Source organism: Xyrauchen texanus, chromosome 29 (genome assembly GCF_025860055.1).
Source record: "Xyrauchen texanus isolate HMW12.3.18 chromosome 29, RBS_HiC_50CHRs, whole genome shotgun sequence".
In the NCBI taxonomy this organism is placed as follows: Eukaryota; Metazoa; Chordata; class Actinopteri; order Cypriniformes; family Catostomidae; genus Xyrauchen; species Xyrauchen texanus.
In genome coordinates, this window is record NC_068304.1 from 18,324,075 (window position 1) to 18,462,866 (window position 138,792).

General features: G+C 38.7%; 5 protein-coding genes across 5 annotated transcripts in view; 1 reads left to right on the top strand and 4 right to left on the bottom strand.

Annotated features, from left to right (window-relative positions):
* has3 (hyaluronan synthase 3) overlaps window positions 1-1,316 on the bottom strand; it is a 9,265-nt gene extending 7,949 nt beyond the window's left edge. The window contains exon 1 of the mRNA XM_052097691.1: window positions 1,280-1,316. Within this exon, the coding sequence (XP_051953651.1) occupies window positions 1,280-1,288 (9 nt within the window). The 5' untranslated portion in view covers window positions 1,289-1,316. The remainder of the gene's footprint in view (window positions 1-1,279) is intronic.
* A 4,261-nt stretch (window positions 1,317-5,577) lies between these two features.
* Window positions 5,578-36,710, bottom strand: tango6 (transport and golgi organization 6 homolog (Drosophila)). The gene is made up of 18 exons (XM_052097376.1): window positions 36,632-36,710; window positions 35,822-36,468; window positions 34,673-34,789; window positions 32,196-32,352; window positions 24,750-24,859; window positions 23,976-24,138; window positions 23,660-23,727; window positions 23,458-23,570; window positions 23,169-23,345; window positions 22,942-23,068; window positions 22,145-22,342; window positions 21,603-21,737; window positions 20,276-20,923; window positions 18,335-18,392; window positions 16,963-17,121; window positions 14,997-15,148; window positions 9,968-10,081; window positions 5,578-6,426 (listed from the first exon to the last, which is right to left on the bottom strand). The coding sequence occupies exons 1-18, from the start codon at window positions 36,681-36,683 to the stop codon at window positions 6,250-6,252; spliced, it is 3,372 nt and encodes a 1,123-aa protein (XP_051953336.1). The 5' UTR covers window positions 36,684-36,710; the 3' UTR covers window positions 5,578-6,249.
* Window positions 36,711-38,074: 1,364 nt separating this feature from the next.
* On the bottom strand, window positions 38,075-39,288 carry il17c (interleukin 17c). The gene is made up of 3 exons (XM_052096647.1): window positions 39,160-39,288; window positions 38,763-39,031; window positions 38,075-38,306 (listed from the first exon to the last, which is right to left on the bottom strand). The coding sequence occupies exons 1-3, from the start codon at window positions 39,187-39,189 to the stop codon at window positions 38,075-38,077; spliced, it is 531 nt and encodes a 176-aa protein (XP_051952607.1). The 5' UTR covers window positions 39,190-39,288.
* A 2,021-nt stretch (window positions 39,289-41,309) lies between these two features.
* On the bottom strand, window positions 41,310-101,443 carry zc3h18 (zinc finger CCCH-type containing 18). The gene is given in 21 exon segments (XM_052097559.1): window positions 41,310-42,088; window positions 42,386-42,482; window positions 42,727-42,826; window positions 42,918-43,108; window positions 44,349-44,545; window positions 50,298-50,414; window positions 56,847-56,963; window positions 56,965-57,025; window positions 57,028-57,083; window positions 57,353-57,448; window positions 65,361-65,492; window positions 65,658-65,843; window positions 89,480-89,766; window positions 93,527-93,638; window positions 93,892-93,921; window positions 94,395-94,552; window positions 94,887-94,982; window positions 95,097-95,251; window positions 95,810-95,894; window positions 97,983-98,914; window positions 101,269-101,443. Coding segments are annotated over 20 exon segments (3,420 nt in total). The 5' UTR covers window positions 98,904-98,914; window positions 101,269-101,443; the 3' UTR covers window positions 41,310-41,862.
* A 3,667-nt stretch (window positions 101,444-105,110) lies between these two features.
* Window positions 105,111-121,107, top strand: LOC127623257 (thyrotropin-releasing hormone receptor-like). The gene is made up of 4 exons (XM_052097626.1): window positions 105,111-105,166; window positions 105,456-105,851; window positions 107,148-107,565; window positions 120,424-121,107. The coding sequence occupies exons 2-4, from the start codon at window positions 105,466-105,468 to the stop codon at window positions 121,105-121,107; spliced, it is 1,488 nt and encodes a 495-aa protein (XP_051953586.1). The 5' UTR covers window positions 105,111-105,166; window positions 105,456-105,465.
* Window positions 121,108-138,792: the final 17,685 nt, after the last annotated feature.

The following is a 138,792-nucleotide window of genomic DNA, read 5'->3' on the forward strand; positions in this document are numbered from 1 at the left end:
GGATCTCAATTTCATCGAACGTGTCTGGGACCTGTTGTATCCAGCAAGCGGCAGTTCTGTGAGCAAACACAGGTTGTTAATGACAGAGCTCAGAGGAGAATGGCCGGACTGGTCCAAGCTGACAGCAAGGTGACAGTAACCCAAATAACCACAAGTTACAACAGTGCAATGCAGAAAAGTATTTCTGAACACATAACATGTTAAACATTGAGGCGGATGCGCTACAGCAGCAGAAGACCCCTCCGAGTACCACTACTGTCAGCTTAGAATAGGAAATTGAGGCTGAAGCGGGCACAGGCTCACCAAAATTGGATGGTAGACGATTTGAAAAACATCGCCTGGTCTGTTGAATTTTGATTTCTGCTGCAAAATGCAGACGGTAGACCCACTGCAGCCTCAGCTTTCTGTTCTTGGCAGACAGAAGTGGAATCCTAAGTGTTCTTCTGCTGTTGTAGCCCATACGCCTCAAGGTTCGACATGTTGCACTCTGAGATGTTATTCTGCTCACTACAAATGTAAAGAGAGGTTATCTGAGTTACGGTAGCCTATCTGTCAGCTCGAACCAGTCTGGCCATTCTCCGTTGACCTCTCTCATCTACAAGCCATTTTTGGCCACAGAACTGCCTCTCGCTTAATTTTTTTCTCTCGCATCATTCTCTTTACACTCTAGAGACTGTTGTGCATGAAAATCCCAGGAGATCATACGCCAGATCCATATCTGCAAGATTTTATGCATTGCAATGCGGACACACGATTGACTGATTAGATAAAATCGCATGAATAAATAGGTATACAGGTGTACCTATTAAAGTGGTCGGTGAGTGGACATTGTATATATTTATTATGTTTCCATGACTTTCCAAAAGAGAACAAAACAGAGAGCAGCGAATTACGGCAGTCAGAAGCAAAAAAGTTTTTGCACCCATTGCAGCAGTGTTGAATTATTTTTATTTTATATTAATGCCAGGGTAAAACAACACACAGAATAATGTGATAAATGTAAATTAAATAATAACAAATTCTAATATAAAAAGTTTGCTAGATTTACATTGGTAATTTAAGGCAGAGATTCGTCATCAAACTGTAAAAAGGGTCCCATGACAGTTTGTTTCCCAAATTCAACAGGCAACTTTGTTTGTTTGAAATGCTGCCATTTGTTGGGTCAGTGTAAACCAGGCTCATAACTTATTATACACCAGTATATACCTTAATGACAGAAAAAGCATCAACATTTCATCTTTCCAGGCATTACAGAGGTCAAAGATCAACATTTACTTACTGTTGTCATGATGTCCACGGGTTGACTGGAGATCAGCCCATATATATTCTCTCTCAGATATTTGACAGCCCTTAAATAATTCAGTTAAGAATGATCATTCTATTTCATCTGCTGTATGAAATTTCTGTAGTCTGTTTTACTGGCTCAATTCAATAATCCAGCTCCCCAGTGATTGACAGAGTAGATTCAGGAAGATGTTCTAAAGTATGATTCTCTTGTGAATGATGGAAGGGATGATCACACAGGTGGTAGCAGATGAAAATGAAGCAGAAAGGATCCAGATCTATAAGTCACAGCTGTTGTGCATGTTGGTAGGGGAGTGATCACCAACTGGCCGAAGCCTCTCGCCCTTAGTCTATAGTTTCAGGTCTGGAGCAGATAGACAGGACTCTTTGACAAATGCAGGAGATGGGAGAGGAATGAAGGAGGGCTGGGAATCACCAGGACCAAAGAGAGAGGGAGCCAGGTGACAGAGGGTATGATGAATGGCTGAAAAGCAGAACATGGTGTGCATGGGTAAAATGGGAATGTGCCAATATGTTTCTCTGTACTAATATGCATTATTCAAAATTATATATTGATATGGGCCAAGATATAAACCACTTACTTAACATTTACAGTATCTACATAATCATGAAACTATTGGTCTAATTACACAGTTTGCAGCTATATCTAAGACTCTAAATAAAGACTTTTGCCATGGAAAAAAGTAGCAAAGTTCAAAAAGAAATTTGTTTATGGTGCTAATGGCACCTCTCACTTCAGTGTTATAAAGAGAAAGCAGCTTATTAGCCATCACCACTAGGGAGCATTTACAGAGGCTTGTGGTGTCCAGCAATCCCACAACAAACCCCCATAAATGTTGTATATATATTTTTTAATACTGATATTTTAATTAATTTCTAATTATATAGCATTTAACAATAACAATAATATTTAACAAGATTGAAGTGATGATCTTATCTTGAATAAAAATGAGACCAGAAGGGGGTGCTCACCCTGCAGTCTGTGTAGGTCATAATGCTCTAGTATAGTGACAGAGACACTGTACTGGAAAAAGGCACAGGTTTTTTGGATGAGATGTTAAACCAAGGTCCTGACTCTCTGTGGACATTACAAATCCCCTCTCCTCTCCACCAGTTGGTATGTGGTGAGCATTCTGGCACACCATGGCTGCCGTCGCATCATCCAGGTGGATGCTGCACACTGTTGGTGGTTGAGGAGAACCCCTTTTTCACTATGTAAAGCGCTTGATGCAATGTCAGAACATTGCTATATAAGTGTAACATTCATTCATAACCCTGACATTGTAGTGCAAATTCAAAATAATTTAAGGAATATTCTGACCTCAATTCAAGTTACGCTCAATCAACAGCATGTGTAGCATAATGTTGATTACCACTAAAAAGCAACATTTGCATTACAACGAGGCACTTACAATGGAAGTGAATGGGGCTAATACGTAAATGTTAAAATACTCTTTCAAAAGTAAAGCCACTTGATGTAAACAATATATGCGAGCTAGCATGATTTTAGTGTAATAAAATTATTTACAAAACTTTGTGTAAAATTCTAGCTACTGTCATTTTTTACTTCGCTGCCATGACGATGTAACACCATAAACCCTAAAACAAACATAAAAACGACAATTTGAACAACTTTACAGCTCAAATAATACACAAGTTTTAACAAAATAATTCATGTAACTGCTATTATAAGCTTCACATTTCTACATTTGGCTCAAAATTCTGTCAATTGAGCTTAACTTGTAATAAACCCAAAATATTCCTTTAATAAAATATGCAAATCATGTGATAATGGATCCACAAATTAGCGATCTTTCCAAATCCTCCCAGCAGGCTTCAGTCCAGAACTGGGGTGAATCCTGAACACTTGGTCATTATATTGGTCTCTGGCAATTTGTAAAACTCAGCAGAGCCTTTTGAAATTCTCACCAGACCCATGTTGTGTAGTCTATACATGATGACATGGAAATCTAAACATTAATTTTCCTCGGCCGGGCAACATGCCTTTAAACCAGATTCTGAAGCTTTCCTGTCTCACTCTGATTTGCCTGTTGTTAGTAACTCAGCCTTAGGGCACTAACAAGTGTGCCAGGAAAAAGAGGGCCCTATACCACTAGGACTAAAATTATAATTACTAAAAACAGACAGCACAATTTCAAATATTCACAGATTCTCTCACAATTCAAATTGCAGTGCTACTCAGCATTTTTTCTTAATTTACAGCAGTAGTGACCTTTTTTGACTGCCTTGTACAAACACAAGCTTACAGAAGGTTGTTTGTTAGAAAACACCCACCCAGCCTAAAACTCCATGCACTGACTCTATCAATTTTGTGTGCATTACACACACACACACACACACACACACACACACTCACACCACTTGAGTTGCAAACTCCATATTTCATCCAATTACCACTCCCCCGATACACACAGACACAATTTGAAAGTCTAGTTAAAATAAATGTCCCTTACCTTTCCAGCCCCGGAGCTGAGACAGTGGGCTCTCTCTCCTCTGGTGGAGTCAGTCTTGCCGAGCCGGTGTGTGTGTGTGTGTATGTGCGTATCGGCTCCCCGCTCCTCTCCACTACAGTGGAGCACAGCACCGTCCTTGTTCAGCCTTCTGCCCACACTACATCTTTATTCCAGCCAGACTTAATTCAGGAGATCCAAAAATACAGCACCATCAGCCCCCTCCGCTTGACTGTTTCCTCCTCCCTTCCCTCTATTTGTCTCCCCCCCTTTCCTTCCTGACAGTCCCAGGGTATGAAGGTCTCAAATCAGCTCTGAATTAAGTTCTCACCTGAGGTGGCGTCCATACTCACTGCAGGCACTGAAGGTTGTGGGTCTGCTGGTAGACCTCATCTCTTTTAGTGCTGTACTGCAGTGGCAACTGCTCTCCTCTCTACATCTTTCTGCAGTGCAGCCTAAATCTCAGCACCCCACCTGCACTGTTGCCTTTCCTTCAAGGTCCCCTCTATGCCTTTTCCCTGCTCTGCAGTGCAGCCGGTCCCCTACAAAACTCAAGACAGTTTGAGCAGGCACCCTCGTCCCTTGGCTACACACACACCCTCTCAATGCATCCATTATTGGGTTATTTATTTATCTATCACCCCTCCTTGCACCCCTCCTGCTGGTAGCCTGCAGGTCCGGCAAATGAAAGAACAGAAGGAAAGATAGACTGCAGCATGCTCTGGAATAATCAATATGTCTACGCCACCAAAGCACTCCATTTCTTAACATTCCTTTCTCAGTTGTCTTCATCCTGCACCCAATGAAATCTTGTTCTGTTTTCAAACTGGTCTTTGAAAAATTAAACACACTTGTATAGGAAATACAAACAGGTGAAAAAAAAACACTCATGCCCTCTCTGCGTGGCAGGAAGAGTAATTAGAGTAATGCCTATTTCATGGCTGAGTAGCAGTAGTAAGGTTATTATTATGAGGTTGATGGGAAGGCGAAAGTGTGACTCTCCAGATAGCTCCATCTGCCTGACCTCAGTGACTCAGTGACCCGTTACTGTGGGAAGTTACTTGACTACTAACCAGAGGAGCAATTAGCAGAGACACCTCAACTCATCTGAGAGATTTCCTTAGAGAAATACTGAGACAAAGTTTATGATTCCCAACTGGGTAGATACAGGTGCAATGAACCATACAAAAGTTACATTGTCAAAACATTAAAATTGCCATCCAAAATTGACTCCTGAAAGGGCCATTTTGTTTTAAAGTAATTTTATTTAGATTCATAGGATTTTTGTGTCAGAAATATAGTTTAGTTTCTCAACCTCTCTCTGGCCTCTGTTGTGCCCTTAAAGGGATAGTTCCCCCAAAATTGAAAATTCTCTCATCATTTACTCACACTCATGCCATCCCATTTGGGTGAACTAAATCTTTTAAAATTCTACGTAAACAAGTGGAGTCCAATATAGTATGTGCTACGTAACCCTTCAGTAACAGCCTCTTTGCAAGCCTGCATTCCATTGTGCCTGGATCACAAAACAATGTGTGCTGAAATGTGTCACACAAACTTAAGATTGGACTGAAGTTTTGTGTTTTAAAAGATTCAGTATATTTCCATCGTACATTAAAAGTGCTATGTTGTAGTGCTGTGCAGAAGTCTAAGGCACAAAAAGATTTGTCTAATAATATGGTTATTTTATTTTATTTCTTCTGCTTTAATGTCAATAGGAAAATGATACGATATATATATATATATAAACTGTATATTATCGGACAATGTAAAATTAAACATGGATTGAACAATGCCCTCTGATTCAAATGCTTTGTGCATTTTACAACATAAACTATTTTTAGCAGGTTAACAGTTAGTTAACCTCCATTATATTACAGCATAGAGCAGACAGGAAGTTGAGGCCATGCAACCTTCCCCAGATGTTCAGGCATGTGCTCACATTTCCAGTGTCTTTAAACCAATCATAGCTAAATGAAAATAAAACTGGAGATGACAAATAAGCAATGAACACACAATGTTATCACAACATGCTTTGAAAAAAATCTACACTCTTTATTTCATTTCAGAGGTATCAAGACCAAACTAAAATTGTATAAGCTAGCAGAAATGCTAACATTAAATATCTGCATGATATTTTATCAGCTCTGCTCTGGGGTAGACCACACAGGTTAGAAAGCCATAGAGACGGTTAAGGAGGGGGGCTTATGGATGGAAAGTTTCAGTATTGTGCAGGGAAAAGAATTTAAGTAGAATGACTAATATCTTACATCTTTCAGGTGACCTGTAACCTACCTGATAACAAAAGGCGGAATGCTAGTTTATCAATGCCAAAGACAGGTTTTTCAGTCTGAGATGTATATGGGCATAAACCTTCAGGTATAACTACAGGGTTAAATAATGAAATGGAGGATAGAAATCTAAAAGGTAAACATCTGTCTGTTCGAGAGCTTATGTTACTCCTGGAGCGCTTTCAAGGAAGAACCACAATCTTTTTCTCAAGTTTCTGTTGAGGGAAGATGAACCTCCTCATGACAACATCAAGCTCTTCCAGAGCGAGTTGAGCCTGGAGTACGGCCACATCATCCGGGTCTGACCGCACCACCCACTTCAAATCCCGATACAACTCTAATAAAACATCCCCAAGAACCTGAAAAAGAAGCAAAAGGGGAGTGAGCGAGAAAGCACTTAGTAAGCAGGAGTAACGTTTTACTGTACAACAGAATACAAAAAAAAAAAAGAGCAAACTAGCAAAGTAAAATAATGAATGTATATCTCCTGAGTCAGATGGTCTCTTGACCTTCTCCCTCCCAGCAGTGGGCATGATGAGGCTTTGTGAGCTGTCAGCTGTTTTTGGCCACTTAGCTTCATACTAAGAGGACACTAGTGCCTGTGACTTATGGTTTACCTAGACAAGCCATCTCATTATACACTGCAACAGCTGTACCAAGTAACTACCTTTCCTCCTTCCAGAAGGACCTCTGTCAGCCTGCATCCTGGGAAACCCAACAGACAGCAATGACAGATGTGACTTTGCACCCAGCCAAATGCCAAGGTACACATAAGGGACAGTACCGAATTACCTTTTTTGGCAAAATGTAGCCTATAATAGTGAGGATGCAAACATTTCAAGGGTCAGAATCATAACTAGAGTGGACAATGGTGCTGTAAATCAAAGGGTCAAAAGTATAAAAGGTCACCTGCAGCAGCAATGGCCAGTTCTGTCTGCTTTGAGGTCATGGGATCAGTTCACATGCATTTACAATTAAGTTTAAGGTGTCAGTTTTATCAAAATTCTGCCATAAGCTTCAATAAAATCAGATGTTGATATAGGGGTATTTTATGTGTCAACATCTATACAAAATTAAATGTAATACTCTATACAATTTCTGTCTAGTGAGAAGCTTATAATCCATCCATCCTGTATATACAGTATATGTGTGTGTATATTTACATATTATACTGTGCAAAAGTCTGAGGCACATTAGATGTTTCACAAAAACATTGATCTTGAGATATGAGAGATATCTTATAAGATTATATTCTTATGTGTAATGATCACTGGTCTATTCTTAATTTGATCATTTATTATTATTATTATTATTATAAGTTTGAGATCTGCTGATACTACTTATGCACCAGTGGAGCTTTAGTCAGATGAATGACTGGATTGAATGGATTGGGCATGTTAGAACTGTAATTGTTGGAAGAGTGATCAGGTCGGTGGGAACCGGAGTGTCAGGAAATGATGATTAGACAGCATGTGTTATCTTACACAGAAGATGACCCCTAAATAAGAGAATAGAAAATTACAGATGCTCACAACAGCAGCAGCATTCCTCCAGATGCTAGAGGAATTCCTCCCACTGAACATGTGTTAGTCCGAAAACACCAAAGCGGATGACCTAACAACCAACCCTCATGAACTTGACACACTCAAACAATAGATGTATTTTCAACTTAAAAGAATAGTTTGCCTAAAAAAATTCAATTCTACCATTATTTGAAATTTAAAAAGTTGATTTCCTAAAAATACAGTGTGTTGAAAAAGTATTTGCCCCCATCCTGATTTCTTTGGTTATGGGTAAATCTTCATAAAACAAAGGCAATCTGAGTAAACACAAAATACAGTTTTTATTTTTTTTTACTTTTTCTCCCAATTTGGAATATCCAATTCCAATTTTTTTCTCTAAGTCCTAATTGTGGTGTAGTGACTAGCCTCAATCCGGGTGGTGGAGGAAGAATCTCAGCTGTCTCCACTTCTGAGACCGTCAACCAGCACATCTTATCACGTGGCTTGTTGAGCATGTTTTCCACGGAGACGTTGCGCGTGGGGAGGCCCACACTATCCACCACGGCATCTACACACAACTCACCATGCGCCCCACCGAGAACCACATTATAGAGATCACGACGAGGTTACCCCATGTGACTTTACCCATCCTAGCAACGGGGACAATTTGGTTGCTTAGAGACCTGGCTGGAGTCACTCAGCATGCCCTGGATTTGAACTCGTGAACTCCAGGGGTGGTAACTAGCGTCTATATCTCTGAGCTACTCAGGCCCCCACAAAATACAGTTTTTAACTGAAAATGTTAATTATTGAAGCAAAACAGTTATCCAATACAACTGGGCCTGTGTGAAAAAGTATTTGCCCTCTTAGTTACTAAATCCCCAAATCTAGACACAGCCAGGCCTGATTACTGCCAGCCCTGTTCAATCAAATCAACACCTAAATATAACTTTTTCAGCAGCATTAAGTTGGCTAAAAGTTTCACCCAGTAGCACACTACAGCAAGGTTGAAAGAAATTCCAGAAATTATAAGGAAAAAGGTAATTGAAATACATCAGTCTGGGAAGGGTTACAAAGCTACTTGAAAGGCTCTGGGACTCCAAAGAACCAGAGTGAGAGCCATTATTTCCAAATGGAGAACACCTGGCACAGTAGTCACCCTTCCCATAAGTGGCAGACCTTTCAAATTCCTCCATGACCACATTTACGACTCATTCAGGAAGTCACAAAAAATCCAAGGACAAGATCAATGGAACTGCAGGACTCTCTAGCATCAATAAAGGTCACTGTTCATGACTCCAATAGTGGCAGGGCTAAACACTACTGCTAACCCAGAACAACTTTAAGTCTCATCTGAATTTTGCCAAAACACATCTTGATCTCAAATTTTTGGGAGAATGTTCTGTGGACTGAGGAGTCGAAAGTGGAACTGTTTTGAAGGGGTCCCATTACATCTGGTGTAAATCAAACACAGAATTCCACAAAGAGAACATAATACCTACGGTCAAGCATGGTGGTGGTAGTGTGATGGTGTGAGGATGCTTTGCTGCTTCAGGGCCAGGATGACTTGTAATAATTGAGGGAAATATGAATTCTGGTTTCTACCAGAAAATCCTAAAGGAGAACATCCATTCACCTCTGAATGGCTCAAAAGAAGCAAAATTATGGTTTTGGAGAGGCCTAGACAAAGTCCTGACTTGAACCCGATTGAGATGCTGTGGCAGGACCTTAAATGGACAGTTCATTTTCAAACCCTCCAATGTGGCTGAACTAAAGCAGTTCTGCAAAGAAGAGTGGGCCAAAATCCCACCACAGTGTTGTGAAAGACTGATCTCCAGTTATCCTAAGCGTTTGGTTGCAGTTGTTGCTGCTAAAGGTGGCACAACCAGCTATTAAGTTTGAGGGGGCAGTTACTTTTTCACATGGGTGATATAGGTGTTGGATCATCTTTTTGCTTCAATAAAAAAACTATATATTTGAAAATTTTATTTTGTGGTTATTCGAGTTGCCTTTGTTTTATGTTATATCTCATTTGAAGATCTAAATCAATTGTATGAAAAATGCACAAAAATAGAAAAAAATCAGAAAGTGGACATATACTTTTTCACAACAATGTACCTTCCCCTCTGCTGCAGCCATCAAATCTCAATTTCCATTCAGCATATTCAAAGTGGTGTGTCCATGTTTGGTTATGACACACATGAGAACTGTTTTATATGAATGAGGTCATGAATTAAATTCCAGAGCTTTGGTGGTGGGTAAAATTATCCTCACACACGGCTATTCTTATGGACACATTTATGGTGATTTTATTGCATTTCCTTTTTAAAGCTTGACAGTATACTCTATAAACTGTTGTTATGTGTAAAAAAAAATAAAAAAATAATAAAACATCTACCTGAGTAGTTTTATCACTGAGGCCTCTGAGAACCAGAGCGATGGCGTGAACCGCAGCCCTCCGAACCTCTGCCTCTCTGTCTGTCTTTATCAGGGCGGTCAGACATGTGCTCAGCTGCAGGAACCAGCACACAAAGAGGTCAAAAACAGAGGACATGTTTCTGAAGGCATAGCGCACGCTGGAGATATCCGCAGTGCTGCACTAGTTGATCTTGATGTTAATGCATTGGATCAATTGATGCCTATACATATGCACACGGGTCTGCAGAAGGCTGATGAACTAGCTGAGAGTAGCCTGTTGCAGGCGTCTCTTTCATGAATAAGCAGCCCAGTTACTCACAGTGACAGGGATGCTTATTCATGAAGATCCATTGCACTGCTGCAGCTCAGCCTCTTACAGGAAATTCTCTCAAGCACCACACACTAACACATGAAAAACACACACTTTGCAACTATGCATGCATAAAGTGACAAATTTCACATATTGGCACAAAGATAAAAAAAAAAAAAATGCATTTCCTGAAGGAGTGCTTGCAAGGCATTAAGACAATATTGTTTTTTTGTGCAAGATTAAAGTTTAGGCTTTGGTTCAGTATAAATGAAATGCTGTATGAGAAAGGCTTTGCTGTTTTCATGACACTCGGCACATATCTAGTTTTCTGAGAATCAACAAATTGCGCAGATTTTGTAATGTTTTTGCATGAGAGAATAAAATGAAGAAAGAAAAAGAAAAAAGGCAAATTAAAATTGTAACACACACACACACACACACACACACACACACACACACACACACACACACACACACACACACACACACACACACACACACACACACACACACACACACACACACACACACACACACACACAGCAGTCAAGATAAAAACTAACAAGACAAATCAGTTAAATTTAAGCTATGGGTTTGGGATCATCCATATATGGCCCATTTGTTATCTCAGCAATGACTAGAGGACACGAGTGGCGAAAGATGTGCATGTGTACACAAGGGCTGAAATGATTGGTCGACGTTATCGACAACGTAGACAATAAAAAATTGTCAAAGTTTCATTAGCCTAGTTTCCATCCAACTTTTGCGCATTTTCCGCCTTCTGTCAGTTTCTATTCAAATGGCCTTTTATTGATAAAAATAGTTAATGGTGTGCTTGATGACGACATGCCTAAAAAAACACTTTGTCGCATACGTTTTGGTTTAGCGCAAAAGAAATCTGCCCTGAAGCCGTTTCCATTCAGAAATGTGTATTTATCGCTAAATCGCCTCCCAGATGTCACTTATTTTTTTCCTCCGAATTTGGTAAAATAGAGATTATTGAGACAATTCATTGAAATTAGCTAGTTTACTATCATTTTAATTTCACAAATAAATTTAATCAGAAGAAGAGGAATTGCAATCAAAAGGGAACAGTTGCCCTTCTGATAGGACTGTAATATTGGTCCTGATGTTGTACATACTGCAGGTTGGCAACGGTTACGACCTGAAAATGTATCGTCATGGCCCTGTTCAAGCTGGCAACCTGCACCAAGTAGCGGAGGAAACTTTCGATCTTAGTATAAAGACCATCCATCGATGTGTAAATGCGTTGTGCACAGCTATTAAACAAAAAAAAATTATGTGGTGCTATATCAGGGTTTACATACGATACATTCCTGATATTCAATATTTTGAACATTCATCTAATCTAAAGCATCGCCATCACAACTGCATTATGTAGCTTCAAAATGCAAATATATATTTTCTGAAGAAGCAGTAAATGCGATCAGAGTTAAAGAGGGTTAAATTTAAAGTATTTAAACGTTTTTAAAATGTTCAAAATCTTGTTTTCTGAAAGTGAACTCAGCATTGGACAAATAGTTCTGATAGTTTATAGTCTTGCAGAACATTCTGAGAACATCATTCAGCTGACTTTAATCATCTACAGAACAGGGTAAAGCTAATTTAAGTTTGAAAAAAGAAAAGGGATATATCGGTATATAATAATTAAAAAAAAGAAATTAATTTGGTAAATTATTTTTGAAATTGAATGCTTTTTTCGTTTGGTAATTAATTTAATAAAGGGGATTTTGCCTGATTTTAGACTAAACAATAATTTAATAGAATTGGGCTGTAAGAACGGAGCCCCGAAGTGACCTGTGCAAAAAAACAAAAAACTCGTTCATAATGATTTCACAGCATATTATTTTCATTATAGTTTTCCAGCATGATATTTTTGCTCACTGTAAAACAAATATTGCTTTCTAAATCAATTTTCCCACAGTTTAGCTAATGTTCATATTCTTTATTAACCGTTTTGGCCATTTTGGGTTTGGCCTATATGCGTTTCATACACGTCTAAGGTTTTTACTATGCATTGAAATACACATTGTGATGTTTTTATAAGCTATTGTATTGATTTGTTTTTATTTTACAAAGAGAATAATTTAATATAAATAATCAAATTTTATCTGCAATTACTACAATAGCAAGTTCTGTGGTTGTCGATGAACTAAAACATTTTCAGATTCATTAGAATTTAAATTTCATGTCCTGGTGTTTATTATTAATATAACAGATTAATTTATTCATGGATTTTGATTCTAGTGGTGACTGCATAGGATTGTTTCCGATTCGTGTTGTCCAAACATTTCCAATAACTCCAGAGCGTTGTAAAGGCCAAAAGTCAACATGTTTTGAAAAAGGATAGATGTAATAATTTCCAAAATTCACAAGTTTTTATCTAACGAAATATTCTGCCTTAATCTATGTTTGTTGGTATTTAGACTTTCAAAACCATTTTCACTGTGGCGAAAAAACTTGCTGGACACAAAGCGAGGCACGCACCTTCCGGGGCAGTCTAGCAGCTAAAATATATATATATATATATATATATATATATATATATATATATATATATATATATATATCACACACACACACACACACACACACACACACACACACACGTATAGTCTAGCACTACTATATATTACAAAAAAAGATTGTATTATGTAGGACTATCTGTGTTCGCTTGGCGCTCTATGCTCCATTTAATCCATATTATTCTATTTTATTCAAATTGAGGATTTTTACATTTTTTAGGGTGAAGACATAATAAAATATGACGACAGACATTAGAAGCTTCACTCTAAAACCTCAATAGAAGTTTCGAATGTAAATATAAACACCGGAAACTCGTGCGCACGTGAAAGTCTCTGTGATTTGTTTTTTTGCACAGGTCACTTCGGGGGCTCCATATGTAAGTGTTCCAAAACAAAAAGAAAAAAGAAAAGCACACTGATACTTTTCTCCTAGTATTGTGTATTTATTCTTAATTTAAAACATCTTTATGCACAATTATAAATGATACGTTTTATGATTTGTGGGCTAATTCCGTGACTGCCGTCTATTATTTTGAATGGTATGGAAAAGAAACTGGATACAGCGATTAAATTAATCCCAAACAGTGGCCATTAATTTGTTCAACGTGCACGAGATATTTGTGTCGCATTTGCAGATCGGCTCTATATGCCACAAAGATCAATCCATAATCATGTATAATAAATTGGCTTTCAATACTGTTGTCATGATTAACACAAGCTAACGATTGGGGGTAAACTCGGTCATGTGGCTCTACTTTATTTCATTAATGCCAATTTTATCGACCACATTTTCATGACATTTGATGTATTGACATAGTTTATGCCCTTGAGTTAAATGGAAAAATATTATTTACATTTGTGACATTTTAGCAATAATGTGCATTTCCATCAGCTTTATTTTGATGCGCTAAAATCTTTTTTGCAAAAAATCCTTGGATGGAAACGTAGTTACTGTCGAATAGTAATTTTATCTTATTTAACGTAACATGAGATGACATTAAACTCTAATGATGACTCGTTAGAGCAGCACTGCAGTTCGCACCTGACTGAGGAGAGGAATAATCACACAGCTCACAGTCCAGATGCACTCTAAACCTTCCAAACAGCTTCAGGTGATGTAGATCACAAAGTACAAGGGAATTATACAAAAATAACAAATCATTAAATACAGAAGCACTCTCGTTGTGGAATAAGCTCTTTAAAGGAAACACACAGGTGTTTCATCTTAAATGCAGTTATATTTAATGCGTTTTAGCTTTATTAATGTTCAAATAATACGGAAGCAGATCATGTAAATAACTGCAAACTCCGAAACTGGCATTTTTCTGTGCGGTCAGCGCCTCCTCTCTGAGTTGCGTGAATGTCCCGATCTAAGGGGGAGAGATTGAAAATGTACACAGCAGATGCGCACACTGTTACAGGAACGATCATACCTCAAGCGCGCACAATTAATGCAGCTAGATAAGAACATGATGGCTTGTGACTTATTGAATCATAATATATGTCACTGTGCATTTATATTTCGTCTTTACTGCACTCGCAGAAGTTTAACCAAGTAAAAAATACACTTATATACAAAATACACTCACTGTCTATTTAAGATACATTCTCTTTAAGCAAGTCTAACTTATATGTTGCTTCTCAAGTAAATGTATCTTGTTTTAAGGATTTTTAGACAATTTTAAATGGATAACAAGACAAAAACACTTAAACAATAGTTTTTTTTTTGCAGTGAATTTCTTTACTAAATTAAACTCCATAAAAAGTATTTTTCCCTTTACTTCAGTGAATGTCATTTAGAGATATTTTTAAAAGATGCTTTTGTCCACTTTATTGTTAGTAAGCACATTAAATACAACATTTTAAGTCGGGCACAAGCTGAATAATCGGTTAAGAGCTAATGATTAATTGTTGCAATAATCACTGAATAGTAGAATAATCTTTCTAATAATCGTTAGATTAATCGATTATCAAAATAATCGTTAGTTGCAGCCCAAGTGTACACACACACGGCTATGCAAAGGAAAGAGAACGATGACATCAGACTAGAGGTATCCGAGGGGGACTAAGGACTAATAAGAGAATCATTCAACTTTTTGTCAGCTTGACTGTTTGACTTGACTTGTGAGTTTTGATTACTATAGAGGCACTACCTCTTGCGCCAGCGGTCCAAGGGAAAAGTTGAGACGCTGACACAGTTCACCCAGGTTTGAGAGGCTGCTGGCACGAACACTACTCCTCTTGTCTCTAGTGCCACTTAGGAAAACACCGATCAGAGGGCGGCCGTAGTGTGGAGCCAGGTCACCTACAACAACAGAGGACAACATTAGAATGACTCTGTTATATACAACAGTTTGGTAAACAAATAGTTATTAAATAAATATTTTAGACAAAATAAGACCAGTTATTTTGTCTATTTTTGCTCCACTAATGAAACAGTTCCAAACGAAACCAAAACAGGAGCAACCATTGGATATCACAGAGCAATGCACAGATTGGCAGACTTGACCAAAGACAAGCGTGATACAATCTTTGAAGGATCCTGGTGTTTTTATAATCCGTTTAGAGGACTGGAACTAAATTCTTATTATGTATATAAAATAAAATGTACTTCTTACGAATAGCACATAGAGTGCTTGGCCATATACAGTATCCACCTACCCTGAACACACACACACACACACACACACACACACACACACACACACACACACACACACACACACACACACACACACACACACACACACACACACACACACACACACATGCCAACAGCTGAAGTCACCGCTTCTCTTTCAATCGCTCCATCTCAGTGTGAAAGTCTGACAAAGTCCAAAGCACATTCTTACAGCACGAGCAAAGCCCCTATACTGAGCATTTCTTGGCTCATGAGGAAAAGGGCTCTTGTAACGGGTATTAGTGTGAAAAGAAATTAGTATTCTTTGGGGGAAAACGGTGATTAAACCTAAAAAACGTTTTCCCCACTGATAACGTTTTAAGCAAGACCAGAGAAAGCTCTGTTTGAGTTGTAATTGAAACGGTTTAAAATCTTTTTACCTGTTCTATCCAGACATCAATTACCACTTGTTCAGAAGACCAGTCCCCCTAACCAGATCAGTAAGACTGGCTATTGTGAACTAGATCTTGGAGAAAAAAAAGTGTGTGTGTGTGTCTCAAGAGGCGGTGAAAGAAAGGGACAAAAAAAGTGTATCTTTGATCCTGTGCTTCTTGTTAACTGTGGCCATCTGTCCAGACCCCTTACAAAGCGACATGTTTAATTAGAAACCAGGGGCACGCTTCTGCAGAGTGAGTAATTCAATAATACTTACTGCTCTGGATGTGACCATTATGAAACAGCATGTTGTGGTTAGATATGTTATTACAAGCTTAAAGACACTTGTAAAGTCAAGGTCAGAAACCAGTGTCTCATTAGATAATACACATGGTCTCAAAATGTAAATAGAGCTCAAGTGTGCTGGTGAAGTGTGTGTGCTGGTGAAGTGTGTGTGCTGGTGGAGTGTGCGATGCCCCCTGCTGTGTGTGTGTGTGAAGATGCTATGAATGTGACAGCGAGCTGTGAGACTCATTGTGAGGTTGCAGCAGACTGTAGCAGCTCTTGGGCTTTTAGAGAGCTCAATCTGTTAGTTTAGAGCCAGGGCCAAGGCGACAAGCATCAGAGACAGACATAATGTTCTCAAGACACAATGAATAACCGCACACTTGTGCTTGGGGGCACGGCACTGCACAGATCTTACAAATAGGTCCTGAAAAGAAAGAAAGAAAAATAGTGAAAGTAAAAAGAAAAAGAATGAAAGAAAAAGACAAAGTAAAAATAAATAAAAAATAAAGGCAGGGAAGGAAGAAAGAAAGGAGAAAGAAACTGAAGGAAGGAAAAGGAGAGTAGGATAAAATAAAAGAAAGTTAGGAAGCAAAGAGAAAAAGAAAAAATAACAAAGGAGGGAAGGAAGGAAGAAATGAGAGAGAGAGAGAAGGAAGTAATTAAGGAAGGGAAAAGGAAATTAATGAAAAGGGAGGAAGGAAAGGAAAATTAGTGAAGTGAAGGATGGAAATGAGAAGGAGTGAAGGAAGGAAGCAAGGAAGGAAGGATGGGCTTACCCATTGCCCGGCTGGCTCTCATTAAAACCTCGCCCACTTTGAGGCACGTCTCCAGGGAGCGCTGCCTCTTGGGTAAACACACAGTCGCTCCAGTCTGATACTCTCCCAGCAATTTCTGCAGAATTTCCTCAGGGAAAGAGTCAGCCAACACTGCCAAACCTACATATAGGAGAGAGAAGAAAGAAACTGGTTAAATGAAAACTGGAAACCTGATAGAAGCTGAAGGAAAAAGACATAACAGGCTGTCTGAGCATTAAATGTTTCAACAGGGCTAAAAGAGTTCAGTCCAATCACCATTAAAGGACATGAAATTAGATCATATGAATGACCGACAGGAACTGTGGGAAAGCAGGTTTAGCTAATCGACCCAAAATAAAACACCCCAAATCTGCCAGTTGGCCCAGAAACGTCGTCCTTTAAATCTAACAACTATTCCTAAAATAACCTGAGATTGATTCGGTAATTTCTGCAGAAGACCTCTCTCTCTCTCTCACCCACACACACACGCACGCACGACGCACAAATCCTCTACAACTGCTAATCAATGTAGAATAAATCTATATCTAATGGAGGTTAGACCTTATACATGGAAATGAAAACAAATGTTATTATATTAATAAGGAAATTTATTTTTTATAATTACAAATTAAAGAATTAAATAACAATAGTAATTCAGTAACTCATATTCTAATCAGATTTTTTTTTAAAGTACACTGAAGACAGGGCAAAAGCCAAGGAAGCAGATGCTTTTGCAAGTCATTATGGGAAGGTAAAGGACTGGTTGGTTAACAAATGAAAGGTTTAACAAAACATCTGTATCCATTAAGCAGATGTAAAGAAAGGGTGGGAATGAGTGACGTGTCCATCACCAACATATGGGATGAACACAGACCTTATTCACAGTAGCGCCATCTTTAACTTTTAACCTGAATGAAAACAAGGCTGTGAGGGATAGAATTACCATCTCTTCAATGGCATATAAAGCTCCTAGATCCCATTTGATTTTTCACAAGTTATATTGTCTGGAGTTTGTTGTCTATTGAATGTAGTTGGAAATATATTTTTTCTATGTTTTATCCACAGAACAATCTAAAAACACTTTAAACTGCAATACAGCCCATTGAAGAGTCTATCCCTTTCAGCCTCGTTGCCATTCCAAGTCAGTGAATCAGGTTTTACTTATATGCCTCAAATTTAAAACAACAGTCATTTAACCAATAAAAAACAAGTTGTAAACAAATAGATGTAATTATTAATTTAAAAAACAAAATTAACGGTTTGCATTTCCAATTGTTTTAAACTGGTTTCTTGAACAAATTAAAGTATTTCTTAACATGAATGAATATAAGGCCACACTCCTCCCAAATCTTACCTTGAATGGCTGACAGATACACAAAGGAGTCTTCATGCTCCAAGTTCTCCAGAAAGAGCTGCAAGATATTAAAATAACTCACTGAAAGCTGAACAAACAATTAAGGCAGAGTTAATTAATTCCTTAGTCTAATTATCACTGACAGGTTTTGAGGGCCTATAAGGTGAGCTCTCAGCACATTTACTGCATAAATGTTTCTATAACCTGCAGTTTTAAAAGATTTAAATGAGTTCATGAGAGGTGAAATGGAGGAGTTAGAATAAGATGAAATTTAACAAAAAAAAAGAGACATTTATGGCTTACAATTCAGACAAAATTCAGAAATAGACACTGTTACAAATAACATCCAAATATACTGTATGTAATAATAATAATAATAATAAAAAATACTTCATTTACTTCCCTGAGATACACATACAGTGGGAAACAAAAAGTCCACTTGTGAAAATGCTTCCATTTTGCATTTTTTTGCGTTTAACTTTTTTTTATTTTTATGACAAAATATATTATCAGCAATAACAATGAGTGAAAACTTGAATTAAAAATTATTTTGTAAAAAAAACATGAATTTCAGAATTAATTAGTATTTGGTAAGTCCCCTTTTGCTTTAATGACAGCATGCACTCAAGCTGACATGGACTCTACAAGTTTGTGCAAAAATTGAATTTCCAGTTTAATTTGAAATGTTCCAACGCTCATCTTGTGTGCTTAAATGGAAGCAATGAAATCTAACCTTTTGTACAAATGAGTTAACATGACCGATGTAACAAACGTGCTAACAGTACATTTAATTAGTAATGATCTAGAAATAGTGCAAATGTTAAAATTTCCTTCTACGTTTTACGTCATAACATTTCAGTGTTCATTTTTAAAATTGACAAAATCCTAAAACCTTCTGTTTATTTCCAGCTTTAACTAAGATTTTATTTACCATATTTAACCCCACTGTGGGTTACTGGGTTGCTAAGGGTTATGTTACTGTTAGTGTGACACACTGTGTATATGTGAATTGGATTTGCTATGAAGTGTTGGGCACAAAGAAGGTTCTTATTACAGAGAATATTAGATGAGACACTGGAGAAAGTCCCCTTCATAACTAGATCCCAAGAGGGTCTTCAAGTGCCCTCAAGCAAGAAGTTTTACACACCAAACATCCCACCTCATTTATTAAACATGGTCTATTACCCTCACCCACCCTCAAAACAAGCTCAGAGGAGAGAGAGAAACAGTGGGAATCACTGAGCTACATAAACAGTGTCACCCAGGGCAGAAGAATGAACACAAACCCCAGGAGTGGTGTGTATGTGACACCTGGCTTTTAACATTAGAGAGAATAATGCATACTGAGAGTCAAGAATAAGTGTTTATCTTATACTATAATGATTGCCAGCATCAAAGGCAAACCTGTTACTCAACTGATTTTATAAGCTAAAACTAAAAATTCACTAGCCATTTTTAATAAACAGTTATTAAGTTTAATTGAAAAAGTTATAAATGAGTGTGCTAAATAATATGATAAATATTATTACAATATTATATTTAGAATATTATTTAAATAAAAAATGTATAATACAAATCCAATAATTTAACAATATAAATATATTATTTACATATAATAACACAATATTAATATATTTTATAAAATATGTATTGTTTAGTTATATTATTATCATCATAGTCAACAAAAAATAATAATAATAATATTGTAAAAAAATGTACATTTACTTAAAGTGCATTCAAGGTATTTATGTTCTGTAAAGGCTATAATATACAGTATATTTTATGTATTTGTATAATAAACTGCTATTTACTATATACTGTAACTTTCATATTAAAAGTAATGTATTTTTATTTACAATAAATCTTCACTAGACTGGTTTTATCTGATGCAACGGTTATCATTCACACACACACACACGCACGCACGCACGCACAACTCACAGTCAGTAGTTGGTCCTTGTTCTGCAGTGCCTCCTTGTCTCCATCTTTAACAGAGCGAGTCAGTGAACGCAGTGCTACAGCTTTAGAGGGAATATCTGAGTCACAGGCCTCTAGCAGGCACTCTGTAAAGGCTTTACTGGGTGGGCCCTCTGAAATCCCAGGATTTGCTATTCCTCCAGCTGACTGCCCAGATTTTGGTTCAGAACCATGGCATGAGTCTTTAACTTTAGGTGCTTCACTGGGATCTGTTGTGTGTTTGGGTCGTGACATTGATGATGTGGGAACTTGGCTAACCAAATTCCTAGGAGTGTCCTCAGAGCTATATGAATGAGTGGAGGGAGGTTGTCCTGGTGAGACATCACCTCTGCTACTTGCTGAGCTAGTGTGTGGTCTTGAGAGAAGTCTAGATGAGGGTATATTGGCTGGGAGGGTGTTTGAACTTTGGCCTGTTGGCTGAGAAGTACTGGGGCCTGGATTGTGCTGGCTAGCTGTTCTGGAGACAGGTTTAGTGTGGTATGCCCCATGTGTGGCGATGGTGGCCCTCAGATCACAAGCCAACTCCTGGATGACAGTCTCTGGGTGCTGCTGAGATATCTGCTCTAGAGGAGGTAGCAGTGCAGCCATTGACAAGTAATCATCTGCACTCAGCTGAAAAAATACAAGCACAGTTACAAATTGGTGGTTGACGCATAAGTGGCTGTTCAGACCTATAGTGTCATTGCACTAAAAACATCAGTGCATGAATGTAAAAGAATGCAGGTGTCACAAGACAAACATTTTAACTTGACATAACTTGACAGTGTCTAAAACATAAGGCACAATGGTCAAAGATGATCATCTAGCACAAGTTTACGTAGCAAAACAATATGCTTTCTGGTGTGAACGGCCCCCAACATGTCCATATATTTTAGGAACTGTAACTGGTCTTTTCTAGTAAGCTTTTTTGCAGTTCATTAAAAAGTCCTGAGGAGTTACAAACTCTCAATGAATATGAGGTCATAAAATGTCACAAGGACAAGGACACTTGAGAGAAGTTGAGAAAACCTTGTTCATGCAGCATAAATGAATGCGCTGCTTTCAAAATCCCACAGTTTAGGTCCTCTACAGATTCTATTCAAACAAACTCCACATATAATAATAATAATAATAATAATAATAATAATAATAATAAATGTACAAGTAATATTTTTTGGTTTGTTTACTTGAAAATTGTTTTATTAACTATAGCATGTCACACTATAGGTCACATGCAGAAATTAACTTCTAGCAAGAAGAATTCTAATAGAACCTTTAACAGACAGAAGTAGATTTTGTTGTAGTACACTACCTCAGCAGCTCCAGACAGGAGAGTGGCCACAAGCCCCATTCCCATACTGAGAGTTTGACTCTCCACTGGACTGTCAATGCCATGCTCCAGACCAACACAAGCCCTCTTCAGCATGGACACTATGAACCCAACCACCTGTGGGTAGAGAAAGAGAGAGAGAGAGAGAGAGAGAGAGAGAGAGAGAGAGAGAGAGAGGTTGTATTACTGGCATACAACTACTTTAGAGATTACACCTACTCAACATAAAGTAGCACAACTGCCTCCTGTGTGTGTAGTGAAATATCAGCCATGGGAGGCTCATATATGTGCCCTAAATAATGGTTAGACAGAAGATGCAATATGTTGCTGGAAAAATGGAACAGAACTGGCCAGGAGATATGCTCTATTTTTAGACAGTCCCCATTTCCCTTAAACATCCTCCCAACAGAATCAGAGCAACCAGACAAAAGTGATCATACTGTTAGTTTAAAGTAAAGGAACTAAACACCATATTAAATTGCAATAACATTGATTTCAAGTTATTTTATTCTTTTACATCACACCTGAGTGGGTTTGCGGAGCAGTGCTGTATGTGGCAGACCCTGACACATGATGGCCAGTGTCTGCAGTAGGGCCAGTCTCTGTCCGTGTCCAATCTCACGGCCCAGCAGGTGCTGCTCTAACTCCAGCAGAGTCATAGATGAAGTGTCAACCTCCTTCTCAACTCTGTCCTCTTTTTCAGCAGCCAGAGCTGTTAAATCCTGTAAAACAGAATGAAACAGACACATTAGATATAGAATAAAGCATGAGAACAATCACACTTCATTTGTGACATGCTAAAAAAAAATCTATGTGTCTCAGAATTGACTTGTTTGGAGATTTCTGAATGAAGATTAAACAGAAGAGATTTAAAAATTATATTTAGGGCAAACACAAAAAGTTTAATAGTAAAAAAACTTAAAGGTCATGTGTGTCTTTTATTCCATGTTAAACTTGATATAGAGTTATTATAAGTAAGCCATTCATAACTGGTTTGCAACAGAAAGTGCAAACACTTTTGCTTTGTGGTGCTATCAAAACATTACTCTGTCTGTTTGAGCACCCAACCAGCCGAACATGGCAAAATTAGCTCAACCAATGGTGTAAGTTTGTGATGGGATGGTTTGTTTCTCTGCTCAGTGGAAGACAGGGAACCTTTTTGCACTTCCGTTTTGTGACACTAGTAGTGCAGAAATTATAAACTTCTCTTTTAAAAAGTTTAAAATATATTTTAAATCCTGTCAACTCAATACTTGGTTTAGAGTATTAATACATCCTGTGGCATCGAAATGTTTAGCTACACTGCAGAAGAGGTCACTACCTGCAACAACAGCAGGAAAAACTCTCCAGGCATATCACTGTCCTTCATCTCTTCCAACAGCTGCACCAGACACTGAACTCTCCACTGATCACCTGAGACCTTCTCAAAGAGAGCATCATCTTCATCACTGCCAAAACACAGAGATAGAGGGAGATGTTACGATTGTTCATATGCTTTCCACAAAACATTGTATGATTGTGTGATCGTAGGTTTCTCAGTTAATTTACCTGATAGGCTCTCTAACTGTAAGTCTGGCTCCTCCATCACTGCCAGGTGAGAATAGAAAGTCATGGCTGACTCCGCTCACCTCTCCTTGGAGGCCACACAAGCGTTTCAGCAGGGAAAGAGCTACAGAGCGCTTTGAATGAGATAGATACCATATCAGGATCTCCTGACAAGGTATGCTGTGGAGAACAATCCCTATAAGTCTTCTCCAAACTTATAATAAAGACCAATAAAATGGATAAAATACCTGAACACTCCAAACAACAAGCCAAATTAAAAATGCACACTGACCGTAAGTGAGAGACGTTCTGTTTGGTGAAGCAAAAGAGACAGAAAAGGGCTGAGATTGCATCATCCAGAGCTTTAAGCAGCACTTCTGATGGACTGTTACCCACCACACAGATCTGATCAGAGTGAAATAGTATTATTATGTAAATGATGTTCATAGATGGGATGATGCAGAGTATGGCTTAAACAAGATGGCACAATTTACTTTGTATATATCCTCAATACAGCGAGTCAGCTCCCACTCCTGCACTGTATCCTGGGATAGGTCATTGCCTGCAATACAGTTAATCTCAAAACATAAAAATTGTGAAAGCATCCCACGGCTGGCTTATCAGTTAATTGTTAGTCCTCTAAAGATGACATGCCTTTATAATTAATTCAAGCACTATTCCTGTGCGTTACAAAAAAACTCATTAGTGTGCAACATGCAGTTGCAGTTCTTTCACTCAGAAAATTTTACAGCATAACAACCTCTATTAAATAAGCTGCTATAAAATTCTGTAAATAACACACACACTAACCGGTTCCCTCTGTACAACGATGAAGAGGGGAGAGAAGAGGTAAAAGTAGGAATCGCTGCGCAAACTCAGGTCGCTCTTGCACCATGGTGAGCGCCGCCCTGGTTGCAACTCTCTGGAACTGCTGTGCAGTCAGTTTGTCTTTGAAATGCAGAAGCTCCAGTATCTGACTCCAAAGATAATTATATGGTCTGGTTAGAGTCATTTTTAGACCTTTGTATAAAAGGCACATCTTGTGTACACAATGGTGTGACTTTTACGCTCCCTAGAAAACAAAATCACCCTCAAAAAAATCTGGAATCATATGACAGCTTTGTGTGTGGAACAAAATGATACAGCAAAATAAACTGAAAATCTTCCCCTACAATGTATATTTTCACAATATATACACAATAGATTACAAACCTAGTTGTCATGGCAACTGAATAAACAAAACCTCGCCAGGTCAATATTTACTCGTCATCAGAATAAGGTAAATGCCCTGGCTATTGTAATCTATTGTGCTGTAGGTGTTTTGGGTTTAGTCTTAAAACTGAATGATATCAACATTGAACATTGTTATATATTTGTTTTATTAATTAGAAGATGAATTCCATGTAGGGATACATGCAGTAGTCCCAACAAGCATTTTCTTTTTTTAAATGAAACTGTGTTTTTTTTTAGTTGGTAGATCTTATTGAGTTGGTCATTTAAAAGTAGATCATCACACAAAAAAGTGTGGGCACCCCTGCAATAGATGCTTTTCACTGTAAAAACAGAAACATGTGATATTTTTACCTGTGGACACACTTGACTGTAGTAGCTCTCAGCAGAGAGGGATTGCTGAGGACAGGAAGCGAGGATCTTGGCCACAGCATCACATTTCCTCCAGTCAGAATGTCCACCAGCTGGTCAGAGATGGAATATACAAGCAAACAAAGGCAAAAGTACAAGCAGAATTTCAAGAGCAGCAGTTATAAAAATGCAAATAGTATAACCTAACATTATAAACCCATTAGAAAAACAGTATGGGGCATTTTTCAAAGTGACGTACTGAATGAAAATACATATTTTTCTATCACAAATTAATAACAATGATTACATAATTCCTTACATTTATATAGTGCTTTCCTAGGCACTCAAAGTGCTTTACATAGTATAGGGGGAATCGCATCAACCACCACAAGTGTGCAGCATCCACCTGGATGATGCGACGACAGCCACAGTGCACCAGAAAGCCCAACACACACCAGCTATTGGTGGAGAGGAGAGAGTACAGTTACAGAGCCAATTAATCAATGGGGATAATTAGGAGGCCATGATTGAGAAGGGCCAATGGGGGGGAATTTGGCCAGTAATCCAGGATTACACCTGGGATTAGAAGTGTCCTGGGATTTTTAAATGACCACAGAGAGTCAGGACCTCAGTTTAATGTCTCATCCGAAAGACGTATAACATAACTGCAGAACCTTCTGACCATTCGCTGTTTATACAATATGCAAAACATATGTTCCCAATCACTGGCATATCTCCCCCACTCAATCCGATTTTTAGCTTGTTTAGCCACAACATCATGGGTTTCCTCTACACCTGTTTGGAGTTAATCAATGTACTTTTCCAGAAAACAGGTCACAGTTGCAACTCCAACAAGTGGTTCAACTATGCTTGTTTGTTTGTTTTTAACGCAATGCCAGCCTCTATGGCTATTTTCATGGTGAGAAAAGTTTAAGGAACTCTATATAAGGTTTTTCAAATCTATTTTTCCTCAAACCTCTAAAATTGCATTAGGTTTGACTTTGTTAAAAATTTCTTTCAGAGTATTTACTGAATAAAAAGGGTTTCTAATGGGGTTAAGACCAGTGCAATCGAATAAAATATGTTTTAAGGATAGTGGGTTCTGGAAATAGGTACATGTTGGTGAATCCTAATATTAAAAACTTGCGTGTCATCCTGGAGTGACCTATTCGACAGTGGGTATAGACGACCTGGTCCCAGCGATTTGAAAACAGAAAGAAGCTTATTTTTCCAACAATAGGGCTGATTTCATGGAGTTCATTCATGGTGCATTGATCCCACTCAGTTTGCCATTTGTTGTTAATAAAAAAATGAATTATGGGTTTTAGGTCAGTGGGAGGTATTGGACACTTTTTGAGATCGGCTGATAATGCCTCTTTTGCTGCAGAGTCTGCTTCCTCATTTCCTGGGATTCCACAGTGACCATGTACCCAGCAGAAGCAGATATTAAAAATGTGGGCATCCAGATCCATTTACATTTACATTTACATTTATGCATTTGGCAGACGCTTTTATCCAAAGCGACTTACAGTGCAATTATTACAGGGACAATCCCCCCAGAACAACCTGGAGTTAAGTGCCTTGCTCAAGGACACAATGGTGGTAGCCATGGGGTTAGAACCAGCAACCATCTGATTAACAGCCCTGTGCTTTAGCCACTACGCCACCACCACTCCAGCAATTTCCATAGAATCTCTGCAAGCATTGGGTGATAATTCTTTTGAGATGACATTGCTTGAAGAAATGATTTTGAGTCTGTAATTAGCAGAAGTTTCTTTGTTGCATTGTCTTTATGACGTCCAGTGCTAAGATGATAGCGTTTGCCTCTGCTGTAAAAATTGAGCTGTGATTGGGGATGGATATTCCTTTTTTTTTGGTGGTTGATCACAAATGCAGATGATACATGGTTCTCAGATCTGTATATATAGGGGTATATGATGGAAATATTTCTCTAATGTAGAGGAGTTGTTGTTGAAAGTCATTTGGGTGGGTTTTGGATTTTTTGTTTCTTGTTAGATTAAGATTATTTTTGTTTTTTAAAGTTCCAGGGGGGTTTTACAGAAGTGTATCTTTTCCAGTATGCTCAGATCTACTTTGAGATTTTGTAAATGTGGTTTGATCCGTAGTCCAAAAAGTTGGATATGTCTTGGTTTTTGTTCGTTTAATCTTGAAGAAGGGGTTGAGAAAACAGGGTGGTAAACTGGGTTTTCTTTGTTGGTCTTCAGCTTTGTTGTATATTGTAGGACTAGATTGAGGCATCTGTTCTCCAAAGAAAGTTAATTTTGTTCTACATACAAATTTGAGTTGGTGATGTTCTAAAGGCCCCTAATGCCAGACGTATGACTTGATGATGTACTGTGGCCAAGAGTCGGATATACGATTTCCTGGCTGATCCATACACTATAATTCCATAATCCAGGCATGTCCGAATTAGTATTATATAGAGATTTAGAGAACTGGACTTTCTGCACCCCATTTTGTTTTAGCTAAAACCTTTAAAATGTTCATGGCTTTAAGACATTTATCTTTTAAAATCTTTATGTGAGAGATAAAACTAGTTTAGTCAAGAGTTATTCCAAGGAGTTTTGTTTCCTTAACAAATCTGATGAGTTCACCATCCATGAATATCTCTGGGTCAAGATGTAGAGCGTAGCTGGCAAAAATGCATACAAACAGTTTTGGTCTTTGAAAACTTAAAACCATTTGATACTGACCAGGTCTGCATTCTGTTAATTGTCAGCTGGATTTTTTGTTCAATTTCAACTGCCTCTGAAGCAAATACCAATGTCATCCACATAAAGACTGCAATGTATATCCGACCCGATGGCTTTTTTGATGCCATTAATTTTGATACTAAAAAGGGTAACTAATAAAATACTCCGTTGTGGTACTCCTAGCTCTCGTTTATGTGGGTCAGATAGGGTATTACCTACTCTGATTTTAAAATGTCTGCTTGAAAATGGGTAAGTGTCCTCTAAAACCTAGTTGAAATAAATCCTTTAAAATGCCGAACTTCCAAGTGGTGTCATAAGCTTTCTCCAAGTCAAAAAAAGACAGCCACTGCATGTTCTTTTCTGATGAAAGCATCTTGTATGTAGCTTTCATGGCTGACAAGGTGATCTACTGTGCTTCTTCCTTTTCTGAAGCCACATTGAACTTTACTTATGAGATGTTGTGATTCCAGGATCCATACTATACGTTCGTTAACATTCTCTCCATGGTTTTGCATAAGCAACTTGTCAGGGCTATTGGGTGGTAGTTGTTTGGGTCATTATGACCTTTTTCTGCTTTTGGGATGGGAATGATTATCGCTTCTTTCCAAGAGAGTGAAATGATATACCCTGATTTCCAAATAGAGTTCAAAAGTTTTAGAGGCAGATTTTTTTTTAAACTGATAGTGAATATCATCTGGTCCCACTGCCGTATCATGTGCTCTGTTTATAGCTTGTGTCAATTCTTCCATTGTGAACAGTTGATTACACTCACCTAAAGGATTATTAGGAACACGTGTTCAATTTCTCATTAATGCAATTATCTAATCAACCAATCACATGGCAGTTGCTTCAATGCATTTAGGGGTGTGGTCCTGGGCAAGACAATCTCCTGAACTCCAAACTGAATGTCAGAATGGGAAAGAAAGGTGATTTAAGCAATTTTGAGCGTGGCATGGTTGTTGGTGCCAGACGGGCCGGTCTGAGTATTTCACAATCTGCTCAGTTGCTGGGATTTTCACGCACAACCATTTCTAGGGTTTACAAAGAATGGTGTGAAAAGGAAAAACATCCAGTATCGCGGCAGTCCTGTGGGCTGAAAATGCCTTGTTGATGCCAGAGGTCAGAGGAGAATGGGCCGACTGATTCAAGCTGATAGAAGAGCAACTTTGCCTGAAATAACCACTTGTTACAACCGAGGTATGCAGCAAAGCATTTGTGAAGCCACAACACGCACAACCTTGAGGCGGATGGGCTACAACAGCAGAAGACCCCACCGGGTACCACTCATCTCCACTACAAATAGGAAAAAGAGGCTACAATTTGCAAGAGCTCACCAAAATTGGACAGATGAAGACTGGAAAAATGTTGCCTGGTCTGATGAGTCTCGATTTCTGTTGAGACATTCAGATGGTAGAGTCAGAATTTGGCATAAACAGAATGAGAACATGGATCCATCATGCCTTGTTACCACTGTGCAGGCTGGTGGTGGTGGTGTAATGGTGTGGGGGATGTTTTCTTGGCACACTTTAGGCCCCTTAGTGCCAATTGGGCATCGTTTAAATGCCACGGCCTACCTGAGCATTGTTTCTGACCATGTCCATCCCTTTATGGCCACCATGTACCCATCCTCTGATGGCTACTTCCAGCAGGATAATGCACCATGTGTCACAAAGCTCGAATCATTTCAAATTGGTTTCTTGAACATGACAATGAGTTCACTGTACTAAAATGGCCCCCACAGTCACCAGATCTCAACCCAATAGAGCATCTTTGGGATGTGGTGGAACGGGAGCTTCGTGCCCTGGATGTGCACCCCACAAATCTCCATCAACTGCAAGATGCTATCCTGTCAATATGGGCCAACATTTCTAAAGAATGCTTTCAGCACCTTGTTGAATCAATGCCACGTAGAATTAAGGCAGTTCTGAAGGTGAAAGGGGGTCAAACACAGTATTAGAATGGTGTTCCTAACAATCCTTTAGGTGAGTGTATAGTATTCCTTATTATTAGATGAAAAATGTATACCTTTCATTTTGTCCTGTGCAAAAAGTTTTCAAAAGTTTCTGCTAAGGTATTTGCAATCTCTTGCTTTGAGGTTAGAATAGAATTTTGGTGTTTTATGTGCTGAATTTGAGCTCCATCATTCCTGCCATTCATCCTTTGAATCAAGTTCCAGATCTTTTTTGTTTAGGTGCTTGATGTCAGACCAGATACAAATGTCATCTTGGTGTTCTTAGCGCTTCTTCTCTTCCTTTTAGGGTTAATATTAATGGAAAGTGGTCACTACCAAATAGGTCATGCCATACTTTCCATGAAAGGTCTAAGAGTAACTCAGGTTCACAAATTGTTAATCTCATTGTTTCTGATTAAAATGGTTGTACCACCAAAGGTCTGTCTATTGGTAAGACAAAACGTATTTAAAATTGTGAACTTTTTAAAAGAGAAGGTAAAATCTGGTGGTAGTTTTGTCTCTTGGAGACAAAAACCAAGGCGGTTGAGAACTTTAAGCGTTGCAACTCTGCGAGATTTGCCCAGAGTCCAGGAAAGTTCCATTGGTTAAATATATTTTCCATTCTCACGTAGGAAAGATAGGTGAACCTCCACTGATTTTTCCTTTTGGGGATGAACTTCTACTCCGACTATCCCTTTCTTTCATTTCGGCATCTTCGATTTGTTTTTACTTTGCTATTTGGTCTTTTACTTGCGAACAACTCGATCTTCTTGTATTTGTGTTTGATTTTCTTTTGAGTTCTGACTAGACTGAGTTATGGTTGAGGAAAATTCACTTTGGATTCCTGTGTTCTTGGTCCTTGGGAGAGATGTATTACTGCTAACATTTTGGGGTTTATCTTTGTGCATCCAGGTGAGGTCTGTCTGGCATTCAGTGGTCTTCACAGATTGCATACGTTTTACTCTGTGTAAAAGGAGAGGCAGCATCTTTCATTTTCCTTGCCTTGTTCCTTCCTTGTAACTGATCTTCTTTTTGCATCTGATTCTCTGTATCTCCTTCTCCTTAATCCATGTAGGACATTCTTTTGATGCAGCCGAATTATCTCCAGTACAATTACAGCATTTGGGTGGTTTTTGGCAGCTCTCCATGTTGTGGTCTTCTTCACCATGCTTGCAACAGATGCTTTTGTTTTTACAACTGTTTGACCCATGTCCATATTTTTGACATTTCAAACATCGCACTGGGTTGGGCACAAATAAATCCACTGTGACACTCAGATATTCTATTTGAATTAAGTCTGCAGATAGAGCTTATTAAAAGTGAGGATGTATGTACCAGTTTTGATAACTCGATCGTCTATTTTGATTATTATCCTTATCACATTTATTATTCCTTGGGGTTTGAGATCATGGGTAATTTCATCTTTATCATCCAATTCTTTAGTGCGAATCACTCCTTTGCTATAGTATAATGTTGGATGAGGTGATGTCTTTATTTGAACTCCAGCGAGTAGTGTGGCTCGTAGTAAATTCTCTGCATTTGCTTTTACAGCATTCCACTAGTAATTGTCCCAATCGTAACTTTCACTTCTTTCACTGTTCCTGCTATTCCTGTGATACCCTTGTGTATAGCAAATGGAGAAAATTGAGTGATTGGCAAATCTGGTGATACTGCTTCGAGGATTATAAACCTTGTCCACACTTCGTTGTTTGGCATGAATACATTATTACTTTCTATTAGTTTCTAGAAACTGCTGTTTGGAGGTGTGTTTTGAAGCCATATTTTAGTTTTCTGTTTCATTTCCCTACGCATCTTGGAGCCCAAAAGACAGGGATGCACAGCGCCACGGAATTCTAGCAGATTATGCATCAGGGCTATAAGAATGATATTCTCGAGCAGGTAGAGCAGTTTGCAAACTGCTCTTTCTACTCGACTGACCCTTAGCCCATGCTTACTGGGTATTCTGGAAAGTTAGCAGTTGTTGAGATAACTCTCAGAGCATGTCTTGACAAGCCGATTGATTGGATTGAGCCATTCCAACCTCCCGTCTAGGTGAAGTATGAGCCAAAGTACAGTGTTGAAACAGTGGCAGACAGCAAACCATGTTTTTCAGGCTCCAGGATCTCTTCCTCCACCGACATGGGTCACAATTTACAGCAAACAAGTCGCCCCTTTTATCGCTCCGTGTGAACAGCATAGGGATAATGAGGATCCATTTTACCCTGGATCCTTACAGAGACATGAGGTATGGTATTAGCATATCTAGATGGATAAGACATATGCAGGAGGTTTAATCAAGTAAGTTGCAACTCTCGTAAGGGTTGCTCAAGGGTTGTTCTCTCTTTCTCAAGGAGAAAACCCTAGTGCTATGGAGGGAAGGAGCGTGCCACTGTTCCTTTTACAAGCTACCATCAAGTAGATGGTCTCGCGCCGTACACGGGGCTCAAGTATGTTGCATTTTATAAAGGTGCATATGTTACAACCACTGGATAGAAAACATAAAAACAAAACTGAGAAATACTCAGGTGAGAATCCAATGTGAGAATCCCCACTACATTCCTTTTAAACTTAATTCAACACAGTTATACCAACAGAAATCAAATTCAATAATCAAATGTCTATAGATGTTTATTTAAACTGTTCTGGGCTGCACTTCCCAAAAGCATTGCATGCTTAAGTTGATCATAGTGACATTGGCGCAAATGATTTCTATGATCTACTTAGCTTATAATGCTTTTGGGAAATGCAGCCCTGGACTCTTAATTCAGTCCCATTCCTGCTTACCTCCGGTCCCTTCTAGGATGGCCCTCACTACAGCTTGGACCCCATGAGGTTGCATTAACCTCTCAGACAGCAGCTGTCCACAGAGGCGCCTCAGCCAAGGGGGTGCTTGTATCAGAGCCTTACCTCCAGCACTTCCACCTCTGGAGCCTGAAGATGCCTATAGTACAGACAAAAATGTTGCTGATTAACAAGAAGATGCCTAAATGATAGGGATGCTCGATTATGGCAAAAATCATAATCACGATTATTTTGGTCAATATTGAGATCACGATTATTCAACACGACTACTTGTTGAATTTGGAAACATCATGCATTTATTGAACTTTTTCTTTTTTTTTGTATTGTCTTTTTAACAGTGGATTTCCTTGAAATTGAAATGCAAACTGCAATGTGTAGGAGGAGGCTATTTTCATATGATAATTATTTTATGTTTTGTATGGTAGTCAAATAAAGGAAATCCTCCTTCACCACTATTAACAGCATGGATGCTCATAGTTCTATGGAATGAGATATACTTTATCATGTTATTGCAGCAGGATCTACAATGTACAATAAAGTCTATACATTATCAAAATACCAAATTTCTCAATTCTCAATACCAGCTTCAAAACCTCAACAAATAATAACACTAACTAATATGTTAATTATGGAAGCATGCTTTCAAGTTTTTAAGTAATTATTCAAGACTAGTAAACAGTCAGTAATAAAATAATAATGAAAAAACAGCAATGACCAGAAATAGATTAAAAATAGAATAATTAATACAAATTAAGAAAATTCTGTGCTTTTTTTAACAGCTTTAAAGGTTTTTAATAGCAGTAGGCTATCAAGTAGTCAAGGAAACATTCATAATGAAAATGCTACATAAAACTACTACTGGTCTTAACTGTATGATTATAATACTTTAATAATATTTAAAGGTAATAAAGTTACTCAGTCAAGAGCAGTGAGTGTTTTCTCGTATTCTTGTTTTGATTGTTTGATTATTATAAATGACACAAAAGACAACAGCAGGACTATTAACATACATTTACACTTACAAGTCTGACATTTTAAGTCAAGTCAAGTCAATTTTATTTGTATAGCGCCTTTCACAACACACATCGTTTCAAAGCAGCTTTACAGAAGATCAGCATTAACAGACAATAAAACTGTAATGTCTATAAAGTCAATGTAATTTAGATAAAATACGATTTTTAATAGTGTTTAAAAATAATTAAATGATAATTGTATTAATAACCCCAGTGAGCAAGCTGTAGGCGACTGTGGCAAGGAACACAAAACTCCATAAGATGTTGATTAATGGAGAAAAATAACCTTGGGAGAAACCAGACTCACTGTGGGGGCCAGTTCCCCTCTGACTAACATTATGAATGTAATGTAAATATTAATTATGTATAGGTAAAATCATGGTTTAAAATTATTAAACTAAGTGTTAAGGGTCAGTGATTAAACATCGATTGTGTTTGAACTGTGAGATTAATGACCAAATCCTTTTTTCTCTGCTGTTTACGTTCACTTTAGACATCACTCTCTGTGCTTACATGAATACCTCACCAAGACCAATTTTGAAATGTATTTGACCTTTCAGGGCCGCATTAGCAAGAGCATTTTCAGAACACACACATATGCCGGCTGTTAATCAAACAGGGCGCAGCTGTTACTAGATCGCTTGCCAATTATAAAATGCCGTGCTCTTGATTACTTTCAACGGCAGAAAAAATTATGAACTTTCTAATAAGTGACACAGATCTAGGCTATCACAAATATAAATGGTTATTTTTTCGTTATTGACGTTTTAATCAGTCTGCTTGTCCGGTCTGGTAAGAAATGTTTTCTTTTACTTGCCCCTTCACAAATCCACCAGTCCCGGACCAGCGTTAATGTCTAGCCCTGATTAAATATTGCATTCAACATTCTACGACAACAATTTTAAAAGTAAATGTACGTTGTTTTAAAGGGGTTTTAGATATTATTTTTGGAAAACAAGCCAAAACAGACTAATAAAATGTGAAAAAGTGTATAATGGGTGAAGACTACTCTATCAATTTTGTTCACTTAGATCCATCTTTAACTCACAAAAAAAAAACGTTCTCTTCTTAACAGGGCTGCGTATCACCAATTTTCTTCATGATAAGATACACACAGTGAACGTAACACATATTTTATGATTCATTACATTATAATCTAGCTGCAGCAAACACATGCGAGTGACGAGCATACCCGTGCCCTCGCTTCCTTATAATTTGAACTTTAATAAAAGATGCTTTAAAGATATAACGCCAGGGTGTTTCATTGCGAAACGGAATGCAGCACAATAACAGATTTATCTTGATTATCTTCTTTTCATAATCGTTGGAAGCCAAAATCATAATTTAACATAAAATTTGACTAAACGCCCAGCCCTACTCAATGTATTAATATGCACGTTAAGACAAAAGCATGGACATATAATTCAGACAATTAGCAAACCACACCTGTTTAGGTCCCCCTTGGAGAACAAGCAGTTCCTTAATGACAATTGGCTGATACACTTTTCCTAAAAGACTGTGAAGTGCTTCTTTGCAGGATTTGCGTTCCTCTACTGTCAGCCCCTGTCAAAGAAAACAATGGACAAAATAGTTTAAATTATTCGCTTGGAAGAAAATTAGATCAATTCTGCTGTAAACATAAAAAAATTATCTGGACAGTTCCCAAATATTTTGACCGATGCATTTTCTCATCTTTTCCTGTAATTTTTGACTACAGAATAAGAGTTAAAAATTCACTTTAAACATTCACCCAAAATTAAAAATACTCTCATCATTTACACACCATACCAGATGTGTATGACTGTAATTCTTCTGCAGAACACAAAGATATTTAGAAGAATATTTCAGCTCTGTAGGTCCACACAATCCAAGTGAATTGTGACCAAAACTTTGAAGCTCCAAAAATCAGAAGTCAGCATAAAAGTAATCAACACAACACCAGTGGTTATATCAGTGACTTTCGAAGTAATATGATATAATGTACTCACCCTTATGTTGCTCCCAATTAGTTACTAGTCACTTACATTCGATCATATTTCCATACAATGACATTGAATGTGGAATAAGGCTTAATATCACTTTTTGAGTTCAATGTAAGAGAAAATCATAGAAGTTTGGAAAAACATGGAGGTGAGTAATTGATGATAACATTTTCAATTTTTAAGAGATGAGAATATATATACAGAAGCATAAAGATCCATAAAGAAATATATATATTCACTATAAAGCTGTCTACTAAAAGCAACAAACAACTTAAGGGCATAAGATGGTTTGCTGGTCTTATTTCTAGCCTTGACAAGCTGGTATTCAGCTGGTTTCTCAGCCTTACCAGCTGAAAAGAACCAAAAAAAAACCTCTAAAAAACAGCCAATAGACAAACCTGACCAGGCTGGGAGAACAGCTAAGACCAGCAAACCAGCCTAGGCTGGTTTAAGCTGTTTTTTTGTTGTTGTTTTTTTTTCAGCAGGGTTCCTCTTCCAAGTCCCAACTTGAAAAATGCCCAAATACTTCCAGGTTTTCCATGACTGTGGAAATCACAGAGTCTAGATCTATAATGAGGTCACTAGTATAATGTAGTCAAAAAAATTATTAAACCTTATTGCTCTTTGTGCTCTCTCCTTCGGGGCGATGGGGGCGATATGCCAATTGACACAGAGCTGCCAAGATGTCACCCAGGTGGCGTGTGAAAACAGGAGTTGCTAGGGACGACAGGGTAGACACATCCAGTAAAACATTTGTGGTGATAAGTAGACGACGATCCCCTACAGGGGCTACATCATGACGCACTGCCTCCTCCACTGCAGCCCCAAAGGCTGACCTCAGCCCCAGGGCCACCCCCACACCAGGGGCCAAATATGGGCAGAGACCCAGTGTGACAACAAACTGCAGCACAGTGCCAAGTGTCTTCTGCTGGGCCACACTGAGCACATCAGGAGGCAGGGGTGGGGCAGCTTCAGGGGTGCTAAGATTAGGTGCAGCAGGATTCTGGTGAAAGGCTTCCAGGAGGTGGGTGAAGTGACGTGCCAGACAGAACAGTAATAGAAGACATTCCTGGACAAAGCCCCAGGTTATGTCATCTGTATCACTGCACACCCATGTGATCTCTCTCCTGGTCTCCTCTAGCATTTGATGGGCTTCCTCCAGCTCTCCAACTGACATCCGCTCGCGAAGCTCCGACAGGTTCTTCTGGAGAGCTGACAGAAGTGTTGTTTGTGTGCTTAGACCATCGCTCAAGTGAGAGTCTAGAAAAGAGCGATGTCGACAACATTAGAAGTGCTGTTACGACAACAGACAGGCTGAATTTAACAAACAGGCAGTTAGAGAAAATTGTGCCTTAATATTATTTCCCCAAACATGTAATTAATAATATTTCTCGACCTCTGCGTGTAAAATATTTTATCTTACCTCGAATGGGTTTGGTTAATATGCTAAGAGACTTTAATAGTGCTGTGGTCATTTTAGAAGCAATGTGTTGTCTACACGAAGTTCGTCGCAAAGGTTAAACGTCATAGCCAAGGATGGACCGTATTTCAAAACAAAAGTCCTACAAATGAACTTCTCTAAAAAAAAAACCAAAAAAAAAAAAAAAACCCGTAATATTATCCTCCACAGACCAAGTAAAATGCCAGTTTTAAAAATGTACTTTGTGTGTTTGTAGCAAAACAAGCATATTTTAAAAATTGCATCACAGTAAAGGCTAAAGCTGATTTCTTTTATTTTGTATTATTATTTCTGAGAAATTGTTTTTAAACAACTACACATAACAGCACTCTGAAATGTATCACAACAGGCTCGTGGGGGGAAATGCATATTAAATGTCACAGCAAAATTCACACAAAATAAAAGTATTCTTAAAGGGTTAGTTCACCGAAAAATGAAATTCTCTCATAATTTACTCACCCTCATGCCATCTCAGATGTGTATGACTTGTGTATGTCTCTTCAGCAGAACACAAAGATTTTTAAGATAATATCTCAGAAAAAAAAAACTAAATCAAAAACATCTGAGATGGCATGAGGATGAGTAAATGGTGAAAAATTAAAATTTTGGGATGAACTATCCCTTTAAAAATCAAGATTTCCCCCATTGACTGCTTAAGTCACATAAATTCACCCTAAAACAAAACACGCTTCAAAACCCCTTTTTTATTTAATCACTTTTAAGGTGGAAAAAAATAAAATACAAATGAAATCATAAATGTAAAAGCTTCGATCTCTGAGGGTTAAATATAATAGACATAAATATTTGGCATGCGTACTCTAAAATCACTAAATTAATTCCTAGATTCCAGATGTTTAACACATAGAAATCTACAGATGTGAGTTAGTGAATGAATGAATGAATGGTCAGGTGATGTTCACCCTATTTTATTTTGTTCAACATTACATAAATATAATACCATCAGGACAAATTACAAGGTTTAGGAAAACAAAACATTAAAATACATTTTACTGTAATAACAATAAAACATCAACTTCATATCAATATTCCTGTCATTGACAGAGCTGAATTCCTCGCCTGATTCAAAATGGCAAGTAAGGCACAAGATTAATATTCGCAGACATACAAGTTTAATAAATAGTCAATAAATTATTATATAAATAAATTAAAAGCCAAGATAAAGTAGTGTTTTACAATAATACAAATATGCTTTCCATTCAAGAAAGACCATGTTGGTTTAAAGCTAAAAAAAAATCATGTGACACATGCAACCTTAAAAGCTCATTAATATAAGCATATTGTACAAAGTAAGTCACTTACAAAAATTGCATTTCAAAACATACACAACAGTACATGAGACAAGTCTCTACAGTTTCGTTTTTAGTCAATATTGTCCTCTTTAAGAGATCAATGCTTAGGGACCACACAGGTACAGGCCACAGTTACTTTCACATATTCATACTCTAATGAGTATTTGTTCTGGTCAAACGGACACTTGACCTTTTTCAGAAATAATCGATTTTCCATCACAGGCACAGAGTTGTAGGTCCTGTCTTCAGTGCCGTTAATGATGCATCCTTCACACAAACACTCTGCTTCTTCATATGTTGGGGGCAACATGTCTGGCTTATGCACAGTTCTGAAAAAACAATTTAAACAGACATTAGTCTTTTTGTTGGTCCCAAAACAGACTTACCATAGCCTATATTGGGTTCATTACATTATTTTTCTTTAGAGAATACGAAAATGCTTTTACAATTCTTAAGCCATAGGAACAAACAAACTGAACAGAAGACTTAATAGGCCCCTAATAGACCATATTCAGTGTTAAGCCGTCTTTAATTTTTGACGGGAATGAAAACGAGGCTCTTAGGGCTAGACTTAAAATCTGTATGTTTAAGTCCTAGATCAAATTGTCATCTCGTGTTTTCTGGAGATTTTGTTTTTACGTCTACTGACGTAATTTATTTGTTTGAAATATTGTATCAATGTTTCGTCAGCCGAACGATCAACACCGATTTAAACAACAGTGCAACAAATATGTTGCTACAGTTTTTACAGTTCTACAATTGAGCGTGTAGTGATCGACACCTACCTTATCCGCCAGGGGGCAAGTGAGCGCTTATTGTGCCCCAGTGAAGACGGCTCATGACGCGTCAGCTCGCTCAAGAAATCCGGACAGGTGTCTGCTGCATGATTAACAGGCGGCAGAGGCGCGTGTTTGTTGGTTGCACGCAAGGCGCGAAGCAACTTTTGATGGACTTTGTTGAACCCATGTTCACATTCATGGTAGCATCCCAAATGTTTCCCTTCGACGATGGTCTCCGACAAGAAATTGAAAATGATTCCAAACAACAGTGGAGACTGCAATAAATAAATAGCCTACATAAATACACTCAAAAACAAATCATCAATAGGCGCGAACAGGGTACTTGTAGAACTTTGGAATTATTTTCAAATATTGATCATTATAAAAACGTTTCACTACTTACCCACATGATTTGTTCAGGTTTTAGCAACATAATCGCAGGTAATGCTCTTATAAATCCTTATTGCAGCTTGTGCCAGGCCACAAGGCTTATCTTCACTGCTTGCCTGTATTTATACTTCCCTACAGTCTAGTAACGCCAGGGAAAATCCGAATCTACGAGGAAATAGTAATAAATATTTACTTCCGTGCTTGCTCTTTCATCTGAAGTACAATATTCAAGAGAGACATGTACTTTTTTCTTAATTACAATCAGTCAATAATAGGCTATTTCATATTTCTTCATTTATATGTCGGAATAGGAAAAGGTGAAAAGTAATTACATATCAGTAATATTTGTTTTTTTCAAATCCCTGTAACAGCAAGTATGGAGATAAAGTGCGGAAACCCCGTGGATGGTTTGGACATGAAAAAAGAGCTCTGAAGAACAGGTCATCCATTAACTAATAAGAGCTTTGATTGCAGTTTTGGCTGTATATGTGGTTGCCATCACCAGATTAACTTGGGACAAGATGGGGATCACAAGTCTGTATCACCATACAGACTTGTGATGTGACCTAATGTACCCAATGATGCATTTTGATATTTTAACTTACAAGCTGACTTAATTAAAAAAAAAAAAAAAAATTTGCTCAACAATATCTAGTGGCATTCAAGGCCCAATACACACTCAAATGTAATGCCACTGAAAGCCTAAAAAAAAAAAAAAAAAAATAGAAAGAGAGAAAAAAGGAATAAAATGTGAGGGCTAAAAATGTTTGTGATCTAACATTTAATATATTAAAAATGTTTTCTAATAATAGACAGATATAGTGACTGGCAGTTGTCAGATATCTGTTTTCAGTCTTGAGGAGAATGTGGAGTGTGAGCTTCCATTAAAACCAAAATAATTTTAGCCTATTTAGAACATTTTCTTCAGCTATTGGGCATATGCAGATATTGTTGACTTTTGTATGACAAATTGCTTCATGGTCCTCATTTCTAAGTCGCTTTAGATAAAAGCATCACATTTGTGTAATTCAAATTGTAATTTTAACAAAATTAAATTAAACCTTAAAATATTTTGGATTTTTTATTTTGTTAAATATTACTCAATTCAATTTGTGGAAATTTGTTATGAAATTGAAATTTGTAAATCTTAAAATTCTATATTATTTTAGTGAAATACCAAGTGGTTTTTATTCATTAGAAGAAAAAAAAAAAAAACATTTAGAAAATTCACTGAACAGAAAGCAAAAACAATTTAACAACTTGAAAAAGAAATCTAAATAAATCGCTCACAAAAATCTACCAAATCAGATGACAATGTGCAAATGAAAACATTGACAGGCCATTTATTTAATTTGTATTCTCTAGTGTTTACACTGATATCTTGTATATTATTTTAAACTACTTCTGTTTAATTTGACAGTTCTAATTTATTCAATATACAATTTAATTAGTTGAAGTAATTGAATTGACAATGGACGGCTGTCATAAAATGGGGAAAAACCCTTGAAAAAGCAGTACAGGTAACAAATATTTTCTCTAAATAATAAAATCTACTGACACGGCTGGACTGTATGCATTTTTTTTTCTTCACTATTTGGTAGTTATTGGTATTAGTGAAAACAAAGAGCACCTACAAGAGAAGTTCCTTCTCTGAATTTAACTTGAAAAGTCTAAAGTAACTGCTTTTCAGTAATTCAATTGCCCTGTAATTTCAACATTAATAGCCATTTATATTATATTCTGCTGCACTGACACCACATCAGAAGTGCACCACAATTAGTTGGCTTAATCACTTAAAATGGATCCTGTAAGAATGTAGGTCATGAGCTCATCTTATTGAATTGCTCTAGGTATCATCCTTACCTGCAGAGGCAGGAAAGTGGAACCATAAATAGGTTTACCTTCAAGAATCAAATGTAACCACAGAAACCAACGGTGTGCTAACTCTGCAGAAAGCACCGAGAACGTTTAGCATTAGATGTGATCATAACTTTCAAAGATTTATTCTCTTTATCAAAATAGTTTATTTAGAAGCTTTTTTTCTTTCACAAAAAGCAAGACAGCATTTTTTATTATCTGCAGGTGTCCACATTGCAGCCTCTCACACTCAAATAAAAACGAGGGACAAATAAAATGCAAGTTTTCATTTGAAAAGCTGGGGGCAGTGCAGTGCAGATTCTTATAAAAACAATACTTCACATCACTGTCATTGGTTCTCTAGAAGCAACAGCTGTTGTGTCATCTGGCTAACAATTTTTGTACACAGTGTGAAACAGTAGTCACGAAATGCTTAACATATACAGGCTGATAGACAAATTCATGGTTAAGGTGGAGTTTACTAAATATGAGGTTCCAAATAGAGAAAGCAAATAGAATATGAGAGAGAAGAGTGAAGGGTTTGGGGGAGGATGGGGAGCAAAAGTATGCATTGATATACACAGTTCTTTGAGACACTACAGTAAAGATTCCATCTTCCTGCAAAAACAAAGTGAAGATGAACACTTCTCAACTTTAACACATCAATATAAAATCTAGACAACCTCTCTCTGAGGGCAAAACGGGTAGAAATGTAACGGTGTTTCCTTTTTCCTCCTGGACATGCATGTGATGCCCTGTGAGTTAAAGAACAGTGACCAGTTTCCCATTTCTGGCAAATGCTGGGCATCAAGAAATAAGATGTCCCAGAAGCTGGCCGAAGCCAAGCTAACATGGTGGTTTATTTCCCAGGGATTTTGGCTCTTTTGCGGGCTATGGCATCCTCGACGGCCTTTAACTGTTTCAGCAGCTCCTCGCGGCGAGAAAGGGTGCTGCTCGGCTTGCCTGAACCGGAACTAGAGGAGGACCCAGGCCCAGATCCAGCCACAGGTGCAGGAGGTTTACCCGCAGGCACGACAGCAGGACTTTTCCCAGAGGACTTGGGTGGTGGAGATGAAGGACGTTTTCTGAAGTAAAAAAGAAGAAAAAATAATTGAGTTACACATTGGGCATCAAAGGTAATATTCGTAAACCTTTAGTCTTAGTCACAGAAAGATACACCTTTTGGATTTATAAAACACCTTGATTGTGCAAGGTTCACAGCACGTATAAAAAAAAGGGAGCTAAAAAATAAAAATAACATGGGGATTTCTTATATGTAGTTTAGTCATAAATTTGCATGATTTCTAGTTTGTATTACAGGGTAGCTTAATGGAATTTTTTACTTCCTATATTAAGGGACATAAGAAAGTGACAGTGGGTACCTTTCTCCTGGTGGTGGCATAGGCCGAGGACCCTGGCCTTTGGGCCGATCCATTCTAGGAGAGAGCGGGGGACGCCCAGGCATTCTCCTGTCACGCCCTATGAAGAGAGATAGGAGGAGACTTTTATTAAAACCTCAAAACAGATGCTTGAGGAACTGATAGAGCAGATCACTGTGTGGTGCACCACTAACTGGATTTTCGGACATCCTGTGAGGAGAGAGCTTAACCACAACTGTATGTATTGTTTTTTACTTTTTATATGAGGAACCATCTACTCAAACTCACATTTCCAGAGGGGGGTTTCCTAATGGACAGCCAATTTAATATGATATGTTGTTTACCTCTGTCAGGGGACAGTGCTATCCTCTTGTTGAGAGGAGAAGGGGGTCGCTCTTTATCAGCAGGAAAGTACCTCTTCCTATTGCCCCGGTCTGTTTGCTGCTGACCAAATGAAAATAAGGAAGTCATTCATCCATAATGCACTTCTTGCACAGCTGTATGACATAAAACATGTACCTTCTAGTTGATTTACCTTGTTAAGCAGGGTGAGTTTGATGTCCTTGTGAGACCCATATCCTCCTGGAGGACCCATGGGTGGCGGGTGCATAGGGTGTCCCCTGTTCCCGGATCTAGGCATGCCAGAGCTGGTTTTGGGTGGGAGACCTGAGGGGTCCACCCGCTTCCTCTCGTCTTTTAAAGGCTCATCCTTCTTTGGGGGTTTTCCTGTAAGGGACATCATACAAATAAATGATATAGAAATTTAAATGATGGCTAATGACCCATTACAGTAGAATAATGTTCAACAAATTCCACAAATATAAAACAACAAGGGTGGACTAGTGGCCTGGGGCCAGTGTAAAAGAGTTTTGGGCCTGTCACATTGTAATAGTCATGGAAGCATCAGTAAACACAGGTTGAAAATGATAAACAAATAATTAGAGTTTGCCATTATTTATCAGCAAAGGTGTATTTCCGCATTAAAGGATTAGTTCACCCAAAAATGAAAATTCTCTCATTGCAAGTGAATGGGTGCTAACATTTTGAAGCTCCAAAAATCACACAAGTCAGTATAAAAGTAATCAATAAGACTCCAGTGGTTAAATAAATATCTTGATAAGCGATATGACAGGTGTGGGAGAGAAACAGACCACTTTCACATTCTTCTTCTTGTGTTTTTGTTGATTCACATTCTTCGTGCATATCGCCACCTACTGGGCAGGGAGAACTCAAGCAAACTGACTTAAATATTGATCTGTTTCTCACCCACACCTATCATATCAATCCTGAATATATGGATTACTTTTATGCTGCATAGCACACAAGGGCGTGGCCGGGCCGTGATAATGCGCAGCTGGCGCTGAATCAGCTGTTCAGCAGGAGAGCAATATAAAATAAAGGGGAGCCAGAGGTGCCAGATTGAGAGAGAGAGAGAGACACACAGGGCTGTGACTCAGGTGGTAGAGTGTGTTCGATTCCTGGCCCACATTACTCCACATACCAAAGTGTCCTTGAGCAAGACACTGAACCCCAAGTTGCTCCCAATGGCAGGCTAGCACCTTGCATGGCAGCTCTGCTGTCATTGGTGTGTGAGTGTGTATGTAAATGGGTGAATGAGTCACAGTGTATAGCACTTTGAAAACTGCTAAGGTTAAAAAAGCACTATATAAGTGCAGACCATTTACGTGGCCGCGTTGTGTCAGTGTTCATGTTTGTTTTAAACTGAGTTTTACCATTAAATTTATGTTTACTGTTCAGCCGGTTCCCGCCTTCTTGACTGCCCTTTAACTGTTACAAAGGGCAAGTACAAATCTGAACTACAGCAGAATTTGTAAAAAATTTTTCAGCCCTTAATAGTAACTGCCTGACAGCTTAAGGACAAAGCAGTTATGCCACAATTTTCTTGGACAGGGGTAAAGAGCTTGACTGATGTATCAATGTCTGGGAGCATATATAGTCACAGTACCCCTGTCTTTGTTGGGGCCCCTGTCCCGCGGTGGGCCTCTGTCCTTGCGGGCGTGGCCTGGAGTGGGTGATCTTGAGCTGGCAGAGGACACAGGGCTGGCCAGGTCAGCGTACATGTCATCAGAGTCAGCACTCCGGACCGAGCTGCTACTGGAGGAGGCGGAGGAGACAGATGACACACTGCTGACCGACAGTGACCTGTGAAACACCATAGACAGTGATACCATCTTCTCTGTAAGATGCTTGTTGTATTTTGATACTCATTGAACAGTAATAGTCATTGCAAGGGAATGCCTCTGTGTCTGATGGATGCAGAGGGGGAGGATCTGCTTTTGTTGAGAAACCTTGGGATAAAAGAGTATAAAATACAAGTCAGCCCTCCCCTCTGGGTCAAACTCACGGCACAGATCAACTCCTGTGTAATGACCGGGTCCTTCTTGCAAGAATAAATAATTTTAAAAGACTGTTTGATTCAGAGTGTCTCTTACGCAGTGATAATGGTTGGTTGATAATTTTTTGCCACAACAATTTGGTGTCAGAATAGTGGGATTCCTTGGAAGTGCCTTCTGGACCTGAGTGCGGACGGTGTTTGGCCACCTGGACTGAGAAGTTCCAGCTCTACCTCGTAAGCTTAAGAGAGAGGGGCCGACCGCACCAGGGCCAGGAGAAACTCCACTGGAATCAAATGAAAACGAACCCGTGGCAACCCAAATATCTCTGGTAAGGGACGACTAAATTATTTTCTTTTGGTATAAAAGTGAGTGAACCATAGTGGCTGAGACTGTTTTTCTGTGGTGCAACTACAAGAGGTTCTCGAGCAGAAACTGAGACCTACGAACAGGTCAAGAGGTTTTCTAACAGAGACTGAGTTCTCACAAAAATTGTTTAATTAGGTTAGCTGAAATACTGAGCGCTGGAACGTACTCCAGAGAAAGATTTTGAGCAAACCGTAATTAGCAACCCTTAACTGATCTTGGATTAAGAAATCAGATCTGTTGGAGACGTCCGACAGATTATAAGACGTGCGTCGAACGATAAATCCACAGGGAAACAGAAACAACCAGTATGGGTAAATCTCAAAGCAAGCTTGCCAAATTTGATACACCGGTTTTCTGTCAAATGAGGGAAAAAACTATAGGAGAATCAGTGGAACAGGGCAGCGGGGCACAAAAAAAAGTTGTGCACATTCAACAGGTGTGAAATTTGATAATGTGAACAGACAGTGGGCTGTTGGCTTAAGGAAAGCAAATGCAGAAAGAATTAGCATGTAGGATTGAAAAGTGAAGTAAAAAAAAAAAAAACTACTAAAATAAAATGTGTGAAAGATCTGTTTGTGTGTCAGCACCACCAGAACATTTAAAAAAATATATATTATTATTTTTTTTAAAGTATGTTTGTGTTTTCCCACATGCAACGACGATTGTGCCGGCACCGCCAGATGTAAACAAACTGTTTGTTCAGATGGTTAATGAGAAAAATGGGTTTATGACTTCTGTTCTTTTGCAGACTCATGGAGACAGACTGCGACCTGTGGCATATTTTTCAACCAAACTTTATGCAGTAGCAGCAGGGCTACCACACTATTTGAGGTCTGTGGCAGCTGCTGAACTGGCAGTACTGGCATCCAGGGAATATGTGGGGTATTCTGATTTAACTTTGATGGTTCCACATGCAGTTTCCATGATTTTGCAAGAACAGAGAACGTCACATTTATCTACAGCCCGATGGCTGAGGTACCACACAATTTTATTGGGCATGCCAAACATAAATATTAAAAGATGCACAACTGTGAATCCCTGCCACACTTCTCCTGACAGAGGAGGATGGCGAGGGACCTCACTGTTGTCTGTCAGCGCTTCAACAGGTGTGCACTCCGCATCCAGATCTATTAGACATGCCATTAGACAATTGTGACAATATCCTCTTTGTGGATGGGTCGGCTTCCAAAGATCCACAAACAGGAAAGAATAAAGGTTGGTTACGCGATAACCACTGAATTTGAGGTCGTGACATCTGGCAAACTGCTATCAAATTATTCAGCTCAGGCAGCTGAACTGGTTGCTTTAACAGAAGCATGTAAACTTATGACAGACAAATGTGTGACAATTTACACAGATTCGCGTTATGCCTTTGGGGTAACACACGATTTTGGTGCTCCATGGAAGCACAGAAAATTTTGAAGTCAGATGGTCATCCAATATTAAATGCGTCTCTTGTGTCTGAGCTTTTGGAGGCCATTCTTTTACCAGACAAGGACGCGATTTGCAAGTGCGCAGCGCACACTAACGATAACAGTTCAGTCTCAACAGGAAACGCACGAGCAGACGCAGCAGCAAAGGCCGAGGCAGCGATGGAGACAAAAGAGACTACGTGTGCTTTGATATCTGACAATAACCTCAACATTTGTTCTTGTTTACAGAGCATGCAAACTTTTTCCACAGGCAAGGAGAAAACCCAATGGAAGGCAGCTGGCTGTAGCTCTAAGGAGAATGTGTGGATGAGCTGTGATGGCATGCTTTGTTTACCCAAACACTTCTTTCCTCATTATGGAAAGTTGATACATGGATTAGACCATGTATCAAAAGAGGGGATGGTTGCGCAAATGAAAGAATTGCTGAAAATTTTTGCAAAAGATGTGTCATTTGTAACACACATAACGTGGCAAGAGGGATAAAAACACTTATAGTATGTCAACCACCACCAGGGGGGTCTTTTGAGTATCTGATGATGGATTTCATCGAGTTAACCCCTTGTGGGAAACAGAAATACTGCCTGGTGATGGTTGACATGTGGTCCAAATGGGTTGAGGCCTTCCCAACCTCGAAACAAGACTCGGCAGCAGTAGCGAAGGCTCTTTTAACTGGGATTCCGAGATGGGGAATTCCAAGGAAAATCAGCTCGGACAATGGGACACACTTTGTCAATGAAGCAATAAAGCAGGTGGGTCAGTTTTTGGGAATTGACATGAGAACACACTGCAGTTATTGAGAGGGAGAATCAAACAATCAAGAAAAATTGGCTAGGTGCTGTGAGGAAACTGGGCTCACATGGGTTAAAGCACTCCCAATTGTGTTGATGTACACCAGAATGAGAAAAAGAGTCAAAACAAATTTAAGTCCATTTGAAATACTCTTTGGTAGACCACCATTCATGGGAATAGAAAGGGGTAGACAAGGGTTGCCATCAACAGATCTGTGTGAGAGAATGATCTCTGATGAATTATTGCAGAGAAATGTCTTCTCTGTTGTCCAATGTTTGTGTTCAGGTGAAAACCTTCCTGCATAAGATCAGGCCTGGCGATTTTGTTGTGATTCGTGACCTGAGGAGAAAGAGCTGGAAGACAAAAAGTTGGCTGGCACCATTCCAAGTGCTACTAACGACTCACACGCCAGTGAAGGTCGCAGAGAGCGCTACCTGGGTTCATGCCAACCATTGCAGGAAAGTTCCGCGCACATCACAGGAGAATCAGCAACAGGAAGAGATTGTTCCGAGTGAATGTCAATAAACGCAGAGATCAAGTTACACCAAGTTGAACACCAAGTACCACTATCAGTGAAAGAGTGGTGGTGGCGTAGTGGCTAAAGCACAGGGCTGTTAATCAGATGGTTGCTGGTTCTAACCCCACAGCCACCACCATTGTGTCCTTGAGCAAGGCACTTGACTTCAGGTTGTTCCGGGGGGATTGTCCCTGTAATAAGTGTACTGTAAGTCGCTTTGGATAAAAGCGTCTGCCAAATGCATAAATGTAAATGTAAATGTAAGAGCAAGGCCAACCACAGAGAATAACACTGCCTGTGTGCAGAGTGGACCCCACTGTGTGGTCACAAGCAGTAATCATCATGAAAAGGTATGAACTGAAAAGAATTCAAGAACAATGCGAGACGGTTTAAAGCAGGATGGTCTGACTGCAGGGTCAGAATCAACGTGAAGGACAGAACAGCGGACAACTGCACAGCCGTCATCAACGACAAAGAAGTCAACTTCACATGCCCATTCAGCAAGCCACATGAAACTTCACCTGCAGCAGTGTGGGTGTGTGGCAACAGGGCATTTCATCGGATGCCAAAGAAATAGTCAGGGTGTTATTATCCAGCTTTGATGAATGTGGGTACATCTGTGTATTTGCCAAACAGGGCACCTGGGGTGGGAAGGGAAAAAAGAAATGTTGAAATTTTGCCTGGGGTTTTTACCAAAGCACTATGCAGCAAATTTGGGGTCATTGTTCTTAGGGGTGGGTACAACGGTAACAATTAATAAGATAAATGGCTAGCATGGACAGTATTAGCAACAGCTAATAGCACAGAAAATGCTTTGACAATGATAAATGATTAAATGAAACAGTTAAGAGATTCAAAACAGGTTGGTTCTTGATATGTTAACTGCAGAGAAAGGGGGAGTTTGCAAAATGTTGGGAATGTCTTTTTGTTTCAATAGTCCAGATTACAGTGACAACAATCACAAATGTAATTGAACACATGAGAAAAGCCGTACAGGAGCCAGAACATATTGAAAGTACATGGGTTACTTGGTTTGTGAATCTCTGGGGAGGAATGTTAAATTGATGTGTTTTTCCTACTTAATCTGTACACTATTCCTAGTTTATACTGAGGTGACTGAGGGTCTGATTTTATGTCAGACGTGCAGTAACGGTGTTTACTCATTTAGCCCGGCTTCAGATTAAGTCTTTACTTGCTTGCTAATACTTAGTGGACTATGCCCACAAAAAAAACAGCCTAAGATTTTTATTTTTCCAAATGTTATTTCACAAATGTTTAAGAGAGTGATCATTCATGTGAACATCAGAGATGAAGAGTGTAAGTGTGATGATATGACTTAAAATTTGTCTTATTGTTTATTATTGTGATTGAGTAATCTGAATGATAAAAAGCGGGGAATTGTTGTAGAAATTTTGATACTCATTGATCAGTGATAGTCAATGCAAGGGAATGCCTCTGTGTCTGAGGGATGCAGAGGGGGAGGATCTGCTTTTGTTGAGAAACCTTGGGATAAAAGAGTATAAAATACAAGTCAGCCCTCCCCTCTGGGTCAAACTCACGGCACAGATCAACTCCTGTGTAATGACCAGGTCCTTCTTGCAAGAATAAATAATTTTAAAAGACTGTTTGATTCAGAGTGTCTCTTACGCAGTGATAATGGTTGGTTAATAATTTTTTGCCACAACATGCTCAAACACACACACCTACTTTTTATTTTCCCTACTAGGAGAAACTGAAGTACAATGCAAAACGAGAAAATAAATCTTCAAACTTAAGTGATGTTTATATAATTTTAAATTTTTTATAAAGTGTAAAAAATAAATAATAATAAAAACAAATACATTAATAATACACATGAAATAAAAAGATGAATAATACAATTTTTGTTTGCTTCTGGTCTTATTTCAAAACATACTTTGAGATCACCCAAATATAATAATTCTGTCATCATTTACTCACTCTCATGCCATCCCAGACATATTTTCTTCTGCTTCTGTGGAGTTTCTCATCCACAATCTAATTATATCACTTCTGAAGATATACATATAAACTCTGGAGTCTTATGGACTACTTTTTGCTGCCTTTATGTACTTTTTGAGCTTCAAAGTTCTGGCTATCATTCAATTGCATTGAATGGACCAGCTGAGCTGAAAAACTTCCTAAACATCTTAATTTGTGTTCAGCAGAAGAAAGTTATACGCATTTGAAATTGCATAAGTAAATGGTGAGAGAATTATTGTTTTTTGAGTGAACTATTAATTTGTTACATTATCTTTTACACACAACTACATTTGACAGTAGGTGTATCCTCAAACAACAATGGCAAATATCTGACAACGAAAAATCTATTGTTTTGTACCCAGAGCCTCCAAAAAACTTAAGCTAATTTTTGTTAAAACCTTTGAATGGATAGGCTGGTAAAAAATGTATTTGCAGGTTTGAGTATCACCTACCGAGACTTGTGGGATCTGGAGTGGGACAGAGAGTGCGAGGCAGAAGAGGAACGAGACCTTGAGCGCGAGCTGGAGCCAGAATAACTGCTGCCACTCCCACTTACACTCACTGTTTGCCTGCAGGAGAGCGAAGAAGAGAGAAAAAGTCAGAATCAACTGTTGGTCCTGTACTGGAGTTAAAATATGCTTTACTTGAAGATCAAGTTTGGATGTATAAAAGTGGCCAGGGTCTACAACATGGTTCTGGTTTCACTTCAGGCCCCAGGGTTTACATCCAGTGCTTTTCCCTCTTGCGTTTTTTTGTTCAGGGTTTGAGGGCGAGGATATTTTGCATGCCCTCTTTAGCTTGCTTGTAAAAGATGAATTTGAACCAAAATACTGCAGCATGTGACGCTAACAACAAGAGCTACAGGAAGCCTATTCTCCTTTTTATTTTGCAATCCTAACTATGCAAGATTAAATGGTAAGTTGCATTTTATCATGTGCATTTAACATTGTTTTTCTCACCTAGATTCAATAACCATGGAGCAACTTGCATGTAGATAAATGCTATTAAAAATTTAAAACACAAACAGTACATGCCTAATTACAGTGATGCTTGTGCAGGATCTTCCACCCTGACTTTGTCATGCGATCTAAACATACTCTCCGTTCAGAATGAATTAAACAGGACAGACCTGCCAATATAGAGTTTAACAATTTAGTGAATATCTCAAAATTGCTAAAGGCCATAAAAACAACCAAAAAAAAACAAAAAAACTGCAAATTAAAAAAGTACATGCTTAAAACTAAAAGGTAAGGAAGAACATGCAAAGCTGATGTTTCTTCTGCATCATGCCTCAGACTGTTCCTCTTTTTACAATAACAACATTATCTATGGATAGTACAACAAACTTTTATGGAAGTCAATTCTAGTCTAAGTTTATGTGCATCCAAGGACAGAATGACAAAAACGTTATCTACACACTACAGATTTCTACAAAGAAACAAGACACTAATTTTAGTACACCATTTTCATTGTGTAAATAATAAAACAATCTAGTTTCAATATACATGTGCTAACAATTAAAAGAAGTGTCTTATAAGTGCAATAAAGAGTAGTTAACAGCTGTGAGATGAGATATGTGAGATATACCTGCACAGCCAAAGACACATCCAAATCCCTGCCTGTGCAAACAAGTAGAGTTTTACCCTAAAGCAATTAGAAAAATGGAAACAGTTTATGACCGTACTGACACGGTCATAAACGGTTTCCATTTTTCTAATTGATTTAGGGTAAAACTCTACTTGTTTGCATCCACTGGCGGAAAGCGTGTTTCAATTAAATCTTTATGGGAGACGAGGGAAAGATTCACGTGATGGATTGATAGCGGAGCAAGCAGTAAAGCATAAAAAAAGTTGAGAAAATCTCAACTTTACACAAATGAGAGCCAAAAAATGCTGGGTGAGCTGAAGGTAAACGTCTTTATAACAAGCATTTCAATATCTGCCAATACAGCTGGAATTTTTATTGAAATTAGTGCTTTAATCACATTGTTACAAATAACCGTTTTAAATTCAGAGCATAAATGCCATTTGCACTGTTTTAATGTGGCTACATAGTGGCTGGGAAAACAACAGTGTTGTTACCTGTAATCACAAATATGACTTTATTGGTAGCGTATTTAAAGCATTATTTTTTTTAAAACAAACCCATTTGGCTAATGCTGTGTTCCATTTAAGTCAGATGTGGAACATTCCCACTTGATATCTCTGACCATAAAGACACTCAATTGTAATAAGGCTTGGAAGATCACGTTGTAGACGATTCAACAATAAGCGGGGTGGCAGTCCAGGTAAATCAAGCTTTAATGGTTTTTACCAGTCTAACAAACAGTCTTTGGCTTCTCAGCTTCACAGCAGGGCATTTACTCTTAAGCTTCACAACAAGGTATCTGCTTTAGCTTTAGTCATGAGACAACATAAACTCCTAAATATTTAAGTTCAGCAGCTTTGCAGCGTTTAGCTTCACTGAATGTCAGGTCTGTGGGACTGGGACTCTCTCTCCCTCACTGGCGTTCTCGGTGACCTTTTCAAGCCAATCTCCTGTAACAAGACATTTGTTACATATCATTATAAAAAGGTGATGGCCCTTACTGCTTCCTCTCTCCCCAGTGACAGACACATGACACGCCCGACTCAAAAAATCAGCCAAAACCATCTGCGGCCCCAGCCTGTGGACCACCTTGAATTTGAAGCCATGTACCAACGAGTATCCATGCGTTGGTATCCTTCATGCGGTGGAACCACTGTAGCGGGCCGTGATCCGAGTGGAGGATGAAGGCCCGCCCCAGCAGGGAATAGCTGAGGGTTAGGACCGCCCACTTGATGGCAAGACACTCTTTTTTTGATCGTGCTGTACTTGGTCTCTCTCAAAGAGAGCTTACAACTAATGTACAGCATGGGGTGTTCCACCCCCTCCACCTCCAGTGAGAGCACTGCCCCCAACCCCCCTCTGATGCATCTGTCTGTAAAATGAAGGGGAGAAAGAAGTTAGGAGCATGTAGGAGTGGCCCGCCACAGAGTGCACTGTCGTGAAAGCCTGTTGGGATGCCTCCATCCACTGGACTGGATCTGGCGCCTCCTTTTTAGTGAGATCAGTCAAGGGGCTGGTGACATCAGAAAAATTAGGAACAAACCTTCTGTAAAAGCCAGCCAACCCCCTAAAACCTTTTTGGACTTGGGACGTGAACACTCCGCTATCGCTGTGGTTATCTCAATTTGGGGTCGTACTTGCCCATGACCCAAGTGGAAGCCTAGATACCGTACTTCCACCCATCCAATTGCACACTTTTTCGTGTTCGCTGTGAGTCACGCCCACCTCAGCGACCTCAGCATGGCCCTTAGGTGCTGCATATGCCTCTGCCAATCATTATTGTATATGATAATGTCATGCAGGTAGGCAGCGGCATATGTGGAGTGTGGTTGGAGGATCTTATCCATTAGGCGCTGGAATGTGGTGGGAGCCACGAACAAACCGAATCCAAGTCATGGATTGACTTGGAACTTCCCCTCTGGCACGAGCTCTGCCCTCTCCTGAACTACCGTTGCCATGGACAAGGGGACTGCCACTATCCACAATTTAAGGAGGTTGAGGTGGTAAATTTGACGTGCTCCACCTCTATCCGTTCGTTTAACTTCATAATCGAGGTCCCCAACTCGCCATGTAACCTCAAAGGGTCCTTGTCACTTGAAGAGAAATTTCAAGCTCAATTTTTGCTCTATGAAGGTCCTTCCTGCTGTATAGGGTGCTCCTTATGACATCAAGCACCCTATACAGCAGCTCGAAGGGGTAAAACCCTGTGGAGGCTTGCGGGACCTCCCTGATTGCAAATAATAGGTGTTCCAGCCATTTGTCCAAATTTCTAGCGTCTAATTTCTTGCATAATCCACCAGGACTAATACAAACTGATATCCGTGTGCTGACCGTTCTAATGGGCCGGTGAGGTCCATACCAATTCTTTCGAAGGGGGCCTCAATTAACGATGATGGGCGCAATGGCGCTCTTATGGTGGCTGGTGGATTCACCTGTTGACATTCACGGCATGCCGCATATTATCTGCATACATCCCCATGAATGCCTAGCCAATAAAAGCGGGCCATTAAATAGTTGCCCTAAGTGACCAGTCACAGGATTGTGGTGAGCCACCTGGAAAAGTGTTTCCCAACGGCTCCTCGGGATTAACAACTGGATTGTATTTTTATGAGTTTGAGAGTCCTGCATCACTCGATACAACCGGTCCCTAATATAATAACATCTATAACTCTCACTTGGTCAAAGTAATGCCTAAGCTTTTTGTCATGCGACTGCTCTAGAGGGAAGTCCCCCTCCAGGAATTTCCTAAGAGCAGAAATGCCAGAGGATTCCCCTCCTGCAGCCGGCCCCAGCTCCGCCTCCCCAGCCATCGCATCACACATCACACACTGTGTTCTTGGTTTTCAGGACCCATCCACACACACAACACTTTTAATAATTGTTTAAACCCCGGCCAATTGGTTCCCAGAATCAGTGGATGCTTGAGGCAGGAATTAACCGCAGCCTCCACTCTATGCTTTACTCCCGAAATTCAATGACGGTAGTCACTACGGATATTTGTGAACATCCCGTTCACACACCTCACCATCACCTTGTGTTTTGTACCCAAATCCGTCATGGACCAAGCCATGGTGGATCGAGGTTTGATTACAGCCCGAATCCACCAGGGCTTGGTATGTACGGCCCTTATTTTTACCGGTATACTGTACAAATCCTTGCTCTGACCCGAATCCACGTCTTTTCCTTCATTACCGGTCGGCTGGTGTAGGATGCAACTTCGGCTTCCCGCCACTCCAACAGACTGGCCCAGGCTTCGGGCTGCACCCGTGGTGGAGGATACAACAACTTGGGAAGGATGGCCGGATTAGGGTAGGGGCTGGTGAATCGTGCAGCCCGAGAAGGCGGGGCTGGTTTGGGTGGCACCACTACCCATTTCCGGAGCAGGTATAGGGTGAGAGTGAGGGGCAAAAGGAGGGGGAGGAGAAGCAAGAGAGAGATATCTGGACTGCGGCTCGCCGGCTTCTGGGTAGGCCGTCATGTGGGCTTCGGCCAGCTGGACGGCATCATCCACCAAAGTGGGGTGATGGCATTGGACCCATTTTACTGTTCCTCAGGGCAGGTGAACGATTAGCTTCACTTCAATTAAGGTAACATGTTTCTAAATAACAGCATTTATCATGTTCAATTATACAAAGGTCAACCAGAGAAAGTTTGCCCACAACAGTAGCTGATAGACAAGGGAAAAACCCCTCCCTGCATTTGGCAGGCATTAATTTCCCCCACTGGCCATAGTTACTGTTTACACATGGTATTAAGATGCATGTCAGGTGATCTGATCACATGTGGTCAGACGAGACATCACTGATTACACCTGGTCACGTAAACGAATCTCCTGTGAGCAAGTGTTCCGATTTCAAGGGGAGTGTCACTGATTTCATGACAACATAAAATGCAACAAAGTCAGAAAAGACAAAAAAGCTTGAAAAAGGGCATGCTGTTTCTCCCAGATGTAGCTGAAATTAAATCCAAGCACAAAGGTGAAAAAAGCATGCTGTTTCTCCCAGATGTAGCTGAAATTGAATCGAAGCACAAACGCAAAATTTTGGGCAGAATTATCCATTAATTTAGTGGATTACCTGTATTAACCCGAGTTTCTTATCTGTGCCTCTGCATGTTGATCTTAGAGATACTGAAGAAGATCCCTTAAGTTCTTGTGCTTGTGTATGTAATCACTTTTTTTAATGTTCATTAAAACCCTTTTAATAAAAAACACTCGCACCAGCAAAGCTCAAACTCTTGTTGTAGCCCAGTGGTTGATTGACAGGGGAGGGGTGGTGTTTCATTGCTTGTCTGGGACTCATTCGGGACAGATTAGCATTAATATCTCAAATTTTATGCGGTCACATGCCTTTTTGACTGACTCTATATGTGCAATCACAAAATGTTTTAAGACCCCGTGTAGACCTGTAGTTAAAGCTGACCACTTGTGATCGGATCATCCAAAAAGCAACTTAATACCAGGTGTAAAAATGGTCTTAGTTCACTTAGGCCAGACATTCATCATACAAAATTGAAGAACGAATAGGTGCCGCCATTTAAAACAAAATCTGGCCAAAACTAAGATGTTATTAAATTAGTTTCGGTGGTTCTTAACAGTTTACCAGTGCAAACTTTCAGCAAAACTTTGTCCCGGCTATTAAACAGCTTCTTCCTGCCATTGGGCCACGTCATCGGTTGTTGTGACCTGGAGCTCAAGTAAGTTTTGATCAATCAACATGAACACACTGGCATGCAGAATATATTATATCTGTCATGTGAATTTTTTTTTACATTTGTCTTTAATTAAGACAAATGTAAAATCCGACTTCGGATAAGCGGTTGAAGATGGATGGATGGATGGATGTCTTTAATTATTCTTTTGACTGTATTCTGCCCATAAACACTCTTTTATACAGCCATTTTTGCAGAACTATCAGTGTCATTATAAATGCCAATAACAGTGTGTATTATTGGCATGTTAGCGCATTAGAACCATGAATGTAAACATAAAAAAATTACACAATATCTAGTGCATTTATATTTCTTTAAATCATTGTCATTCTTCAACTGATCTTGTGTGAATTCTATTTATGTTTTACATGTAGTCTTGAGTGTCCTAATATTCAAATGTTCCTCTTAATGCCTCCAAAAGCAGTTTGGCCCAGTGTCTGAATGTTCAGAAACAGTATGTCAATGCACAGCTGTTTCAAACTTATTTTTGGCTCTGATCGAAGAAACACTGCAATGCGACTATGCCAGGTCCTTAAAAATATAATGAAATGTACTGTCGTTTTTGTTCTGCTTAGGTAAATTAGTTTGGTGCTATTTTGCTTGTTTGTAGATTCTTATAATGTATAAATGAGGCTTTAGAACGCACAATACAAGCAATATTGTATTAATATACAGGATATTAATATGTAGCAATATTAATGTACCTGCGAGGTGGGTTGTGCTGCTGACGTTCTTTCTTGCGTCCTTCTCTCATGTTGGGCGGTTCCCTTGGCTCTCTGGGTCCAGGCGGCTTTCCACTTGGGCGGGGGTTGGGGGCTTTCCGCTTCCATGATGGGCTTGGGTGGCTTCCCCATTTGTCCGGGCAGTGATGGGCTGGGCATCATTTTGGGGGTCCTTTCTCCCTGCGAGGAGGGGGCAGTGCACCAGGCTTCAACAGGTGTCTTGAGAATGAAAATATATGTTTGTCATGCATGCAGTGAGTGAACATATATAAACTGAACTTGGGGGGTGGGCTGAAAATACTCAATCAGTTGCTGAATATGACAATCAGTTCTTATGACAAGTTGGCAGACAATGGAAATAAAAGACAGTGTTACAGCCAAGTGTAATTCATAATCCAAATATTTAACTGGCTAGGTTGGTATACAAGTATACACTTACAGGTGAGGTTAGGTTTTGAGAACATTATTGTGTGTGTTTGTGAAATTACCCTTTCGTTGGACCTGATGGCTGCTCCACTTTGTTCTTATTAGTGTTTCTTTGTGCTGATGGGGTCAGAGAAGGTGAGGAGGAGAAGGATCTGGATCTAAATGAATGTAAAATATAGTTATTAGTAAAGCAAATTAACAAAATTAGAGATGTCCGGATACCATTTTTTTTGAGAACGAGTACAGATACTTCATTTTTGGTACTCACCGATACGGAGTCCGAAACTTTTTTTTCTCTAAACTAAACATCAACAGTTTATTTAAATTTGATAATCAAAACATATATATTTTTTCCCCCAATTAACACTTTTTATTTATTAAAGCAAATGAAACAAAAAAAAAACATATTTACACCAAAATCAACTTTTAACCAACATTATTCCCTTTCCCTCTGAAACCCTTAACAAATATCCCTGTAGTCCAACTTGAGAATACACAGGAAAAAAAAAAAGAATTAGCCACACATCTCTATGCACCACTCCTGAAATTAGGGCTCCAGCTGACTTCATCCCCTAAGTATGACCAGCCTGCCGATCATAACACTGGCTAGAACCCAATTCTTTATGTATTTATCACCGATATATATATATATATATATATATATATATATATATATATATATATTTATTAATGACCGCCCCATTGCCTAAAATACAGAGTCTGGGGCAGGGCTGGGCGATATGGCAAAATATATTATCATGATATTTTTTTCCATATTGATCGATATCGATATTTGTTACGATATATAATTTAATAATGCTGCCTGTTTGAAAAGTATACTGATAATAGTTGTTGAACTATATAGTTTATTAACATAAATAAATAACAATGCAAACATTTAACTGTGCAAACATGGATTGGTTGAGAATATATTTTGTTATAAAAAAATATTGATAAACTTTAAATCTAAATGTTAACATTTTACTTTTAGCAAACATGCTTTATCTGCCTTGACAAAACAATGCAAGTTAGCTTGCCTTGTAACTTATTATAAAATATAAAACTAAAAGCTGTGACTACAGTACTATCACATCAAATTTCTTTGGCAGGGCAGCAAACATTTCAAAATGTTTGCAGAGGTACAACCAAGACAACAAATGTAAACAAGTGAACCACAAAGTCCCTGGCAGATTTAAGTACTTAACTGTCAGATAAATAAAATATTAATTGTGTACTGGTTTTAAATATCTCAAATGTTTTAGAGGTAGAAATCTGAGTAAAAAGTGCAAAATATAAACATTGTAAACCAGTCACTATGCTACACCTTTTAGGTAGTGCTCATCATATCATATGAGGACGGAGTAACATTAACATGGGCCCGCATTTTCATACTCTCGGTGTGGTCGCTGGGATGGTACCATTTCAGGTGACCGAAAAGGTTTGTTGTGTTTCCCGTCTTGGTTATCACCGACCGACGGCATATTTTGCAGACCGTCTTTATTTGCGCGTCGTCGCTTTTCAGATATCCAAACCACTTCCATATAATTGACGTCTTGTTACCTTTTTTGTCAACAATTTCCTCAGCTTTGGAAGATAGTTCGAGTTCAATTTCACCGTCGCTTTCGTCGTTTCCACTCATTTTTTCTTTACATTCAATTTCTTCACTGCTGGTAGCTCAAACAGTGCTCCGCTAGCAAATGGGCGTGTACTTAGACGCACAAGCCAAAATCTGCGTTCTGACTGGCTGTTGTCCGTTTATTTCTGCTTTGTAATAGTCTGTTAGGTCTATCCATATCGAGTAAACATGTCAAAAGTTTATCATCGTAGTCTAAATAAATATTATCGCGATGCCATATCGAGATCGTTTTATCGCCCAGCCCTAGTCTGGGGCTAAATGAAATTTGAGTCTCAATACGTCACACATAAAAAACCAAAAATCTTGGATCTTAACACACCACCAAAAAACTTGGGTTGTGTCCCCATCTTATGATTGGCATCACCAGCAGGTGGGTGTGTCTATAAGGCCAAGCCTATACAATCTAGAGGGGGTCCAATAGAATTGATGTAAAATCTTAAATTGCATAAGGCGCACCCTTGCATATCTAGATGTAGATCCTAGCCCACACTCCCTCCTCCAATACCAAGTTTAAATCAGTCAAACATAATCTCTTGAGGAGTTGAAGCTCCATCCCCCAGACTCTGAATTAGCAGGGAGTAATACGCTGATGTCTCATGACCTTTTCCAAAAGCAGTAATCACCACTCCCAGAGTATCTGGCACTTTAGGTGGGGTGTATGCTACTTCCTATTTGTAAATAATACAAAGCAGGTGGGGCAGCTGTAAATACCTAAATAAATGAGACCTGGGGATCCAAAAATGTTGAACCATATTTTCAAAGGATCTTAACACTCCATATTATTAATATTAATGGCCGAGGTCAATATTTCATCACCAGCTGATTTCAGTGAGGGAATGGTAGAAAAAGACTCTATTTTATACATCTAGTCAGCCTAGAAATACATCCATTTTATATATCCCTGCCTTGTTCACCACTCAAAAGTATGACTGTCTTGCCCTGAATAGCCAAAACTCCACTTTCTTCGAATTTTGTTTATTATATCTGCATTTCAATCGTGTCAGTTCCCTGAGGTCATTAGTCAACATTCGGCGCTTCAGCTATGCACCGGCACTTTTAATATTCCCTTCCAATTCCATGAGTTCTTCTGCTTGGAATTTTTGAGAATGAGGCATAATGATCTGGCCACTAAGAAACGCCTTAAGTGCCTTCCAAGCCACGCCCACAGAGGAAACTGTGGACAAGTTGGTCTCCTTATAGACAGTGATTTCAGCCTTAAGCATTTGTTGGAATTCAGGATTTTGCAAAAGGGATACATTAAAGTGGCAACTATATGATTTATTTTTCTCTGTATGTGGCAACACCTCTAAACACACCAGGGCTTGATCTGAGACTAAAATGTTTCCAATTGAGCAATCAACAACAGATGAAATGAGGGACTTGGATATAAAAAAAAAATCTATTCTAGATGTATTCTAGTAAAAAAAAAAAATTATAGTCCCTATCAGATGGGTTCAAGTGTCTCCAAATATCTGTAAGACCCAAGATTTTTACACATCCTGTGAAGCATCAATGTTGCTCTAGGAGGCTTGCACCTTTTTGCTTCACTAAGAACAAGGACTGAGTCCATCAAAAGATTAAAGTCTCCTCCCAATATTACATCATGAGGAGTGCCAGCAGCTTGCACAATACCTTCAAGGTCTATAAAAAAAGCCCTAATCATCCACATTAGTTGCATAAATATTAGCCAAAACAAAACGTCCCTGAATTCAGCGAAAACAATAATGACTCTTCCTAATTTATCTATCCTCTGTTAGAGACATTTTAATTGTAGATGTTTACTTATCAGTGTAATGACTCCCTTGCTCTTAGATGAGCAAGGACTATTAAAAAAATGCCCACCCCATATCCTCCCAAATTCTCCTGCAGAGAAAGGTGCGTTTTTTTTTAAGAAACACTATATCAGAAGATATAACCTTCCTTTTTATGGGGTACCCCAACCCATTCACATTCCACGTGGAGACAGTCCACTCATATTAACAACTGACATTTTGACATAAGAAAAAATAGATTGCGTTTCAAAAACAAGAATATAAAGACCACATTCCAGCATTAGTGCAACCCACAAAACCTGAACATCCCCCAGAACAAAACAAACAGAAAAAAGAAAAATGTGTGCATTAACCCAGTGCATGACAGCGGCAAATTCCCTCCAAACTCGAATGGTCCATACATGCCTACGAGAACCCCCATGACAACTTTGCCATCGGATTACTCAAGTCCAGTGTTTCTATACAAATTTTGAGAGACAGAATAGCACAGCAAAATATAATCTTTAAAACAAACTCCAGCCAATAGGCGGAATGAACACAAAGAGCATGTAGATTCATTCATAAATCTGTCCTGAAGGTGTGACACTCCACAAAATAAACTCTAGCCGCTAGGCGGAACCAGCGAAAAAAAAAAAGAGGCACTCAGAATGTTCAGTGAGCCAGTCCACTCGGCTGCAGTGTGAGGACAACAAGATGACCCACTCACTCCATTGACTATGTAGGACATTGCTTGCTGTGGGCATGTAAATGTTTTACGGCCATCCTTAGCATCTATTCTCAACCTGGCTGGGAATATCAGTGCAAAAGCAACTTTCCGTTGATGTTAAAGTTTTTGCATTCCTTGAAACGATCACGTTTCTCTCATTGAGTTTGCAAAGTCCTTTAAACAAGAAAATGCTGTGGTTCTTCCAAGAAAGCCTTCCTTTACTCCTCGCTTTGCATAACAAGATCTTTATCGGATGATCTCAATTTGGCCAGAATTGATCGGGAACAGTCTCCCTCCGCGGACCGCCATTCTGGAACCCTGTAAGATTGCTCGATTTCCAGCTTATGGCCTGCTATGTCGAGCAGACTCAGAAAGAGCCCATCCACTTCCTCCGGGACTCCCACTGTATGGACGTTATTCCGCCGGCTCTGGTTTTTCCATGACCTCCAACTTCTCCCAAACACGCTCCAAATCCACCTTGGTAGCAAGCAGAATAGAAGATCCCTCTCCGATGACTCCAGATAATCGACCTGTTTCTTGACATTCCCCACTCTTGTAACCACATCATTAAACTTGGCCTCCATGGCGGTGATCGATCGACGTATCACAGCAAGATCCTCCAAGTCCGCAACGACCTTCGTCAGGCATTGCTGACATGTTCACCATCTCTTGCCGCATTTCCCACACCTCTCGAACCAAATCGACTCCCAGGCCCACGGCCTGCTTGGGGATGTCAGCTTGAGCATGTAAGAGTCTTTTTATGTCTCCAGAGCCCAAGGATTTTGAATTCTTTGACACATTGTCCTCCAAGAACAGTTATGGAACAGAGTGTATCGAATCTTAATGGTTTAAGTCAGATTAAGTATTGAAACTAGTAAAGTGCGCAAAACTCGCCGTTCACACGCCCGATCCTTGCATGGCGTCAAGTGACTCCTCTCAAAATGGTGTTTAAATTAATTAATATCAAATGAAAATATAACAATTAATTTTCAACATAATATTATATTATATTTATTATATGAAGTAATTATATACAGAACCTCACAGCATAATCCAAAAAACAACATTGGAGTTATATTTTGTCAAATAAAGTGCTGTATAACAGAGCATCAGAGATGTTAGATAATGCTCAAGTATAATACAATTATTACTGATTTGTTATTAATATTATTATTATTATAGTAGTAGTAGTAGTTTTAGTAGTATTAGAGAGTGAATATTACATAACTTTACAGTAGTGATGTACGTGTCATTTTTTCCTATAAATCTAGCTTTATTTTTGATGGAGCTTTTATTTTGAAGTGTTACTGTGTTGTTTTGACCAAGGAGATCAGACGTAATGACAGCAGATTCCCAATCCAGAAAAGCAGTTCGCTACATGCCTCAAAGAGATTATTTAACTGCTAAAGGGTGCAATTTAATAATTATAAATATGTACTCTGTATGTGCCTCGTGTTTCCGGTCATCTGCTAAAAATGATGCATGATGCTCATGATGGTGTTTTCCCTGTATGAGCCAAGGAGGAGCTTGAAAAGTTATGAGAAGCTGGGGTCAGCACAACACTTTCTCCACACATTCACAAGCGCACAGATTTGAATTACTTGCAAACTATATTTATCTGATTAAATCGCAGCTTTTGCGTTTAAATAATCTCACTAGGACATAACATGATTTTAATTTGTGGGCTGAATGTTTACATAATGACATTTGTACGTCAGATGGTATTGTTTTTTTTCTCGAGTACCAGTACATGAGCATGGTATAGGGACATCCCTAAACAAAATTTTAGTCAGCCAAGTTACACAAGTTTTAGTCAGTGGTGGAATTTCCAACAATGGTATTCTGAACATAATGGAGCTCATTACAATAACAATGTATCAGGACACTGCAATTGCATCTGGCAGCTGAGGTGTACAGTACCAGATTATTCTTGTGCATCATTCCTTAATCCTTAGTAGGGCTGGACGATTAATCAAAGTAATTGAAACCGAAATTCAGAAGCTCTAACCGACGTAATTTTCCCATGTCGGTTATTTCGTTTTTTTAATCCTGTTTCTACTTTCCCCTTAAAAACATACTACCGCGTGTGTAGTCACTTGACTCCACCCCGCCCAGTCAGCGGCATTGGAGCAACTAAGCAACAGGAGCAGCTTATACCAAAGAGAAACGCAGTGTCTGTCGTTTGGACACATTTTGGCTTCAGTAAAGAAGACACCGAACAAAATGAAGTCAAATGTATACACTGCAGAAAAACTGTTTCAACGACCAAAGGTAATACCACCAATCTGTTTCAACACTTGGAGCACAATCACGTTACCGAATACGAGCAGTGCATGGCTCTAAAAAAAGAGAGAGACTGACAAGTGCCCAGTAACAAGTGCCTCCACAAAGCAGGTGTCGATAACACAAGCATTTACAAATGCTACACAATATGAAAAGGATTCAAGAAGATGGAAAGAAATAACTGACGCTATTTGTTACTAAATCGCGAAGGATATGGCTCCCATAGCTACAGTGGAGCGCAGTGGGTTTAAACACCTCGTTAAAACTCTCGACAGAAGATACACTGTGCCATCGCGACCATATTTTTCCCAAACTGCGCTGCCCAACATGTACAAAATATGTCGCAAAAAGGTAGCTGTTGAACTGAAGAAATGTCAGTTATTTTCTACTTTTGACATGGCAATATTTAAAATTATTGTATTTACTTTGCAAAAAACGAAAGTTAGTTATTCTCTACCTTTTTTGGAAACTTGCTGTTTACATTAAATCTGAAATGTGACCTTTTTTTCATAATACGTTTTCATTTCAAGCATTGTGTGCTTTGATTTTAATTGTTTGAAATATTCAACCATAAATAAATAAGCATAAATAGTTTGTTTCCTTCAATAATTTGAAAATCTCAAAGATAAGAAATGCACTCTTTCATTAGGAAAAAAATATCCCACCTTTAATAGTTGAGCATATTTACAGGACAAACCTTGTCAGTAAACTATGAGGGCAAAAAAAACTAAACAAAACGAATTAATCGTTCATTAATCGTAATCAAGATTTTGATTTTGGGTCAAATCGTCCAGCCCTAATCCTTAGTATTATTTTGTGAAATTTGTACTTTACTCGAATACTACTGAAACTGAATACTTGTACTCTTAATCAATAGCATTTTCAAGGGGAAAAATCTTAATCTAAAAAGTATGAATAATTTAATCTAGTAGGTTATCATGATTTAAAGTCTTTGTTCTTATACCAAAATTAGGCCTATATATTTGAACTTCATTTATATATTTTGAACTAATAACAACCTAATCATATTGTGTTCTGTGAATTTTATTAATCCTTTTACAAACCAGCCTATGTAATGCATATACAAAATGAAATGGGCCACCAATTATGGTCATTTATCCTAGTGAAGACAATTGTCAATATCAATTCTCATCCAATAATAGAGTTTTGGATTTATAGAGTCTTTGACCCATGCTTTTAATTATAAACATTGTGAAAGATGAACCAACTTACCTCCAGTGCGAACATGATGATCAGTCTTTAAACAACTTTACTCAAATGTCAAACAACTGTTAAATCAGATGCAACTGAATTTGAAGTTTAACAATTGCTGTAATCAGGTTTCTGGATTTAAGTTTCAGATTAACATCTTGTGTGTTCTAGAGACTTACAAAGTCAGAACATTGAAAAAAATCTGATTAAACAAGTTTTTACCAAGTCTACACAAAACTTGTGCAACAAAGTTCCTTTAGTTACAGTACTTTTTAATAATTAAAAGTAGAAACCTCATTTTTCCTTAAGTGTGTTTGTTGTTAGAATAATTTGACTGTAAACTGAAAAAAGTTTAATTTAAGAGTATAATTTCACTGCACTTTTTACATTCCTGCCCGACAATGATAGCATCATTTAATAGTCTATTCTACATGACATTGACATGAATTGTGATGACTTGCCTTGAGCGGCTTCCGCTGAAAGAGCTGTGCTGAGAAGAGTGGCTTGAGTAAGAACTCATTGAAGACGAACGTGAATGAGGTCGAGAACGAGAGGAGCCAGACCCTGTGAATGTTGAGGACCGGGATGAAGACCTGAAAGATTTGGAAAAACTATTAAAAAAAAACACCACTCATCTTAAACAACTTTGTTTAACAACAACCAATAATTGACTTTACGGTGGAATTCTTTAGTCATGGATCACAAAACCCCATTTAATTTGGTCTAAGACTTCAACAATTCCATGGCAGCCACCTTACCTAGAGGAATTGGAAAGAGAAACAGAAGATCCAGAGGGTCTATGTCGCCTACGGCCACGTGGAGGGGAGCCTATGAGACCGGGCCTTCTCCTAGGGGACTTTGACCTGCGCCAGGGGTCTTTCCATTCATCTGGCCTCTTTGGCAGGGGCATCATCTCCTTCTTAGGTGGAGGCTCCATTGGCCCTCTGAGAACAGAAGGAAAAGGATTGGCATCTGACACTTGATTGTTTAGACAGTGTGTTCAACTTATAAAAACACCACATCCAACTTCAACATGGCTTTCTTTACCCCGACACCTCACCAAGCTATTTCCTTTAGAGAAGTTTTGCATTCCAACATCAAAAACTCTTGACGGAAACCAATTGTTTACATTAGCAGGCTGAATTTCCACATTTTTTAAGAGCAGCTGTCATTGATTGTAACATGGTAAAATTAATTCAAATGAAAAATGGGTTGGCAAAGATTTGCTGTATAACCTCACGAAGAATGTACCATTCATCTCTACACAATGACATGTAAATGTCATGAAAATTGAATGCATAATTCTATCAATCTCCATTTTAACTTTCAGATGTGAAAGTAAAGCTAAACAGGCACCACATGTGACTTTAAAATGTGAAAGTGTAAGTAAAAAAAGGACTTAAATATTGTTCACTTTCTAACCCACACCTACTATATAACTTTTGAATATCTACAAAAGGTTTGATCACAATTCACTTGCATTGTATGTGAGATAAAGATCTGAGATATTTTTGAGTTTTGAGTTCTGCTACAGAAAAATTCATACACATCTGGGATAGCATGAAGGTGAGTAAATGATGACAGAATTTTCATTTTTGTGAAATAGGATGAGGCAAATGGCAATTGCTACGTGTTTTAGTTCGGGGTGCGGGTCGGGAGGCTGGTTCTATTGACAGCATCAAGATTACCAGCTCCCATCCTGGACACGCATCACTCTGCATGCTCAGGTAGGGCTGCGTTCAGCAATTCACAGCAACAGTGAACGAGCCACCATTAAATTCTGATATGCTTTGCCTCCATTTCTCATCCATCTAAGTGTGATCACACCCACCAGCAGAGCACGCCATTCATACGGTAATGTGCTGAGGCGATCAATGCAAATTGCACACGCCCCCGACTGTGCCTTAAAAACAACAAGTGCGTTCATTTTTCTGCACGTTTGAAAGACAGCACGATACACATGCGAGGAAACTCCTTGATAGTAAGGAAGAGTTAACGTTTTCCTCAGAAGAAGAGCGGTACTCCGATGAACGCTTGTATTTTGAAGAGAGACTTGATCCAGCCGAGGATACAATTTCGGACGAGTAAGTAATTTAGTTTTTATTAGCTGACATGCTATTTTATATAAACATGTACATATTTTATTAGTGGGACTGTTTATAGACTTGCCAGCCAGGATTCAGAGTATTGACATTTTAAATATGACTCCTAATAAGCAAGTTTTAGTTACTTTAAATGCTGTTTTGGATAAAGCAGGTATTTAAAATATTATATTTGGTATTGACTGACAAATGGTAAAAGAAAAGTCAAACAATAAAGAAAATAAATTGCCAAATGCTTTTTAAAATGCAATTTAAAAGGTGCCTTTAAAAATTACTTATTAATGTGCTTTCTTATTGATTAATATAAGGACATTTTAACATGAAATAAATAAAAACACATTTAAATGTGCCTATTTATTTGTCCACTTATAAATTGGTTTATTTATTGACACTTTGTCAATTTTTAATTCGTAATGTCAAAAAGTGGCCTGAAGTTATCTGAATTAACTTTATAATCATCATCTTTTGCTTCCAAACATCTCTTAGCCCCATGTTTACTTTAATGTCAGCGGTTCCTAATTAAGTGCTTTGTAATTTCCTATTTATAATTTGGCAATATTGTGTATACAAAAGTGTGAAACTTGCTGAGCTGTAGTCCAGCAATATTCAGACATCATACCAGGAAACACCGACACAAGAGAAATCAAGTCACTACCTCATATTTCCCACACTCTTCCTGCTATGCAGAATGACTAACAGATTTTTTGTAACATCAACGCATCTAGTTCTATGATGTTGACACTTCATCATCAGTGAGAAAAGCCCTAGCATTTCCCAGCCATCTTCAAAGACGGAATGAGAACAGCTATCAATTACAGTGTTTATAATTTTCCTAAAGTACACCGTAATGTCTGGTGATTTGGTTACAATATTGCTGACCCTCCAACAAAGGTTATATTATCCAATTATTTAGAACAACATCTGCAGATACAGATAGTTAGGTGGATATGCTTTATGTGTAACTTGTTTCAAATCAATGACAATTACTCAACTTCAGAAATATAAATAACTAGTGTCGGCATGTCTCCCATGTTTCAGAGAAATTGTTCTCGGTTATAAACAAAAAGCTAATTAGTAACTTACATTAACATTTCTTCCCAATTTGGAATGCCCAATTCCCAAAGTCCTTGTGGTGGCATAGTGACTCGCCTCAATCCGGGTGGTGGAGGAAGAATCTCAGTTGCCTCTGCATCCAAGACCAATCCACGCATCTTATAACGTGGTTTGTTGAGTGCGTTAACGCAGAGACGTAGTGCGTGTGGAGGTGCACGCTATTCTCCGCGGCATCCATGCACGACTCACCACACACCCAAACGAGAGCGAGAACCACACATTATAGCAACCACGAGAAGTTTACCACATGTGACTCTACCCTACCTAGCAACCAGGCCAATTTGGCTACTTAGGAGACCTGGCTGGAGTCACTCAGCACACCCTTGATTCAAATTCATGCCTCCAGGGGTGGTAGTCCGAGTCAATACTCACTGAGCTACCCAGGCCCTTCATTAACATTCTTAACTAACAATAACTTGAATCTAAACAATATAGCTTGTCCATTTTTAGCTAAACCTTTAGCTTTAATAAACTTGTCATATTCTTTACTGTGTCAAGCTTCAGGCAAGTCATCACATTAAATTGTTAAAATGTTTTTTCTGCCCCATTTCGATGGGAAATATTTGACCTTGATTATCGGCTGATTTTAGACAATCGGCTGATGTCGGACAAATGCTGCAAAATGCTTCCATTGGCTTATAGACATGGGTGTAACTCTAATTGAAAGTTTTGACACTGAATATGACATAAATGGCTTCAATTACAACCATTCTGCTTCCTGGATCCTATAGACTACAGCCTGCTCTGTGAATGCACAAATTGACTGATAGGCAGGAAGTACCTCAAAGTCTTCTGATGGGCTAAACAAAGAAACTGACTGCAGCCAGGACTCACATTTTTGATTGCCATTTAGAGCCTATTGATGCCAGAGGGCAAGTATGATATTTAAAAGGCACCTAAGTCAGTTATTTCGGTCAGGATATAGGGACATTTTCTGTACCATAAATATAGACAGTGCTGTAAAACCGACAGCAAGCAGGTCTTTGTTCTTTTTGCTTTAGATCTGACAAAATCTATAAATTTTTCTCACAGCCAGTCATGAATATATTTTGGAACAATTGGTAATTAATCCTCAAGGCAATTAAAGATGTGGAAAGCACTTAGTTAACTACAATACACTACTAGTTGACTAACTACATTCCATATATGTACACTATGTATTCTCTAAAGTATGCATTTTAATGACTGACAAGTTTCAGCCAAGGACCTAGAATGTCCTCTTGGGTGATGTCAAAGTAACAAACCTGAGGCAGTCACAGGAGTGTTATAGTGTGTCTAAAAATAGAACTCACTCATGATATTTTTTAGATCTATAATCTGACCTCATCTAATTAATTTCCTGTTTAGTGCGGAAAGAAATGGAAGTATTCCGTTCCATGAAGGAAGATTTCCTGCAGAGCGAAAACATGGCAAATCCCCCCTACAAATAAAAATCCAGTCGAGCACAACAAAGCACACTTTTTTTAACAAAAGAAAAGTCTGGTGTATCGTAATTTAAGTAAAAAATGTTACGTAATAAAATTCCAAACAGGACAAAAAATAAATAAATAAATCTAAAAGTCAATGGGGGTGTAAACACCCTATAATCCAGATAACAAACGCCATCGCAGGGCAATTTCTGCAATGTGACTGTTCATGCAGTCTCTCTTACCTGCAAGCCATTTAAAAACACACATGATTGATTTATTAACACTACACAAGATTAAAATTACATGTGTCAATTAATTTATCAGGATCATAATGACAGCTCCAAAACATTAGCATTCAGTAAAGGCAAGTCTGGATGTTTCGAAACATGCACGTTTTGAAAGATTTCAACACCACTGCCTACATTCAGGAGGGCACAAGTCAAATGAGCTCAAACTCTGTCTATCTTAAAATCAGTAAGCTGCCAAACGGGTGATGTCATTTTCCTTGCTGTCACAGTTGATAGCCCAAGGAGTGTGTTTATGTGTAAATACACACACACACACATATATCTGCTTTGACAGCTCCTCAAGAGCAACAGGTCATAAAACGCAGTAACGCAAACCTTCAGCACAGCAGCTGCATAGCCCGACTAGCTGCAGACCATTAAAATATTCAGAAATTAATAATGAAACTTAAGAATTTGTGTACACTGCAAATATGCTATCCTATATGCATAAATGTGCACTTTAAATCTGCAGGTGAAAATGATTAATGCCTCATGAAATAATGTATTAATGCATGTAAAATTCTGTAAAACAAAATTAGGTTTAAACTTCATGCATGCAAGTAAATATGTTTTTATGCCTTCCAACTTAAAACATTTGGTTTTATTTGATGTTTTGTACATTATTCTTGAAAATTCTGCTGATGTAAAAATGTCATCAAGTTTAACATTATCTAGCTGGCTAATACAGATGGCTTGGTCAGAGTTGTAAATCTTGTTGTAAAAACATATGAAAAAGCAGCATGTACGGTAGTATTCAAAAACATTCCAGATAGCACTAATTATTTACAAATGTATTATTCCTGTTTTAAAAATATATATAAAAAGATTAATTCATAAAAAGGTTGTTTGATTTGTATTCTGCACACCTGATAAGTTGGATCAGTTGACTGTACCTAAAAATGGCCACAGTGCTACGTACACACTTGTTCTATTGACAGATTCCGGAACATTTTCAGTGCATTTCTTCATCATGCCTCCAGAGCTCTTATTTCTTATTCAACCATGAAATCACTTCAAAGATTCAGTGAAAGACATCTTAACTATTCAAGAGTTAAGTCATGGCATTGATTTCCTCATCATAGCAACCAGTAAGTAACTTAATTCCTGGCAGTTGCCCATCCCATGATGCAACTTTGTTTTGTCACACCTTCTTGAGAAGTCTATATAGGAGTGCTGTACTAAAAACAGACTAACTGAAAAAGAAGACCATAGGACAATGACACTGAAAATAATGCAGCTTGGAATTCTGCTATTATTCAGTCACCCTCATGTTTGACCAAACCTGTACGCCTTTTCTATGGAAGAGTAGCAATTCTGCAGAGTACCGAAGCTGCCCTTTTTCCAATCAATGATAAATTATTGGGGACTGAGACTGTCAGTCCCTTACATTCTGCCAAACATCTCTATAGAGTGCCACAAAATAAATTCATACAGGTTTGGAACAACATGAGGCCAAGTTGTGATTTTGCAGTGAACCATTCCTTTAATATACAGTATATTATTAACTAGATCAAAATATTTGTGGTCAAACCAGGTAAGCCTGTTCTGAAAGTTTAAGAAGTCTCCGTGGTAAAGTGCTCAACAAGCCATGTGATAAGATGCACAGGTTGACGGTCTCAGACGCAGAGGCAACTGAGATTAGTCCTCCGCTACCTGGATTGAGAAGAGTCACTACGCCACCACGAGGATTTAGACCACATTGGGAATTAGGTATTCTAAATTGGGGTGAAATTGGAGAAACCCTGACCCCCGAGTCAAATGAACGAAATTGGAAGTGTCTACGATGTTCCGGTGCAGAGATATGCAATTTGTTACTTGGTTGCTAGGGTAACCCCATCTGGTTGCTAGGCAGTTACCAAGGTGATACTCAAGACTCCTTGCTACCCTGAGTCAAATGATCCAACCAGGAAGTGTCTACAATTTTCTTATCTGGAGATATCCATCTAAGCTAATTTTAATGGAAGTCAATGGGTTTTGGTTGTGCTAAATGACAGACAGATGGACAGAGAGAGGAAAAAAGGACAAATAGAAGAAACAGATTTTGTATTGTATTGATATGGCAATATTGTAAAACAGTCATTCAAATTTAGATTGATTGAATTTGATAGAAATAAAGATTCAATAGAGTGGCCCAAACAGAATAAAAGAGACAGATATAAACAGCGATTTGATGGAAGGGCAGCCTAAAGCATGTTAAATCCTTCTGTTGGTGGCTCAGATTTTAATTTTGAGAGTTGGAGTTTGAATAGTCGTGGCTCATCTGAACATTCCATTAATGTAAGTGAATGGTATTTTTCCGATTTTTGATTGTCCACTGTGGGAATACTAAGTCCGATCAGTAAAAAAGACACGGCACACTTTTCGAGATCAGTCTGAAGGTCCGATACCTTTTTTTTTGTTTTATTTTATTTTTAATGTGGCATAATTCAATTTTAATACTATGATACTTTTTGATATTTCTGGACATCTTTAATTTTCAGCAACTGCTACTAGACATTAAAAACGACATTCTCCCAAGCAGGGGCGAAAATTTCATCAAAATGTTGTTTGGGGGGCAATAAACATAACAATTCTCAAGAGCAATTTTTGAATTTTTGTTATTGCCCCATTTGCATTTGTATTATTTTATTTCTTAAACAATTATTTTAAGAATATATCATTATATTATTTACAATACACATATTTTAATGATATTTTAGGGGTGGACAACCCTCAGATGGGGGGTCCTGACCCCCCCGCGATTTCCGCCTATGCTCCCAAGAAAAAAATAAACAAATAAAAAATCATCTTTTGCCCTCACATTGTCAAAAATCTAAAATTTCACAGAACAGAAAAACACTTAATAATAACCAACATGTAAAGTCTTTCAAGAAGGTCAGTCAACTGGCCATTTTTTGGATGCTCCTGGATTTCCAGTCATGACAGTGCAGCTCCTATCTAACTGAATGGTGGAACACCGAAATCTCAAACAGTTGGTCAAGATTACGATCAAAATCAGCAAAAAATCCTGAATTGTATAGCTAAAGCGCATGCATGTTTTGGAGCTGATTGACAGGTGATGTCTGTATCTAAAAGGTGATTGGCTTATTGAACTGTAAGGCAGGACTTCCTTTCTACATTCGTTGACCGTTGGGTGCGTGTTGGGCGTTCCAATTTTTCCCATTTATTTTAATAGAAACTAAACCGTATCAAAAAGTATCAATAAGTATCAATAAGGATTGATTTCAAATGAATGTGGTAAGTTATGTTTCATTAACAGAAGTATATCTGCATGTTAAAGAAGCTGTAAGCTATTTTTTCATGAAAAGGTATTCACATTTTTTTACTACTCCCTAAAAGATATTAATGAAATAAGTGCTGTGAGATCTCATCTGTCTCTGTGATAGCTCTAGTCTCTGTAAACAACAAACAAAAATGTGTCCGTGGACTGTGGACAAAGTCGCTTTCTGCCTGTCACATAATCATTTTGCGCATTCTTATAGTATTGTAGTTGCAGCGAATTACTGAGGCATAATGCCATTTTATGCCATGTTGCTCATAACAGTTGTGAGTTGAGGGCGCTATTTCGCTGCTGTTGTTTTTGACAATCGTTTCTGCTAGTGTCAAGGTGTTTCTTAATTCTAAGAACGCATTCTCGTTCTTGTGAAAATCAGTCTTGACTAACTACCTTTAAAGAACTCGGAAGTCATGAGGACATAAAACACATCTATGCAAGTTTTGATGTGCTGAGATATGTAGATTTAACAACCTGTTAACTAATTTAAAACAAAAATAAAGCTAATTTGAAATCTTTGGTGTGTGGGGTTTTAGGGAAAGGGGGCGTGGCAAATCCAACTCTTTAGCTTGTGTAAATTCTAAAATGGTTAAAGGATCACTTGCAGCTCCTTTAATGTGTAGAACACCATGGAATCAGTTTTATTTTTTTTCCTCTAAATTCAAATTTCTTAATTCCATATTTAACAGTTAATTTAAATTTGATCAAAGGGTGTCTAAAATTCATTGACCAGTCAAGACATTTTTATTGTTATAGCGCTTTTCACAACACACATCGTTTCAAAGCAGCTTTACAGAAAATCATGCATTAACAGAAAATGAAACTAATGTCTATAAAGTCTTAGTCATCATTGTGTAGTTTGATTAAATATGATTGTAAATTATGTATAATAAAACAATTAACAAAATTCATTTGAAAACAATAAATCTTTAACATAACGTGCATTATTTTTATACAGATCCTAAAAGTAATTCAAAATACAATATTGGAAATACTATTGTTAAATAAATTGCTGCACAACAGATGTAAGATATTTTGTAAATGGAATACAATTATTAGTATTAATAGTATTATCACAGTTAATTTTACATAACTATACAATAGTGATATGATTCTGTCACATTTTTTCTATTTCAATATATTACTGGGAAACTGAGTGAAGCTCTTTCAGTTTGTGTTCTGGCAGTGCAATTTCAATATGCTAAGACGCACTGGAGCAACAACAGAGTTGGCCCCTTTATCTCAGTTTATGTGCTGCCGTTTTCTGTTAAGCAATAGGAAACTGCAAACGCATCAAAAGCAGAACAAAACAGTGTTTCCCACTACCCGCATCAATGGCGCGAGAGCAGAGCAGGTGCGTTTACATGTGGTCTCAAGCTCTCAACACTGCAGCGCAATCATAACAGTGCTGCGAGAACCAGGGAGAAGCAGGATGGGTTGCAGAAACATTTGAATTCGGCACAGAATTCTCTGGTGCAAACCTTTATGAAAACCCTTGGTGAGTAAACTACTTTAAAAACAAATTAAACAGCCCAACATTCTAAACAAAATTGATGCGGTGAAAACACTGTGACATGTACTGACAGACTTTTCACATTTCACCACCTTTAAAAAAAATTGCCATTACTTAAGTAACACTAACTGTATTAACTATACAGTTGAAGTCAGAAGTTTAAATACACCTTACACCAAATACATTTAAACTCACAAGTCTTAGGTCAGTTAGGATCACTACTTTATTTTAAGAATGTGAAATGTCAGAATAATAATAGAGAGAATTATTTCAGAGAGAATGATTTTATTTCTTTCATCACATTCCCAGTGGGTCAGAAGTTTACATACACTTTGTTAGTATTTGGTAGCATTGCCTTTAAATGTTTCACTTGGGCCTTTCACAAGCTTCCACAAATGTCTGACTTCAAATGTATACAGGTGCTGTAGTAGCTAGCTGGACCTTCGTTTCTTTTTTTATGGACATGACAAACACACACGGACAACTGACGAAATTATGCAATTTCCTGCCAAATGCATCCCGACAGCTCTAAAATATAAATAATTATTGTAGGCCAACCATAGTAAATGGTCTGCACTTGATGATGTCCAGCCTCCCTCTAGAGAGAATAACATACATTAGGAAATCTAAACAATATTTATTCGATAGGATTTGGGGACCTTTCATAGACTTTATTAAGGACTTAGATTTGATGGATGATTCTTTGGACTTTTGAAACAAGCCTGTAGTTCCACAATTTAAGCTTAAGTTTAAATCTCACTTTAAATAAAAGTGGAAGAATGTATACTTTGAGATAAGATTATATGTTATACTGTTTTAATTTTTTATGCTTAATGACCTATGTTGAAAAGAGAAGCGGTGTTCACTGTATTCGTTTTTTTCCTGCTTAATTCTTGCCTTTTAATGGGTTTAAATTCATGTAATGCAGTCATTATGTTCGCATAGACAAATTTGTATTAACAAGATTACATGAAGGAAATCTTAATAAAAATATTTTGGCAAAAAAATAAAAAAATAAAATGGTCTGCACTTATATAGCGCTTTTTTATTAACCTTAGAGGTTACCAAAGTGCATTACATTGTGTCCCCCCCCACCCCACACACACACACACACACACACACACACACACACAGAGCTGCCATGCAAGGCGCTAGCCTGCCATTAGGAGCAACTTGGGGTTCACTGTCTTGCCCAAGGACACTTCGGCATGTGGAGTCATGTGGGCCGGGAATCGAACCGCCAACCCAGAGATTATCAGACGACCCGCTCTACCACCTGAGCCACAGGCGCCACAATAGTGAATCGGGGGAGGAAAAACATGGTTTGGAAGGCGGATTGTTGGTACACTTGCTCATTAATTTATTTTTTGGTTTTCATTTTTAGCAAAAAACAAATCGCTCATAATATAGCTTTAATAATCACACTTGGATATTTGTGTGCTTAATGTTTATGCAACAACATCCGTAGGGCAGATTGTATTGTATCAAAGCATTTTTACAAGTACAAATAAATGAGCAAAATATCAGGAAATCCCTGTAACAAGTGAGATTTGTGAGCACACTTGCGTGCAAAACAGTGTTAAGAAAACCACAGAGTCAAGAGTATGACTCAGGTCATAGTCAAACACTGATAGCACAATTCATACTTTTTTAGAAAATACTTAAGAATGCCCTGACATTATAGTGGGGTCTGGAATCTCACAGACAGTGGAACGATACAGAATTAGGAGAAGGAAAACAATAGATCAAAACATAACAATGGAGGGGGACAGAGAGGAATAAACCAGACACCAACACAATGGAAAAGGGAACCTGGATCACTTCCTCATGTGGCCTCTACACATCTTTGGGCAATCCTCACTCCATTAAAAATAATGAGAACATAATTAAATATGCTAGCCTGCTAAGAATGTGTTTCCAGTGTATACCACACAACAAATAATTTACTTAATCTGCATTTTGTCTTGTTTTCCAGTAAAAACAATGACATTATAGCAATATAAAACGTATAAGATAAATGTTTTTCTTGTTTTAAGCATGAACCTCAAATTTAGTTAGATTAATGTTGAAAAGAAAAGAATATATATTTAGTTTATATAATCTATGTAAAAATATTTTTTACTAAAAACGAATATCTTATACAGTATCTTATGCTAATATCTTATAAATATTTGGTTCAAGATGTTCAAAACAAGACAATTTTTTGCTGATTAGACAATAATAAAAAAAAAAAAAGTATAAAAAAACCTAATGAGGATTAAGTCTACAGAGACATATATCAGAATCAGAATGAGCTTTATTGCCAAGTATGTTTACACACACACACACACACACACACACACACACACACACACACGGAATTTGTCATGGTGACAGAAGCTTCAAGTGCAAAGAGAATACAAAAAAAATATACAATTTAAGTCAGAAGTGTACATACACTTAGTTTGATGTCATTAAAACTAATTTAACCACTTCACAGATTTAATACTAGCAAACTAAAGTTTTGGCAAATCGTTTAGGACATCTACTTTGTGCATGACAAGTAATTATTCCAACAATTTTTTACAGACAGATTGCATCACTTTTAAGTGACTATCACAATTCAGACTGGCCCACTGGAGCTTGGAAAATTCCAGAAAATGATATCAAGCCTTTAGACAATTAGCTTCTGATAGGTGGTGTACTGAATTGGAGGTGTACCTGTGGATGTATTTTAAAGCCTAAATTTTACCTCTTTGCTTGATTTCATGTGAAAATCAAAAGAAATCAGAAGCCTCAGAAAAAAAATTTGGACATCCACAAATCTTGTTCATCCTTGGGAGCAATTTCCAAATGCCTGACGGTACCACGTATACTAGTATAATTGTATACAAGTATAAACACCATGGAACCACGCAGCCATCATACTGCTCAGAAAGGAGACGTATTCAGTCTTCTAGATACTAACGTAGTTTGGTGCGAAAAGTGCAAATCAATCCTATATCAATATAACCTGAAAGGCAGCAAGGAAGAATCCACTGCTCCAAAACCGCCATAAAAAAGCCAGACTACAGTTTCCAACTGCACACAGGGACAAAGATCTTACTTTTAGGAGAAATGTGTTCTGCTCTGATGAAACAAAAATTGAACAGTTTGGCCATATTGACCATCATTATGTTTGGAGGAAAAAGGGTGAGGCTTGCAAGCCGAAGTACACCATCTCAACCATGAAGCATGGGGGTGCTTTGTTGCAGGAGGGATTTTTGTACTTCACAAAATAGATGGCATCATAAGGAAGGAAAATTATGTGGATATATTGAAGCAACATCAAGACATCAGCCATGAAGTTTTCTTTCAAATGGAAAATGACCCCACCATACCTCCAAATTTGTGGCAAAATGGCTAAAGGACAACAAAGTCAAGGTATTGGTGTGGCCATCACAAAGCCCTGACCTCAGTCAGATAGGAAATTTGTGGGCTGAACTGAAAGTGTGCGAGCAAGGAGGCCTACAAACCTGACTCCAGTACAAACCAGATCTGTCTGGAGGAATGAGCCAAAATTCCAGCAACTTATTGTGAGAAACTTGTGGAAGGGTACACAAAACATTGACCCAAGTTAAAAAATTTAAAGGCAATGCTACCAAATAAGTGTATGTAAACATCTGACCCACTGGGAATGTGATCAAAGAAATATAATTCTCTCTATTATTCTGACATTTCACATTCTTAAAATAGTGATCCTAACTGACCTAAGACAGGGAAAGTTTTCTTCAATTAAATGTCAGTAATTGTGAAGAACTAAGTTTAAATGTATTTGGATAAGGTGTATGCAAACTTCTGACTTCAACTGTACATATACAACATATAAATCTTTATATGTGTATTTCAAATGATTGTATGTATAAGTAAACAAGAATAAAAATAAGATAAAACAAATAAATATATACAGGAAACTAAAGTAGGGCATAATTTGTTCAATATGTACAGTCATGTGGGGCAGCTGTGGCTCAGGTGGCAGAGCGGGTCGGCCACTAATCGCAGGGTTCGTGGTTCGATTCCCGGCCCACACGACTCCACATGCTGAAGTGTCCTGGGGCAAGACACTGAACCCCAAGTTGCTCCCAATTGCAGGCTAGCACCTTGCATGGCAGCTCTGCCGCCATTGGTGTGCGAATGTGTGTTTGAATGGGTGAAAAAGGTGCTATATAAGTGCAGACCATTTTCCATTTTACCATTCATGTGCAAGGTGATTTAATGTATTGTGCAGAAGAGGTAGGATGTCAAATAAATATACATTTAATATAAATACAAGGAAACTGTATTTACTGCTGAGGGAAGGAAACTGTTCTTCTGCTCAAAAGCTTTGTAGCACCAGCTAGAGGGCAACAGTTCAAAAAAGTCATGAATGGTGTACAAAGCGATTTTTCCAGCTCTTTTTATCACTCTAGAAGTGTACAGTCCTTGGAGTGTGGGAAAGTGAGAACCAATATTCCACTCAGCAGTCCAGACTATCTTTTGAAGTCTTCTGATGTCTGACATGGTAGCAAACCAGATAGTTATTGAAGAGCAGAGGACAGACTCAATGACTGCTGAGTAGAACTGGATCAGCAGCACCTGTGGCAGCTTGAACCTCCTCAGCTGGCTAAGGACATATTTGCATATTTGCTGTAGTATCAATCAACTGCAGTATTGAGGAACAGTTTCAGTCAAAAGTTGATGAACTAGCATTGCTATTCAATTATTGCCATTCCAAAATGCAATTTCCTTCAACTAATCACAGTCAAAATCTTTAACCTCAAAACACTGAGAGGCATTGACCCAATCAGATCAATAATCTCATTAGACAGGGACACAAAAACTTGCCCAACAATTCCAAGTACACCTGAAACTATGTGCAACGTCACAGGGAGTTGCATCATACAAACAAACAGTGAACATCCCACAGTCTTTACCACACCTTGGAAACAGCAACATTATGAACATCCATGTACATTGATTTCCTTCCTCAATTCCTTCAAAAAGCCAGAACTTTCCCTTATTTCATGATCACTTGCTTGAAGTTGATACCGTAAGGAATGTTAGTAATGGAAAGCATTTATGTCAAGTTTCACACAATAACAAAAAGAACACCTCATCTCTAAAATCACAATACATATTGTACTGTAACTTGAACTGTAAAAGATTTACAAAGCAATGAACTACTGAAGAAATTCCCAAAATCAGGCAACATGAGGTAGTTTGCAGATGGCCCATTTCCACACTGCATTTAGGATTTTCACATGAATATTTAATAGAATATTTGAAAGCAGCAGCCTGCACAATTACACATTTGGATATAAATTGGTACAACTCTTTAGTACTACGGTAATAACTAAAAAGTTCTCTTTTTAGTGGAACTAGGGCTACACAGACCACTGTAACAACTGCCCCACCGTGGTGGAGTTGCTGCACTATGATGTGAAGTGAATGTTATTTTTAAACTTATACAAGACCATAAGAAAAACTTAAATAAAAGACCTGGAATAATAGTATATAATATGAATAGTAAAGTTTTACCATAGATCCTTAGTAACTTTGTTGTGTATACTTGTTGCATGAGACTTTCAGTTTTTTAGGAGGCTTCAGGATTTTGTGCTACATAGCGCATTGTTTGACAATGACCTCTTCACAACGCCAGTTACGCATTTAGAACTCAACTGTGTATTCACTTTATTGTCTGTGCAGATGTAAGTTGTAATATTATGTTTATGTTACAGATATAGCGGATTAATCTTCACTATGGAAGGTGTAATATTATATTTATAGAGCTGATTTATTTAAATATATAGAATCTGTTTGTAAAAAAGGTGATTCACACACTAGGATAGCGCTTCAGTTTATCGGTTTTCAGTTCTTCAGCTAATGCGGCTCAGACAGGGCAATCCTCAAAATATGACTGCACATGGTTTTATTCAACTAGGTTTTTCTTCTTAAACACCGTTGTAGTGCATTGATAATATCTTGCAATGCTATTTATTTCTCATATTTTCATCAACACTATGATTGAACTAAAATTGTTTAATAATCCTCATGATGCATTAGGGCTTCACGATTTGGACAAAAATTCATATTGCGATTATTTTGAAAAATATTGTGATTGTGATTTCAACTGCGATCATGAGGTTTTCCACATGTTCAACTGCAAAAAGGCTGCTGGGGTTTTCACTCTTGAGCCCTCTTAAAAAGAGCCTAACTAAGACTTTTTTCAGTTCACCATAAACAATTAAATATATAAACAGTGAAATGTCTTCTTCATATTCAAATGTTATCGTTTTTTGTCAATTTTGTGACAGGATCTCAGCCCACTAATCATCATCATCATTAGTTTTTGAAACAGTCAACTTGAATATTAGGGATGCTCCAATCAGGATTTTAACATCCGATACGATCTACAATTTTCTTTTTATCTCATCAATCGATGCTGATCATTTAACTTTTTATCAGCAGCTCTGTCAAAACTGGTTAGGTGTAAACTTTCTGCTCAATGTCACTGTTAGCTGAATTTCCCTGTTGGTTAAACCATTGTTGTTGCCTAGTTTTTGCTGTCAAAAATAATGTTGATTGATTGAATAATGCAATAAACACAAAATATAATTTTTCAATATAAATGTTACTCTTTATTCTAGGCCGTAAAAACTAGTTGGCTCATACAAACTATTATTTACTGTATAAAAGATATTCCTAAAGAATGAGGCTTTATGTCAAACTGAAGTTGAACTGATAACCCATTGGTGTAATTCAATTTAAAGTGAAAATTTTTATTAGTTTGTCACCATTTAATTTAATTATTTGTATTAATTATTTTATTATATTTAATTTAGTAATGCATTATAGTAACTAAATATTTAATATAGATTTATTATATGTATGTTCCTTTTCATATTGTTGGATGTTGGTAATATTCCGCGGGGAGTGTAATAAGTGCGACACGCACTCTCGTGAGGTAAACAAATGACAGGAGAATGAAGAGATGTTTCTGGACTCTACAGGTGTTACTGTTAATGCTGTTTGCTCGGCAAGCATTTAAAAAAGATGTTTGAATTATTCCCCATCTTGTATTCCGTGTTATTATTACGATACCTTGTGGAGACTGAGATGCTGCTACCGCAGATAATAATAATAAAAACGCTTCATGCAGGTTGCGTTTAGACCACATAAGCAAACGGAACCGAACTCTGAGCACTTCTGTTACTCTGTATGAGGGGGAGTTGTGGAGTGCAGCTCTAAAAATACCATCAATGCTCCAACTTAATGTAGACTGCAGCACAAATAAACTTTGAAGAGAGCAGAATATTTAATTAAATCGCAGCCCTTCCAGTTTAATAATCGCACAAGGTCATATCGCGGTTTCGATTTTATTTCGATTAATTGTGCAGCCATATGATGCCTATTTCACATCTTGTCTAACTGTTTAACAAACTGCTTAACAGAACCTCTAACTGAGGTCCTCTCTAAAACCAGACAATATTTTTAAACATCTGACAATGTAAAAGCTTTAATTATACTGATAATTAGTTGCGTTGAATATTTTAATTTTGTTATATTAAACAGACTTTGACATTCTGAAATATTTTACTGTACATGTTACTGATGTAGGAAGGCAATAACATGTGTACATGCTACTGATGTTGGTGCAATAACATACAGAAAATATGAAACCAAAGCCAACAATAATTTTTGTCTTTGTTATTTTATAAAGATTAAATTATATAACGTTCAATGACACATTTTTTTTTAAATTGATCCACAATAAATGCATCATATGCACACACCCTCCCCTAACCAGAATACACTGGCATAGGTTTGCCCTTAAACACTGCGGTGATAAAAAAAAAAATAATATTTTGCCACTGCAAAAGCCCTAAATGGAACAATTAATTTTGGAATATTTGATTTCAGAACAATTAAATATTCTTCTAGCAGTATGAAATGGCCAGCCTAATTTACAATCAAAATCCAGCATTGTCATTGTCAATAAAATCATGGGGCACTTCACTAAACCACATCCAATGATCTTTGTGGAACTGAAACGTTCAATGACACTTTTTTTTTTTTAATTGATCCAAAATAAATGCATAACTTGTACACACACCCTCCCCCTAACCAGCATACAACGGCATTGGTTTGCACTTAAACACTGCGGTGATTAAAAAAAAATATTTTGCCACTGCAAAAGCCCTAAATGGAACAATTAATTTTGGAATATTTGATTTCAGAACAATTAAATATTCTTCTAGCAGTATGAAATGGCCAGCCTAATTTACAATCAAAATCCAGCATTGTCATTGTCAATAAAATCATGGGGCACTTCACTAAACCACATCCAATGATCTCTGTGGAACTGAAACGTTCAATGACACTTTTTTTTTTTAATTGATCCAAAATAAATGCATAACTTGTACACACACCCTCCCCCTAACCAGCATACAACGGCATTGGTTTGCACTTAAACACTGCGGTGATTAAAAAAAAATATTTTGCCACTGCAAAAGCCCTAAATGGAACAATTAATTTTGGAATATTTGATTTCAGAACAATTAAATATTCTTCTAGCAGTATGAAATGGCCAGCCTAATTTACAATCAAAATCCAGCATTGTCATTGTCAATAAAATCATGGGGCACTTCAGTAAACCACATCCAATGATCTCAGTGGAACTGAAACTTGTTTATAGATTTTCACACTTAAAGTTGTTGAAGTGTGTACTTTTTTCATTCAGTTAAAATACTTTCTACTATTCCAGCTTAATATGCAGATACAACTTTAAGCCAGCCATAATCACACTGGTTTCCCTAAATTTAAACACAATGGCACGATCAAAACAACCTCTGGAATATCTGGCAAGAATATCTGTTTGTCTAACCAACAGAGGAGAAGATGATTGTTTAGGAGATCTGTTTGGAAATTCTGTCATTAATGTATTTTTGCAGAAAGAGCATTTTTTTAAACTCAGTTTTTCACAATTCCTGACATTTAATCATAGAACAAAATGTACTGTCTTAGGTCAGTTAGGATCAATTCTTTATTTTAAATGTCAGAATAATAGTAGAGTGAATGATTTATTTCAGCTTTTAATTGATTATATCACATTCCCAGTGGGTCAGATGTTTACATCCACTTATTTGGTAGCTTTGCCTTTAAATTGTTTAACTTGGGTCAAACATTTTGAGTAGCCTTCCACAAGCTTCTCACAATAAGTTGCTGGAATGTTGGCCCGTTTCTCCAGACAGAACTGGTTTGTACTGGAGTCAGGTTTGTAAGCCTCCTTGCTCGCACATGCTTTTTCAGTTCTGCCCTAAAAAATTTGATTGAGGTCAGGGCTTTGTGTTGGCCAGTCCAATACCTTGACTTTGTTGTCCTTAAGCTATTTTGCCACAACTTGAGGAATGCTTGGGGTCATTTTCCATTTGGAACACCTATTTGTGACAAAGCTTTAACTTCATGGCTGATGTCTTGTTTTTTTTTTAATCAGACCAGAAGGCATTTCTCCAAAAAGTAAGATCTCTGTCCCCATATACACTTGCAAACTGTAGTCTGGCTTTTTATGGCAGTTTTGGAGCAGTGGTTTCTTCCATCCTGAGCAGCCTTTATGTCATGTCAATATAGGACTCATTTTACTATGGATATAGATACTTGTCTCCCTGTTTCCTCCAGCATCTTTACAAAGGTCCTTAGCTCTTGTTCTGGGATTGATTTGCACTTTTCGCACTAAACTCCGTTCATCTCTAGGAGACAGAATGTGTCTCCTTCATGAGCAGTATGATGGCTGTGTGGTCCCATGGTGTTTATACTTGCGTACTATTGTTTGTACAGATGAACGTGGTACCTTCAGGCATTTGGAAATTGCTCCCAAAGATGAACCAGACTTGGAGGTCCACAATTATTTCCCCTGAGGTTTTGGCTGATTTCTTTTGATTTTCCCATGATGGACAAATAGCAGAGAGGCACTGAGTTTGAAGGTAGGTCTTAAAATACATCCACAGAATTTTCCAAGCTGCTTAAAAGCAAAGTTAACTTAGTGTATGTAACCTTCTGACACACTGGAACTGTGATATAATCAATTAAAAGTGAAAATATCTGTTTGTAAACAATGTTTGGAAAAATTACTCCTGTCATGCACAAAGCAGATGTCCTAAACGACTTGCCAAAACTATAGTTTGCTACCATTAAATCTGTGGAGTGGTTAAAAAAAATTGGTTTTAATGACTCCAACCTAAGTGTGTGTAAACTTCTGGCTTCAACAGATTCTAAAATAAAGCTGCTTACTTTTTTTTACGATTAGTTTCACACATTTTTAAAACAGAAAGGATCATATTTCTTCATTTATGTGAAGGCGAAATTTGAACCTCAACTACATTCTCTGAAGTCAAACAAAGTGAGAAGGTGTGACTCGTTCTCTTCCAATATCCATTTGATAAATGACTCCATGTGAGTATCATGGGGCAGATTCATATTCATACAGTGTCAATGAAAACTTCCCCCTTTCTGAGAACAAGCAAGGCGGAAATTTGCCAATCTATCCGGTTATCTTGAACTAATTAATGAAAAGCGAATCTCTCTTTTTCTCTCCAGGAAAATAAAGACCTGACATGAATTGAGAACTAGAGGATCAAGACCGCAGATCCAATGCAATCTGACTTCTCAAAGTCTCCTGGAAACTTCCCATGGCATGATTATAATCAAACAGGTAATCTGATTGTGAGGTTGTGTAAGAGATATACAGTGATAAAATGAGAAGAAATGGAAAAAGAAAATGAGAGTGGAGGCTATTGTGATAATGTTAATTGTAAATAAACAACTTTGTAATAGAAAGTTTTGTAAAACTTACAACTGCAACATGCAATCCAAGAATGCAACAACAGTAAACAGTGACCTTGGTTTAAGTATTTACTTAAAATGCTCGGATGAGGCCAATGACATTGGTGTCGTCTGCAAACTTCAGGAGCTTGACAGAGGGATCCTTGGTGGTACAGTCATTGGTGTAGAGGGAGAAGAGTAGTGGGGAGAGCACACATCCCTGGGGGACACCAGTGCTGATGGTACAGGTGGTGGAAGTGAATTTTCCCTGCCTCACAAGCTGCTGCCTGTGCCCATCAGAAAGCTGGTAATCCACTGACAGATAAACATGGGAACAGGGAGTTGGTTTAACTTAGTCCGGAGTATAGCTGGGATGATTGTGTTGAAAGCCGAGCTGAAGTCCACAAAAAGGATCCTTGCGTATGGCCCCGGTCTGTCCAGATGTTGCAGGACATGATGCAATCCCATGTTGACTGAGTCATCCACAGACCCGTTTGCTCGATAAGCAAATTGAAGGGGATCTAGAAAGGGTCCAGTGATGTCCTTCAGGTGGGCCAACACCAGTCTCTCAAATGACTTCATGACCACAGATGTCAGGGCGACAGGTCTGTGGTCATTAAGTAGGTTTTTGGTTTCTTAGGGACAGGGATAATAATTGTGCTTTTGAAGCAGCATGGGACTTCACACTGCTCCAGTGATCTATTGAAGATCTGTGTGAAGTTGGTGGCCCGTTGGTTAGCACAGGAACGAAGGCATGCTGGTGAGATGCCATCTGGCCTGAAGCCTTCCTTGACCTTAGATTCCAAAAGACACGGTACACATCGTCTTCTCAGATCTTGAGCGCAGGTTGTGTAGCAGGAGGGGGGGTTGCAGAAGGTGTTAATGTTTGTGTGAAGTGAAGGTCTGAGTGCGTGTGGGGTGTGAAATTGGGCCTTTCGAATCTGCAATAGAACAAATTCAAGTCGTCATCCAGTAGTTGGTCCACCACAGGGTTGGGGGCAGGAGTCCTGTAATTAGTAAGTTGTTTCAGGCCACTCCACACTGATGCAGGGTCGTTAGTTGAAATCTTGTTTTTCAGCTTCTCAGAGTAGCTTCTTTTAGACACTCTGATTTCCTTATTCAGTGTGTTCCTGGCCTGATTATACAAGACTTTATCCCCACCCCTGTAAGCATCCTCTCTGGCATTTTCCGAGTTTTCCTGTGAACCATGGTTTATCATTGTTGAATGATAAAAATGTCCAAGTAGGGATGCACATGTCCTCACAGAAACTGATGTATGATGTAACAGTATCTGTGAGCTCGTCCAGGTCTGTAGCTGCAGCTTCAAAAACACTCCAATCAGTGCAGTCAAAGCAGGCTTGTAGTTCCAGCTCTGCTTCATTAGTCCTCTCTTTACAGTCCTTACAACTGGCTTTGTTGATTTTAATTTCTGCCTGTAGGTAGCGATATGCATCCTTTATTGTTGTGTAGCAGTGATCCAATATATTCCTGTCTCTGGTGGGGCATGTAATGTGCTGTCTGTATTTGGGCAGTTCACGTGTGAGATTTGCTTTGTTAAAGTCCCCAAGAATAATAATGGAGTCCGGGTATTGTTCTGTGTCTGTGATTTGATCAGCCAGCTGTTGCAGCGCTATGTTCCCAGACGTGTTTGGAGGAATGTAAACACACTAGAATAAACGAAGAAAACTCCCGCGGCGAGTACAACGGCTTACAGTTAATAAAGAGCGCTTCCAGATTAGGACAGCACATCCTCTTTAACGTCGTAACATTTGTACATCAACTTTCGTTGATGTAAAAGCATGTTCCACCGCCTCTCGTTTTCCCCGTTAACTCCGTGATGCGATCCGCACTGAACAGCCAGAAGCCCGGCAGAGGTAGTAATGGCTTCACTCAGCCAGGTTTCTGTGAAGCACAGTGCAGCAGAGTTTGAGAAGTCCTTATCAGTACGTGTGTGATGTAGTTCATCAGTTTTGTTGTCAAGAGAGCGGAGATTCGCTAGATGAATGCTCGGCAGTACTGTTTGAACACCGCACTGACAGTTTAACCAGCACACCAGCTCGTTTCCCTCGCCTGCATCTCGTAGAGTTTAAACAACACAGCTGGGCCTCCGACTAAAATGTCCAGCAAAACATCTGAATATTCAAAAACCGGGAAAAGATTATCTGGTATGTGCTGCCGAATGTTCAGCAGTTCGTCCCTGGTAAAACTGACTGGAAAAAGATTGGAGAGCTCCATACAGAGGCGGCAATCTGCGGCACCATCGTTGACACAATCCATTAAGCGGTGCTGAGTTAAGTGGCATCTTCACGGTAAGGTGCTAACGGTTTGTTTTTTTTGCAGCTCAGAAAACAACAGTGCGGTGGTGGATTGTGTAGGTTGAGTGTTGATTTCACGCTATGTTGTTGCCTAGTTGGTGAGACACAATGCTGAATATTAAATAAACAACATCAATCTTTTACTCTTGTGACAAAAGAGCTTATAGTAACCAGGTAGCTACTTTGACACCTAGTCAGCAAAGAGGAAGTTAATGTGTAAACATGTATTCACCAAACTGTTCTGTTCAGGATTTGCAGTTTGGTACCTAACTTCAACCGAACAATTCCAGATGTTGCATTTACAAAATGTAATATTTAAAAAAGTTCTGGTTTTCCACCGTTGAAAGTTTCCCCTCAACTTGTATAGCTGAATACGGTGTAACACAGCTGCCACGGTTTATCTCTTGACTCAGCAGGTGTAAATGCTTCTTGTTTTACAACCTGCCCCTAATTGACTGGCAGTATTAAAATATCATTTGATTGATACTAAACAGTACTACTTATGTTTATTTAGCTATTTATTTTATTTGAATTTATTCTTTATTTTAATGGTCAGCCATTGACTGACACTAAACATACAGTACTGATTTTTATTTAGCTATTTATTGTATTTATATTTATTCTTTATTTAAATGATCAGCAACTGACTGATACTAAACATACAGTACTGATCTTTATTTAGCTATAACTTTAATTTATTCTTTATTTAAAAGAATAGCAACTGACTGATACTGAACATGCAGTACTGAAGTTTAATCTATGCATAACTAGTGCACAATCCACATAGAAAAGGTCTGTTTTCATTCCAGCTCAAAAATATACTACATTGGCCACCATATCAGTAACATGTGAATTTTCCCCCCTTTAAAATCAGTATCGGCCTCAAAAATCCCATATTGGTCGGGCTCTAGTCCTTTTCGCAGGAAACAAACAATAACTGGTTCTTCAGTGGAACACAAAAGGAGATGCAAGAATAATAGGGGCTGCCACCCTAAGTCACCATTCATCTTTACTGAATGAAAAAAGGTGCAATGAAAGTAAATTGAATAGTGACTCCCTGAGAGATCTCCTTTTTGTGTTCAATGGAAGTAAGGGGTCACATGGGTTTAGAACCACATTAGGGTAAATGTAAATGATGATCAAATTTACTTTTGTATAAAATATGCCCTTAACTCTGTGTTTTAAATCACAGCCTATTTGGGAACACAGTCTGCTCTTTTGTCTACATTAAATCCACATCATTGTAATTTGGCTTGGTTTCATTTATCAGACTGTTTAATTGTATCATTGGCACAACGTCGACACATCACAATAATAATCATTTATTTAAATAAAGATGCAGCAGTTTCTAAAAGTTAGCAGAAAATGCTTGCAGTCAGAATATCCATCAATCCAAAATTAAGTGCCAACAAGAAAATCCAGCGATAACTTCCTCAAGTACACTAATTTAAACAGACTGATAAAAATGCATGCTCCCCTGACACCCAGAAGTAGCATAGTGGCAAATTAAACAAATCTGGACCAGCAGATTTCCCCAGATTTTGCCATTTTACTGTACAATATGAAGAGGCATTCAATGCATCTTTTCTCTAGTCAATTAAACCTTGGCCATCGAAGGCTGAGCCCAGTATAAATCAGGTCTTGACAGAGCAAAGAGTAATGAGCATGGGTTGATAGTATAAGTTTATCATCTCAAATTCAGTTTGCTACAGATAATATTGTCCACACACACATTAGAAGCTGGAGACTCACCTGGGTGGCATGTTTGTGGGTGAACGCGGTTTGAGTGGCTTCTCCTTGTCATCCTTCTTCTCTCGTGGCTCTCTGGGAGGGCGCTCTCTCGGCCTTCCCTCCTTTTCGTCTCGTTTCAGACGATCCCTCTCCCACTCTTCCTTCCTGCGCTGTCTTTCCTTCTCTCGCTCCCTCTCTCTTTCCCTCTCCCGCTCTCTTTGCCTGCGTTCCCGCTCGCGGTGATCTCTCTCACGCTCCCGTTCCCTCTCACGGTGGCGCTCATGAGGATCTCTCTCCCGTTCTCGGTCCTGATATGAGCAAAAAGTCACACTTAAATATAAAACACTTTGGCACCAGGGTCAGAAATTAACGGGGGATTGGGGCAAAAATGCCATTGAAATTGACAAAAATGCCCCAAAATCTAAATTGTGGTTTTATGGTTTAAATTTACAACAACATATATATATATTAAATATTTTATTCAAGGCCTATGTATACATAGTATAGCATGAAACAATTAAATATAATTATAAATAAAAAATACAATCCAGGGGGGAAACATTGTATGGAAGCCCAGGAATGCTACTTACAAATTAATGAAGGAAAAAAATATGAATCTATTAATTTGAAAATAAAAATGTGAATAAACCAATTTATCAATGGACAAATACATTAGACACATTTAAATGTGTTTAATGTTTTAAGATTAGCAATAAAAACAGCATATTAAAAAGGATTTTGTTCTCGTTTTAGACTGAGGGGCTGTTCACATTGAGCGCATTTTAGTGTCCGTTTTATAACCGATTTCAGTGTAAACGTACGTTAGCTTTGACGTCTTGTTCGTGTTTTAGACACCTTGACAAGATAAAAAAATAAAAATAAAATAAGAAGTGAGCACAAACGATGGAGACAGGTGAGAGTGATTCACATGGGGTTAAACCTGCAAAATCTCATGGCTCCCAAAAGCTATCTTGTTTAATACAAAGAAAGGAAAACGTTATGATGTTTCCTTTAATGCCACAATTCAAGCACAAATGAACAACACCGGTTCAGACCTATTTGGACCACATGGAGTGGAGTGTGATGTCACTGCTCCCAAAAAGTTTCTTGCTATATCTAATGAAGGGAAATAGTTACAGTGTTTCTTTTAACGACACAAATCAAGCACAAATGAACGCCACTGGCTTGGAGAGATTTGGACCACAAGGGGTGGAAAGTGACGTCACACAGTCAAAAAAATTATGTCTAACACCGGACCAGCAAAAACAAATTTTTTTTAGGTTATTAAAGGTTATTAAAGCAATTGATTCACTGCCTGACCTTACAGCTATTCAACAGTTTCATTACTGTATGCCCGCTCTCTCTGCCATATTTGTGAACAAAGCCCATATACAGTACCTTCTGTGCACTGTGAGATTATCGACCATAAACACTGGTACACAATGAAACTTTGCTAAACTGTTTCTGTTTATAAGGCTTAAAAACGGGTTACATTTCCTTTACAAAACCAGAAGGTCTTTTTTTTTTTCTTCCAGTAAAAATTAAGTGACTGTTTCATTATGCAAAATTCTAGCAGTGAAGGGGTAAAACTCTTGTTGGTTATTTGACTAAATTGGACACATTTGACCTCAAACATCTTTGACATGTTAATTGCCATTATCTGTGTCAATTACATTTTGCCTATAACATAATCGATTCAGGTACAATTAAAATGTAACTTCAATCAAAATTCAAGATGTTAAATTCGTAACATCCAGACTACAATTGTAAAAGAGGAATGTGATAAAAGAATGTGTACATTGTGTGTTTAGCTTGTGACGGTGGTAATCATGAAATTAATATACCACTCGTTACAGAACTACACACAGTTACCCAACCAATTTAACATCAAATAAATGATTTATTTAAGTCCTATTGTAGAACTCTTTTAGGTTTTTTTCTTTCTAAAGCATTTTAGTGTACTTCAGTCAAAACAGAAATCTTTCTCATACCACAATTTCCAAAACTTAGAGCATGGTGATCATAATCATAATGAATAAACATAATCATCTTGAGCAATCAACAAAGCATTTCATCAACCACGCGATAAACGTATTAACAAAATTTCATCAGTTAATACTTAATGTATTAAAGTCCACAAATAAAAATAATAAAGTGGTAGCTCAACTCACATAACATAAAAGAAATAGTTCAATTCGTTTACCTCTTTTAATAGTTCATACATGACCACGAGAATTTAGCATGCGTTGGTTGAGGTGTGCGTGTATGCTGTAAAATCGCAGCATTTGCCGTCATATAATCACACTGGCTGACATCGCGATTGCGATATGATTAATCGTGCAGCACCAATATATACACAGCAGGTTAGTGTGGAAATATATATATATATATATATATATATATATATATATATATATATATATATATATATATATGTGTGTGTATTTTTTTATATTATCATTTAAAAGAGACACTTTTGTAATACACAAGTAATGCATAACATTAGTTTAAACATTACCATTCGTTCCACAAAAGTGTGCTCGCTGGCCTTCTCTGTGTCATCAGCTGTATGTCATTCTGAGAGTCTGCCTTTTCATACACAGGTAATTATAATAATAAAAATAAAATACTTAAAGATGATCATATAGTGTTTTCAAAATGAATGTGATATAACTGAACGGAGATGTGCATTTTCTTAAGTATAAGTTCTGGAAAGTCCATTGCTTTCTCCAGCGACTCAAGCTGTTGCCCTTGCTCTCGTGAGCAACGAGAGGGCATCGGGAGGATGGTTCTGTTAACAGCATCACGATAACCAGCTCCCATCCTGGACAAGCATCACTATGCATGCTCAGGTAGGGCTGCGTTCAGCATTACACAGTAACATCAAACGAGCCACCATTCATTTCTGATATGCTTCGCATCTGTTTCGTACGCATGGGATTCGCAGATCCAATAAGATCACGTAAACTGCTCGTACCATCGTCCAATGACAGGCCTTCTTACATCCTCTTCGAGTGGCACATGGAAGAGGGGGTGTGTGTTATAACGGAGTTGAAAGTTCATTTGTTGCTCTCAAGTCAACAGTCCAATGGCATTTATTAACTCAATTCTCAATTGGAGAAAGAAAAGAAAAATCAAAACGAAAAAGAAAAGCCATTGGCAAATGGATGAGGAAAAGCAACTGGCAAACAAATTAAGAAAGGTAACTGCCAAATATCTTTTGAAGGTGCTTTTAAAGTACTCATTTATTGCTACATTTAATGACAATTTATACCTATAAATAAATATTATTTACTAATGCACAATTTTTAAACACGAAAATTGTCTTATTTGTCCATTCATAAATTGATTATTCACATTTAAATGCATCCATTTATAAATTAGTTTATTTATTCACATTTAAATGTGTCTATTTATTTGTCCATTTATAAATTGTTTATTTCACATTTTTATTTTCAAATTAATAGACTGATAATTTATTCCTTCATTCTTTTTTTAATAGCACTCCTGGGCTTCCATAATACTGTCCCTTAATGTAAAAGTTCCTTTCTGACACTTTTTGGCACTAGCATAACAGCTCCGTTTCTTTTAAGTCACATGCAAGCAAAAACCTTTCACTTTTCGCCCGTTACCCCGATTCCACTTTGAATGTAATCACCAATACTGGAAATCTGACAGCTTATTCAATGTGCACATATTGGGTGCATGTCTGTTTTCATTATGATGTCAAAACCAGTTGTGATAATTATCAAATGTGTTGTGACGTAAGTTGCATCCCAACCAGACTGACATAGCAACATTGGCTCAACCAGCTTTGTGAGTCTGGGGCAAAACTATCTGTTTTTGCAACAAATGGCAGACATGGGGAGTGTTTGGAAGACCAGTTTGAAAACAGCCATTATTCTTTTAATTTTATTTCGGTGACATTAGTAGCACAGAAGTTACACCTTGTAAATATTTAAAACTGATTAAGACCTGTAGCTGCATGCTTCATGATAAAAGCATTTTGGAAGAAATAATCATAAAAAAAGACAACAAAATCAGAGTATTTTATCAGCATGTACTCACAGGGTAGTATTGCACTGGAGTCTCAGTATACTGCACTCGGAAGTTCTCGTACTGGCCTCCTCGCCAAAAAGGCTCCATATCGTAATCGTAGTACGGGTCGCCGTATGGGTCTCTAACCAGAGAGTCATTATAACCACAGTTGAGAACAATGATAAAATGTACAGTACATTTAAGTGAAGGGTGAGGTGGTAGCTGTTTTTAGAGTGGCCCTAAAAAGTTGTTCATTTGTTTGCAGTTGCATTAAATATTAATTTGAATTTTGTAAATATTTTTGTAACAAAAAAAGTTTTTGGAGCCACTGTATATGGGTGCCACTTTGTAATGTTTTTTGGAAGGGAAATATTTTGGTTTACTGTCGTACTTACCCATAACCTGGATCTCTGAACTCTAAATCTCTGCAATTTAGACAGGGGAAAACATTAGTCAGCTAGATCAATTGTTCACTTGTGTATTAATTGGTCTGGTCTTGGTCAGATTATGGTTACTTATGGGATGCATAACTTTAGTATTTTAGGTTAAAATGTCAAATGTATAAGGGGAAGTGTATATTTTAAACACCTTTTTGCCTTTGCCAAATGTTTATTTTCAAACTGTCCTAAAGCGTGACAAACAGATTTTGAAAAGTACCAAAATTCCATGTAATCGAATTAAAAGTGAGTTCATAGAAGTTACAATCATAATTTTAAAAGAAAAGCATATATATGCTGTTTCAAATAGTTTTAGATGAAATACAGCATGTCACACAGCAGGACATGTCCATATCAAACTAGCATTTCTTATGCAACTTTTGCAAATGCAGAGCAGAGACATTACACAGACCAAACATATTACCACTCTGACCAGAAACTGATTAGTTACTGTTCCATACCCAGGTTCTCTGATCTCTCTGGTGATGTGATAGCCACGTTCCCTGAAGAAATCATTTTCTTTGTCAAAGTCTCGATCATCTTCACCTATGGTTACAGTGAAGCGTTTCTCCTCAAAATCGGGTTCTTGCTCTTTACGGATGGTGGCTTTCTTCAACACCTAATGAAATGCAGAAAACAAATGGCAAGAGTTATTCAAAACTGCAATCCCCCATCCGCCAGCTGGAGCAGGGCTTCATTTTTCAATGGAGTAGGTGCATTTACACATCCTAGACATTTCACATTATCATTTTAGCATAGTACGAATGTCAAAACACATGCATCATGATATGAGTGCAGACAATTTCCGTGGTCACAAATCCACTGCAGAAAACACTACAGACTCATTTGAATGGACAAGTTCCCTCAAAAAAAAACAAAAAATTTTGTCATGTTATCTAGAATAGATGATGACAGAACTGTCATTTTTGGATAAACTATTCTTTGAAGGGTACCTCTTTGGCATGTCTAAGGCCTCTTTCCCAGGCGCTCTCCACCGGAGGATCTGCAGGAGGGGGAGGGGGAGGCAACTCCTCTACAGCAGGGGCTCCCTGAAAGAATCATTCAACGTTTAAATATGCCAGTTTTTAACTTTTTAGTTGGCAATTCTATTGACACTAGAAAAAAAAAACAAAGAGTGGAAAATGAGCTGTAAGGTTGTGTACCCAGGGGTTAGCAGGCATGAGGGGGTGAGGAGCTCCTCCTCCAGGAGGTGCTCCGTTTGGGGAGAAAGGGTCTGGTTTGGAGATGAGGGAGTAGTTGCCTTTATCATTGACTCCTGGATGGATGAACCTACAGATCATGCCCCATGTGCAGTTTCCTAGCAGAAAGTGGAGAAGCCAATTTGATATTCAAATATATTGTGTTATTAAAAAAGAAAATCAAATAAACCTCATCCTATAGGAACTTGTCAGTTGTCAGATATTTTTTTCAAAAATGTTATTGGCAATACAAAATTGTAAAAGAAAAAGGGAGGTTAACATTTGAAAGGTAAATGTACTGCTTACTTGTAAACACTGTAAAGAATAATTTCAAAACTCTTTTCAATGTTAATATCTCAGGTCATCATGAAACCAACTGCAGGATTTGCTCTGCAGATGAGTTAGCATACTGCATTCAATTGCTCCCTCTACTGTTACAATATGGACACACACTCTATTACAGAAAAAACAGTGCCATGCATATATCACCCTTGCACACATTTCTATATTTGTTTTTCAATAATTGAAGACTACCAAGATAACACAAGAATATGACAAAAGGTGAAAATTAGAATGACAAGCAGGCTCATTTCAGCATTACATTTAGACATGTTGTACCAACAGGAAATCAGCTATTCAGAGAAACTATCAAATCATTATTAATGAAGCAGAACTACCTTTCATGAAAAACCTGCAGATGGGTCTGGGTCTGATCTTCCGGTCCATGGGGTCTTTCACCTCCCCCTCTTCCAGGTCATCATCCTGAAAACAACAGTATAAGCACTTTATGGTACAACATCATTACAAATTACTTAGTTACTAGTTACCAATCTTTTTAAAAACAAAGGTAGGTCATATTTATAGTATGTGTATGTGTCAATGTGGTGATAACTTTATATAAAAAATTATCTTCTGCTCCAAGTCCTTTCCCCCGGTTTAACTAGGAGCAAGATGCTGTATTCAAATGCTTCCTCAACTGTTATGATCTGAGCATACACTTAACTACAAAATAACTTCCTGTGACATTCCAAAACAAACAAACCAACAAAGTCATTTTTAGTTGTCTCAGGATACATAAGAAACACAAAGTTAGACAACAAATTTATTATATATGTGATCATTTTCTTTTGAAATACAAGATTTCAAAGTAAATCTTACTGTAACTTGCCGCACTAAAAATTGCAGGCCCCATTTACACCTTACATGCTTTTTGGTGATTGGATTGTTATCGGATAGCACCTGACCACATTAAATACAGGTGTAAATGCACCCAAGACACATTGTGATCGGATCATTGAAACCACATTCAGAGGTGGTCAAACATGGATTCTGACCACATACAAAGTAGGAGAAAATGCAAATTTTCGATTTCCACATACAACTACACAAGTAATTAAAGGGAAAGTTTGCCCAAAAATGAAAATATTCTCATCATTCACTCACCCTCATGCCATCCCAGATGTGAATGACATTCTTTCTTCTGCAGAACATAAATAAAGACTTTAAGAAGAATATCTCAGTTCTGTAGGTCCATACAATGTAAGTGAATGGAGACCAAAACGTTGACGCTCCAAAAAAAGAAATAAAGTCAGTTCAAAATCCAGAAGACTCCAATCTATGTCTTCCCAAGCAGTCCAGTTGGTTTTGATTGAGAACAAACCAAAGTACAGTATAACTCCTTTTTCACTGTACAACTTGCCATTGCAGTCTCTAGGCACGATCATGATTTCAAGCTCGATTACACTTTCTAGTACTTAAGGCATGCACAGAGCACTTAGATGGCACTATAGGAAGTGTAATCGAGCTTGAAATCATGATGCAGTCAAGGAGACTGCTGTCAAGATGTACAGTGAAAAAGGAGCTATATTTTGGTTTGCTATCACCCAAAACCAACTGGATCACATCAGAAGACATGAATTTAACCACTGGTGTTTGATGGATTAAGTTTATGCTGACTTAATCTGCTTTTTGGAGCTACAAATATTTGATCACCATTCACTTGCATCATATGGACCTACAAAGCTGAATTAAGAAAAGCTGTTTTGCAGAATAAAGAAAGTCATACACATCTGGGATGGCATGAGGGTGAGTAAATGATAAGAGTTTTCATTTTTGGGTGAACTATTCCCTTAAGGTTACACTACAGTCTAAGATGCAAGTAGTGTTTTCCATTTTGCGCAGATAACTTTGATCAGATCTGATCACAGTCATTATCCAAAGAATATCCAGATAGATACTACCGGCTATGAAATGCATGTAAATGCAAAATGAAAATGGGGCTCTCACAACTGAAGTCATTGCAAAGTGTCTGTTCTTGAAGGATTGGGAAGCACTAACTGTATTGGACCCGACAGCTAACCCACAACCCTGATGTGAACAAATTAATTTCACATGCGAAGGTGGAAATGACATAGTCTTAAAGTAAGAGAAGCCAAACCCACCCATTTGATTTTTGAGGGAAATGGTCATGTAAAACCAATGCTTTTAGTGCAAAAAATATGGCTTGACTAACATTATAAGGGGACCTCAGAAAAAAAGATTAAAATTTTTTGTATGACCACTTTAAAGTCTTGTGACATTTTAAATTGCTAGTTCTTTTGAAAGTAGCAAAACAGGCTCTAAAAGTCTCAATTGAACGAGAGGGCATAAAATCAACTAGATTGCTTGATTTTAGTTTGGTGCCTGCTTGTTATTTAGCTGTCAAGGACATTTCTACTCATACTGGTATAAATTGCTCTGAAGCTAATAAGGAACGCAATGATTTCTGTACATTAAACTGTGGTGAACTGAGACTTAACAACTCAAATAATGATATGGTCTTCACACAAGATGTTATGTGAACATACTTACATCTATCTCTCCCTCATCAATCTCTCCATCATCATCATCATCTTTCTTTTTATCACGGAACAAATCTCTTCTGCCTCTCTCCCTGGAGTCCTCATACTTTTTCATCTGCGTGTCATTATTATCTGGAGGCAGAATAGGTTTCCTCTCCTTTTTCCTCCTCCTCCTCCTCTTCTCCTCCTCCTCTTCATCCTCTTCCTCCTCATCTTCTCCATCCTCCCCAGCAGGACCTTTCTCTGCGTCATCCTCGTCAGGAGCAGCAGTGCTCGGCTCTTCTGGAACCTCCTCATCATAATCCAGCTCATGCTCATCCAGATCTCTTGATACGGAAGATTCATCCTTCAAATCACTCACTTCCATTACCACCCTTCTCCTCCTCCTCTCCTCTTCCTCATCATCCTCTTCCTCCAGCTCAGCACAACCAGGGCCAGAATTGGTGGCTTTTTCAACCCCATTGTCATCCTCCTCATATTCTACTCTGGTGTCTTCCCTCTCCTCCTCCACTGGGGTGAACGGTAGATCGTGTTCTGGTCCGGGTGACTCAGGGTCTGGTGATCTAGGCGTGTCTAGAATTTCCTCCCCAGGAGACTGGCTAACGTTCTGCCTGCTTCCTCGAAACATCATAACACGGTTTTGTTGGTGGGCGTCTTTCTCCTCCCGGTCCATCTTGTAGTCCTCCAGGTCTGAAAGTTCTTCTGGATCTTCTCCACCAGCTGCAAACCTGTCTCCATCATCGAAGTCTAAGCCTAATCCACCAACTTGTTCTTCAACATCATTTTCATCATCATTCAGAAGCTCGCTGTCCGACACTCCCTTGTCTTCTGTCGGTGACTCGGGTGACTCCAGCAGCTCGCTGTCAGAGACACCCTTCTCCTCCTCCTCAGGGGACTGGGGGGACTGGGTGGGGCTCTCAGGTGTATCCATTGGCAAGAATTCTGCAGTTGACGTTCAATTGCACCCAATTAGTTTGTTTAACAATAATATATCAACTTATCAGCCAGTCTTACTAAGTTAACAAATGGGTTATCTTTGACATTACATTAAATACATAGCATTACATAAAATTTTTAAGTAACAATTTATACCAGAAAACATATTGAGATGCTTATTCAGAAGTCATTTTAATGTCATAAAAATGTAATAAATATATTTGATCTGCTATGAGTCAAATGTTTGGACTAGTGATAGAGCGCAATATCAGCCAGGCCGATTAATCGGACATTTGGCCATTTTGCGATTATCAGCATTGGCCAATAACAGTGTTCGCTTGGCCGATTAACAGAAGTGTTAACTTTCTTTTGTGTCAGTTCCAATAGATGTCAATGGATAGTTAGCTTTCGGTTTTCAAGGTTTTTTTCTTTTAAAATGCAAATTCAAGTAAATGTTGAATAAAAAATATGTTTCAAAAATGTAGTGTACATCTGATTTGCTGAAGTTTAACTGTACTATGTTTGTTAATTTATATCAGCCATTGAAAACCCATATCGGTTGCCAATTACTAATTTGGACATACATTAATGAATTTATGTTTCTCATGAATAATAATAATAATAATAAAACAAATAGAATCCAAAGGCCTTGAAAACTTTATGATTTAAAGGTGTATGCTTAAATACCTGAAATCAAGATTTGTAGGCAAACACATTTCTTTCAAAACTAACATTTAAACTGATTTATTTTATTTTATTTAGTCACTACATAAATGCTATTCTTTCACTTGTGTTTTCTTGTACTTTTGATTACTACTTTTATTCTAAAATGTGGAAAATACTAAAAATAAAATCTATGTTGGAGTGTCCAAACTTTAGACTAGTAGTGTATATCTGGAACTAATATGACACAAACAGGTACCCTTATAAAAATGTACCATTACCAAAATAACACAAATATTTTCCAATAATTTATATTTTATGAAAGTGGTGATTAATTAATTTACCAGTTTCGTGTTTGCATTAAACACTGTAAAACTAATGATTTTCTGGCAGACACTATGTTTACTATAGCAAAATCCGCCCCAACATTAAAACCACCTGCCTAATATTGTGTAGGTCCCCCTTGTGCATCCAAAACTGCACCAACAGGCATCTCAGAATAGCATTCTGAGATGATATTCTTCTCAACACAATTGTACAGAGCTGTTATTGCAGTTATCGTAGACTTTGTCAGTTTGAACCAGTCTGGCCATTCTCTGCTGTCCTCTCTCATCAACAAGGCGTTTCCATTAACAGAACTGTTGCTCACTGGATGTTTTCGGCACCATTCAGGGTAAATTCTAGAGACTGTTGTGTGTGAAAACCCCAGTAGATCACCAGTTACAGATATACTTAAACCAGACTGTCTGGCACAAACAATCATCCATGCAATTATCTAATCAAGTCAATCGTGGGGCAGCATAGCAGTACATAAAATCATTCATATACGGGTCAGGAGCTTCAGTTAATGTTCACATCAACCATCAGAATGGGGAAGAAATTTAATCTAAGTTATTTGGACCATGGCATGATCTCCTGGGATTTTCACATACAACAGTCTCCAGCGTATTATTGTCAAAAACGTGCCGTAAGAGGCAGTTCTGTGCACAGAAATGCATTGTTGATGAGAGAGTTCAACAGAAAATGGCCAGATAGCCGCTTTGTACAACTGTGGTGAGAATGCTATTCTGAGATGTGGGTTGGCGATGTTATGTCGGCACGAGTGTGACCTACACAATATTAGGCAGGTGTTTTTAATGCTGTGGCCGATTGGTGTATATAAGGGTAGTCTTGCCTAAATAAACCCCTTGTAAAATGACCCCTGAATGCATCTATTATAACAGCTCAACGTTAGCCTGCTAACGTGACCGCTTCCAAAACTTAACAAATCAACTTTTCCATACCACACAAAGGCCAATAACTGAATCATCTGGAACTTGTTTACCTTCTCAGATTTAAGGCAATCGATTCATGAGAGGAGTGACTGACACATGTCTTACTATCCGCTTAATCTTTAGTCAATGTGCCGAACGGGACGGCTCGTTGATGGCGAAGTGGCTAACAGGCCCGAATCCTGCCCGCTCAAGAGAAAACCCCACATAGTTTCCGAAATTTCCCGCACGATCACGCCACTTAACGCACGGAAGCTGCCTTTACATAACTCGTACGTTACTTTCTGAATCTAAATTCGCGCATGTCGCATGTCAAAGAAGTTGCATGTCGTTTCTTCACTACACACTGGCTAAAATCTCGTACAACAATAAAGCGCTCCCTCCTGAAACCACACGCAGATCGCGTATTAAAACACATTCGGTCACCTTTCAAGCCACAGAGTCTTGGGAGACAGGGTCTCGGTGTATGGAGTCCCCGGTTTCTCTTTCCTTATGGTTACGGTGCTCAAACAATGAACGATCGGTTGAGAGGATTCTTAATTTTCTTTACCGGAGAAGTGCACAAACCCTGCACGACACATTGAGAGCGGCCATTACTCGGACGTCATCAAAACGCGACACGATGACTTCCCCTCATTCTGCTACAGTCTGTCGAAATGGAATCAACAGATTATTTATTTTTCAATTGTTAATACAGTTACACCATCTTTGCCTGTCTGACATGCATAATTGGCTTAAGAATATCAATATAGTCATTAACTTAACTGACCAGAAATGGCATAACTTTCGTCAAAGGCTGCTGACAGAAGAACTTATTTCTACTTTATTTGCCTAAATATTATTTTCATTTTGGGGACATTTTATATTCATAACTGTAAGTGCCTAAAAAGAAAGAAAATATTAGGCTATATTTATTTAAAAAAATAATTCATGTGTGATTGTAAATCTTTGAAATATGTAAAAAGCATACATGCAAGAAAATGTTTTAGTAAATTGAATAATTAAATTGGCCAGAAGATCCACATAATTAATTCCATTAGTTTGTTTGTTTGTTCGTTCATTGATTCATTTTATTGTACGTGTGCTGTTTTTATAATGATGTTTTTGCATTAAAGAACTGGAGAGAATGGGATAGCCTATGTATGTACTTAACATTTTCTAGACCATACACTAAATCTCATCTCGACACCTTTATTGAATGTCTGTGCTCCTCTTAATCTTGATATCTGAATCTGAATATCAACATTTTTGAGATTTATACCATCTAAACATCTAAATTCTTAGTATTGCTATTATGACATGCCTTCAATTAAAAATATGTGAGTCTTATATATATATATATATATATATATATATATATATATATATATATATATTTGTAATTTTGTGCTATAACAAAAAATTAGCAAATGTTTCTATTTAAATCCCTTGATAATATGTTGGATGATGCATAATTCTCTTGCACAGGCTAAAAGTGTATCTACATTTTACATTTATGCATTTGGCAGACGCTTTTATCCAAAGCGACTTACAGTGCATTTATTACAGGGACAATACCCCGGAGCAACCTGGAGTTAAGTGCCTTGCTCAAGGACACAATGGTGGTGGCTGTGGGGATTGAACCAGCGACCTTCTGATTTATATCTATACAGTATGTTACAATTTAAAAGTAAATGAACATTGTTCTTAAGGTGGGCATCTTACCCTACAATCCATATAATTGATCTGAAGCAAATATGTAGAAAAAACATGTAAACTAAAAATAATTATACAAAAGTATGCAAATAAAATAAAAGCATGTTTTACTGTAAAATTGTATGTATTGTCTGACAATTACATAAATAGGCCTATCAGCTCATAGATGTCTATCACCTACTACGCCAAATTCAGAGGAAAAATTTGGTGCTAAAAAACACACAACAATCCATAAGAACATTGCCTTTAATCTACACTTGACAAAACTATATACGGAAAGACCAGAAATACCACGGTGAGACTAAAAAAAAAGTCACTGCTTTAATTCTAGCTATGTTGCGTCAAAAACCACTTAAGACATGCGTGCGAATAGCCTGCAAGCTCTTCCACTAGGGGGCGCTATAACGAAGGGACCTGCAGTAAAAGGACTATAGGAAAAAGATTGCATTTTCCAGCGCTTCTGTACAAGATCAGATTATTTGCTTTTCTTGTCAAATACTTCATATCACTGCATTTTGTCCATCTAGGGTGTGTAGCCGACACTGCACGAGAGGTGATTTTGAGCGCTCTGCTTCCACATATCAAGAATGAATTCTGGTAGGAGACGCTTTATTCTCTACCTTGAGTTACTGATGCCAGTTTCCATAATGTATTAGGAAATATTCCTTTTCTTTACATGATTTTTGCTTCTTCTTCTTCTTCTTCTTTTTAATATATAGGGCCTACTTTTGAAGAATTGTGTATTTATATAATATTTATATATGATTCAATATTAATATATGATTTTTTTCTTAACTTGTTGAACTTGTAGGTGCAAAACTTTGTATTTTACGTGATCCTTCGATAACTGAATTCATAATTATTTCCACTGGATAAAGTGTTAATGAGTCATTTGATTTACTGTTCAGGCTCATACAGTATTAGGCAGACAATTGGCTCTCGCGCCGACACTTTGGCTGTGTAGCCTATTAAAAAGCATTGAGCTTTCTACCTTGTCATAGACAGTGTTTACATGTGCGTGCAGCATTTGGGTGCATCAGTATTTTGAACGCAGGTGTCTCGAGAGTTTTTATAACTCCTGCGAGAGACGCTGAAAAAAAAAGCAGAGGAACGCGACGCCAAAGACGTCCGTTAAGCGCACATGTTAAAACTATTTAAAAACAGCGCAAACGGACGCAGAAATGCGTTCTATGTGAACGGCCCCTAAGCAGGCTGCTCACTTGATTTGTAGTCAAAGCCATATCACACTTTTTGTCTGAGCGCGCTTACTGATTTATGACTCTGGTAGTGGCACAGTCAATTAGGAAAACCAAACACTGAATGACAGACTATTTCATAGCAGCACGCCTGACTCTCACCATCAATGTAAATCTCTGAATTAAACCCAGAGAAATAAAAGAAGGAAAAAAAAAATCTCATACATAAGATGGTGGTTCTGTTTTATTTACAAGCATGTGCAATCACTCTTAATTTATTCTTATTATTATTTGAGATTGACAGGTTTCAAGTTTATAATTGCTATTCTGCCTAAAATCTGCTTTTGTGTTCAACGGAAGAAAGAAAGTCATATAGGTTTGGAAACATATGAGGGTGAATATATGATGACACATACTATCTGTGTCCCTCTTCAGTTACATGATGGGAAAGCGCAAAGCTCTTGTTCTGTGTCTACATTGCCAGAGCAGAAATAATAGAATATAAAATAGAATAAGATTAAGTCAAGTTCTGAAGGGTTGAGAAGTCAGGATTGAGTTAAATTACTTTTCTCATTATGTCCATCTCGATTTATTAGAGATGCCCCAGGAGAGGCAGTGCAGTCTTATTTACAAGCCAAAGAGACAACTGAAAAGAGCAACAGATGTCTGGATTTTTCAAGCTCCTGTGTAACATCTCAGTCTCATTTAATGGCTTTAATGGATTCAAAAACACTATTTTCATACTATAATTAATGTTCAAATATATTAGCAAAGAAACTAAACATTGTGTTTATACATCATGATGTTTACATAAGAGATATTATCACCATTTTGTGTGCCACATGCACTGTAACACAGCCACTGAGGTGATTCAAAGATTTGTAAGATCATTTAATGCGTAGAAATGCACGCAGTCGTAGATTTAGAGATACTTGGTTATTAGACATGCCATTTGCCACAGCAGCTGTATGGCTTTAAGGCTTTCTGCGGTTTTATAGCCGTGCACCTCTAAAATGTCTCATTTGAATAATTAAAAGCTTCCCATCATGTCTCAATAATGTTCTGAGGAATTCTCCTAAAACCTGGGAATATTTGTAAAGTTAAAAATAGAATGTTTATGTTATGTCTGCATCATGTTATTTTAATCTGTGATGCTCCAGTGTGCTGGGTTTTTTATCTAGCACTCTGTGTGTACTTCTGTGTTGCATCTTATCTTTTTGTGCAAGATGAAATGGACGATTGTGCAATTATAGAGCAATTAACACAGGGCTATTTGAAATGCTCTTAACAGTGATTGAGACTTGCATTTTTCCTGCTGACAACTGCAATCTTTTATTCCAGGGTGGTCGATTGGATGGACGATTGCATTAACGGGGGGAAAAAGAAACAAGAAAACTAGCTTCTGGATTTAAGTGGAGTGCTTCTAATGGAAGGTACCGTCACAATTTAACACAGAATAAATAATGGGTTGCGGGCAGCATATACATTTTTTGTTGTTGAAGCCAAGAAAATTATGCAGCATACTTAATAAGAGACAAGATAATCAATAGAAGCTGGAATGGAATAGACATTTTTCATTTTTTGTCTTCGTCGAGAATTCTCCTCAATTTTTAGAATAACATCCAGTGTCAATTCTCCTTTTTTTCTTATCCACCAATTTTATTTTTCATCTTCTCTGCCTGTCTGTTCCTATTGCTTCTTATTTAACTGACAAACATCAAGAATACGAATCATGCCAGAAAATATGAGCTCCAGAATGGACACTCCCACCAACATCTCCCTGGTGGGGTCTGGGGATGCAGTGTCTGAGTCCCTGGAGTATAAGACCATCTCTGTGTTCCTGGTGCTGTTGGTATGTGGTGTGGGTATAGTGGGAAACATCATGGTTGTGCTGGTGGTTCTTACCACACGACACATGCGCACACCCACCAACTGCTATCTGATGAGCCTGGCGGTGGCGGACCTGACCGTTTTGGTGGCTGCTGGTCTGCCGAACATCTCGGAGAGCCTGATGGCCACCTGGGTGTACGGGCATGCTGGGTGCCTTGGCATCACCTACTTTCAGTACCTTGGCATTAATGTGTCATCATGTTCCATCACAGCCTTCACTGTGGAGAGGTAAGAACCAAGGAAACATCGCAAGGATGTGCCAGATACAGTAACTGAAATCAAATGCCTTTGGCTCAGAGCTGGACAAAGATTTTGGCCAATTTAACCCTGATGAAAAAATATCTTAAATCAACTAAGAGCACCAAACTAACTTGGGCTGGTATAAGCTATTTTTTCAGCTTCAGGGTTAAATTTACCATAATTTTTGTCCAGCTCTGAGCCAAATGCAGCTGGTCTCCATGTCTGGGAGCCAGTTTCTAGCTGTTTTATCTGGCAAGTCAACTGGCCTCCCAGCCCGACAAGTGCACAAAACCCCTCAAAACCATCAAAACAGACCAACTTTTACAACCAGCTAACCACCTTAGCCTTGTTTAAGCTGTTTTTATTTTCTTCAGTAGAGATAATTATGTATTAAATGGTTATTTAATAAAACAATATGTAAAAATCCTATCTAATTAATATTGTCTGACTTTTAGTCATTTGAAGTGAGCATAACAGACACATTCACTTATAGGAATGTTCTGGGATCAATACAAGTTAAGCTCAATCGACAGCATTTGTGGTATAATGTTGATTACCACAAAAACATTATTTCTACATGTCCCTCCTTTTCTTAAAAAAAAATTGAGGTTACAGTTAGGCACTCACAATAGAAGTGAATTTGGCACATTTTTGGAGCATTTAAACACAGAAGTGTAAGCTTATAATTTTATAAAAGCACTTACATTAATTCTTCTGTTAAAACTTGTAAATTATTTGAGCTGTAAAGTTGTTTAAATTGTAATATATACAGTCATTTTACTGTTTTAGGGTTTTTTTTACATTATATCATCATGGAAACAAAGTTGTAAAATTGGCTATAACTTCACACAGAAAAGGATTTTATCACACTAAAATCATGTTTACATCCATATCGTTTAAGCCTTGTAGCTATTTAAAAAAAAAAAGTGAGTATTTTTAATGTTTAAAAAATTGGCGCCATTCACTTCCATTGAAAGTGCCTCACATTAACATAGATTTTTGCATGTCAAAATTAATCTTTGTGGTAATCAATATACCTCAAATGCTGTCGATTGAGCTTAACTTTTATTGAAATTGGAATATTCCTTTAAGTTCTTTTTTTTGCTACAAAAATGGTTCCCATGCTTTTAACCAATACATATTTTCTGTAGAAATCTTCATGAATTTTCCAGAGCTGGAAATCACTGATATTTTCCAGGTTTTCCATGACTGTGGGACGCCTTTATAAATGAGAAAATTACCAACCCCAGTTACATTCTTGACTATTTCCTGTTGGTTCCTCAGATACATTGCCATATGTCATCCAATGAGGGCCCAAACTGTCTGTACGGTGTCCCGAGCCAAGCGTATCATTGCTGGGGTGTGGGCCTTCACTTGTGTCTACTGCATGCTCTGGCTCTTCTTGGTGGACATCCAGGTGAACCAAGAGGGGCGTGTGCAGTGCGGCTACCGTGTCTCTCGAGACCTCTACCTGCCCATCTACCTTATCGACTTTGCCATTTTCTACGTCATCCCACTGCTTCTGGCTATTGTCCTTTATGGTCTCATCGCCCGTATCATGTACCTGAATCCTCTTCCCCACCCACCTGACTCCAGAACCACAAGTGCCCCCACTCTCAGGAGGAGCTGCAAAGAGCCAGCAGATGATGGTAAAGCAGGTCGTCAGGGACGTCAAAAGAATGCACTTTCTTCCCGGAAACAGGTGTGTGTTTGTGTGTGTATGTGTTTGTATGTGTTTGTGTTTAGACAATTAATAGTGCATTTTGATCCACTGAGACTGCAGTCGAGGGCAAACGTGGGGCAGCACTTCTTTTCTATAATGTGCTCTATGATTATTATCTTACATTTGTTTGTTTTTAGGTCATTTCTTTCTTTCGATATAAATTTTTACTCTACTAAATGTCAGTTTGTCTTTAGAACAGTGTGATGCTATTTTTCATTGGGTTATTAGCAAACCGCTACACAGACAACATGTTTTTTATTTTAAAAACATATTTGATATATTTTAATATATTTAATATAATTCACTTATTTAAATATAATATTAGAATGTATGAATTAATTTATTCTGCAATGCTTATGTATTTATTCTTGCATCATATCAATAAAGCAAAGTACCAAATAATTTCCATTATCAATGTATACCTGCATAATATATATGGCATACCAGCCTGACCTCATTAATATATATAGCTATTTGTATGTTAATATTTGTAACATTTAAATGTAAATGTTTGGATAGACACTAATTGCACAATATGCATATTTTAAAGCATCTGAAACATAAACATTTTTACTTTTATTTACAGCTTTAGAAATGTAAAATATTGAAAAAGCCATTACAAATATATTTGTATATTTTTACTGTTTTATAGATATTTTAGATCCCTTAACCCTACCCCAGCCTCTAAACATAACCACATTTCATTAGTAGATTAATGTACAGGAGCAATCATTTTTTATACAATATATATAAATGTATATATATTTTGCAGCCGCTAATCCCACACCTAATACAAAACCTGATCATAACCATTTATAAAGCATATAAAACACGTAACAGGTAGATACATTTAATCAAAATAATTTATTCAGAAAAATTGCCAAGTTCAGTACAAAAGTAGTCCAAATGGTGATGAGCTGCATCCAGTGTGCTCCCTGACAGCATACAGAATCAGAATCAGAATGAGCTTTATTGCATGTATGTTTACACACACAAGGAATTTGTTACGGTGACAGAAGCTTCCTGGGCAAATGCAACTGTATATACATACATTTAAACATATATACATATAGTGACATAAAAATAAAATAATAAGATATAACAGATGAAAATAGAAATATACAATAGAGCAATTATGTTGTTCAAACATTTTATATACAGATATACATTTACACTCACCTAAAGGATTATTAGGAACACCTGTTCAATTTCTCATTAATGCAATTATCTAATCAACCAATCACATGGCAGTTGCTTCAATGCATTTAGGGGTGTGGTCCTGGTCAAGACAATCTCCTGAACTCCAAACTGAATGTCAGAATGGGAAAGAAAGGTGATTTAAGCAATTTTGAGCGTGGAATGGTTGTTGGTGCCAGACGGGCCGGTCTGAGTATTTCACAATCTGCTCAGTTACTGGGATTTTCACGCACAACCATTTCTAGGGTTTACAAAGAATGGTGTGAAAAGGAAAAACATCCAGTATGCGGCAGTCCTGTGGGCGAAAATGCCTTGTTGATGCTAGAGGTCAGAGGAGAATGGGCCGACTGATTCAAGCTGATAGAAGAGCAACTTTGCCTGAAATAACCACTCGTTACAACCGAGGTATGCAGCAAAGCATTTGTGAAGCCACAACACGCACAACCTTGAGGCGGATGGGCTACAACAGCAGAAGACCCCACCGGGTACCACTCATCTCCACTACAAATAGGAAAAAGAGGCTACAATTTGCAAGAGCTCACCAAAATTGGACAGTTGAAGACTGGAAAAATGTTGCCTGGTCTGATGAGTCTCGATTTCTGTTGAGACATTCAGATGGTAGAGTCAGAATTTGGCGTAAACAGAATGAGAACATGGATCCATCATGCCTTGTTACCACTGTGCAGGCTGGTGGTGGTGGTGTAATGGTGTGGGGGATGTTTTCTTGGCACACTTTAGGCCCCTTAGTGCCAATTGGGGATCGTTTAAATGCCACGGCCTACCTGAGCATTGTTTCTGACCATGTCCATCCCTTTATGGCCACCATGTACCCATCCTCTGATGGCTACTTCCAGCAGGATAATGCACCATGTCACAAAGCTCGAATCATTTCAAATTGGTTTCTTGAACATGAAAATGAGTTCACTGTACTAAAATGGCCCCCACAGTCACCAGATCTCAACCCAATAGAGCATCTTTGGGATGTGGTGGAACGGGAGCTTCGTGCCCTGGATGTGCATCCCACAAATCTCCATCAACTGCAAGATGCTATCCTATCAATATGGGCCAACATTTCTAAAGAATGCTTTCAGCACCTTGTTGAATCAATGCCACGTAGAATTAAGGCAGTTCTGAAGGCGAAAGGGTGTCAAACACAGTATTAGTATGGTGTTCCTAATAATCCTTTAGGTGAGTGTATGTTCAGGTGATGTCATGTATTGAAGAAGAGGTAAGATATGTTAAACAATATAAATGAAATATGGATATATGTGGGAACAGATGGTTTGAATATTGCACATGGTAGTATTGACAAAAGGAAAGTATTTGCAGGCAGTTTTAACTGTTCATGAGGTGGATGGCCTGAGTTCCTGTTCCTGGCTGTTCTGGTGCTCAGTGCTCTGTAGCATCGGCCAGAAGGCAACAGTTTGAAAAGGAAGTGAATGAACGTTAACGATTGATGCTGGGTGAATCAATGAATGAACGTTACATTTATATAGCACTTTTCTGACACTACACTGACAGGGGACTCTCCTCAACCACCACCAGTGTGCAGCATCCACCTGGATGATGTGACAGCAGCCTTAGTGCACCAGTATGCTATCCAGACACTAGCGTTTGGTGGAGAGGAGAGAGTAGAGTTATAGAGCCAATTAGTGGATGGGGATTATCAGCAGGTCATGATTGAGAAGTGCCAATGGGGGAATTTAGCCAGGACACCAGGGTTACACCCCTTCTTTACAAAAAGTGCTCTAGGATTTATAGTATAGTGTCCCCATCACTATACTGGGGCATTAGGACCCACACAGAGTGTGGGTGAGCATCCCCTGCTAGCCTCCCTAATACCTCTTCCAGCAGCAACCTGAGTTTTCCACAAGAGGCCACCCATCCAGATACTGACCAGGCTCAACCCTGCTTAGCTTCCATGGACAACCGGTCTTGAGCTACAGGGTTATATGGCTGCTGGAATGGGGGAGTGATTTTATCAGCCCTTTTCATCACTCTGGATGTGTACAGTTCTAGCAGGGTGGGTAGGGGATTGCCAATAATCCTCTCAGCAGTCCAAACTTTCCTAAGTCTTATGATGTCTGACTTGGTAGCTGAACCAAACCAGACAGTTATAGAAGTGTAAAGGACAGACTCAATGACTGCTGAGTTGAACTGTTTCAGCAGCACCTGTGGTAGGTTGAACTTCTTCAGCTGGCGAAGGAAGTACAACCTCTGTTGGGCCTTTTAAAAATTTTGTCTATGTGGGTCTCCCACTTCAGGTCTTGTGAGATGGTAATGCCCAGGAACCTAAATGACTCTACTGCTGCTACAGTGCTGATCAGAATGGTGAGCGGGGGTAATGTTGGGGTGTTCCTTCTAAAGTCCACTGTCATCTCCACTTTTTTAAGCATTTCAGCTCTAGGTTGTTTTGACTGCACCTGACGACCAGCTGTTCAACTTCGTCAGAGTGACGGGTCTGTAGTCATTAAGTCCTTTGATCTTTGGTTTCTTTGGGACAGGGATGAATGTGGAGCATTTGAGGCAGCAGGAAACTTCAAACTGCTCCAGTGATCTGTTGAAGATCTGTGTGAAGATGGGGGCCAGGTGGTCAGCACAGATTTTTAGACAAGTGGGCGAAACACCATCTGGGCCCTGTGCTTTCCTTGTCTTCTTGTCTTTCTTGTCTAGACCCGGCATACATCCTCTTCTTAGATCTTAAGTGCAGGTAGAGGTGAGGAGGGGGGTTGCAGGAGGTGTAAATGTTTGTGTGCTGTGAAGGTCAGAGCAGGTATGGGGTGTGAGACTGGGCTTTTCAAATCTACAGTAAAACACATTTAGGTTGCCGCCAATTGTTGATCCCCTACAGTGTTGGTGGATGGTGTCTTGTAGTTAGTAAAGTCTTTCAGTCCTCTCCACACTGATGCAGGATCATTAGCTGAAAACTATTTTTTTCCAGCTTTTCAGAATAGCTTCTTTTAGCCACTCTGATCTCCTTTGCCAGTCTGTTTTTGGCCTGATTATACAAGATTTTATCCCCACTTCTGTAAGCATCCTCTTTGGCCTGACAAAGCTGCCTGAGTTTTGCTGTAAACCATAGTTTGTCATTGTTGTATGTTAAATAAGTCCTAGTAGAAATACACATATCCTCACATATATGATATATGATGTCACAGTATCTGTGAGCTCATCCAGGTATGTGGCTGCAGCCCTAAAAACACTCCAATCAGTGCAGTCAAAGCAGGCTTTGTGTGAGGTGAAGAGTAGAATTTAAATTATCAATCACTGTATATCTTCTCCTGATGCACTCCATAACGGCACTGTCATTTCTTATTCAAACATATAAATCGCAGAATACGGCATGTTGCAAATGGTCACGAGACACTTGAGAGCTAATGAGCATTTGACATCACTGCTGTAAAACCGCTGGTCATAATGCTTGAGGAGGCATTTTTGAAAACAAAACCAATGCGGGTTGATGGTTACAGCGGGTGCGACGGCGCTGCGGTGGATCGAAATTTAGATAAAAGGCTTGAATTTGGGACTTTTCTTTACAGAAAGCAGTCTGAAGATTTGATTATAGCTAACAAATGTATGGATTAATTGTATTATTGTTTTATGGTGCTTTTGTGGTTTATTTCGTTTTTTGGCATATTCTGAAAACTCCTTTTGTGTCCAATGGAAAACAAAAATAAAATTAAATGCTTAATAAATGATTACAGAATTTTAAATCATTTTTACCATTTTAAATATATATTATATAATCCTTTAAAACAGTGTTTCCCAAACCTTGTTCCTCTACAGCACACTTTTTACAACAAAAAACATTATACGGCACACCACTATCCCACATAGGCTAACCATCGTCAATATTTTTCCCTTTCAAGAACTTGTCCATGTTTTCTGTCTGTCTTAGTAGCGTGTTTACTTGTAATGTTTGAAATTCGGCTATGCAAAAAAAAAACAATAACAAGTCACATAGGTAGGCTACGCTGTGTGAGGTCACAGGTGACAAGAGCGCTAAATGGGTAATGAAAAAACAACAAATGTCTTTTCTAGTTTGTAGGTTTGTTCTTGCAATACCACAACAAATTACTGGGATCTAAACTCATGAGGGGTGAAAAAGGGAAGACAATCACTGGTCCACAAAAAAATAAGTAAAAAGCACCAATTCCATCTATTTTTGCGATTCAAGTTTATTCAAGTTTAAAATTGTGCAGAATTAGCTGCAAAATAAAGAGTATTTTGGTGAGGTTTGCTTCTGTTTCTCAAATTTGTTAAATTATATTGTAAAGCAGTCAATGGAAAGGAGGCGGCGAGAACCGGCTTTTCAACATAAATAATAGTTTAATAATAAACAGAATAAGAAGACACAAACACACACACATGTCCGTAAAATATCTCTCTCCCCCGCACAATCCTCCACAGTCAGCCTTTATCCCTCTCTGAGGCTTGATTAGCCTGATAAGGGACCGGGTGTGTATGATCATGACCCGGCCCCGCCCTCCACCCTGCCACATATATTAACTGATTAGTTCAGTGACCCCTTCTGGAAATTTCACTAGGTGGCAACAAATGAGCATCTTATGTGCTATTAGTGAGTCAGTGAATTATTTTGAGTTGTTCATAACTGAAATCTACCAAGAGACTTTATAGTCTGGTTGCCCAATAAAGCAAAGCAGGGTGGAGCCTGGCCAGTACCTGGATTGGAGACCTCCTGGGGAAAACCAAGGATGCTGCTGGAAGTGGTATTAGGGAGGCCAGCAAAGGGTACTCACCCTGCAGTCTGTGAGGATCCTAATGCCCCAGTATAGTGACGGGGACACTATACTGTAAAAAAGCACCATCTTTCAGATGAGATGTTAAACTGAGGTCCTGAATCTCTGTCATCATTAAAAATCTCAGGGCACTTCTTGTAAAGAGTAGGGGTATATACCTGGTGTCCTGGCCAAATTCCCCCCATTGGCCCCTATATGTCATGGCCTCCTAATAATCTCCATCCCTGAATTGGCTACATCACTCTAGTGTGTGGTGTGCATTCTGGCACACTATGGCAGCCGTTGCATCATCCAGGTGGATGCTACACACTGGTGGTTGTTAAGGAGATTCCCCCTATACTATGTGGAGCACTTTGAGTGCCAAGAAAAGTGCTATATAAAATGTAAGGAATTATTGTGATTATTAATTATAGTGTTTAAGCATTAAAAGAACAAAGCAGATCTCTAGTCTTCCTTCAGTCTGAGCATTATTTTTCTTCCAATAATAGCGAGTTTCAATAACGTCCTTACCTTCTCCTTTATTAAAGCTTGCATGGCTACAAATTGAATGACTTCAGTATAAGAATTGTAAACACAAAGCAGATCTATTGTATCATTTTCCTACAGTAGCCTATTTAAACTACTGAGCATGGCTTTTATCAGAAAAGATCACAATAATATACAAATAATAATTATTTTGAGTTTCAATAATGTTCTTTCATTGTAAAGTCCATTCACATGATTTGAGTCGAGGCGTCAATGCTCCGTTCAATGCCAGAGTCAAGTGCCGGATCGCCCTCCACATGTCAAGATTTGCAGAAAGCGTCACAGAGGGGTGATTTTACAAGTTTGCCATGCAAAAAAGCAGGAGGTGTGCAGAATAAACATTGAAAACAGAGAGAGAAAAAGCTATCAGTTGCTTTGATAGCAGAAAGTAATAAAATAACTTGTTTATGTTTAGGTCTAAGTATTTTTTTGGTGAATTTAAATAAGTTCAATAACTGGGGTCTCTGATATTTGTAAACGATAAGGTAATATTTAATTAAAAGAAATTATGAGACATTCAATGTCTCTTCACAAATGTGGACAGTTTTAAAATATTTCTTGTTTCTTAATACTCTCAAAGACATTATTGGTGAAGCAAAAATGTGTGTGTGAAAAACACTTTGGTGTAAAGTGCCGTCTCTTCATAGACTTCAATGTATTCATGTGAAAGACCCTTAAAGCTGCGTTCACACTGCCAGCGACATGCAGTGACAAAACAACCTCATCGCATTCATTTTCAATGAGAGCTGGCAACTTCCGGCAACACGAGCGACGGCAACCAGTGCCGACCGGATGTGGGCGTGTCCAGCGATGCAACAAAGTTGAGAAATGTTTATGCAAATGAAGAGCGACTTTCGGGAGCGACAATATGAGAGGGGATGGTAGAGCTCACGTGTATATTCACTCCTAATATTTTAATAATAATATGAATTGTAAAGAATCATTGCTGTTTAGACTCTTCATACACACCTCTAGCGACCTAAACGCCAGCCACTGGTGACATGCAGCGACAAAGTAGCTGGCAGTGTGAATGCAGCTTTATGCAGATCTGGCCACAAAACAGCGCAACAATATGACGAAGGGGGCAGTCCATTCCTGGTCACTTTTGCATATTAATCATTGCACTTCACAATCACAAATGTGACCGATTATGGTTTCAAATCGGCGAATTTCTCAGAAAGGTGAGGAATTTGGATCATTGAAATTATTATATTTTTCATGCATTTATTTCTTTTTTGTGGCACACCTGACAATCTTTCATGGCACTGTGGCTGGGAAACACTGCTTTAAAACATTGTATGGGGCAGCAGAAATCACACAGAACTAAATGAAACCATTAAAATGTCCTATTATAATGTCAACAGCATTAAATAAATGTGATGGCATTTAACTAATCTTATTGATTTTAAATTAAATGTAATTGATTATTGATATTAATTATTAAATATGAATCAATTAAAACAGTGCACATAAACATTTTTACATTTTTATAGGTGTTAATACATAAAATTATGAAGTTTAGATGCTGTCAATATGCCAGTATTGTAGGTTTCAGTGTCTATGCAAACGTAAGAGAATGTATGTTTGCTAGAACCAAACTTTATGTAAGAATACTTACAAATTCTCATGAGATCACGTTTGCATACATCCTTCTAACATCGCAGCACACCTTCCTCTGTGAACACACACACATATGCACTCAGTAGACCAAACATCTTAGCTCATGCTTATTATTTATTATGTGAAAGAGAACCTGGTGGCCGAATATGACAGTAGATAATTAAGATGGAGCTAATCAGAAGAGAGGCATTAGGGGGCCATCATGGTGCTGTTTGACTCCAAATTATCACCACAGCATCAGCCCCAGCTGTGTTATGACACTGGAATGATGGACTCTCTGATAGATAATAGATGTTAAATATATGATCTATGCCTGCAACAAGAAAATAAAAAAAAACAATAAAATCTTCCATATATTTTGGTTTGGTGGCATAGTGGACATTTGAACAGGCCTTCTTCAAATACTGTTGAAGTTCATTTACAAGCACACACATGCATACAAACATGCAGAATTTGAGCGCACATTCAGATGAAGTATATTTTGACAGGCTCGGGTTCGAGATGCTTCCAGTACACAGACGCTGAGTGTCCGTGTAAAAAGCAAAGTATACTTTGGGCTTTAGCACTGAGCTTTGATTTAGCACTCTCTAAAATAGAGCCCATGTTAACCATGCTGATGAAACCCACGTTATTTATCAACTACCCAGATACTGTATACTAACCTATTGTTGTCTCAAGACTTTAATGACAGTTATGACTTATATTTGTGAGTGTCAAACAGGTGAGAACACACAATATCAGAGCAGCTGTCAGTATCTTAATGAAAAGTAGTCCTTTCAGTGACGGCATGTAAATGTGTCCTTGCTTTTGTTGTGAGTGCACTGTCTGTGCGGCGATGCCCACATGCACCTCAGATCAAAATCTTGAAGATTCAAGAGGGCCCCCACTTGAGCAGAAAATTACCATATAAAGATTTGCGATGTTCACTCAAGGATGCTTAATACTCCTAGAGATCTATCTCTATCAATGAGGTAAGAAAATTGACTCATTTTCTTATCCTTTTGTACCTCTGTTCATGCTGCTCCTCTAGCCCATTGATCACTTCATCTAAAATTTTTAAGTCATCAGGACAGTAGAGGCTCCCCTTTATTTAACCTAATCATGAGTAGCAGCTGGCTTTGTTTAGCCTGTGTTAAGACCTGGTTTTCCATTGATAAGGAATCACAATAACCAGATATTCAAAATGCATATTCAAACTGTCACCGGCAGCCATGCAGTCATTATCCCCTGCTTCGTTAATTAACAGAGCTCCTCCCAGCCGCACACTGTTCAATTACACGCTTTGTTGTGCAGACAATTTTGTCATTATTACTGAAGGCCTCTATCACCGCTTCTCTGTCTCTAGCATGGAACTATGAGTGTGCTCTACCCCAGAGAACTCCATATGTGTATGTTCATGGGAGGGTTTTTACATTTATTTGCCACTTGAATTAGGTGAGGAGAAGCTAGGGAGGTTTTGTTTTCTTTGAAAGAGAAGACTTTGATGCAGATTTATTCCATCCTTCTCACAGCAGTGCAGCACTGTCTGTCTGGTAACTGTCAACCTGGTTACAAAGTCAGACGCTATTTGACAGTTGCGACAGGGTGGCGGGATTGGGTGGTGTATTCCATATGTGGTTATTAAATATAAAATAATTTTTCAATTGCATTTAATTACTATTGTGTTAATAATGTGCTGTTGCAAAACATTAAATGTTACAGTAAACATCTTCCCAGCTATGGATACAATGCAATGCTCTCTTGTCTTATCTTTGAATATTAATATATGAATATGTGATGATGAGGAGGAGGGCGTGGCTGGGCAGAGAGGATTCACGCTTGGCGCTGAGTTGCCCAATCAGCAGGATATAAAAGGAGGAGCAGGGGATGCCAAAGAGAGAGAGAGAGAGAGAGAGAGAGAGAGAGAGAGAGAGCACATTCAGCAGTGTTTTGTGTGTGGGCTATTGTTATGTTCCAGTTCAGTGTTTTATGTTGTATTAAAGTCTATTTGATTGTTAATCTGGTTCCTGCTTCCTCCTTTCCTGATGAATGAGAGACATTTCTGCCACACTGGTGCCGAAACCCAGGACCATGGAGGATCGCAACGCTGAGGAGAGGAGTGGTTCGATGGTATTAGAGTGGTCCACCAGGAGATTGAAGAGCCACTGCTGTCCACCAGGAAGCGGAGTAGCCGTTGCCATCCACCAGAGGATGGAGGAGTCAATGCCGTCTGCCGGGAGGTGGAGGAACCGCTGCCATCTTCCAGGAAGTGTAGGATCTGTTGCCATCCACCAGGGGATGGAGGACCTGCTACCAGCCTTCCATCGCCCAGCATCACGGAGGATCGCTGGGCGGCTGGCTGAGGACCAAATGGCAGTGTGGTCGGCGTTTTCTTTCCTTTTTCTCTCCCTCCCTCTCTCTCTCTCGCTCTCTTCCTCCCGCTAGCTTTCTCTCTCCTCTCCCCTTGTCCTACCCTGGAACCCAGGAGGCGGGGAAGACCAGCCGGCAACGGAAAGGCAGAAGGGGTGGGACCAGAGTCAGACTGGAGGTTTCCCCAGTCTAAATCAGGTGGAAGGAGTATGTGACGAGGAGGAGGGCGTGGCTGGGCCGAAAGAATTCACGCCCAGCGCTGAGTTGCCCAGCGATAAAAGGAGGAGCCGTGGATGCCAGAGAGAGAGAGAGAGAGAGAGAGAGAGAGAGAGAGAGAGAGAGAGAGAGAGATACCCAGCCGTTTTTTATGTGCGCTTTCGTTATGTTCCAGTTCAGTGTTTTATGTTGAATGTCTTTTTGATTGTTAATCCGGTTCTTGCTTCCTCACTTCCCGATGAAGGAGAGGCTTGTCTACCACAGAATAGGTTTGGTGGGGATTCAAAAAGGCAATTTAAAGTTAAAAAGCTGAGACATAACACAGGCACATTTAATTTATTATTTGAGGTCCTGAGTTCCAAGATAAACCTGTATTATATTTATTGTTTAACATTACAGCACATCTACCTCTGTGTGAAGAAACATAAATGTATGTGAAATAAGGTATTTGTTAGCAATATTAGTATTTCAAAAATATATGATATTTGGAACCAAACTCAGAACATTATAGGGATTGTAAAATAATGAGAAATCTATATAAATCTATTAAGAATGACAGAGAGAGTGAGATTGTATGAGAGATACATTTAACAAAAAATAAAGTTGTTTTTGTCTGTCACTGATTTAAAAACATAAATATTTTAAACATACATTTTTTATCTTGTTTTTAGACTTAAAAACTTGTCAAAAGTTATTATTCAAATTCATATTGTTAAAAGAAAATATTCAAATATATTGAGGTTAAATTGGCACATTTTTCAATGTCAATGATACCAGAAAATAAAAATGTGCATTAAAATTCTCTGATGATCTGGGTTTTTAGCTTCAATGTGTAATATCTGCAGACTAAAGCCTAAAGTATACTTAGGTCAGATGCGGACGCTCAGGACACGTGACACAATTCTCATCATCAGCAGAGTGCTTGGGCACTGAATGCGGACAGCCCAATTCTTCTAACAGTGCGTCTTTGAATGCGCAGAATGCGCATGTGCCTGGAATGAATCGCACTAATTAGTGGGTCCAAAACGTTTAGGTTACTATTGTAACCTCCGTTCTGGGATGAGACCGAGAGATTGTAGAATCTCGTAAAGGTATTGGGTGTTGCCCAACCCACCACTCTACAGATGTCTGCTAGGGAGGTGCCGTTGGCCAGTGACAGTCAGAAGCAGAGAGATATCTGCCGCATCCAGGAACTACAGAAAGGCGGAAAGACATGTGGGGGAACGTCTTAAAAAGACGTTCAAAGCCAATGTATATACTCTTTTAGAGGCGTGAACTCCACTGGCGTGCAGAGAAGGGAGAAAGCCGCTGGTAATGCGCCGTAGGATCCAACAGCAATGCACTTAGAGGTGAGTGGAACACCAGCTTGCTGAACACACAACCGCTCGCTCCGAAGAAAAAATCTAAATGGACAGATGCACGATTCCCTCCTTTAATATCTGTATGTCGGGGGGAGGGACATACAAAGTCTGCGAATTTCTTATTGGCCTTTTCAAGTTTTAAAGTTCAGAGGTAACCGAGGCCTTCAAGAAAGACCCCTAGTGTCACTTCATTCGACACAATGTCGAGTGCGCGACAGACGGGGAACTCACATTTGAGCTGTTGTCGTCATGAAGATGCTCTAGAAGAAGATTTAATCGCTGCTAAACAACAGGAGACAAAGGTAAAAATGTCAACAGTGTATGTGCACATCAAGAACACATGTGTGAGGAGGTTGGGAGATGCTCACATTTGCATGACTCGAGTCTGACGGAATATGAAGACAGCATTTTGGTTTTTTTTTTGGTTTCCTTAAGAGAAATAATCCAGCATCTCATGTGTATGTGCGTACTTTGACAGGCTCGGATTCGACTGTACACAGAAGCGGAGCATTCGCATAAATATTTAAGTAAACTTTGGTCTTTATCATCACTTAATGGAATTTCTAAAGCAATGATTGTTTTCAAACAGGTTTTCTGAACAACCACCCCCCCCCCCTTCAGCCATTGCATTTGGCCATGATTGGCCAAATGCATAGTCCCGCCCCAAACTCACAACACTGTTTGGGCCGATGTGGCTGTTCAAACAAACAATGTAAAAAATGTAAAAACCATTGCTTTACATGTGATTTACAATCCTCATATTCAAATCCTCATAGAGTTGTTAATTTGTCAACCTCTCTCCTCCTCAGGTCACTAAGATGCTTGCAGTGGTGGTTGTGCTGTTCGCCTTGCTGTGGATGCCGTACAGAACCCTGGTGCTTATTAACTCCTTCATGAGCACACCTTACCTGGATGCCTGGTTTCTGCTTTTCTGCAGGACCTGCATTTATGCCAACAGTGCCATCAACCCTGTTGTTTATAACCTGATGTCCCAGAAGTTTCGCTCTGCCTTCCGTGGGTTGTACCACTGCCAGAGGGATGATGGGCACCAGCGATCGCTTTCCATGCTCCAGAGTGGATACAGCCTGGGAAGGGACCCCCGACTTTGTAACAACACCAATGGCACCAGAGACACACCTAAGAAAATCAATTCAGCCACTCCTGACCAGAAACAAAGCAGAGGTATGAAGGACAACAAGGAGAACAAGGAAAATATGGACAAGCAAATAAGTGATGACATAAAAAACACGACTGATTCAAACATTAACAAAAGTGCTGTGGAAAACAGCAACATGGAAAAACATACAGATGTACTGAAAACTGATAAAAAGCAGAACTCTGAAGACAAGGCAATGCCTACAGTGGAGAATGTGGACAGAAAGTTTAATGATAATGGGAAAAATATGGAGGAAAGTGATGATACTGCAAAGGATTCAATTGCTGACCTTTGCAGCATTGAGAAGACATTGCTGAACTCTAGTGAATTGAATTGAATTCACTAGAGAATTGAAACCCATTCTGGTGCAATCTGAATACAGTGACCCAGAGTTGAATCACAGCATTGTGTAGATCACTCCACCCCACAACATTCACTGTACAGCTAAGGACATCTATGATGGAGCAGAAAAGAATACAGCCTGGAGTTCATTTTTTAATTTTTTTTATTCGATCTTGAAAGTGGGAACTTGAATGCCCCTATGGGCATCATCCTTTCTCTCTCCAGTGGAGGTGGTGAGACTTAGACCACTCCACTTCATAATTTACAAGTGGAACCATTTGGCTGTCAGCACCAGCAGCACATGCCTCCTCTTCAGAAGGACACACATGGCTGCGAGTTAGGGCTCAGGCTAGGGCTTCACAATTTGGTCATTTTACAATTATTTTGATAAATATTTCAATTTGAACTGCAATATGAACATTTAATTTAACTAATTTAACTCATATTTCTGCTGCTTAAACATCAAGCCTAAAAGAACAAAAAGGCATAATGTCACATTAAAACAGCTCCCATAGGAAAGAACAATCAGAGATGAGATTTCTTTAATGTCTCAATAATGTGTCAATCTGTTCTCAGATTTGCCAAGATCAACATGGTCAGGAAATCGACATGTTTCTTCTGAAAGTTCATGCACCTTTGAATAATCCCTATCAACCAAATTACTGACAAGCATTTTCCCCGTCATACATTTTCACACTTCCATCCAGTGCTACTGATACACGTGTTGCATGAGGAACTTCTAGACATGAGTTCTGCTCATACTCATAAAAATGCTCCTATACCAAAAACCAATGTCATTGCATAAACATTCAGCCCACAAATTAAAATCATGTTATGTCTTAGTGAGATTATTTAAATGCAAAAGCTGCGATTTAATCAGATAAATATAGTTTGCAAGTAATTCAAATGTGTGGAGAAAGTGTTGTGCTGACGCCAGCTGCTCATACCTTTTCAAGCTCCTCCTTGACTCATACAGGGAAAACACCATCATGAGCATCATACGCTTTTTTTTGTAGCAAATGATAGTAAACAGAGTGCAAATTCACATTGTAGTGTGAGACACATACAGAGTACGTACTTATTTAATTTTGTGGTTTAATTATCACTTTGAGTCATTTAGCGAACAGCTTTTCCAGAGTGGGAATCTGCCGTCATAACGTCAGAGCTCCTTGGTCAAAACAGCACAGAAATACTTCAAAATAAAAGCTCTGTCAAAATTAAATGTACATTTATAGGATAAAGTATGAAAGAAATAGATGACTATAAAGTTGTGTAATATTACTGCTACTACTACTTTTAAATAATTATAATAAATAAGTAGTAATTGTGTTTTACATAATATACTATATTATACTATAAATAAGCAGGATCTAACATCTGTGATGCTCTTTTATGCAGCACTTTATTTTGTGGTTTGTGGTTAAAATTTCGGCAAGCACAGACCTATTTAAACAGCAAAACGTTCAACCTAACATCACCAAATTCTGTGTGATTAGCCAAGACCCAGAAGTCAGATATTTCAACACATACATACATATATATATATATATATATATATATATATATATATATATATATATATATATATATATATACTCATCAATTATATAAACAATTATCTTGTAGTTGTGACTTTTTATTTGTCCTAAGGAATTTGAAGAGAAATATCTAGTACAAAGCCGATATTTCCAAGATATAGAACTGAGAACCCCATAAAGTCTCCTGAGCTATTTTCTTCTAGGCTGCTCTCATGTTCAAAAGGGTGTTCAAAACAAGCATTGCCTTTCGTCTCCAAATTAAGTCATGTTGTGCCCACACTCTTCTTCCAGTAGAAATAAGGGAGTTGACACTTGAATACTCTTTATAGAACCAAACTCAGATCTCTTTCAGTGATCCAAAAGTGAGCAAAGTGCAAATAGATGACAGACAGAACAGAGTGTCACTCCATCACTTGTTGAAGAACACTGCGCATGCAAACTACATACAGGCATTACTTCAGAGCTTTTTTGCTATTATCATAATTTCAGTTTATAGGTGGGCAGCCCTAGCTCCAGCATGTGCTCTCTTTCCTCATCACAAGACATATCAACTTTCAAGTTTTTACATTTTCATGCACAGCAGAATGAGAAACAAACAGATCTTGCTACCACTCCTGCTTTTAAAGCACAGACACCAGGTTATTCATTCAATGAAAAAATGGAACATGACAGATGCTTTGGGCCATGTGGTCCATTCAGATGCTTTTATCCAACAATGAGTCCCAGGGCATCGGGTGAAGAATGACACACTTCTTTGTTGTCTCACAGCTAACACAATACATTTGTCATTGCTGGATGAATGCCATAATGTGTGGAGATTTAATGCCTCACCATTTGTTCCAGAAAAATGCCCAAATACACTCAACTCGCTGTATGCCCAGCGGTATGAGCTTTTAAGACCCCATTTATGGCCTCATGGAGGATGAGTTGAGTCAGGCATGCATTTGTCAGGTGTAGTTATTCATCTGTTTATGTGGAGTGCAAGGCACACTTTCCATGCAGAACAGAACTAATGGTTTCTGTTGAAGCAAGCAGGCAGATGTGACCATACGTCATCTATAAACAAAACATTTCCTTCCCTGAGGAGATCAATGCAGGCAAAGAGTATTTCTGAAAGTGCTTTGTTGTTTAGCAAGTGATATTTTATGTGTATCAACACATAATTTTTTTGTGGAGACCTTTAATACAAAACATTGGTGTGATTATCTGTCATAAATTAGAATTCTCTGATGATGTTATTGCTTTGTCAGTCATCATAATTTTATATGTGAGCCCTATGCTGTTGTTTTTTTTTTTAGGATGCCTTTAAGTCTGACTGCTCTTCAGTTAATAATGGGATAAACTGCAGCTCAAGAAATATATTCTCTTAAGTCAAGTCAAGTCAGTCAATTTTATTTGTATAGCGCCTTTCACAACACACATCGTTTCAAAGCAGCTTTACAGAAGATCAGGCATTAACAGAAGATAAAACTGTAATGTCTATAATGTCTATGAGTCATCATTGTGTAATTAGATAAAATACAACTGTGAATGTGTTTAAAAATAAGTAATTAAATAATAATTGTATTAATAACCCCAGCAAGCTGAAAGCGACTGTTGCAAGGAACACAAAACTCCATAAGATGTTGATTAATAGAGAAAACTAATTGTTAAAAAATAATGTTATATTGTTGTTTCTTTTGTTGCTATTCGGAGATGAACACTCATTGAAGCATCGTTTCCAAGATCAGTTGAATTTGACATAACTTTTTTGTACTACAAACCAATTTGTTAGATCTCTCACACTACAAACTTAGCTATTGAGTTTCAGACTGTGTCTGCTTTCCATCTAATTTTTGAGGGTCATATTTCTATATGGTATGTCATCAATGTAAAGAGACATGTTTGACACAACAACTATATAATGCTTAGCCTATTTTTTCTATAACCCTTGCAGTTTTCTTTTATCTTTAAGACAAACACTTATTCGCTCAATAATAAACATAAAGTAACGCTTTCAACACCGCCCCGCAACAGCCATCTTTGCCTCCGGCCTGTGGACCACCTTGAACTTAAAAGGCTGGAGAGCTAGATACCAACAGGTGATCCGCACGGTGGCATCCTTCATGCGATGGATCCACTGGAGCAGGGAGTGGTCCAAACACAGGGTGAAAGCACGCCCCAACAGATAGTACTGGAAGGTGATTACCGCCCACTTGATGGCCAAACACACCTTCTCAATTGTGCTGAACCTGGTCTTCCTCAGCGAGAGCTTTCGACTGATCTACAGCACGGGGCACTCCTCCCCCTCCACCATCTGGGACAGTACCACTCCCAACCCCCTGTCCAGTGCATCCATCTGCAAGATAAAAGGTAGAGAGTGCAATAATGGCCCACTGCAAAGTGCAGCTTTCATCCGGGTGAATGCCTAGTGACATGGCTCCATCCACTGGACTGGATCTAGTGCCAACTTTTTAGTAAGATCAGTCAGTGGGCTGGTGATGGTCGAAAAGTTAGGCACAAACCTACGATAATAGTCAGCCAGCCCCAGGAACAGTCTCACCTTCTTTTTAGTCTTAGGTCTTGGGCAGGCTGCAATCACTGCAGTCTTATCAATTTGGGGCCACACCTGTCCATGACCCAAGTGAATGCCCAGATATCGTATTTAGACCCACCCACTTGCGCACTTCTTTGGCTTTGCCGTGAGTCCAGCCCATCTCAAAGACCTCAGGACAGCCCTCAGATGTTGCAGGTGCCTTTCCAATCATTACCGTAAATAATGATGTCGTCCAGATAGGCAGTGGCGTATGCAGCATGCGGTCTGAGGATTCTGTCCATAAGCTGCTGAAATGTAGCCGGCACCATGAACAAACCGAACGGAAGGGTCACGAATTGGTGTAATCTGAATGGTGTGGAAAATGCTGTTTTTTCACAGGACATTACAGTTAAGGGAATCTGCCAAAATCTCTTCATCAAATCCTGCATCGAATAAACGTTCATCAATCTGAGGGATCGGGTACGCATACAATTTAGACATAGCTTTGACTTTTCTATTATCCACACAGAACCGGACTGAGCCTTTGCTCTTAGGAACCAGAACCACGGGCTGGCCCAGTCACTGTGGGATTCCTCCATTACTCCCATATCTAGCATGGCCTTTAATTCTTCCCATACTACTACTTTTTTGTGTTCAGATAATCGGTAGGGACGACTGTGTATCACTGGGGTCATTTTTTTATGGTGCTTTATGAGATTCGTACGACCAGGGAGAGGTGAGAACACATCTGAGAACTTTGCTTGCAACCTGGCAACCTCCATGACTTGGGATGGTGAGAGGTGGTTTCCACAAGTGACTTGGGTGACTTGATTGGTGGCTTTTAATTTAACCTCCGGCCTGAGCTCCTCCCTCTCCAGAACCACCATTGGCAATGTGACATGTACCGCCTCTCTCAATGGTTTTAGGAGGTTGAGGTGGTAAATCTGACCTGCTACACATATATCCATTCATTTCACCTCACAATTGATTTCCCACACACGCCGTGTGACCTTAAGAGCCCTTGCCAATTGGCGAGTAATTTGGAACGGGGAGTAGGAACAGGATAGGGGAAACAGGAGGGGGAGGAGGGAGAAGGAGATATAGAGAAGGAGACAGCAGAAGAGTGCTCACTAAGTCTCCTGATATGCCACCAAGTGATCCTCAGCCAGCTGGATGGCCTTATTCAGCGACGCCATGTGGTGGCACTGGATCCATTCCACCATCCCTTTCTGATGTAGTCGGATGATAAACTGCTCCAGTACCACCAGATCAACCACTGCCATGGCGTTGCGTTGTGCTGCCAGCAGCCACCGCCGGCAGGAGTCACAGGGCTATTGAGCAAATGTAAATGGGGCCAAGCTTGCCAAGCGTCAGCGAGCGGAAGCACTGGCAGTGCTGTTCTGGGCTGTGGCCAACCCGTTGCAAGATTGTTCATCTCAAGTTCCAGTACTCCAGGAGGTAGCTGTTGTGCCACGAGTTTGGGCATGAGTTGGGCCTCCCCGGTTAATAGGTGTAACCACCGGTCTGCTCACTGGTTGTTGGGCCAACCCCAGGATTTGGCTGTCCGCTCAAACTATTAAATGACGGCATCCGGATCTTGATGAGCATAACGTGGGGCATGGCATGGACGGAGAACGGGGTCACGGCTGAAGTTTACCCCTGGGGCACCAAGCTCAGGAACACCTGCCAGTGCTCAGTTTGGGCCTGAAGGAGCACCTGGAATCTCTGCTCCTGCTCTGATCAAGGAGAGCTTTATGATGGGATTGGTGGATGCCATCGAGGGTCTTAATAACTTCGACCAGTGGCGAGGACTCCTTATTTTACTCCTTGTAAAATATAGTAGAACGGCCATTTTAAATAAAAATTTTTACAAGTATGAAACATACATGCTTTACATATATTGCTTCATATAAAATTTCTTTATCAAATTTTTATGACCATATTTTTATGTCATCAATGTAGAGATGTGTTAAAAAAAATTATAATGCTTAAACTATGTATTTCCATGCTTTCTCTAGTCTCTTTTCCGCAATGTTTTGCAATTCCTGAATGCTGTGGCTTTTGAACCCATTTTCTGTGCCAGAAGTGGATATTTCTCAGCAATTTAGTGTTGTCGGAGATTGAGAAGACATTTCCAGTTTATGAGCCTTGAAAGCTTATTATTAGCTGTTATTAATATGTACTCTATTTTGAAAGCCATGGATGATATTGTGCTAGTATTGTGATATGAAGCTTCTGTTTGCTTTTGATTTGAAACTGTGTTCGATATTTGCTCAGATTCTAAATGCAAGTTGAAATCAGAGTCATGTGTGTGTCATCTGTGAGCATGCATAATTTGCTGCTTAATTTTCTTTGCAGTAAAAAAAATTATTTATGAAATCTCTCCCCGTTTTGGTTTCATTTAGCGTCCTATGTGAAAATTAAAGCTGGATGCAAGTGCAGAATTTGAATGAGTTGTTGATTCATGTGTGTTGATGCTGCCACATGTCCTTACAGGAAAAGAGAAATTAGAGATCAAAATACCTGGATGCAGTCAAGTAATGATGGTTACATGTTGCATATGATTTTGAGCAGTCAACAGCTTCAGTGATACAGTGCTATGAAGAAAATTAGTTTAGATCACTTCAGCTCATAGCAATTTATAGAACATTATTTACAGAAGAGCACAGAACAGATATGGTGCTCTGAAGCTGTCCCCTTTTCTGATGTAAAACATTAATATAGTTCTCTTTAGGACGGTTATGCTATTAAAAATGTAATTTAATTTCATAATATGCTGATTAATTAAATTAATTGCAAATAATTTCAAAAACTATATTTGTTGAGAAAAGCTACAAATTAATATTGTTCAAAGACTTATTAATAAGATTATTGTGTCAGACGAGTAAAGCACTGAATAAACATGACAAAAACTTTAGAAGTCAATATAATATTTTATCTATATCATTAAACATAAGCCTTTCACTCGCCTACATTCCAATCTATCTGACCTAGACTTAGGGGACGTTCACACAAACACTCTTGTATGTTCCATCTGTGCTATGTTTTCATTGTTGGTCTATGACATATGCATCAGATGGATGTCTTTTGGGTGCTGTGTTGTTTTCAGAGTTTTCAAGATTACATGACAAGTTGAAAATAGTACATTTACATTTACATTTATGCATTTGGCAGACACTTTTATCCAAAGCGACTTACAGAGCACTTACTACAGGGCCAATCCCCCCGGAGCAACCTGGAGTTAAGTGCCTTGCTCAAGGACACAATGGTGGTGGATGTGGGGCTCGAACCAGCATCCTTCTGATTACCAGATTACCAGATTACCAGTTATGTGCTTAGACATCGAATCACTTTAGAAGACATTAATTTAACCACTGGAGTTGCATGGATTACTTTTACTATGACTGTCTGTGCTTTTTGTAGCTATAAAGCGCTGATTAATATCCACCTGCACTGTATGGACCGACAAAGCTGAGATATTCTTCTTAAACTTTTTGTTTGTGTTCTGCTGAAGAAAGAAATTCATATACATCTGGGATGCATGAGGATGAGTAAATGATTTTTGGGTGAACTGGTCCTTTAAGAATCCAAAGCATACTTGAGTTGAAGTGCAACAACGAAGTATACTAAATTATCACTGTAGATTAACTAGCTCTCTTGCCTTGTCTGTCAGTGGATTCAGAGCACAACAATGTTCCCATATTTGGAGCATTCTTGTGGGGGATGAGCTACTGGCTGCACAGTTTCCCCTCTTAAAGGTCACAATACATCCATATTCAAACACACAAACACCCCACTGATCCTTCCATGTCCACATGATATGCAAAAGATGGATATTCTTGCATATTAAGATTTCTTTGGAGATAAAAATAGTGATCATATGATAATGTTTGGCTCAACATGGTTTAGATGAAGCATTGTAGGTAGCTTGGAAGCTGGTTGCTAAGGTTACTTTCTTTTTCACTTTACTTTTGCATGATTAGATTGGAGAATTGTAGCAGGGGAAGATAAGACGCCCCTGAGAATAGATTTCCGGCTAGGTGCAGTGGTGCCAATCCTGGTGTTGATAAGTCATCTTTATTTTTTTTTCAAACTGAGGTGTCATTCAACAAGATGTGGCTGCTGACAGCGCTCTGTTCATCAACGGCACTTTCATTTCTAGCATGCGCCCCTGTCCTTGCAAATGCTCAATATTAAAACTCAATAACACATATCCATTATGCGGGTTAGATCTAAATCGTTTCCCCCCCTCTTTTGTGCCTTCTTTTGTTCATTCTAAGCACGAATCACCCACTTATAAGTAACTGTCAAAAGTAATTTCCATAGAGAGCTGAAAACAGTTTTTTCTCACTCACTCACTATTAGTCGAGTAAAGTTGGGAAGCAGGCAAGCCGATGTGTTGTGCCTTGATGGAGAAGATGGACAGATAAAATTAGATGAGTTCCACAGAAGGGGAAGCAGGAGCACTTCATCAGATTTGCTTATCACCATATTCCCCTCATTTCAGCTCTCTCTTCTTTTTGCTCTCTGATGACATTAGTTTACAGATCCAGCTGATGTCATATGTGAACGAACACTTTCATCATTTAAAGGTGCTGTTGGAGACAAATACTTTCTCTTGTATGAAGGCTATGATCTTGACTGTCCACTGCCAGTATTATCTGACAAATGTTTATTTTGAGTCTTCTAAACTACAAAGAAAGTGTCTTCTATCACGCTCTCAAAATAAAATAACCATGTCAAATAAAGCCTCTTCAGTTTTTGTGAACTAATGAGATTTGTGACTGGATTACAATACCATCCAAATTCTTTATGTACATTGTTATATTTCAATGTAAGAACTTGCTAAGTCAAAAAAAAAAACTTGATGATTGTTAAAATATAAAGCTTTGAAAGTTAACTACTCAGTGCGGCAATTATTAAGGTTTTCCCTTCCAAATGCTTTAATACATTAATTATTAGGTCAGGCAATTTATTTGAAATGAAGGTCCATTTGACAGTTAAATTGCATTAAGTAGATGAGAAAAAGAGCCAATGAGAATGTTACACATATTATTTTGAGGCTGACATTTTCTTTTAATGTAATTCAGGATGGACTTTAGACTCATAATAGAAAACAGACTGATAAGGACTTCCTTTATAAGATATTTAGATCATTTTCTGAAGTAAATTTAATGTTTGCAGCTAAGACTGTAATCAGATTTTCAATATTATGGGGAACAAATTGTAATAATGAAGAATTGGCTATTGAAATACTCATATTGAGTTCAACCAAAGCTGAATACTTGGATGGCATGTCCTTTTATGATGGTTAATGCCCTGTTTGCCAACCTTTTCTAATGTACTGTATGATTTTAAAGTATCTAACACATTGCCCCCCCCCTTTTTAGAAAATACTTGCAATTCAACAACATCACAGCAGATAGATAACCTAGTTTAGCATCTGAAAGTCACAGTCTTTCATGCAACAGGGGCAGTGGTGGCTCAGTGGTTGAGGCTCAGGGTTACTGATCAGAAGGTCAGGGGTTCAAGCCCCAGCACCACCAAGTTACCACTGTTGGGCCCTTGAGCAAGGCACTTAACTCCAGGTTGCTCTGGGGGGATTGTCCCTGTAATAAGTGCACTGTAAGTCGCTTTGGATAAAAGTGTCTGCCAAATGCATAAATGTAAATGTAATGCAACACTATAAGACCTGACGTCTAGAAAAAATAAAGCCTATGATTTTGTTTTGATGGTGCTCTTTCTATGAAACCATATCTCCAAGCTTGAGTGCCACATGTTCAAGCCCTGACTAAAGTCTTTCTAAAAGCCCTGTCAGATTGCTCGTATCTTTCTATAAAAAAGCTTATGATTTGGTAGGAGATCAGACTATGTGGATAAGCTCTCTGCTAACCATGACACAGATGAAATGATCAAATCTTAGCAAAGGGATAAAAGAGTAAAAGAGGTACTAAGAATTGTGATGTCACAGACAGAGACATCACACAATAAAATGATTTGATTGGTGTGTAAAAAGGTTCAATTACTAGCAACATTTCCTCATAACCTCAAACTTTCACCTAACAAATGAACATACTATTAGCTTTTTTTCACAATACATTTAAGTTCAAGTGAAGAGAAATAGAAAATAGTCATTAGGCATTCTATTAATAGCAATGATGAATGACTGATAGCACAAAAAAAAGTGTTACTGTATATACAGTGGGGTCCAAAACTCTTAGACCACTAGAGAAAATGTTTCTATTTTGCATTTAATTAATCATATATATATTGGGTGCTTTGTTCAGGAGCAGGTTTGATTATTAGCAATAATTAATAATGATCAAAGATAATTAATAATTATTAAAATCTATAGGACATTAATTAGAATCAACAATAGCTTTTTAATCCTTTAAATCAACAATCATCAACGATAACCATCAATTATCAAATTCAATAGAATATTAATTATTATCAAAGATAATTATTAATGAATAAAATCAATAGAACATTGATTAGAATTAACATTAGCTTATTTATCCTTCAAATCAACAAGCATCAAAGATAATTATCAATTATCAAAATCAGCTTGGACACTTGGATGGAAGCAAGCGAGCGTGCCAGCGGCGGGTGGTTCGAGAGGATTTATCCGGTGAAACCGACCCGTCGTCATCCCCAAATTGCCTTCATTGCCAGCCAGGTCGTCCTCAATCCCGTGGGAAGAAGGAGCGACGCGGGGGGGCAGCTGAAGTGGCATTCACCTTCAGGAAGGAGAGCCGCAACGCTGCCATGGTCATGTTCTCGCAGTAAGTGCATGAACCATCCACAAACGCCGCCTCAGTGTGATCGCTGCCCAGGCACACGAGGCAGCGTCTGTGGCCGTTGGTCTTGGAGAGATATCGACCGCATCCAGGAACTACACAAAGGTGCGTCCTGAAAAGGACATTCAACGCCTGTCTGTGTATCACTCCTTTATGAGTGAAACTCAAACTCTTTTAGAGAATAAAACCGCCTCCCTTTTAGGAGGGGAAAACACTCTTTAAGGCAGTGAAAGCACTGTCGAAGCGCCCAGGGGCATGTACTTCACAGCGTGCAAAGAGAGAGAACGCCAGCTGGAAACGAGCCGTAGGATCCAACGGCATTGTTTATTGCCAGTAGAGGTGAGTGGAACAGTGGTGAACTCCGCTTGCTGTTGCACAACCGCTCGGCTCTGAAGAAAACATCTGACATGCAAATTCTGTCTGCCAATTTCTCATTGGCCTTTTTCTCAAGTTCAGTGGTATGCAAGGCTCCCAAGGAAGACCCCTTGTGTCACTTCATTCGACACAACTTCGAGTGAGTGACAGAAGGGGAAGCAAAGTTAAGATGCATTTACATACATTTCTTATGTCCTTCTTTTGCTTTAATGACATCATGCTTGGCATGACATCATCAATCTCCACAAATTTGAGCAAAACCTGATGATCCAGATATATTTCCAGAACCATTATTCGAAATATCTCAAAGAGCACTTGTCTGCTTCAATGGAAGCAAGGACATCTGACCTTATTTACAAAGGAGTTAAAATGGTCAGTCAAAATATGCTAACATTTCATTAGTAACCTAGAATTGTAAATTTCTTCGTTTATGTCATCATTTTAGTAAAAAAAAAAATATATAATTCCTTAAACTTTCTTTTTATTTCCAGAATGATGTTTTTTTTTCTCTAGATTTTCATTTTGGTCTCAGACTTTTGGACCTCACTGTATATGAGAAATGAGATTTCTGTGAGTTTACAATGCATCTTTAGTAAGACTATTAGTAGTAGATAAATAAGTAGTTTTTCTCCTACTGTTCTCATTAGAGTTCTAAGGCATTCCTGCCCTCCGTCAGCACTGTCTTTTCATGTTTGTCAGTGTGAACAGGCTCTACACACCACCACTTAATTTGGCCTTTGCAGCCTCCGCAGGGTGCAAAACGCCTCAGCTGCTTAGCCATGATACTATACCATTCACACCATCACTGCCTCTCGTCTATATCGGGTATATGTGTAGGCGTGTGGGTGTGTTGTTGTGTTTAAACATATGTTTCTTCCTCGGCAAGAGAACCTTTCAGAGACTGATCATTTAGCCCATGCTGCCGAAGAGTTCAGCAGATGAAAGTGATGTATAGCTTGACATTGTGTCTGGAGGGTGATTACCTCTACTCTGTTGTTTAGTGCCTGGGGTGTAACTAAACTAATTTAATAAACATATTGATTAGTTCCCATAATTGCCATTACTGTCCAATCCAGTGGATATTTACAGCCATGGTATACCTCTATGGCCATCTCTAGAGCTAGGACAAACTTTTATGTTGGAGAACATCTTGTACTGTTTACACTTGTCTTGTATGTGATGCACTTGTACTGTGGCCAGAAAAGAACATGACCTTTCCTCTCATGGCAAATGCAAGGGCTCTTAAAAGGCAGTAACGGTAATGAGATAGCAATTTTTAATGGTGCTTACGTGGCCTTGAGCTCATGGTCCACTATGTCTACACTTGAATGATCTGTATTGAATTACTGTGTCAACTGCACTGTAGGGATCACAACAACCACTTTGATGGCAAGACAATGAGTTGTATGGTAATTTTAAATAAAGTGTAGGAAGAATAAAAGGCTGTTAGGGTGAGCTGAGAGCATTGTTTTTAAATGTGGAGGACACAAGCTTTGAGGATACACATGTGCTCTGTTAAACAACAGAGACAGTAAAGCACTTGAAACAAATGGGCACAGTGCTTAAGGGAGGGCGTAAACACAGAGATGCAAACACAAACCCAGACCCAAGCACAGACAAACAAGAAGAGCACTTCACATTAATAGCTCAGATCATTCATACGATCTCATCATATCTGATTATACAGAAAGGTTCTCTAAATAAATCTATAAGTCTGAAACCATATTGAATATATGTTTTTTTTTGTTTTTTTATTTAAACAAGGACATAGTATTTCTATTTTTGCATTTGGATTGGTATGGTCTGAAAACTGAACTGTGAAGCATTACACGAGTACTATGAGATCAGCTCTTGTATCATAAAAACAAAAAGGAAGCAACATTAAATATTAAACTGTTGAAGCACAAACAATCAGGATATTCAAGACTTAAAACAATCTAACCAAACGATTTGTTCAAAAACAAAACGATAAATAGTTATTTCACTAGCAAAAAATTATTTTCCTCATATCCAAAAAAACATCTCATAATCTGTTATAATCATCATCTTTTAAACAACAGTGAGCTATTGTGTGGCATGCTGCATGATTTATTCATTAGCTTGTTTTTGTCTCAGTGAGTTAGACGTGATTGCTGCCTACCTTCCATTCCACACTGATTTAGCTACAGGTTGACAGACACAGGGGCTGGACAGATTGTGGGAGTGTTTATCATCATGGAGACTGACACGGTTACTTTAGTCACGGACTCAGGTTAAGAAAAAACTATGTCACATTCTGCTACATGGGGTGACATGGATGTCAAATGTGAAACAAAAAAATCTTGTGTGAATGACAGTAGTCTTACTAGGCTATAAGGAGGACCTGATACATTCTGTTTATTGCATTGATCTTGTGATACATTCTGAATACTGTATATTTGAGTTGTTAAACTTACACAAAACCTTTGTACTTCAGCTACAGGGGCAGATCAAATGCAAACGCAAGTGCACACACACACACACACACACACACACACTTGTTGTGTTTCCATGTTTTATGGGGACTTTCCATAGACATAATGGTTTTTATACTGTATAAACTTTATATTCTATCCCCTAAACCTAACCCTACCCCTAAACCTAACCCTCACAGAAAACTTTCTGCATTTTTACATTTTCAAAAAACATAATTTAGTATGATTTATAAGCTGTTTTCCTCATGGGGACAAAGGTCAAAAATTTCGGGTTTTACTATCATTATGGGGACATTTGGTCCCCACAAAGTGATAAATACACGCTCACACACACACACACACACACACACACACACACACACACACACACACACACACACACACACACACACACACACACACACAGAGGGTTGGGAGGGTTACTTTGAAATGTATTCCACTACAGATTACATGCTGTAATATTACATTTGTGACGCATTCCGTTATATTACTCAAGGTCAGTAACGTATTCTAAATACTTTGGATTATTTCTTCAGCACTGGCAGATTTTTTTCACTTGTTTTGACTATAAAAACTCTGCATAAGATATTTAGGTTTTTCAGAGAATGCATTTTTTAAATGTTTATTTTGTCTTACAGTACTGGCAGTGTTGTTTCTAAAACAAGATCAATTAGATTATTTTAGATATTTTACAGGAAAACAATACAAAAATTATTATCAAAAATACGATTTTTGCCCTAATATCAAAGGTCTTACTAGAAAAAAATCAATTGTGATCCAATGTGAATTTTCTTGATAAAACAATCCCTTGTAAAACTGCCTTGTAACAGGTGCATGTAAAATGGCTAGAAATAGCATTTTAGTTTAGCGTAAAGCTGACAATTTACACAAGGTTTATTTTTATTTCTTCTGCTCCAATCTTACTTCAAACTTACTTCTCTGCTCGTATTAATGTAACACATCATAAGAAAGTGTTTCACTGCAGTTCAAATGCACTTTGGATCACATCATGTATATGTATAAATGTTTTCCATCTAAAAGGACTAAATATTAATTATACAAATGACAATAAAATACAAAATAATCTCTTCAATAATCAAAATATTTTATGAATGTAACTGTGTTCTAAATACCAATGATTTAAATTGTAACTGTAGTGGAATACAGTTATATCTTTTATTTTAAATACGTATTCCTGTTGTATTTCGTTACTCCCCAACCCTGCACACACACACACACACACACACACACACACACACACACACACACAACAACAACAACAACAACAACAACAGCAACCGCCATTCGCCATTAAGTGGCGGTGACGTCACCACGACGCTTGTGCCAGGCTATGTGCACGTTAAGGCCACGTGAAGTGTCGAACGCCCGCTGGCAGGAGGTCACGGGACAGATCCAACAGGTGACACGGGTCGAATGAGTGAGATGACTGGCTGATGCACCACCTGTGCCCCCTACTGTGCCAACTTGCTGTCCTTTAGCCACCCTGCGCTCTGCTCATTGTTGTGAGGGTCGCTCCTCTGCCCTCCGTTGTTGTTGGAGGGCGACTGCCTCCAACTGGCAAGCAGCATCCTTCACAAGCCTCCTCCAAAGAGGCCGATCTTGACACTGCTGGTACCAGTCATCGGCAAGTCCACTCAGCTCCACATCCTCCTGTACCACATTACTCCATCTCTTCTCCAGCCCGTGCTGCGCCTGCTTAGCCCCCTCTATCCGGCTGAACAAAAACTGTTTAGGCATGCGGTGGCCAGGCATGCGGGCTACATGACCCAGCCATCACAACCTTGCCTGCCGTAGGAGCTCACCGATGGGACTTTGTCCACATCTTTCAAAGATTTGTGAGCTCCTCACACAATCCAGCCTGGTTAAACCCAGGATGGATCTTAGGCAGGCCAGCCTAAATGTTTCTAACTGGCGATGATGTTCCATTAGGGGTGTCCACGTTTCGCAAGCACAGAGAAGGGAGGGAATGACCGTGGCCGAGAATACCTGAAGCTTTGTAAATACCTGAAGCTTTGGAGCGACAAACCGGGTAGCTTCCACACAGAGTTACGCAACCGATGAAAAGATAATGCCGCTCGACTGATTCGGAGTGAGACCTCTGCTGTCAAACCGGAGCTGGTCATAAGCACACATCCCAGGTATGGAAAACACTCCACTCTCTCCACAACTGCCCCATCACCAATTGGGAGCTGTGGGGGTGGAGTGTCTGATGGTACATAATACCCAGGAAGGTGCTTAGTTTTGGTTGGGCTGATGGTAAGGCCCCATCTCTTGGTGGCAAGCTCCAGGTTCATCAGTAGTGCTCCCAATTCCTCCTCTGAGTGAGCAGCAATCACCAGATCATCAGCATACATAATGTGGTTGACCAATAGGGAGCCATCCCTTGACCGCACCCAGACATCGATCAACCTCCCATTATATCTGTACCAGATAGAAATTCCTCCAGTACAGCCATCGAAGGCTTCACGAACCATGTGGTCGAAATAGATATTAAATAATGTGAGAGCCAGAGGACATCCCTGTCGCACTCCAAGGTGAACAGGGCATGGCTCCAACTCCCGACCACGTAGTTTTACCCGGGCCCGCTCTCCATCATGAAGGTCCTTAATGATCGCGGGCAGCGGGTCTGGGACTCCAAAAGCACGAAGAAAAACCCAGAGCCCAGGCCTACTGATGGTATCATAGGCCTTGACCAGGTCAATAAAGCAGAGATGTAGGTCTTGCTGGAATTCCCTACACCTCTGCTGTAGCAGACGGACAGAGAAAATGGCGTCTGTGCAAGTCCGCCCCTTCCTGAAACCACACTGGGCTGCACAAGCTCTCCTCATGCCTGGTAAGGCGATGTTGAATAATCCTTGCCAGGACCTTTCCCGGCACACTGAGGAGTGAGATGCCCCTTTAGTTATTAAAATCTGAGCAGTCCCCCTTTTTAAAGAGAGGGACCACCAGGGCATCCTTCCAATCCTGCGGAACCCGCCCAGTGGTCCAGACTGTTGTTATGATGTCATGTAGGGCAGTCTGTGCACAAACACCACCCTCCCTCAGCATTTCACTGGGGAGATCATCTCTGCCCGGTGCCTTTCCTGGTCTCAGGCTCTGGATCGCCTTCAGTACTTCCTCCAAAGATGGCACCTCAGCCAGCCACCAACAGGGAGCGACATCTTCCTCCAATATTTGTGGCACAGTAGCCCCAGCAGGGTCATCCCCACTTTGTCCCACAATGTTTTCCAGGCTCAGGGACTTCCCATCCCCCAGGACCTCACAGAAATGCTCAGCAAATCTGCAAACCTGTTTCTGGGGGTCGGAGATTGGATCACCATTCTTTCCCCTAATGATGGTAATAGGTGTGGCACTGCAAGTAACTTTTTTGATGGAATTAAAGAGCGATTTGTGATCGTGGGCCACTGAGGCAGACTCCATCTCCTCAGCAACCCGCGACCACCAACCATCCTTGCAGCGCCTCACGGCTCTCCGAACCTCAGAGCGAAGGCTGCGGTAAGCCTCCTCATTCTCTGACGTGGGATGCTGTATACAATGAGAGTGGGCCTGTCGCTTTTTCTCAGCCAGCCTGAACACCTCCTCCATCAGCCAGGGTTTCTGAGGAGGTCTGGACCGTGTACCCAAAACTGCCATTGCAGTTACATGAGCCACAGTCCTAAACCTCGCCCATTTCCCCTCGACATCCAGAGGAGTGGGGGATGATGCCAACCCCAGCTGCAAGCGATGCTGAAATTCTCGCTTGCAACTTTCATCAGCTAGCCTAGACCAGGCCACTATGGGTTTGAAAGGGGTCCTGGGTTTACACCCACCACCGGAGTGGAAGAATGGCAGGCACATCTTACAGATGACAAGTCAATGGTCAGTGGGCAGATCAGCTCCACAGTAGGTCCTGGTGTCAAGGACATGGGCCCGCATCCGCTGTTCAGTCACTATGTAGTCCAGCAGATGTTCTTGCTTGGACCCGGCATGCATCCATGA

What these genes read in the sequence shown, in the direction of transcription:
- LOC127623257 (XM_052097626.1), top strand. Translation starts at nt 105,466, where the DNA reads ATGCCAGAAAATATGAGCTCCAGAATGGACACTCCCACCAACATCTCC. An exon ending in ACAGCCTTCACTGTGGAGAG is followed by an intron (nt 105,852 to 107,147) that starts GTAAGAACCAAG and finishes TTGGTTCCTCAG; the next exon opens with ATACATTGCCATATGTCATC. An exon ending in CACTTTCTTCCCGGAAACAG is followed by an intron (nt 107,566 to 120,423) that starts GTGTGTGTTTGT and finishes TCTCCTCCTCAG; the next exon opens with GTCACTAAGATGCTTGCAGT.
- il17c (XM_052096647.1), bottom strand. Translation starts at nt 39,189, where the DNA reads ATGTTGCTAAAACCTGAACAAATCATGTGG. An exon ending in AACCTGAACAAATCATGTGG is followed by an intron (nt 39,032 to 39,159) that starts GTAAGTAGTGAA and finishes TATTTATTGCAG; the next exon opens with TCTCCACTGTTGTTTGGAAT. An exon ending in CTTGCCCCCTGGCGGATAAG is followed by an intron (nt 38,307 to 38,762) that starts GTAGGTGTCGAT and finishes TTGTTTTTTCAG; the next exon opens with AACTGTGCATAAGCCAGACA.
- tango6 (XM_052097376.1), bottom strand. Translation starts at nt 36,683, where the DNA reads ATGACCACAGCACTATTAAAGTCTCTTAGCATATTAACCAAACCCATT. An exon ending in TCGTTGTACAGAGGGAACCG is followed by an intron (nt 23,728 to 23,975) that starts GTTAGTGTGTGT and finishes ACTGTATTGCAG; the next exon opens with GCAATGACCTATCCCAGGAT. An exon ending in GTATTGAGGATATATACAAA is followed by an intron (nt 23,571 to 23,659) that starts GTAAATTGTGCC and finishes CACTCTGATCAG; the next exon opens with ATCTGTGTGGTGGGTAACAG.